Source organism: Perca fluviatilis, chromosome 11 (genome assembly GCF_010015445.1).
Source record: "Perca fluviatilis chromosome 11, GENO_Pfluv_1.0, whole genome shotgun sequence".
NCBI classification, from domain to species: Eukaryota; Metazoa; Chordata; class Actinopteri; order Perciformes; family Percidae; genus Perca; species Perca fluviatilis.
In genome coordinates this window covers 7,964,817-8,108,995 of record NC_053122.1, presented here as the reverse complement: position 1 = coordinate 8,108,995, position 144,179 = coordinate 7,964,817, and the positions used below count along the sequence as shown (strand labels likewise).

Sequence of the window (144,179 nt, the reverse complement as noted above, 5' to 3'; positions counted from 1 at the left end):
CCTCCAGATCCGCTATAGTCTTGGGGGGCTAACAGAACCTTACACCATAGATGTTGACCATCGTAACATGGCCAACGGACAGCCACACTCTGTCAACATAACTAGGTACTTAAGGGAGATACGACTACAGGTTAGTGCTTCCTGACATTAGTACCTGACACTGTTATACCAAATACTTTGTGCTGCAAATCAGTAGAAAAAAAGTGTGTGCATTAAAGTGCCGGTTCCATTTGCTTTTTTTCTGAGAGTGAGATGTTTAGATAGATTTCAATACATACCACTAGAGGGAACTAAGAATTGTATTTAGTTTTTTTGGATTAACTTGCCTTTTAAAACCCATACTGAAAGATGAACAGTTGTTGGTGGTAATGACAACAGAGCAGATTAAAGTTATTAGTTGGACTTGTGTTAGTAAGTGTTCCTTTCCTCCGCCCATATTCTGCAGCTGGACCACTACCCAGTGTCCACATACACCCTACCCGAGGCCTCCGACACCCAGTTCAACTTGGTCAAAAGTATCTTTCTTGGAAAGGTCTTTGGTAAGTGTGAAGATACGTAGGAGTGTTTGTTCTGGTTTCCGTTTGTAGTTTGTTTGTAGTCCGAGTAGTATTGACCAATGGCAGTTGAGTGGGCTTTGGTCGAATGCAGGTAAACAGTCCGTGTGGAGAGCAAAAGAGATTGAACGCTAGGGGTGGGGGAAAAAACCGATACAGCATAGTATCGCAATATTTTTCGTGGAAATACTGTATCGATACACAGACCCCAAGTATCGATATTTTATGATATATGTGTTGGTCAGTCTGTGTGCTTGACAATCCCATTTTGCGTGAGATGAAAAAACAGAGAAATGTATCTTTTTAGATAAAACAGATGTTGACAGAATTTTCCTTTGGGGACATCATTTGAAATTGGGAAGAAGTTGGAAAAAAGGTAATACATTGCAATATATCGCAGAATATTGCAATATGTTTAAAATCGCAATAATATCGTATCGTGACATAAGTATCGTGATGATATCGTATTGTGAGGCCTCTGGTGATTCCCACCCCTATTGAACGCATCGGCCGAAATGCAATCTCGGAACCCATTGGATATCATCTGGCGACAATTAAGCTTTTTATTACCTTTTTTAAATGTATTTATCTGCATGCATATACAGACATCTTTTTATAGAGACCTCTTCCAATTCCAACTCCATTCTCGCGTCTCAAATTGCTTATTGGACCCGGCGCAAGGAAGTCTTGGCCTGGATATCCTTTATCTGTTATCTGGATATCTTCTGCCACAACCGGAACCCCAGAAGTTTTGGCCGTTGCCCCCAGAGGCTAAATCTTTGTCAGACTGATAGCTGATGGGTTCCGAGATTGCCAACTGATTTCTCAGTTTGCGCCTTGGTCCACCCATCATTTACAGCTTGTATTTTAGAGTGAGAACTGGAAGCCCACTGGTGAACAGGGTCACGTGATTTAGCCACAGAATATTCTTGTCTATTACAGAACCCCTTACTGTAATTTGGCAATGGTTAAAACTGGCTTCCTGAATATTAAGTTAAGTTACCATTTTATGTTATAACAATAACTTAACACGTTTTAACAAAACATTTCACGTTAAGACAAGATAAGTTTGTATGTCGTGATAACATGAAAATATCTTGTTATAACGTGTGAAATGTTGAGTTATAAGAATGTAATTAAACAATTATGACACTGATACTGATCCCTTTTTCTTTTTCTGGTGTGGCATCAATGCACTTCCGTAGTTAAAAGGTAACATTGGGCATAGAGTTGGAACAGGGTTACAGTTGCTTGGTTAGTTTTGTAAGCCTTCGTTGTGTCTTTTTTGTAGAAACTGGACAGATTGACCCGATCCTAATCGAGCGCTACAACACGCCGGGCTTTGTGGGCTGTCTGTCAAGAGTTCAGTGGAACAGGGTGGCGCCGTTGAAAGCGGCGCTGCGCTCGGGACTGGCGGCACCCGTCAGCACCCATGGAATTTTGGTCCCATCGAACTGTGGAGCCTCACCCCTGACCATCTCCCCCATGGCCTCGGCTATGGACCCCTGGCACGTAGAAGCAGGTAGAGACCCAGACAGACCGATCATACCGTTTTAAGGAGCATTAAACCATTTCATTAGAACAAAGACAACAACTTAAAGCACAAATTCAAACAGATGACAAATGTTTGTCCACAGCTGGAGCTGTTTTTCCCTTTAATGAGGACCAGGCCAGTGGTGATGGAGTGGATCGCAACTCTGCCATAATTGGAGGTAAATCTCATTTCACTTCCAGCTACCATGCGTGAGAGCTGCAGCTGGGAACCGTCCTTAAAACTGTTGAAACCTAACAAGTAGGGACGCAGCTAACGATTTTATTAGTTGCGGATTGATCTGTCTGATTATTTTTCTCCATTCATTGATTAGGTCTACAAAATGTCAGACAACTGTAAAAAATGTCAATCAGTTTTCCAAAGCCCAAGATGATGTCCGCCAATGTCTTGATTTGTCCACGACTCAGAGATTCAGTTTACAGTCACAGAGTAAAGAAACTAGAAAATATTCACATTTTAGAAGCTGTAATCAAAGAATTTTTATAAAACAAATGACTCAAACAGATTAATCGATTGTCAAAATAGTTGGCAATACATTTATTAGTTGACAAATGATGGATTAATCGTTGCAGCTCTACTACAAAGACCAGACAAGTACGTAGGTTTCATTTCAACATTGGGAATTTATGCACAACGGGTCTTGGAAGGTTTTTCACAGATCCGTTTCAGATGGGGTCAATCATTTTGGACTCCTAAGGACCTGTGGCGACAGAGAAAAGACTGTTGTCACTGCAGCAATGGCTCTTGGTCACTCGATTGATTTGACACATGGCCACTTATCATGAGGAGTACTACTGCACAAGTACAACGTGACAGCCTTCAGTCTGTTCTTATAACCACAGATTCTCTATAACTTGAGATTACACGCTGTGCCATTGGTATGAAATGTTACAGACCTACTGTCTCTTAATTGGGCGTGGCCTCGTTTGAAAGTGTAGTGAACGCCGTGTGGATGAATGAAAAGTTATAGTTGTATAATGTATTAATATTTTCACCAGACATTGACACTGCTAAAAGGCATATTGAGCATCACAGAAATTAGTTTTGTAAGCCAACGTTAGCTTCTCTGTGTTGCCAGATCTCGCGAGAGTTTGTTCCTGAGACAGAAACAGGTCTCAAACTAAGTGAATTTCCTCCTGATTTTTCTGTCTGAAAAAATGCCATTTTAGTGACCGAATGTTTGCAAGATATGTGGCTTGTGTAAAATGGGTCCAGTATTTCCTTTGGTGACTATGGGGTGAAAGAATCTGTCCTATTCTATGTTCATGTTCACTTCTCCCCTTGGAATCAATACAGTCAGGACCTGCCACCAGTCTCCTAAAGAGGCGTGGCCATGACGAAACCCAACGTGACAAAGATACAGGAAGTTACTCTGAGTTGGGGGCGTCTCGGTTCTAAACCGTCTCCGTTATAAATGCAATGCTCATTTGTTTTGTTTCCAGGCATCATCTCCATGGTGATCTTCACTGTCCTGTGCATCATGGTGTTTGTGATCCGTCATATGTTCCGTCACAAAGGCTCCTACCACACCAACGAAGCCAAGGGAGCGGACTCGGCAGACTGCGCTGACGCAGCGATCATCGTCAATGACCCCGCCTTCACCGAAACCATTGACGAGAGCAAGAAGGAGTGGTTCATCTGAGCCCCTTCCAACAACACGGACACATGACGTTAGGATGTATGTAGTTTTCTAAGCATAGGGATTAGTAGTGAGGTCACCACCTGTGGAACCTCGAGGATGTGCCGAGTGGTTTATTTAAAAGAACTTTATGGACAATGGACACCATGGCGTTAAAGCGGCAGTGTGTATTAAAGCACAGGGCACAGTGGTGCCTGGCAGAGCCCTGTGTCCAGATGTGGAGCGGTTTGATTTCATTTACAATGGACAACGTGACAGCCTTCTGATGGTGTAGAGGGACGGCGCCAAGAAGTTACAGGCCTTGAATGAGTGAGTGTGTTCCCTAGCTTTAATTTATGTATTTATATCATTTTTTTATTTGATTTCAGTTAAATTTATGTTATTTATTTATTTATCTATCCATATTTAAGTCATATATTTTTTCATAAAAGTTCTTACTTTGTTAAGGTTTATTTATTTTTATAGATTCATATCTTTATGCCTTTGTGCAATGTGCTGGTATTTCAGAAAATTATAATATTAATGGTAATGAACATTGATCCATTAATCCCAATACTCCTCCACAACTGTAGCAATTCTCATAAATTCCAGGTTTTTTTTAAATGTTAAATCGCATGTTTAATAATTTGCCTTATTTTTAATTTATTTCACTAAAGTTTAATTTTAGCCTTAAGACTGAAAACGTTGGTGTGTGTGTGTGTGTGTGTGTGTGTGTGTGTGCACTGACTGAGTTGTCTGTAAAGGAGATGTAGCCATGACTTTGTTCGCATCGTTTGGACTAATAACGGAAAGGAAACGTCACACTTCTCTTTATTTTTGCATCTACTTAACAGACAAGTGTCTCTTAATGACTTTAAAGCATTGATTGTTGAAACTCCAAATGTTATTTTACTGTTTCTGCTGCCAAATGAGTTCAGGGGTTCAGCTTTTAAACAATGAACTGAGTCCTGTCAGTCCACAACAACCCAACTCACTTTTTTTCTTCTTTTTTTTTTTTTAGATTTGAGGCAGGGGTTTTCTATTGTTAGCAATGCCAGTACATAATAATGCAAAAATGCTTGTCCATAAGTGTCTGTGTTTTATTCACTTGTGATGGGTCTAGACTAGGAGTTTCCTGCATCCAGTCGTTGTGCTATCTCTGTGCTGGATGATGCAGTGATACTGATCATCTCGTCTAAGAGCAAAACAAGTAACTTGCCAAAATGCTACTTTCTCTTTTCTTGAAGTTATCAGCCTCTAATGGCAGCATGTTAGGAGTTACAATTCCCTCAGCTGAAAAGAGTCGTTCTTATATCCATTTAACATAGTATTTTTGAACGATTCACCAGTGTTAATGATGCTTAGTGAATTTGGGGTTAAGATAGCATGTGTGTGGCCATGTTAAGGACTGAGGCCAGCCTCTTCCTGAAGTGGGATGGCTACTCTATCAGCTCTTGGCTAACTCTTCTGATGGACTGAAAGGACTCTTAGTTCAGGGTTCTTCAAAAAAAACCTGTCCTGTAAAAACCTGAGTCTTTGATTTGTATGAAGTAGGAGGTCGTTTCTGGAAAAGAATGTTTGTTACCCACAGACAAAACTATGGCATACATCCTGACATTTGATTGTATCGCATTTGCATTCCTTTGACTTCAATGCAGTGTAATGGCATGCTGTTAAGACACTGAATGACACACATATTTCTGTTTGATAAGCCACTATAGCATCACATTGCTTTTTCTTCATGTACATGTATAAAACTTTGCTTAACTGTTCTTTTTATAGCTGATTTCTCACTTTGTGCTTTCTCATTGTCTTGAATGATTTGATGCTCCCTATTTGGAAAGACCAGTAAAATATGAGAACAAATCTGACCTAGAATGGCTAATATTCATTTTTTTGACCAAACACAGCGGGATCCAGGTGATTGACATCTGGAAGGGAACTAACCTGATGATTGCTCCCAGCTTTAAACAGAAAGTTAGTGTCTGTTACAAAACATGATTTTCACAAAAACATAAAGAATAAGAGGTTAATTATCTTTTGTCTTATTCTACCCAATGATACACTACAAGATGAAGAAATGAAAACAATTGCTAACAATAGGTCAGAAAACATCAAATTGAAACATTTGATTTAAGTTGATAAAGATTAATTTATTAATGCGTCATGGGGAAATTCAATGTTTCCACCCTGGCACCTCTCCAGCTACCAGTCCACACAGTTTCTGTAAGCATGGCAATACTCTTGAGAGTCCGCTAGGGTGCAGTATGATACCATGATCGGACCATGAAAAGTGATCACCTTGAGGTTTTCATTAGCTCGGTCATGTCACCTCTATGTTATCTTTATGGAATGGCTTTGACTTAAATCAAATGTTTAAATTATCTGAAGTCAGGCTTTTTCGCAATAAGTGCATCTTTTTGTAGACTGCTTTTTTGGAATTTTCCACACTTACAAAGTAATGCCATAATATAATCACATTTGGCTGTAACTGAGTAATGTAACACAGTAATGTTACTGTTAGTGTTGTGTTGTGAGTTGAAGGTGTGTTTAAGCCCTTTATGAGCTATATGCCAGGCTCTTGCTACAGTAATGTAATGAGTAGAGTAATGAGTTACTATCCATAGAGAATAACAAGTAAGGTAATGCATTATGGGTTTTTTAAGTGAATAATGTGTATTATACAGTCTTGAGTAGTGACCCCAACACTGATGATATGAAATATCAGTAGCATCATACCATCAAGAGATGGTTTTCAAAATATGTCTGTCTGTCTGTCTGTCTGTCTGTCTGTCTGTCTGTCTGTCTCCACGGACTGGAGCACTGCAGTGCTTGCATATGGCTCTGTGGTTTCCAGATGTTCTTGTTGGAATTGGTTCTTCAAAATGAACTGGTACAAATGACCTTTTGGCCTGCTATTATTTTCCATGTCGCTGTTATTACAGGTGTCAAATCTATAAACGTTTGTAATCTGAAGTTGTAAGGGACTTCTGAAACTTAAAAAGTCAAGTGTTGACCATCAAATTGTGTAGAAAAGAAGCTTTCAAACAAATGTCCACCTCAAATTGTTTGGCAACCATTTTAAATACTTGGTTAAAGTTCCATCATGTTCCACAAAATTACAATTACAATATATCAAACTTAATTATTTGTTCTGTGACTAGAGCTTTTAACATTCATTGCTGGGGGAAAAACATTTCCTGTTAATGTAATCTGTACAAGTAGTTCAAACTAGTATCATTTATAGAATATGTAATGCAATCATATCTGACATATATTGTAAAGCTTAATTATTAAACACTTCACTTAAATTATGTATATGAATTTCTTTGGATTTTTATTGAATTGCAATTCTGCTTCCTTTAATTCAAATTTGAATTGTAATTCTAAATCCTGTTTTTGACATCAATTCAAATTCTAGAATTTAATTGGAATTTAGGAGTCATTTACAATTCTGTGCACAAGCCTGACACACACACACACACACACACACACACACACACACACACACACACACACACACACACACACACACACACATATACACACACACACACACACATGCATCTTTTACCAGGGACTATGAGATACTTCATCATTCGGCGCCATCAATGTTAATATTTTTATCCATGGGACCGCCAGATCAGCAAACTTTCTGTTGCTGTCATTTTGGTTAGTCTATACTGACGACGTTTCATTCCCGGAATTGTTCAGGTGCCGCCCAAGATTCCGCAGGTTGTCTCTAATTTTCGGCTGGATGTCCGTTACCTTCCACTTTCTTTGTGTTGTAATTCTAACCTCCGGTGGATTCATGAGGACTATGGTTAACTGCTCCTCAGATCTCTGCAGGGTAAATCCAGACCGCTAGCTAGACTATCTGTCCAATCTGAGTTTTCTGTCGCACGACTAAAACAACTTTTGAACGTACACATGTTCCACCAAAACAAGTTCCTTCCCGAGGCTATTATATGTTTTGATAGACCAAGCCTGCTGCTAGGCACCAGCCCTCTGTGACTCCCGGTTCACAGGTTTGTTTTGCTGAGTTTGAGTTGCTACAGCTGCTAACTGAAGGAATGCAGCTGTCTAAGCTTTTGTCCTGGTTTGTTACTCTACCTGAGGAGAACATGCTGTACTTGCACTATTGGTTATACTATATTATACTATTATACTGTTGTCTTGACTTTGCGAGTCATTGACATCTCCACTGTTCCAGTTGCTCATCCTCAAAGGCGTGAGAGAGCTGATGACTGTTTGTTTGAAAACTTAAAAATGCTCAAAATTACAACATGAGACAAAAGCTGATTTTTAAAGGTTTCAACAGAGACCACCTTTTGTTTTTAGTCGAGCATGAGGGACAACCAGTCCAGAGCCCTGGTCAGAGGACCTTCTGATACCAGTGTGATACTGGTGAAAGTATGGAGCAGGTCAGAAATGTGCCTTGGTTAGGGTTAGGGGGTTAGGGTAACTAGGTTAGGGCTCGTTTTGTGAAAACAATAACCTTAAAATAAATCCTGAAGTTGATGGGAAGCCAGTGTAAAGAAGACAGGATGGGTATGAGGTGAACGGTCCTTCTGGACCTGGTCAACAGCCTTGCAGCAGCACTTGCTGAGGAAGGTGAAAATGGAATTGCAGTACTCTAGCCAGGAAGCTATAAAAGTGTTAATGATCATGTCTAGCTCAGATTGTGATATAATAGACCTGAGTATGGCAATGCTTCTAAAACGGAAGAAACGTGTACAGGTCAATGATGTGATATGTTGATCAAAGTCCATGACCTAATATAACACCGAGATTTCTAAGATTAACACTAGAAAGTTCAAGAAAAGGGCCAGATGCACTGAGCAACCTTGGAAGCTACGCTATCTGAAGCTATGATAAGGACAACAGTCTTATCTGGGTTTAGCTGTAAAAAAGTTAGTAGCCCTCCAGTCATTAATGGCAGCAAGACAATTGTCATAACTGTCAATTTGTCAGTCTTATCAGACTTAAAAGAGACATACAGCTGGATATCATCAGCTTAACAATGACATAATACATTTTTCGGTTTGCTAATAATATGAAATATACAATGCAAATAATATAGGACCCAAGACAGAACCCTGAGGCACACCAAACGAAAGAACAGCAGTTTCAGAACTTTTTCAAATACATGACATCTGTTAAACAGGCAAAGGCGAACAAAGGATATGTGAAACAGCATGTCAATTCTCCCCCAAATCCACACCCACCCTGATCAGATCAGGGGCAGCTGACGTTGAGTGGAGCAGTCTAGGAGGGACTCAGTCCTCCAAGTCTGGAAATAAGCTGAGGGAGTCAACTAATTCTAGGAAATGGTTCCACGTCTCTAGGCATGTGGAGATAGAGCCTTTCAGAGATGATCTGAGCTTCTCAAGCTTCAAGTTGTCGAGCACTTCTTTAATCCAACGGCCGTGTGTAGGGGGCGGGGGAGCCTCCAGTTGAGCAAGATCAGTCTCCGGGCTAGCAGAGATGTAAACGCCTCAGTGCAACAGGGAGGTCAGCGTCAAGGGAAATGCCACAAATGGCTGACAAAGTGTTAGGGAGGATAATGTGATCATAGGCTCTGGTCATAGTGTCAAAAATGCTCATCCAGAAATTTGTTAATTTAGGGCAAGACCAGAACATATGAGTATGGTTGGCAGGAGACTGGTGACACCTGTTACAGGCGTCCCGGACAGTGGGGTATATTTTAGACAATTTTGCGTTTGTGTAGTGGACTTTCTGAAGGACCTTGCATTGGATTAAGCCATGACGAGCACATATGGAGGAAGAATGAACCATAGCCAGAGCACAGTCCCATTGCTGGTCCATAATAGCCATGTTCAGATCACCCTCCCATGCAGGTTTAGTCAAAGTACGAGGGTTCGCGGAGGCCAAGCACAGCAAATCATACAAAACAGAAACACATTTCTTTCGGTTGGGATCTATCGCCAGGAGGGAATCAGTCAGGGTTTCGGGGGGGGGCGGTTTGGAAAGTGGGGGAATGTCTTCTTGACAAAGTCCCTAATCTGGAAAAAGCGAAAGAGGTGTGACTTAGGCAAGTCATAAAGGGAAGAGAGCTCTGTCCTTGTATAGGTCTTTGACACTAACGACACCATTACTGTGCTAGGCCCTGAATGCCAGGTCTGAACTTGAAGGTGTAAAGACATGGTTTTTTAGCAGTGGGGTCAAGACGGAAGGGCCCTGTAAGCCAAAGTTTTTCCTAACCTGACTCCAGATCTTGAGCGAGAGGGATACAATCAGGCATGCGCCCACAGATGTTGAAGGGATAGGGAGTTGAGAGCAGAGGACACTGTAATATCGCCTTTCGGATCCTAGCAGGTTTGCTGCCCCACAGAAATTTTGATATTGCCCTGTCCAGTTGATAAAATAATTAACAATAAATACAGGGATGTGCTGGAAAAGATAAAGGAATTTGGGGAGGAGAACCATCTTAATCAAATTTATCCGGCCCACGAGGGAGAGCGGTAAGACCGACCAGCGGTCAACATCACTTTCGCTTTTTTTGACCAGAGGTAAGAACTAAATCAGTAATTTAAAGGTGCCATGGCATGAAAATTTCACTTTGAGTTTTTTTTAACATTAATATGAGTTCCCCCAGCCTGCCTATGGTCCCCCAGTGGCTAGAAATGGCGATAGGTGTAAACCAAGCCCTGGGTATCCTGCTCTCCCTTTGAGAAAATGAAAGCTCAGATGGGCCGATCTGGAATCTTCTCCTTATGAGGTCATAAGGAGCAAGGTTACCTCCCCTTTCTCTGCTTTGCCCGCCCAGAGAATCTGGCCCACCCATAAGAAAAAGAGAGACATCATGGCTTTTAAACGAGCAAAGTGGCAGTTGGTCAAGGCCACACCCCCACCCTCCACCTTGCCCCCCCCCTCTCTCCTCCTCAATAGCATTTGCAGCTACAGACACAGAAATGGCACATCCTAAGGAAAGCTCATTGTGGGACTGGCTCTAGTGGCTGTAATTCTGCACCAAGGCTGAATTTCAGGAAAGAGACTTCAGATACAGTATTAGGGGACCACTAAGGTCTATATAAAAGAGACTTCAGATACAGTATTAGGGGACCACTAAGGTCTATATAAAAGAGACTTCAGATACAGTATTAGGGGACCACTAAGGTCTATATAAAAGAGACTTCAGATACAGTATTAGGGGATCACTAAGGTCTATATAAAAGCATCCAAAGAGCACCATGTCATGGGACCTTTAATTAGCCGATAACCTCTGAGCTCTACTGAACAACAACGTCAGCTAACATTTTTTGACACTACTAACACTATGATGGAACTAAACCTGACACTTCATAAGTCACTGACAGATTAGATAGAGCAAGACTTAGCCAAAGGCGGGAGTCTGGCACAACCACCTTCGATTGGCCAACACTACGTTTCTGTTAACCTTTTTCTTGACTGGGTCACAGGTGCATAGCATTGGCTATAGCGACACAGGATATTAAACCTGTTTCAAGTCATTTTTTTGTCTTCTGTTACTAACAGACAAGTTCGCAAACTCTAACTTGAAGCACTTACATTGATTTTAATTTAAAGAAAAGAAAAAGAAAAGATTTTTTTGTTTTTTATTATTATAATTTTTATGCGGGCTGAGATAAAATTTAGGGTGGCTTGAGCCCCCCCTAAAAAGGGTCTAAAATCGCCAATGATTCATGGTTAGTGTAAAGTTATTTCAGTCTTTGATTGATTAATGTTAGTTTGTGTAGAGACATTTCTGAGTGGGAATCGCGCTGTTATTTCAAGTGTTTATATAATGTATGTATTGTTGTTCACATGGTGTAAACGGTAAAAAAGCAGAATACAGAATAAACTAGTAAAGTATAGGGTAGGCAGACACATCAGAGTCCAGAGCCACTTTTGAACTGCATGCAATTGAAAGTAACCTATACCTTACGCTGTTCATGCCAATCTTCGTTGGGTGTAAATTGAAACAAATTTGCTAACAGTTATCAATGCTACTTTTATTCTATTGTCTGCTCCATTTGGCATTTACTGCTGTAGGACTCAAGGACAACACATAAAATAGTACACTGTATTGAATTGTGACTGTATTATCAGGATACAGATAAGGCAGGATAGCATTGGTACACAAGTTTCAAGGTCAGCAATATGTACTGTACTCTTTTGAATGAGGTTTGTGTCAGTCCCACTTGATCCAGTAAGACATCACGTTCTAGATATGGTATCTTTTTTTTAATTGAAATTCATTTCTGCACATTGGATGAAGGTAGGTTTTCCTTAGGTCCCTTTTGGATTTGATCCAAAATGACAGCCCAGTGTTTTTATTTTTCAGGAATTATGTCCATATTAGACTTACGTATAGTGCCAATGCTCAGTGCCAGTGTAGGAACTACAGTTCCTTTTATGTAGCAATGCAGAAAATTTGGAGGTCAAGGTGGTGGATGGGCCTATAGCACATATATAGACTGTATAATAATATACAGTCTATGAGCGCATCTGACTTTTTTATTTAGGAGTTAAAGAGCTTTCCTGAACTTTTACACGTTTCGATTGCCAAACATTAACCATAACCTAAACATTTGCCATAAATGCCACAAATCATTCCTTAAAGATAATATTGTTTCCATGTGCAGATATTGTAGATAGTATGAATTTTAAAAGAACAGTGGCATTGGACATAAAAAATCTTGTCATTGAAGATAATCCGGGGATTTGAAGAATCGTCATTATTGTTCTTGTCTGGTAACTGTGACTAACTTCTTCCCCGATGTGTTGGTGCTTTCTCATCTTACAGGTTCTTTTTTGTAAGGATACTATGCGGTCGCACTGGTGCGTTATAGCACACAAGGAAGTCCTGGAAGTTGGCATTTCCCAAAATTAATCATCCACTGACAGATATTCATTATAAAAAAAAGCTTGTCAACTGATTCTGGAGATACGGTCTTCAGTTGTCCCCTGATGCAATATGCAGCTCTTTATTATTTTTCTACTACCTTAAATAGCTAAACTACTGTAAGCTAAATTATCACAAGCCTAATAAATAAAATTATTTTATCAACAATTTTGGAGCATGCATGTATTCATTGCATTACTAGAGTTACTGCAGTTTATCAGGAGTTTCAAGGTTGTACAGACAGTCTATTATCAGTGTTTGTTTATTGCAGCTTAGTGATTATCATTCAGTTTTTTTGCTCATTTGACCTTTTTATCTCTCTTCTTTGGTCTGTCTCTGACGCTCTGCTGGCCTCCATCTACACCTCTCACAGTTAATGCCAGGTTAAGGCCATACCCGCCTGCTGATACTGGCCAACACAGGGGTGGATCAAACCTGGGAAGACCATTTCCACATGCCAGCCAGTAGTTGATATCTGTGTGTGTGTGTGTGTGTGTGTGTGTGTGTGTGTGTGTGTGTGTGTGTGTGTGTGTGTGTGTGTGTGTGTGTGTGTGTGTGTGTGTGTTGTGTGTGTGTGTGTGTGTGTGTGTGAGGTTTGAGCATCTGCTTTTTGTCCCCCTGCTGACTGCAAGAATGGGCCTAACGATTAGCTGCACGCATCCAATGAGTAACACCTGTCCACTCGGGGCATCAGAGCAGTGAGGGGTGCACTGTCTAGGAGGCGGGGCTTTTTATTAGCCAGGTGTGTGAGGCTGGGCACGAGAGGACACAGCACGGAGAAAGACGGCGAGCGGCGACTTAGTCGAACGAACCCTCAAACTTACTTGAAGCACATGGAGAAAACAGTCTGGAACGGTACAAGACGAACTGGCACAAGACTGAGGAAAGGGGCAGGTCTATATACACAGAAACAGGGGAGACAATCCGACACAGGTGCACCACATCACATGGGGGGGGGGGCAATAAGGCTTATAAGTAAGCTTTTTAAGTACGTTATTTACACATACATGGAATTTGTCATGGTGTTGTAGGTGCATGTCACACATTCTCTAAAAAAAGTTAAACAAATAGGTTAAACAGAACAAACAATATAAGTATACAGTACAGGCCAAAAGTTTGGACACACCTTCTCATTCAATGCGTTTCCTTTTTATTTTCATGATATATTTACATTGTAGATTCTCACTGAAGGCATCAAAACTATGAATGAACACATATGGAATTATGTACTTAACAAAAAAGTGTGAAATAACTGAAAACATGTCTTATATTTTAGATTCTTCAGAGTAGCCACCCTTTGCTTTTTTTATTAATAAGGGACGAAATTCCACTAATTAACCCTGACAAAGCACACCTGTGAAGGTAAAACCATTTCAGGTGACTACCTCATGAAGCTCAACGAGAGAAAACCAAGGGTTTGCAGAGTTATCAAAAAAAGCAAAGGGTGGCAACTTTGAAGAATCTAAAATATAAGACATGTTTTCAGTTATTTCACACTTTTTTGTTAAGTACATAATTCCATATGTGTTCATTCATAGTTTTGATGCCTTCAGTGAGAATCTACAAAGTAAATAGTCATGAAAATAAAGAAACACATTGAATGAGAAGGTGTGTCCAAACTTTTGGCCTGTACTGTGTGTGTGTATGTATGTATGTATGTATGTATGTATGTATGTATGTATGTATATATATATATATATATATATATATATATATATATATATATATATATATATATACACACACACACACACACACACACACACACACACACACACACACACACACACACACACACACTGTACTAAAAATAACAGTAAAAATTAAGATAAAAAGAACAGAACAGCAGGGTGGGTTTCGGGCCTTGTTAATAAGGCTAGTGGCGGAGGGGAAAAAACTGTTCTTGTGACGTGAGGTTTTGGTCCTGATGGACCTCAGCCTCCTGCCAGAGGTGAGTGGCTCAAAGAGTTTGTGCCTGGGGTGGGAGGGGTCAGCCACAATCTTTTCCAGCTGTTGTTCAGCTCCTACTTGAGGTCCTGGGAGATGATAGTTCCTAGGAAGCGGAAAGACTCCACAATGTCAATTGTAGAGTCACATAGGGTGATGGGGGCAGGTGGGGCTGAATTCTTCCTGAAGTCCACAACCATCTCCCCTGTCTTTAGAGTATTGCTCTAGGTTGTTTTGCTTCCAAGCACACATGGCCAGTGTTGGGGTAGTTAGTCAAAAAAAGTAATGGATTACATATTTTTTTTTTTTTAAAGTAAAGCTTTACTTAGAGCTTTAACTTTAGTGTGTCCGTTACATTCAAGCCATTGCCAAATGAGTTGCTACAAAGCTAATTAAGACTATCAGCTCCACACAACTCTCTCTGGATTTCTCAGTATGGCTATGTTCAGAAGATTGTAGCATCCGGTGACTTTCCCTGCGCAGAAACTCAAGTGAAGATAATGACCTCTTCTGAATAGTCCATGTTTTTTTAATCCTCCGTATCCTCCTTGGCTACTAGCAACTGCGTGGAGGAGGAGTGGGGGTGAAGTGTGATCACAGAAGGCTTGTATCATATGGATGCGCCGACAGTGTTGTTGTCATTATTTAGAATTCCTCATGGGGGCGACAGAAACTACGCACCATAGCTTTAATTACTCACTGGTGAAAATAATTATTTACACTTCTAGTTACATTACTTTTGGATTACTGCGTAACATCACCTGAGATGCACCATAACTTACTTGCCAAACAATATAAAGTTAAACCTCATAGGCCCAGATCAACACAAACCCTTATTAAAACATGGACATACACAAGATCTCTCTTTTATGCTCTTTAATACCGTAAAGCTGACAACAAAGTTGTGAACATCAACCCAAAATTTGTCAAAAACAAGGCTAAAGTACTGGCGGCTGTCCGGTCTTCATAACCTCTGTTTTGCCCAGTATGTTTCGGAAAGATGGCGATTCCACTGTCGAAAAAGAGGCAACATTTCCTCCACTATTTATTCTGCCACAAGCCCACTTATCTCTTCTCCTCAGACAAGTGTTAGAGCGATGAAATTCAACTTTTTTTTCTTGCTTTTAAAAGATGGATGACAAGATAATGAATGGCCATATAAGGAGATACATCAGGCCTTCAACGTTCCGCTATAATGTTGTCTTTGCCCTGTTTTATCTCACCTGCTGTTGTTATGCTGTTCTCTTCATCAAATGTTCTCTCATTTTAAAAGAAAAGATGAAAAAGCACCTTCTGATGTCAGAAATGACAGCGAATAAAGGGAGAGAAGAAAACGATAAAAAAAATAAAGATTTAGATATTATTAATTTTAAACAAGCAAAGAAAAATAGCTTCGGAATCCCTCCTCTCCCTATAGGAGGCTTAGGGAGGCTTTCCCATAAATTACTGAAACCGACAATCCAACATTTACAGCCACTTCCCCCAGTGATTGGCCAGTTCAGATGAAAACAACTTCTCCCAGCAGGCCAAATAACTTCGGAATCCCCCCTCTCCCTATAGATTTCTGACTTTGTCTTAGGGAGGCTTTTCCTGTAAAGGGACATCCAAAAAATGAAAAAAAGAAATGGAAAATGGCAAGTCTGGGGAAATGAAGGGACTAGGACACACTATCAAATCAATTCTATTAGATTTATAGTGTCAAATCATAACAGAAGTTATCTCAGGACCCTTTACAGATAAAGCAGGTCTAGACCACACTTTAGAATTTATAGACACTCAACAATTTACCCGAGAGCAAGCATTTGGTGCAACAGACCGAACAACCTCAGACAGAACATGGCTCTCGGCCAACTGCCTCTAACATTAGACAGAACTTAATCAAAGTTGTCAATGACACATTTTTGCTTGGAAACCCTGTTCTTCTTCTACTGTCTGCCCAATAATTCAGTGTTCGTACCCAGTTGATTTCTGACATGGGTGCAAAGGTTAAACTACTATATAATTACCAGATAACAAAACTGACAAATGACTATACTGACAAATACAACAGCTCCTCTGTCACCCTAAACCATAACCTTGACACAGCCAGTTAGCTGCATCTGTCCGAGATAATACACGTCACTCTTTATCAGCATTTATCAGCAAGGTGGAGCTCTAACTGCAATGTAATGCTGGATAATTTAATGAATAATAATGCATCCCATTTTAATTGTGATATTTTGTGAGTGAAATCTGCTTCTATATCTGTGACCAGTAAAATGTCTCTGTCTGGTAAATGTAGAAGTACAATGTTTTTTTAAAGGTCCGATGTGTAGGAATTTCTCCCATCTAGCGTTGAGATCATATATTCGCAATCAACTCTCTCGCGCCACGCAGTTCAAAGTACGTATTACAGCTACGGTAGCCTTCACGCTTCAAAAAGCCGGTCTCTTGCTCTTTTAAATATCCTTTTTCTTTTTCTGGACGAAGAAGAAGAAGACTCCTGTTCCTGAAATTTGGATTTTGAATACGTGTGGTCCTCCATGTTTCCTTCTTCAAACTTGCCGGGGCCGGGAAGCTACGATACCCGTTAGCAGCATTAGCAGCACCTGGGAGTTTATCATGTGACAGCGAAAACGCCAAAGGCGGAGCAGTATGTCCTGTATGTCCCTTATGCAAATAGAAATGTAAAATTTCAAGCCAAAAGGAATACTTGGAATTGATGGTGGTGATAAATATTCATGAAAAAGTTTGTGAACAGGCAACACAGATTTTGATAATGAACAACTAAACACGTTACACACTGGGGCTTTAAGTGATTTGGGGGAGGGGCTTCTGTAAGGTATTCTGGGGTACAATGGAGTTAAAATAGAAACATATTCAATATTTTTCATATTTAAACTAGGGCTGGGCAACGATAAAAATAAAAAATTCGCGATTAATCGCATGATTTCCCTGATTAATCGCGATTTCAAAATTCAAATGTAGTGTATAGCGCAATTGTATTTTAAATGTTCTGCCAAATGAACGAAAGTGCCATAACATCAGCATTTTGTTTATACAGCAGCAGTAAAATAAAATATTTAGTGTAAATCTCAACTTAAACAATGTAATCAAAGCAAATACAAAATTAAAGCATATTGCTACTGCCAGGGCATTAATGTTATTCTGTTTGTTATATATAAAATAAAACTGCCCACAAAATCCTGAGCCACAATCATAACATTAAAACAGGCAATTTCTGAGATAACAGCAGAAACATTTTTTGTCTTTTATCAGGGAGTAGCATAAGCAGTCTATGTTCAGTACCAAATGTCCCTGTTAGAGTGAGGTGAAGCACAAGCGTTTCAGCATAATGTCTCTCCTCTGTTTTCATTACAGTCAGAGCATGTGAATGCAGCGCCCGCTGTTCATCAATACAATGCGCTGTAACTCGAGGTAATTATGGTTACCCAGTGATGTCCAGTAGTCCCCAGTGAGAGTAACACGTTGTGAAGTTGTCGCTTTTGCGGTCCTCTCCTTTTCATACAACTTTTGTATTCTTCTTGTGATGGGGCGTCTTGTAAAATCTCATACCTGCCGTCATTTGTTGCGATTCTCAGAATGTTTCTCAGACCGACGTCCTCCACAACACTAATGGGCCTGCAGGCTGTAGCTATCCACTTCGCTATGGCATTTGTTAGCTTCTCTTGCCTTTGTTTATCTATACTTCTCCCACACGCTGCATCTAATGCTGCGTTCCAGACACAGTTTTTAAAGCGTAAGTTACGACTTCAAGTCACGACTCAAGAGTTGGTAGCGTTCCAGGCAAATAAGTCACCACAAACCCTTCTACCCAGCGGCTACCTAACGTTGACGTTAGCTATCTAGGTTACTTTACGTTGTCTATTTATGTCTATTTATTTCTACTTATCACTGTTAATAAACGCCGTCTATACAGCATCAACGGGGTCGCCATTGTTGTTTATGTGTGTGTGACGTCAAAAACTGTAACTGGGAGTACAACGATCTGGTACGAGTTCACGGGTAGTATGTTACAGGTTTGACTGCCATTCCAGGGCGCTTTCACTGGTAGAAGGTTGTGAAAACATGAGTTACGGGTTGCCTGGAACGCAGCATAACGTAGTCTGCCGACGCGCCACTGTTTGTTTCGTTGAATGATTTGCTGGTATCGATGGTGTTTATTTCGTTTAGGTGATATTTCAGACTGGAAGTACTCCGGTGATAAGAAAATTCAACTTTGCAGTGGTTACAAATAACTTTGGTTCTGTCGACTGAGCCGTCTAGAAGAACTTCAAAATGAAAACGTTCTGTACCCTTCTCCATGTTTGTTGCTTTGTTTATCTGCCAATTCTTTTCTTTTCCGGTTGCTGTAAGCGCGGCAGCAGTCAGCAACAGACTTTTACAAAATAAAAGCCTGTGAGCAACAGACTTTTACAATAATAAAAGAAATAATAAAAACGGCGTTAATGCACAATAAAATAATTGCCGGTGTTAATTAATTAATGAGTTAACGCAATAATAACGCGTTGCCTTGCCCAGCCCTAAATTTAACATAATCAATCTATAGCTGTTTGGGGCCCTGTTTATGTGGTCGTCTACCTTGCCTAATGTTCAAGTGTGCTCTTGGTGTTTTTTCCTGTGAGCCAGAGTGTATTTCATCTGTGTTTCTGACCGTGACTTGAGTGTGTGGCGCAACTATGGGTGGCGAGTGTGTAGTCCAGCCTTTACTTCCGTGACGAACGTGCGTCACTTTGTAACACACGTTATAATGCTCGCCTAGCTGCTAGTGTGGTGCGCCCTCATACTCTGCTTCTGACTGGCTAGTAGTCCTTACCTAGCTACTGCACATGTGCAAATCCCAACAAAGATGGAACAGAAGTGTGATGTCTCACTCTGTAGCTAAAACAGAGAGCTCAACACACATGGTGAAAAGAGGAGCTGCAACAATGTGTAGTACAACAAAAAATATGGTGTTTTTTGAAAATTAAACCACATAAGCCTATTCTGGTACAACCTCTAAATGCAATTATGAACTTGAAAATGAGCGTAATATGAGAACTTTAAGAAAGCTGCAAGCAGCAATACCACAAAGCCAAGCAATCGGACCGTTCAGAAACAGGCATTTTTTGAACGGGCGCTGCAGATGTTTGTTTGAATACAGTGAGTTATGTAACTTGTCTGACATAACCAGCATGTCAGATTTTCAGCCAGCTATCTAAATAATGTCTATCAGCCTGAGCTGACTGTGACTGGAGGTACTACAGTGTATTGGATGCAATCATGTTTTAACTAAGACCTCAAGTCTCACAGCAGAAGCAAGTGTGTGTCGATCATGAATATTCAACCATGTAAATACGATACAGATTACAGAGAAATATCATAGGAATATTTGAAATATTATAATGGTATTAGAAATGACATAAAGTCGCTTGCTTATTGAGAGAATGCCCCTAACCTCCATGTACTATGCTTCCCCCCAAAATCAGTGGGAGTTAGGGCAGTGTGCACAAGAAGTTGGACAGCCCCTATACTACCATCCGCTGGGTGGCATCAAGTGAAAGGAGTGTCTGGCAAAATTACAGTCCTTCATGATCACTTTTCAAAAGCAGCAAATGACATGAGCAGAGATTCCAGAGACATGGCCAAATATAAAAGGTGATCGATGATGGGCTCACATCTGTAGAACTTTCCAACAATCTGGGACTGATATATGATGCGCTCACAGAGTTCAGCGATCTCTCTCGTCAACTCCAACAAAGAGAAATGACACTGACAGAAGCAGACGGCCTGCTAGCTCGAGTCAAGCAGGTTTTTGAGTGCATGGTTTCCATTCCTGCCCCCACATGTGACTATAGCTCCTGCAACTGTTGACGAAAAACACTTTTATGGGTGTTTCCCTGCGTGTAGTCTTGCATTGCCTTGACGAGGAAGTGTTTTTCGTCCCCAGTTGCAGTAGTAATTAGTAAAGCTAATAGAACTAGATTAGTTTCAATCCCTTTAGTAGGAAACTCTTGACAGTAGCAGTCGGTGTGGAGTGCTGAAAAGGAGGGTAAGGTATGTCATTGGGGTCATCAGGTGGGCACCCTGCTTCATCGACGTTTCCTTGATTGACGCCCATGACTTCTCCAGAAGGCTCAACAGTGTACCCAGCGTCCTAGGTACACCCCCCTCCATGCCATACCCTCCATATCCCTGATGGACTCTGCATGTCAGGGGCATCCTTTTCCCGGAGTCGGCCCTAAGCCTGACCGCATAACATCTGTCTCTACCTTGCTGCCCAGTTGGGTTCCTTACGCTTGATCCAGAGCCAGTTACTGTTTTTTTCGGCAGCACTTGACATGGACTTGATGGCCTGTTGGAGGGAGCGACCCTTCACCCCTATTTTTCTCAGCAAACTGGTGGTAGATGTGGCAACAAATCCTCTGCATCCCACCTCTCCCGGGAAGATGCTGGTCTTCCAGCTGTCCTGGGATGCTTCAGGGCATCAGAGAAAGTGTATCACGTGACCAATTACCAAAAAGCTAGTCTCGCTTTCCCAGACCTTCCTCCACAGCACTGCAGAGAAAGGTCTGGCTAGTCCACACAGCATTCCGGGATGGGAAAAAAGCATGCTCTGGTTTATTGGCATTTCTTTAAACCAGTCACAATCGTCCAGGGGTGGCGCTAAGCGCTGCACGGAGCCCCGGTGCCGCTGGAAAATAGCCTCGGGAAGGAACTTGTTTTGGTGGAATGTGTGTACGTTCAAAAGATTGTTTTAGCCGTGCAACAGAAAACTCAGATTGGACAGATAGTCTAGCTAGCTGTCTGGATTTACCCTGCAGAGATCTGAGGAGCAGGTAACCATAGTCCTCACACAAAGAAAGCGTTAGGTAACGAAAATCTGGTCAAAAAAAAAGGGCATGCGGCGTAATTTCCGGCGTCAACAGGGCAATCCCGGAAGTGGAAGGTCGTGAATATAGACTACTGAAAAGCTAATGCGTGACATAAAATTCCTAGATTCTGAATGTTGGCCTAAAGATAGATATACAGTGCTGGGATGCTGAAATTCTGCGCTTGAGCGAAGTGCTCAAAATGAAGAGAAGAGAGTTGTCAGGACTATTGCTGTTTCCAGTAGTGAGTGTGAGAAGACATTCAGCACCATGAATGACAACCTTACTGCAAAAGTAAAAAAGAAAATATCTAAAAAATATCCCCAAAAAAATAACACTTTCTGTAAGCCAATTTTTGCAACTGAAAATTTTCAGATTTTTCTCTCATGTTATTTTTTTTTAAATGAAAATGTTAACATACAGGTTCAGATCATATTCTCACATCATATTTTACAAGTGCTCACGTCAAGTTTACAAGCTCTCACATTTTGCACCATATTTACCTTCACAAATAACTGGCTTCAACTTGAGAAATGCTTTGGGCTTAAAATTTAACTAGAGTCTCACTTATACCTCCATCTCCATCAATGTCATCCTGCAGGTATTCCATATCTTCACATGCTTTACGCTTAGAGAATTGTTAGTGTCTCCATGTTGATGGATGACCTATTGTCACTTTAAGTGGTTCTCTTTAATGCGTTTGTTATTCTGTTATGTTGTCTTTCTCATCTCCACTGGCATAATGGCAAGTCTTAACAGGTTGCACTTATTACATACTGAACATACATGCACGCAGGCATACACACAAACACACGCCCACGCACACAAACACACACACAGACACAGACACAGACACAGACACACACACACACACACACACACACACATACAGGAGCCCAGCAGGCACAGACCTTGAATATATTTACCAACCCAGCACTATCATCACTTTCAGGTAACTCTGTCCATGGACTCCGGTCAAGGCCATCACACACACACACACACACACACACACACACACACACACACACACACACACACACACACACACACACACACACACACACACACACACACACACACACACACACACACACACACACACACACACACACACACACACACGCATGCAGGATGCATGGAATCCGATTTCCTAGAGAAATACAAGTAAGATAACCTGCTAGATCCTTTTACTTGATACTATTTCAAAGGACATTCCTGATAGGAAAACCTTTTGATTTTTTTTATACTACAAAAAAATTAATATAACATTTGTAATTGAGATAAGTCCTTCTATTAGGCTTTTACAGTAAAAGAGACTGTACTGTTTATGCACATTGAAAAAACATGGATTCGTTGATTTGACTTTTTAACTGATCAGATTTCACAATCCGAGCTGCAGGTTTTGAACATCAATCACCATCGGAACATGTAGTTAGGATTTTTTGTTTTAGCTGATAAATGCTGATAAAAATAGAAACATCCTCCCTTTTAGTGTACTTGCAGGGTTATCTCAAAGAAAGCCATAGCTCATTTTGTTGCATAATGACTATTGAAGATAAACTGAACCTTTTTGTTTCCACTGACTCCAGTGATGATAGCATACCGATCGCCTGAATCCGCCCTTTGGACGGGGGCAGGTATAAAAACCTGACACACACTGCCTGTCATCACATGAGGATGAACCGGCATTCCTCACACAGGCTGCTTGCAAAATTTACAGTGACAAGCAGTGCATTCATAGTCTCTGGGTTGGAAAACTCCAGGAACCTAGGGTAGCATCTTTAATACATCTTAAATAATCCTTTTTTTTTTCTAGGGCTGTTGACTTAAATTAAGCAGGCAACAGTTAGTTAATCACTGTCAGTGTGATCTGTGTGGACCTTCAGTAGCGTTTAGTGAGCCTCCTGAGGTGGTTGATCTTTCTCTCATCGTCATCATCAACAACATCATGACCATTAGCATCGCCCTGATCTGGGCAGTAGTGGTGGGATTCTGCTGCCTTCTATGGCTCGCTGTGGGGATACGACGCAGGTAAGAGTACACATAGGACACATAGGATGCAATGTATTAGGCATTCTTTGTAGTTGAAGTTCCTGTAATTTACATACACAGCGGGTCTGAAACATTTAACATGAATAGGAATCTCCTTTATTTATACCGACATGTTTTTTCCTCCCCCAGGCAAGCAGCAACACTATACATGAGGCATGTGGACACTTATGTAACCATTGTTATGTAGCCACTGTGAATGTCATACATATGCATGCAGTGTGCGCTAATCAAATAAAAGCTTTTATACAGATGCTGGTTTTTGGGTTTTTTTGGTATGCTGTTGATTCACAAATGTGTCAGCTGCTGTGGTCAAACTGTAGTCAGATTGACTGAATCGGAGAAAAGTTTCTAGTGTAAAAATATATGTGACAAAGTGTTTTGTTTACTCTAAGAGTGTCATAATGCCATTCAGTCTGGCTGGTATAACAACATTGGTAACTGGTTTGTAATGCTTTGGAAATGTTGTGGTTGTTGGGAGGGTCATGGTTCAACTTTAAATGAGTTTTAATTAATGAATATGGGCTGAATAACTGCCATTGTCAATGGAAAAAGGGTGCGGGAGGACTTATTTATCACTATATTATTTTTGTGGGCATTTTATGCTTGTATTTGACAGTCAATAGTGGGGTGGCGAAGAAAAAATGGGAGGTTTGCATGCAATTACATGGTCAACAGCCTAAAACCCTCAACCGCAGGTAGCCGAGGGGTTAAGGCGCCGACCATGAAACGCAACGCCCCTGGTTTGCAAAAGGTTCACACTTTTGTTGCAGGAATATAAAAAAAGGCCCACTAAACCACCGATTTCCCAATCTTACTTAACTAAGTAATTAATCAATGAATGAATGATACTTTTGTCTATTTTTTAGTGCAAACCATGGCATACCATATTTGGTTGTTTAAGGTCTTCACATTACCTGAATAATATATATGCTATTTTATGGATTCAGATCATTCGCCCGTCTCTCTTTTTTCTGATTACATGAAATATTTACATTTTGGACATGCATGGTTTCTATTGGACAAAAAGAAAAAACAATTCCATGATGACTTCCCTGGCTTTAGGTTGAATCACTATTGCTGAATATCCATCAGTCATTTGTAAGAAGCAAAATGAGCATAACTCTATACAAATCTGGGATTTTTACAATTAAGTAATACAGTCCTCGTACAGTAACCCTTATCTGTCTAGACAAGCAACTGAGCCCCAAAATATGGATAGCTCAACTGGGAGGGCGCGCGCCCCATGTACAGAGGCCATGGGATCAATACTGACCTGCAGCCCTTTGCTGTGTGTCATTCCCCCTCTCTCCCCTTTCATGTCTAAACTGGCCTAAAGGCCTAAACTTAAAAAAACACAAAAGAAAACACTTTGACCTTCCAACACTGTATATTTGTTTTGGCTTTTATTGAATATTGTCTGCTATCTCTTTCTTGTCGATAGGCAACCTGGTGAACCTGCAGTTGAGAATGGCTTCATCCCCTACCTGGGTTGTGCTCTGCAGTTCGGAGCCAACCCTCTTCAGTTCCTCCGCAGCCGCCAGAAGAAGTACGGCCACATTTTCACCTGCAAGATCGCAGGCCAGTACATCCACTTCCTGTGTGACCCCTTCTCTTACCATTCAGTCATCCGACAGGGGAGACACCTGGATTGGAGGAAGTTCCACTTTGCAACATCTGTCAAGGTAAATATATTTGATTTGATCTTTTATTATTCATACCACGTTTGGTAAGGATATTTTTCGTCTTCCATGGAGGACAATTTCATGCTACCAATGAGTCCTTCAATGGTCCTAAACTTCTTCTTCTTCTACTCTCACCAGGCGTTCGGCCATGACAGCTTTGACCCTCGCCATGGCCACACCACAGAGAACCTTCACCAAACCTTTCTGAAGACGCTGCAGGGTGAGGCTCTGCCCTCCCTGATAGAGACCATGATGGGCCACCTCCAGGACGTCATGCTGAGGTCGGGCAAACTGAGCCCTGGCAAGGACCACTGGGAGGTGGATGGCATCTTTGCTTTCTGCTACAAGGTCAGTCATTTGGTCCGGACTTTGGACTGGAAGCATACAAGATTTATTTATCAAAGAAACTGCAAGAGCTAGTCTGCTTTCGGGGCCTAGGGCTCTACAATTTATAGTGGATACAGTCTGGATTAGACTGACTCACAAAATTGACTTCTAAATTTTGTCCAACAAAGTCAATTGTCATGGCTGCAACTTGATAAAAACAATAACGACAAAAGTACCCAGGAGAAACTTATTAATAAGTAGTTATTCAAGTTTGGACACTGTATATACTTCCATACTACTACTACTTCCATAGCCCCCATGCCCTACATTAGGACTTGAATACAACCATCCCAACAGTCCTAACATGTTTCCTTTTGTCCTGCTGTCCTCCAGGTGATGTTTGAGTCCGGCTACCTGACTCTGTTTGGTAAAGAGCTCGGTGAAGACAAGTGTCAGGCCCAGCAGGCGGCTGAGAAAGCCTTGGTGCTCAACGCTTTGGAGAACTTCAAAGAGTTTGATAAGATCTTCCCTGCGTTGGTGGCTGGCCTGCCCATCCATGTCTTCAAGAGTGCTCACAGTGCCAGAGAGGTTAGTGGGCTTTTCCTACGATAATACAATTATAAACTGCCTTGATCTGATGCCACAATGCCTCTGTGCTGCTATTCCTTCTTCTTTCTTTTTTTAGCAGTATTAGATTAACAAAATAGAAACTCAAGTATTTGAATGTCTTTTTATTCTTTTCAAATGTCTAGAACCTAGCAAAGACCATGCACGCTGAAAAGTTGTCCAAGAGAGAGAACATGTCTGATCTGATCTCTATGAGGATGATCCTGAATGATTCCTTATCTACCTTCAATGACGTGAGCAAGGCCAGGACCCACGTCGCTCTGCTCTGGGCGTCACAGGCTAACACCCTGCCTGCTACCTTCTGGAGTCTCTTTTACATGATCAGGTATGCTGATAGTTCTCTTTTTCTTTACTGTGTGGGCTCTCTAGAAATAAAACAGAAGGCAGCCACAAACGGGTTGTTCAACTCAACATGTAATAGTGGTTCAGAGTTCTGTCTTAATTTCTATGCAAACAATCATTTAAACAATCTGGGACTGGGATGATGAATGAAATGTGTGTTTTCGATCTAATAAATAAGCAGTTGCCAGTTCAAGTTTGTCATCTACACAAAGCTCTCTTGACCATGCTTAGCCGGACTAATTTGCTATTCGACTGCAGAGTAAATCAAGGTTTTTCAAACTAAAGGAATATGGAGCAATAGCATCAAGTTGCTTCAATGCAAAAGGAAATTTTGAAGTTGTGAAAGAACTCAAGGAAAGTACAGTGATGAGTGGCACAAAAAATATTTCTAGTTTCTAACAGCTCTCTATCGTTTTAAAATTAAGCTGTCAGTATCTGTCAGGTGTGATTTAATATCACATCTCTTTGCTTGCAAATAGCCTGGGGCTAGGGTGACTTACGTAACTGTTTTTCTAAAGGGCTGGTCTAACACCAGTAAACGAGTGCAACATATAGTATCCAAGGGTGTGTTGCTGCACTGTTCATCTAATGTAAATATCAGCACTATTTTCATTCCACTGTAGGAAACTAGACACATGGGGCTGTTTAAATGAAATGAAAGTATGTGTTTCTGCATAGGTTGAAAACAAAGTTATCCAATGTAAGCAGTGACAGCAACGTGACTAACTGCTCCTCTATCTGTACTCAGGAGTCCCGATGCTATGAAAGGAGCCCGACAGGAATTGCAGAAAATTCTGGAGGATTCAGGCCTGACGGTGGACCCTAGTGACCCCACACTGAACCTGACCAGGGAACAGCTGGACAACATGCCTGTTCTGGGTAAGGTTACCAATACATTACTAGAAAAAAGAAGTAACTTGCACGTCAACTAAGATTGCTAAATTGATGTCTGGCATTGCCTATATATGGTATACAACAAAGAAATGTGGTTTTGTACAGAATTTGGGCATGTTTTATTAGATGCAGTAAAGAAATGTTATTAGTTTATTGGTTCATTATAAGGATCCCCATTAGCTGACGCCTAGACGATCAGTCTTCCTGGGGGGGGGTTAAACAACATTAAACCTGACAATATGAAAACATTTCATGTCACATACAGGAAAAGAAAAGAAACATAACAAAGTATAAAAACAAAATAACAAGAAAACCTAAGAATTAAAAAAATTAACGCTACACTATTTTACACATCATGTCATATTGGGTTAACATCTAGCTGGCTCACAAAGACAAAGATGGAGAATGAATATTTATTACAACAACAAAAAATATAAGATATAAAACCTTGAGATAAAACATTTAAGTGAAGGTGAGTTATGAACCTAACTTTCTTTCTTTCTGTCTACAGACAGCATCATAAAAGAAGCCATGCGTCTTTCCAGTGCTTCCATGAACGTACGTGTTGCCAAGGAGGACTTCCTGCTTCACATGGACAACAATGAAGCTTACCGTATTAGGAAGGATGATGTCATTGCCCTGTATCCACCCATGCTGCACTACGATCCAGAAATCTTTGAGGATCCTTATGTAAGAGCCCTATGTCAATTCACTTCAAAACATGTATTTATTTCAGTCCCTCCAGAAAAACGCGATTATGCAATCGCATAATTCAATGCATAATCAGCCAAAGTCCGCATATTTATGCGGGGGCCGCATTTTTTCAAATACGCCGCACTTTCGCCGCATAAATTGCCGATTTCCGCGCAAAATATGCGGGGCTTGCATGATTTCATAATCCCCGCATTTTCGTTGCAAAAGAGTCACATATATCTTAGCAGAAAGCTGAAAAATTTTGCGTTTACTCATAGACAGTATATAAGAAGCGTTTACTTCACACAAGAGCAGCCATTTTCCCCTGTTGCCATGGGAACGTTATGAAGTGACGTAATTACGCGACGTGAACATCATCAAAAAGCAGGGTGTTGGGGGGAATCACTTTTTTTTTTCAAACTGCAGTTTTTGCAATTTCATCGCATAAAATTGCATAAATATCCCGCATATTCCATCACATTTTTTAAGAAAACGTACCGCATAATCAAGGATTTTTGACCGCAACAATCACAAAAAAACTCTGCATTTTTCTGGAAGGACTGTTATTTATACTCAGGGTTACAAGAAATTAATCTTTTTTTTTTTTGCATTTTTAATTGGAACCCTGCTACTTAGTGAGAAAACTCCTGAAAACCCCTTCACTTTGTGTTGCCCTACTGAAAACTCATCTTCCTCTCTCCCTCTCTCCTCTTCACCCCGCAGGAGTACAAGTTTGACCGTTTCCTGGATGAGAAGGGTCAGGAGAAAACCACCTTCTACCGCAACGGCCGGCGGCTGCGTTACTTTAACATGCCCTTCGGCTCTGGCGTCACCAAATGCCCCGGCAGATTTTTTGCTATGTACGAGATCAAGCAGTTTCTGACTCTAGTGCTGTCCTACTTTGAAATGGAACTATTGGACCCTGCTATCAAAGCCCCCCCTCTTGACCAATCCCGTGCTGGCCTGGGAGTCCTCCAGCCTACTTATGATGTGGACTTCAAGTACAAACTGAAATCGAACTACTGAGCACTTTGTCAAACAGAGTGATTGAAGTACATATTGTACATAGTGTATATATTTAACCGTGTTAATGAAGATGCCTTGCAGTATATGTGAATAGACTGAATTATGTATTTTTTGTTGCTGTAATTTGCTGCTGATGAACATGTATTCTGCATTTACAAACTGTTCAAACCCTTCATCTGGTAGTGTTGTACCAAACATTTCCTGTCTCTGTTGGACCAGACATCTGGCATCTCAGAGTAAAAGTGCTGAGTAGCATATCCAATTCCTGTGGACAGACCTAGAGCCATATACATTTATAAAATAAATGGGTTTTTTTTTGGCATGTTTGGCCCATTTACCCAAAATCTAAATCTAAAAATTAATGCAAACAGTTTTTATCGTTGTTTTGAATAGATTCCACTATGCCAAATTACTGTATCATGGTTCTACATAGTAGACTCCTAAAATCAATCTGCAATTCTTGAGACAAGACAAGATAACCTTTTAAAGAATAAAAGTCTAGAAACTAGTTCTAAAAGAACTAGAAACTTAAAGCTCCATTGTGTAATGTTTTGAGTTGATTCTTAGCAAAAAAACCTTTGTTCATGCACAAATATGTGCTCATTCATGTGTAATTACTTCCACCAACTAATCAAAGATTTCTTGTCAGCGTAGAATCTGCCATTCAGAATCATACATATGAGCGAGTCGCTCGTATGTATTCTGCCATGTTGCGCCTCCATCGTTAGCCAAAGAGGGACATACCTGCGTGCTTCGCGCTTTTACACTCAGTGGCAGCGTGACGAATGCCAGAGGGAGATTACTCGCGACTGCTGGCAGATTTGAAATCAGAATGGGATGGCCTAGAAAGTAATATTCAGTTGTTATTACGATGTAACTTTAATAGGAAATACAGCTCTTAACTAAGGCTCATGGACGTATGCTCATTTGCACAAGTCAGTGTGACATTTCTGCTGCATTGATGACTGTACAGTTTGTTTAATAAAGGTGTTTGCGAGTAACAGGTATGTCCAGTTGTCAAACAGCTCTCTTGACTTTTACATACTGTGAAATACATAAGAATTACACATGAAAGTAAATACAGCTGACAGAAGATGGACATCAACATGTATTTGCAATAGTCAGGTTCAGCCATACTCTCATTTCATTGAGAAGGAAGGTAATTCAGTTACTGATATGACTGTTTTCACATGAAAACCAAACTGCACATCAAGATGTAGAAGTGTTTACCTGCCACATTATTAGTTTACATGCTCTGTGAGTAGGGTAAAGTGATGTGATGAAGCCAGGTCAGAACACCATTGTTAACATGCACAGCTGTTTTACATTCATTCACTGACAATCTGAATGTTCACCGAACAAAAGTGCAACCCACATGCATGTTCTGACGTGTACACACTGTACAAACAGATAATAAATCAATATATTTGTACACTTGTCTGTGTGCCACGTTCTGATGTCTCTATCTGTTAAAGTGCAAATGCAGCAGAAACGTTTTCTCGCCCTCCACTCTACCTCTCTCTCTCTATACATATTATATAGACACCTATGATTTACATATCATAATATGATATTACATGATACATATATTATATGTATCATGTAATACTGTAGGTAACAGATAAAAGCTAAAGTACGTGGATCACTCCTTGTTTTTTTTGACACTCAAGAATTTTAATTTGACACTGTCCACTTTTAAGTGATGAAATTGCTCTTAATTAATCTGTTGGTTGTGTGCTGCCTCAATGTTTTATGCCTTTTGTGATGCACTATACGGTTGCTGTCTCTGTTCATCTTTTCTCTCCATGCCCTTATGCACAATCTATAAGTTGGTTCTGTATATAAAAACTGAAAATGAAACGCTATTACTGTAAATATGTGTCATTATCATTAAAAATGAAAGGAACATTAAAATGACAGGACAACGAAGACATCTGATGCAACCACATTCAGGCGTGACTAAAATTCCCCAGAACGCTTGCTGCTTGCTCTTTTCACACCCTGCTGAGTTCAGTTTTCACAACGCATTGTGCAATGCTTCAGATCGGTACACACAGCTGGGTGTGTTAGGTACGACACGCCTGACCACCTTTTAACCCAGGTCATTGCAGCAATGCTTCCTTGATTGTGGTTTGGGGTTAAAACACTGGTTCCCTTAGTAGTACTTCCGGGACACAAACATCCGTTTTGGGGGGAAAATCTTGTTTCTTTTTTTGCTTAAAGTGCTCATATTATGCTTTTTGCCTTTTCCCCTTTCCTTCATTGTGTTATATATCTTTTTTGTGCATGTTATAAGTTTACAAAGTGAAAAAGCCCAAAGTCCCCCCCAAAGGGACATACCATCTCCAAACAGAAAACACTGTTCACCAACTGCTCCAAACAGCTCTATTGTAGTCCAGCCTTTACTTCAGAGACGAACGTGGTCCCTTTGTAACACACGTTATAATGCTCGCCTAGCTGCTAGCATGGCACGCCCTCATACTCTGCTTCTGACTGGCTAGTAGTCCTTACCTAGGTACTGTCAGGGCACGCCCTCATACTCTGCTTCTGACTGGCTAGTAGTCCTTACCTAGCTACTGCACATGTGCGACTCCCGACAAAGATGGAACAGAAGTGAGATGTCTCACTCTGTAGCTACAACAGCGAGCTCAACACACAGGGGGAAAAGAGGAGCTGCAGCAATGTGCAGTACAACAAAAATATGGTGTTTTTTCAAAATTAAACCATGTCAACCTATTCTGGTACAACCTCTAAATACAATTATTCACCTGAAAATGAGCATAATATGAGCACTTTAAATTATTCTGGGATACAATCTCCGCTCCCCCCGCTTGATAGCCCTGTGTGTGTCACATGATGCCCTTTTACATCCATGGTGAAAAGACATATATTAAAAGATGGATTTGGGGATTTTATTAAACGATATCAGATTACTCAAACAAAAGTCAATTTTAATTGGAGAATCAATTGTTTTAACCCAGCCCTAAATATGATATGGTTTTCTACTATAGTGAGTTTCAGCGCACATTGGATAAGTTAGACCTTGGCAGAAATCTTTCTGCAGCCTCGGCCACTAACTTGTTGCCCTTGCTACCAATATTACCTACTCTGTTTTAACAATAGTCATGTTTCCATCTAATTGTCAAGCGAATTTTAAGGGAACTTTTAAAATGTTGCAAAAAAAGAAGAAAAAAAAGAAATTGCAGTTAGAAACGTGTCCATCAACTGGTTTAGAGCGAATAAACTAGAGTTTCGTCACAAGTTGACGTTACGCATAGTTGTAGATCGCAAACCGGCTTGCTAAATCAAAGAGTTTAGAAGCGAAGTTTTTTGGCTCAATGGAGAGAGGTAGCATTGTACAAGTTGGCCACCTGTGCAGAATACAGGGTTGTGGCAGAGACATTTGGTGTCAGCAAGACAACCATTCACCGCTGTGTATACGCGGTGTGCAGGGCCATACAATTCAAGCTGTAGAACCAATTCGTCAATTTACCCGACGTGGCTGAGGCACAGGATATAGCGCACCGCAAGTCCACTACGCACCTTGTGCCACAAGTGTACGGCACACTGGATGGGACCCATTTCTCGATCCTTCCCCCATCTGATGGGTACCGGGACTGTAGTCATGTGAGTTACATGTTCGCTACGTCACAGCTTATTCGGCAAAGCTGTTTCCATCTCCCATTTTGCGCATTAACTCTTTTTCGAAAAAAGGCAAAAACCACCTCAAACGAGCGTAAAAACGCGAATTTGAAGACGCAGCATTAGCTTCTAGCTAGTAGCCCAGTAACTAGCTACTGCGCAGTACCTAGCTACTGCGCATGTGCGACTTCCAACAAAGATGGGACAGAAGTGTGATGCCTCACTCGGTAGCTAAAACAGAGAGCTCAACACTCAGGGTGAAAAGAGGAGCTGCACATGCAGCAATGTGCAGTAGGCCTACAACAAAAATATGGTGTTTTTTGAAAATTAAACCATGTAAACCTATTCTGATATAACCTCTAAATACAATTATTAACCTGAAAATGAGCATAATATGGGTGCTTTAACACTGAAACACTGTGTTTTTCACTGCCTAACAAATCCTTGCAGGGATCCACCTCACTATTATAACTATTGGGGTTAGCATGTAACCTTCAATAACCCAATTAGCCTGGAGTTACCTCTGCAGTCCAGACTCCAGCGTGGACACGAGTAATGCACCAAAACGAGTCATAGGTGCTGATAACAAACACACAAGTCAAGGCCAGGTGCTCAGACACGTGTGTGTGCATAGTATTCATTACACTGTGGAGCATATTATGTCACATTGTGATGACTCACCTCTAGTGCAAGCCAGTCCCTACAAGTCTGATCATTTATTTCACTTGGTTTTAGGTTTAATGTTACGGTGAGGGTTAGGTTAAGGTTACGGTAAGCCTCAAGGAAATGAACGACACAAATAATACAAGTAAAGTAACACAACAGGTTTATCAGGGACCAAGATCACCCCAGCCACAAACTGTTCAGTCTACTGCCGTCTGGCAGACGGTACCGCAGCATCCTGTCCCGCTCCACCTAGTCTCGCATTGCCAGACCTTCCTCCACAGCGCTGCAGAGGAGGGTCTGGCGAGTCCACACAGCATTTCGGGATGGGAGAAAAACATGCTCTGGTTTATTGGCATTTCTTTAAACCACCTGTGTCAAACTCAAGGCCCGCGGGCCAAATCCGGCCCCTCGCAGATTATGATCCATCCCGCATATCAATGTAGGTTCACAATACATTTTGGCCCATCTAGTTTATGTCGCTTTTCTTAACGTTGTCTTTTATTTGACGATTTCTAACTTTTTCTGACGTTGTTGTCAACCCTTCTGTAGGACTTTATGTCGACCAAACTGTAAGTGAGAAGACTATATGACTATATTTTTTCGATTAAATAAAAGCATATCAATAAAGTAAACATGTCTGGCCCTTGATGTGATTCTTATTTTCCAGTGTGGCCCTTAGTGAAGTTGAGTTTGACACCCCTGCTTTAAACCAATTACAGTCGCAACGGTGCCTCTCCAAAATAGCCTCGAGAAGGAACTTGTTTTGGAGGAACATGTGTACATTCAAAAGTTGTTTTAGTCGTGCAACAGAAAACTCAGATTGGACAGAAAGTCTAGCTAGCTGTCTGGATTTACCCTGCAGAGATCTGAGGAGCAGGTAACCATAGTCCTCATGAATCCACCGGAGGTTAGAATTACAACACAAAGAAAGCGGAAGGTGACGGACATCCGACCGAAAAGAGGGAGGACACCCTGCGGAATTCCCGGCGGCCCCTGAACAATCCCGGAAGTGAAACGCCGTTGATATAGATTACGCTCCACCAGGCTCACGGTAGAGCTTCATCCTGAACTCTTGAGCTCATCACATTGACACTGTCCCTTTATCTTATAAATTTCACTTTTTTATTGTACTTCCTGTATATTTGTTACTTCTAATTATGCATATGCATTCACTATATTCCTGTTTACTTTCAGATTATTCATTTGGCACTTACTGTACACCTGTCTACCACAAATATATCAATAGCAATTGAATTGTTTCTCACCATCTATTTTATTGCTATGGGTTCTGTATTGAACATTTTTCAATATTACTATTAGCAGTAATATTACTTACCTACTTACATTACAGTATTTTTTTATTTTTTTTTGCACTATGGCCACCTCACTTTACTTGACTTAAATACTTTTTATATAATGCCACTTTACATTCATTCAGTGTTTTTTGCACATTGTCTGTTGTTTGCCTGTTGTTTGTTGGTTTGTTTTTATTGTGGAAAAACTGCTGCTGTAATAAGTGAATTTCCCCATTGTGGGATAAATAAAGTATAATCCAATCTAATTAAGTATTAAGGTACTAGAAGTCATTTTAAAGCCTTTGTTGCAAAGCCTGTGTCCAAACGTAATGATATCAGTAGCTTATGTGCATGCAGTTCACCACAGTTCATCTTACTATAAATCGAGGAACCACTGTGCGTGTGTGTATGTGTGTGTGTCTCCCACATACGCAGTACAGCAGCGGGGCGGAGAGTTGCTACATCGCCGGACGGCTCATTGGTTGCGGTTCACTGGCTTTGCTACCAACGGAGAGCCCAAGCATGTCTTCGCAGTGGGCTACCTCATCTGCCCAAAACTGATTGCTGTCCACCCTACATGCAAATGATGAAATGAATCGTACACACATACATGGTAGATGAACGCCCAGGCTCTTGGGCTCTCCAACACATTGTTTTGTTGCCGGTGGTTGTGCACATTTTTCCGGCCGTTCTGTGCATCGTAGCAGCTTCCTCAGCAGGCTGGGCCGGGCTCCCTGCTTCCTCCGCCCAGGCCACATTGCTACCTGGATGTGTGACGGCTGCTCGATGGTGTTTTAAGCCCCCAGCACCGACTTCAAGGCAGCGCTGCGACCGTTGACTTCAAGGCACCTAACCCTTACCTTAAACCTAACCCTAACCATTGCCTAATCCTAGTGCCTACCACTTGCCTGGAAGGCGATGTTGGGGGCTTAAAACACCAAACACTGTGACGGCTAGACAAAAAAAAAGGGGACACGCCGAATCTCTAGATGAGCCGCAGCCGAGTCTGATTGAACCGCTCTTATCGTTAGATAAAGTTGTAAAAGCTAATGTACTTGCACTTACTACTTGTTGTCTGGAGTTTGAACCTTCAGGGGTGAAAGCACTTAATTGCAAGTCGCTTTGGATAAAAGCATCAGCTAAATGACATCTAATGTTATATAATATATTTGGCCACATCTTGTTAAATTCTGGAGATAAATCTTTGGGCTGCTAACAGAAAACAAAGGCCTGAGGACAGACATAAACTCTGATGACATGTCGGCCCTGACCTGAGGTAACTTGAGGAGAGGTTACTGCAGGTGAAACCATGAAAATGTGTATTTTTTTTAAATGGATATGTTTGTAGATATGATAACACTTCGGCTGTGTATGTGTCATACGAGACTGCTAAAATTAAGAATAGAACATGACTTCATGACTCACTTGCCTTTCTAAAACCATGTTCATAAAACAGTGAGGCAGCGTGTTGAGTCATTATGTGATCAACACCTGACTCCCCTAAAATGGTAAATACATGTCCATCAGTCCAGCACGACGGACGGATTGTGTTTATGGAAGAGCTTTATCTTAATAAATAAAGGTCAACATGTCAGTGGGATTGGCGGTCTCCTATCAACAGGGTGACGCATTTAACTTTTGTCTCATGCCGCAGGTCATGTGTATGTGTTTGTATATGAGACAGATGGACATTTGGCACTAAATGCTCCCCTTCACTCATCTGCATGACCTGGAAAAGCCTCCACAGGTGACCCTGAACCTAAGTCCCTGACAGGTTCCTTCAGGTCAAATACAGGGGAAAGTGAAGCAATACACTCTACAAAAGGTCTATCCACTTTGCATCTGATATCAGACTGCATTTTGGGTCTTCACGCTTTCTCCAGATAAAGCCTAAACTCATAATGAGGTCGTAAATGCCTTATATGTATTTAGGGTGCCGTGAGCACTTACACTCAACTTTCACCTATCAGAAATAATTACTATTATAGATGTCACAGGCTCACGGCATAACCACAACCCTGGGGAAACTTACTACAGTCGTTATGTGTATATGTTATCGGTATGTCTACGAGCTTTAACAGGGTGTGGCTTACAGTTTTTTTCAATTGGTTACACACAAAATCTTTTCATGTCACACGATTTTTGAAACTTCTCACTCAAAGTGCAAAACTACACAGCAAATCTCCAAAACCATAAGCTATTTCTCAGCCTTTCACTCAGTTTTCAATTGCATAAAACACTTTTTTCAAAACTTAAACACAATTCTCTACCTAAGACACAAAAATCTAACAAGAAGTAACTTTAAGCTTTAGTATAGGCCTATACAGAGGCCAAAGGTCAGATTACCTGTTTGGAACAATGGATGCCAATAATAGACAGAGAGCAAGAGGAGGAGGAGGGAGAGACAGGGGATAACAACGAGGAGGAGGAGGAGGAGGGAAGAAGAGTAAGAAGGAGAGCCATTTCTGATGAGATCAGGGAGAGAAGCCCATCTTGAGTAGCTTTACAGTGGCGTCCATACTGCATGCAACTATCTAATGACTATTTCAGCATTACAAATCAATCAAAGTGCACACAATTCTGTCCCCCCCCCGCCCACACACAAGCACGCACAAACACTCACACACACACACACACACACACACACACATATATTCTTTATTCTAAAATGATACCTTTGGTTTACATATGTTTATACTTTTTTTTTCTTGTTTCATGCTACTGTATACAACACTGGGCTACTCTTACAGACGTAATGTTTTGCCCAATAAATATTTTCTGTTTTACTGTAACATTACATTGTTTTTTACAGTGCACTTTTCAACCACTTTCAGCAGACTACTTTCTCTCTAGAACATTGTAGATATAAACCTATGAAAGACAAAAGAGCTTTAGATTTAGAACAACAGTGTGTACATGGTATATCCAAAAATTTACTATTATGAAAAAAGTGTTTGCCATTTGATGCAAATGCTTCATTTTGAGATGTGTTTATGGTATTTTGAATGCAGTGTTTCATTTTGAAGGAGATGTGAGGCATTTTGCATTTTGTGTGTGCAGTTTTGGGAATTGTGTGTAGAGTTTTGAAAAAATGAGACATAATTTTGAAAACGTGTGTAAGCAGTTGGAAAAAACTGTAAGTCGTGCTTTAGAAAATTACAGAAACTATCACTAGTCCACCAGACTGAAGGATATTGTCGTAGCCAGCGGGTTAGGGTTAGATGCCCCTGCGCATAATTTGACACCTCCCACCACTGAATCTCTCCTGTCTGATTCCTTTCTTTGCTACACTTTCTAAAGAATATTAAAGTTTACCACATTTCTTAATCTATCATGTTTGGATCTGTAGCCTTCTGGGCTGCTGAAGGATACCAAACACATTTTATGGGATAACCTCCTTAGCGGAGTTAATTAATCTGTCTGCCCTTGCACACATGATATCATCTCTGGATTGCACCTGGCAAACAATGTGGCTTGTAACCAGTGCCGTGCTGTTTACTGAGAAATAGTAATTAGTTAAAAGTTACCTCATTAAAAAAGTAATTATACTACTGATTACTTCCACCAAAAGGTAAGTTCATCTAGGCGCTATTGGAAGATCAAAAATAGTGGTGAACACGCAAATAAGAAATGATGATGTAATAAAAATAACAATCGTAATGAATTTTAAGCTATTTGCCAAACAGTAGGCTAATTAAAAAAACATCTGTATTACAGTAGTCTTATCACATCATTGTCTGTAGTATTTCGTTGTAATAACCATGATAGTGAGCAGATGTAGATTCCTCAGTGGAAGTTTATTTTACACTTACAACCACATGGAACACAAACCATACAACTATCATGCGTGGCTACATCTCACATCGTATTCCCCACTGTTCTAAGGCACAGTATCCCTGCGCACGGCTCCTTAACCTTGAGTGTATCAGTGCGCGGCCCTATATACTACATCCCCCTTTCTTAACATGAAGATTAACCTTCAACACTTGAATTGCCCACCTAATCCGTATTGAACATCATGTGATGTACTAATAGACTCAAATTAATACTTAGTTTGGTATTGTTCTTCTAATTTGTTAACACCCCCAAGACACTGACTGAACAACATCTATCTTGTGTCAACTTCTGTAAAAGGCATGTCGAATAGGCAACTTTTCAGCACAAGATAGAATATTATAAGAGAACAATATTTCAAACTTCACACATTTCACTTCATAATTGCTCCACACGTTGTTCTGTTATGCTATTTTATGTCACTAGGTGGTAGTATTTAGCCTTGATTCCATACAAAAAAAAATCCGAAATGGGGTCTACCGGAAGAGGAGGGACTTTGCCTCTGGTAATACCAGAGCCCGTCTACGGAGAGCCTGTTCACTCCCTATTAAGCCCCATTGTACCGAATTACGTTGCAGTTCCACCAGAGTTCCACTGGGGGCGATCACGAGCGAGTGCAAAATGAATGGGAGTCTATGGAGCTAGACGGCTAAATTTGCCTGATTGTTGTTGAGAAATCTCAGATTTGATTGTAGTTTTTGCAAGTTCAACCTGGGTTATAGGTTGAAAGTTGAATGAACGAGTACTTATGTCCTTTCGATTTCTTACAGGTTGAGTCGTTGTTGCCCATAACACGCTAGCATTCTGCTAATGAATGCTGATTGGTCAGCGAAGGTCTGATTACGACCAGAGATCCCGCTTGATGGCATCCGAAGCAGAACCAGAACGTCAGAGCCGGTCTATGGGCATTCTCTGAGAATGGTAAGGTGGACTTTTTCGCCCAAGTTCATTTTATGTCCGCAACAACTTTTATCGCTTTGTATGTACTGTGAAAGCATAACCTGTCAGCTGTGTTGTCGATTCCTCGAGAGAAAAAAGGAAGTGACTCAGAGCTTGCCGTAAATCAGTATCTCTGGCCGTACGATGATGACATCATTGACATTTCAAAAGGTATTGCGGCTGTAAGCAGTCCAAAAAAGTGCTGCCGCGAGGGGCTAAACACTGAGAGATACACACTGTGACGCACTCGAGATTGTATTGCAATGATTTTATTCTTCTTCTTCCACACGTAAAATACACTTAGCACTGCAGTTACCAAATGTAATTGTTACCTGATGAGTAGAATAATTGCGTTAATGCAGCGTGATGCGGTCAACAGAAAGTGTTCGCTCCCAGCTTCACCCCCCTCTCTGTCAATGCCCCCAAAAAAAACAGGCGCACAGGTGAAGCAAACAAATAGATTATCACTTCCGCTCAAACCGCGATGAAAACGCCCACCTACAATATCAGTGCACAACACAATAATCAACAAACAACATAAATAAGACCATAAACAACATCCAATATGTGGCTCCTACGAAAGGCTTTTCAGAACAAAAAACGACTTAAAAAATCTAACACCCAGCAGTGGGTATTTTTTTAGCCTCCCCTTTCGAATGCAACATTCAAATTACTAGACAAAAAATTATATCATGAGAAAAGTGGATTTTGAGGGGTCTAGCTCCATAGAGCTCCATTCATTCTGCAATTGCCCGTGAGCGTCCTCATGTGGAACCAGAGTGGAACTGCAACCAGTTCAGAAGCCGGAAGTACCGAGGCGCCCAGAGTGGAAGTCCAAGGTAGAGCTGTAATCGGGCCTTAAAAGTACGGCCCGAAAAGGCCCGAGCCCGACAGAGTTCGGCCCGAGCCCGACAAGTACATTTTGATTGACAGCTTTTTAAAATCCCGAACCCGTTTACCGACTGTACAAAAGGCCGTCTATCAGCAGTCAGAGTGTCGGAGAATAGCGCGGACACGCGCTTCACACCGCGAGCGGGCACACGCACCACTCGGTGGAAAAGGGAGAGAAAGACTAAAGAGACTGCGCCGCACGCACACAGCTCCTTTGTCTTTCGTAAAAAATTAGTCATTTATACATGTTTTAACATCATTTATTCATGACTAACGGAGGCTATAGGCCACTTGGAAGTTGGAACAAAGAAACAGGCTAAGTCCTCCAGAGACCAGCCTCCGTCTCACCTCCTCAGGATCCATTTTCACGCTAATCGAAACGCATCAGCTGACCGCTCATTTACCGTGCAACCCGAAGCCCGAGCCCGGCCCGAGCCCGTGTAAAATAATAGAAATTAAGACGGAACCCGTCGGATCCCGTCGGGTTCAGGCAAAGATCTTCAGCTCTAGTCCAATGGGGTAAGCTTCGCTTCAGAATTCGAACCTCCTATGGCGCCATTTTGTTGCTACCTGGCCATCACCTCCCGTTAGCATTCCACTGACTAGCATTCATTTTGGCGCCACTTGACAGCGAATAACTTTACCTCTGAAGCATTTAAAGACTCTATTTGTCCATTGTTTAGTTCTAAAGAAACACGACAATGTCACGTTATGGCTCCATAGCAAACGTTTTTGTAAAAATAGGCTAACGATTGTGTCACATAGTAGAGGAATTACCGTATAGTATACAGGATAAGCTTGCAGGCAGTTTCAACTTACATGAGCTGTTTAGGTTTAATTACTAATGTTAACTAGCATTTTAGTTAGCAATAATTAGCCTGTGCCCATGTTATCTCCTTACATATACCTACGCTCTCCATCTCTGTAAGATTGGGAATGATTGAGATTTCTCTTGGGACAGCTACCAGAAGACTTCCAACTTTCAGACACGTTGCTCACGTCACATTTACGCTGTCTCTCTCAGTTGGAGGCTGCGCAGTAAAGCTGTCCATCACCGGAAAAGTGCTTCTAATAGCCTTCATTGGTCTCCGTCCAGAGCAACCTTTTATATGTCAATGAGAGCAACGGGGTCTGTTGGTCCATTATAGTTCTCCCCTTATTGGAAATCCTCTCGCCTCCGATACACTAGGTGGCGGCATGTACCTTTCATGCTAGTTTGTTGCCCAATATTAAACGAAGACGAAGTAGAAGCGGAAGCGGAAGCACAACCATGGATGTATAGCTTCCAGCCGAAGCGTGTGTGAAATTCAATGAGTTAGTCAGTGTCACTAGCAAAATAACAATGTTTTCTGTGAATATTCTGCGTAGACTAAGACCCTGTGTTGTTGCTCAGTCCTTCAGTAACATTCACACTACGGCCGCGCGACACGGTGCGCCGTTGAACGTGTCTTGTTTCCGAGGAGTGAGTGGGAGCGAGCTAACGTCACATGCTAACAGAAGGTCGTTCCTCAACATAAACAACAAGGTATTTAACTCCGGTTTGACATTGTGTTTTCTTGACGGATACATGGCGTAGTCGGCAAGCTAATACTTAACATGGCTAATGTAACGTTAAACAAAACCGTTAGCTAGCTTGATTAGCGTTAGCCACTAAAGTAACTGGACTCTCACATGTATTCCACCTAAAGACTAGCTATACCGTTTCCAAACTTCATTTTAAAAGTGCAAAGTGTCTGCGACGCTTCAATTACATTTCCGATTTAAAATAAATTTCCGATTCAGCAGTTAAAACAACTAATCATGGCACTGTCGTCACAGGTTTAGCTTATTGTGCTGCACTGAAACAACCATAGACTGTACTAATAATAACAGTCTATGGAAACAGCCCATGGCTGGAATACCAATCGGATCTCACAGCTTGATTATAATGCATGGAACGTGAACTATTAGTATTTGACATTTTTTAATATAGTAACCTAGAGCTGGGCAATATATTGATATTATATCGATATTGTGATACAAAACTAGATATCGTCTTTCATCCGCATCGCGATGCAATGATTAATTTCAACAACCCTACAATAAACCATTGCGGAGGTGACAAGTGTGTGCGAGAACAGCACAGAGTCTCACATAAAACAACGCCATTACTTCATTAACACACAACATACAGTGCATGCAGATCAAAAAGAAAAAAAGACTAGTGCGTTCTTGCAATTAGCAGGCTATGAAATTCCTTTTACCATCTAAGTGTCCTGTGTCTGCGACCAGATAGGAGTCGGGTATAAAATGTGTTGAGCGCTTTTGTTTTTTGTTTTTTTAAATACAAAGCATAGATGGGAACCCATTTGGAATGATATTGTCCCTTACAGTCATCACAACAGACTTTTGTCAAGACTGACAGAGTAGCTAAACCCTGCCAAAGCCGGCTTTAATTGTGTTTTTTCTTCGGTTTCTTTGATTAGGTGCAGTCCCGCTGTCCGTCCAGCCGTTGTCTGTCTGCGGCGACCCACTCCGAGGATGGGAACCTCATTTACACCGGCAGCCTGGGCGCTGCTGTTCGAGGTAGTCCCTTTAACCTTGTTTTAGTTTTTTTTCACCCCACAGTAAATCCAGGACACACATCCATCCATAATAATGCAGATTAATTTAACACATGACAGGGAAAACCTTCCACATGACAAGTAACAGCCAAATGAGAATCTAAGACTAAGTATTTAAACCTTAATTTCAATGGGAAAATAATTTTCACACTGTGTGTGTGTGTGTGTGTGTGTGTGTGTGGCATGTGTGTGTGTGTGTGTGTGTGTGTGTGTGGCATGTGTGCGCGCATCCGTGCATCCGCAGTACAGCAGCAGGAGCGGGGAGTTGCTGCATCCCTAGAACTAGAAGGCTCATTGGTTGCTGTTCATTGGCTTGCTGTTAGATGAACGCCCAGGCTCTTGGGCCATCCAGTAAGGTTGCACGACATTGACAAAATGTGATATTGCGATATCGATTATGAATATTGCGATATTGATATTAATTTTGATATTTTTAAACATATGTAAAATGACTAAACTTATGGGAAAACTCATCAAAATAGATTCATAACAAATGAAACAAGTTTTCTTACAACACAAGGGTTATTTCAACTGATGGTCATATTGGACTGGTCCAACATGAATAAATAAATAAGGACCGTGTCTACAGAACAGGACATGTACTGGTTGTACAGTATAAAAACAATAAATAAAGAACAGGACATATTAGAAACTGTAAATATAAAAAATGATTGCATACTTATCGCGACACTTTCAATATAATGTTGCGCAACGTGATATCGCGCTAACGATATTAAGTCGATATATATCATGCACCCCTACCCTCCAGCACGTTGTTTTGTCGCCGCCACATCGCTACCTGGATGGGTGACGGCTAGATGAAGGAAAAAAAAAAAGGGACACGCCGAATCTCTAGATGAGCCACAACCAAGCAGTTGGCCCGTTCCGGACAGGCACGTACTCAAAGCGGGCACTGCACTAGTTAGAAGTAGAATTGGCATTTGCCAGAATAATGGCAAACACAACAAAAATGGTGCTTTCTGTTTACCAAATGTACCGGCTACCCCCTAGCTTTGAACCAAGTGCTACTAAACAAACCGTCACCACTGTCACTAGTGATGGGCGAACGAAGGACCAGTGACGTTTGAAGCATCGTACGTCATCGGTTACGTGGTATTCCACAGCGATCCCACCAATTGGGTCATGTATGCTGTATAATACTTGAAAAAAATGGATATATGCCTCATGATAGCAGTGTAAGGAAAAGTATAGTCTATATCGACGGCGTTCCACTTCCGGGATTGTTGAGGGTTGATCTCATGACGTGGCGTATGTATGACACGCCAATTAGTATGCCGTTATTGGCGTGTTATCAAGACGCATACTCGTTTTTTAGCGTGTTTTATAAACGCCGTTTGGCCTCCATTGACTTACATTACCTTGCGATTGTGTGTGAATTGACACTGTAGTGAGTAGTATGTAAGGGTGAAAATCCGCGTAGGGAGGTTGGTCGGGGTGGAGGATGGGTCAAACACAGGACTTTCACCCAGGAGAGCGGAGATCGTGTCCCACGTGTGACTTTGTGTCCCGCGTGTGGTATTTTCACGTTTTTTTGTTTTCCTAAACCCAACCAGTTCTTCCTTTCCTAAACCGCAGCCTCGCGATAACGCGTATGTTTACGCTGTGACGTTGCAGACTGCCGTCCGCTGTATACAGCGTAGACATACACGCAGATAGCTCAAAATGCGTACAGATATAACACGCCACTTAGCTTTAGGAAAGTGGCGTGTATGTTTACGCGGAGTCATGATGTCATGTTGAAACTCCGGGGGATTCGTGAGGACTATGGTTACCTGGTCCTCAGATCTCTGCAGGGTAAATCCAGACAGCTAGCTAGACTATCTGTCCAATCTGAGTTTTCTGTTGCACGACTAAAACAACTTTTGAACGTACACATGTTCCACCAAAACTAGTTCCTTCCAGAGGCTATTTTGTAGTGATGGTCAAATGAAGCTTCGCGAACCAGTGTCTTTTACTTTCTGAGCTCACTAGATGGCGCTCTCTGTTCAACAAAGGGTTTGAAAACCCACTGAATTGCCATTCATTTCACCTTTTTCTTTGAACAGAGAGCGCCATCTAGTGAGCGCAGAAAGTAAAGACACTGGTTCGCAAAGCTTCATTTGACCATCACTAGTATTTTGCAGCGGCACCGCCATTGTGTCCGCCGCCCAAGGCGATTGTGATTGGTTTAAAGAAATGCCAATAAATCAGAGAACGTTTTTCTCCCATCCCGAAATGCTGTGTTGACTAGCCAGACCCTCCTTCGCAGCGCTGTGGAGGAAGGGTCTGGCAATGCGAGACTAGGAGAAATGTAACCATGGCTTCTGTAACCTGGGTTCTCTGAATCTTCTCTTTTGCCAGGGGTGAAGATGTTTTCTTACAGCACCAGCGGGGCCAGCCTCTTCCTCATGCCCCACATCCTCCTGAAGACCGGAGTCCAGGGCTTCGTCATGAAGGCCGCGTTCTGTGGAGTCATTGGATTCTTCACCTTCCTCACCCCCGTCCTCCTCCACCTCATCACCAAGGGCTACGTGGTGCGCCTGTACCACAACCGCGACACCGACACCTACACGGCCATCACCTACAGCGTGCTGCTCACTGAGAAAAGGAGCGTGTTTCACCAGAGGCAGGTCAGGATCCCAGCCGTCAGCAAGATGTTCACCACCTTGTACGCTGGCGAAATGGGGCTGCTGGTAAACCCGGACATGTTCCCCATTCCACATGACTACAACCACCTGATGGGCTACGATAAGCCCTTCAGCTTCGACACGGACGACATAGATAGACCTGATAAGAGCTGAACCACGGGGTTGATTGTGGTTTTAGCATTTGAATTATATCCGCAACTCCAAACTGCACAGTACGTACACGAACATTTCAACTAGGGTGGAATATCCACAGGGGACTTTATTAATAACTCTCAACTAGATTTCCAGATGTTTTTTTCTGTCAATATTTTCATGTTAATAAATTATAACGTCATTATCATGACCTGTTTCCTTTTATTGATCTATGCAACTGTGCAGTGTTTCCTCTATGTTGATTTTGTAGTGGCGGCCCGCCATTGCAAAATTTCTGCCGCCACGCTATCAGAAATAGGGCAGATGCACAATGTAGTCGCGGTTGGTTTTTAAATTATCCTGTATAATGCACCCTTAATGGACCTTTTTCACAGCAGACATTTTGACTTGTCATAGTAGGAAAAGCACAGCTGGAATTGATAACCTTAACGATGGCTCAGTTCCATCAAGTGTCCCAGTAAGATATTTCAGTGAGTCAGCATGCACAATACCAGGGCCTCTCCTAAGTGGAATGCAGCCATCATTAATGGTTTAATACCAGGGCCTCTCCTAAGTGGAATGCAGCCATCACTAATGGTTTAATACCAGGACCTCTCCTAAGTGGAATGCAGCCATCATTAATGGTTTTGAATACACCTGTGCTTTTCCTACTATGTCAACATGTCTGCCGTGAAAAAGGTCTATTGGCTGCCGCTCACATTGCAGTTTAACAACAAGTAGAACTATTCAGAGGTTATTGGGCCCGTCCAGTTTAACTCCCCATACTGTTGTGTTGATGGAGTTTATTGTCATAACGTTCGCTTTCTTCCAAGTCGACTATTAAACGAACAGCTCCGCCAAAAAACGTCACCGCGGTGGGTCCGTTGTAATTGGACAACATTCAACTTGTCAGCTCATCGTCCTGATATCAAACCTCTGGAAACATTAAAACGGTAGGTGAGTCAGTGTAATATTTCATTCTATACTTTGGGTTTTGGTTTCCCTAAAGGAAAAATGCAGTCCCTTTATGACTTTCAGGACATAAACCAAATTTCATTCATTCATTATCATCATCTGTTTTCAAACATGAAATTATTTAATTTTGCTGTCTCAGTTGGGCTGGATATTGCAGTGGAGATGGCTAGACTACTAAATATGCCTGGTGTTACTGAAAAGATGAAGAGTACAGAGTCTTTATGTTTTTAAAGGGGAACCATGGAACTGGTTTATTTATAGATGACTGTCAAACATTAGTGTTTTAGTACAAGTACTGAGTTAGGGTACTGATTAAGGCTACAATGTCTTACTTTGAAGGACATAAAAAATGTTTTTCCACAAAACCCTTTTTTCATTTTACAAAAGTAGCCTAATTTCACACATTTTTGTACACAAGCAGCCGTACAAGAACTTTGCAGAAATACAATACAGTCTCAAATGGGCACTTTTGATTCCAATCAAGAACTCTTATGATTAGGATTTGCGTTTTTTGTTACATTGTATACATTTGATCTGTTTAGTTTGGGTTATACTTAAACTTTAAAGGGGTTTTACTTTTCCAAAGTAAAAGAAAAAGTCAAATTGAGGCATTAAAGCACCATTAATTGTTTTTAACATTGACCTTAAAAAGTTGTTAGGGCAAACGTTCTAGTAAACAGTTGCTAACTTACACATCCGTCACACACACGTTACAAACTGCTGAAGTGGGCCTATGCTAAAATGCTAATTTAATGTATTGGTTACGTTAGTAATATTGATTAGTTCAGCTTTATATTCAGAGATGTAATGGTCACTCAATTTATATCAAAGAGTCCAACGACATGATTGACACTTGAAATATGTTTTCATAAGACAGTGTCCCATACTAAATTACATTTCACATAATTTTCTGCATATTCAGCAGCTACTGTATACTTCTATGGTAGGTGTCACCAGTTACCAGGACAACACTGGCCGCATGGAGGGTTTCATTCCCTAACTTCTGTTAACATCTTACTTTTTGATAACAAAATTCAAAAATGAATGAGGTACTACCACTGTCCAACTTCTTTAAAAATCAAGCCTTTAATCACTAAATCTTAAACAATACTTGATGTAATCATGAATTTCCCACTTTCACCCATTGTGCATGCATAACCAAGGGTCACATTAATCATTTTTTTCATCATCGGCAACCTTTATTCTTCATTTAAAAAAAAAATAACAATCTCTGCAGCATCACTCAAGACTAGCCATCTAATTCAATTGAATACTTCAAGTGACTATTTTTCTTTCTTTTGAATCAACCAATGATTCGACAAAACACTCCTAAAACATCAGCAGCGATGGTCAAACATAATCCATGACCAGATTAATATATTTCGTAATTGTAACGGCTTTCAGTTTGGAATACTGAACAGCATTTGCGTAGCACATTAGCATTAAAAATAAATAAAACAAAACAAATACTGTATTTTCAATACACGCATTTTCCCTTTATAAATGACTTGCACGAATGACCTTTTAGGCTGCCGAAAGTATTGTTGGCAACTAAAAAAATCCAATGTTTCTGTGCCTTGTTTTGTTTGATCCATGTGATTTGTACTGACCTACAGTAGATGCATATAACGGCTCATACTCAGCGTTCCTTGCTTGTTTCAAGACAAACATTTGCTAATTATTTTGTCAAAAACATTTCACAAATTAAAGCTGTAGTGCGTAGTTTCTGTCGCCCCCATGAGGAATTCTAAGTAATGACAGTATCCACATGATACAAGCCTTCCGTGATCGCCCACCCCCTCAGGAGTAATGTGACCCGGAATTGGAGAGAATTTAACACTGGCAGCCAAGATTACATCTTTTACTGCCAATAGCATGCAGCTACGTGCTACAATGTTAACAGCAGCAGATGACACCGAGCCGAGAGTAGAAAAAACTGTTGAAACCGGAGCGTTTAGAACAGTTGGAAATCGGAACGTTTTAGCTCACGGGGATTTCTCTGAAATACGTTTACCTCATTATTTGAAGTTTTGGCCACGTTTATGAAAATCCAACATTATGACATTATAGATATTGACAGGAAATACGGAAAAGCATAATAGTTCCACTTTAACTTTAAGTTGACTCTACAAAACTCTTGATTATGTGAATCCGTGCAGTTCCAAATAATCAAAACATTAGTCAAGGGTTGATCAAATGTTTAAGGCCTAGACAACCACAGCATGTTGGTAGTCCGGTTTATGACTTCATCATCATCAGTCGACTCGATGAACTGGAGTCAGTGAGTGGCAGCGTGCCTGGTGTGGAACAGATTCAGGCAGAAGGGACTGGGGAGAGAGTAAAAGAGAGAGAGAGAGGAATTTGCTTTAGAATTCTACATTTTATTGATCGAGGCTTCTCCTCTGTATATTTAATATGGAGGATGACATGAGAAATAATACACATTTCTGCACAATGGTCAGTTAAAGGAACACGCCGACTTATTGGGACTTTAGCTTATTCACCGTATCCCCCAGAGTTAGATAAGTCCATACATACCCTTCTCATCTCCGTGCGTGTCGTAACTCTGTCTGACGCACCCACCGCTAGCCTAGCTTAGCACAGATCCTGGAGGTAACCGGCTCCATCTAGCCTACTGCTCCCAATAAGTGACAAAATGTGATTTGTATAGTCACAGCGTGTACAAATAACAAGGTCACATGAGACACAGCCATCTTCTAACCGTATATAAACTGGGAACTATATTCTCAGAAGGCGAAGCACTGCTACTTCTGCTACTTGGGCGGAGTGATTTGCTCGCAACACCTCAGAAGCCCCTTGGCGAGGAGCAGAGAGTTCTCCTGGAGTTCGCTCAGCGTTGGAGTAATATCACTCCGCCCAAGTAGCGGTGCTTTGCCTTCTGAGAATATAGTTCCCAGTATGAATACGGTTAGAAGATGGCTGTGTCTCATGTGACCTTGTTATTTGTACGTCATGTGACTATACAAATCACAACATGTAAATAGGAAAAAGTTTACGTTATTTTGTCACTTATTGGGAGCAGTAGGCTTGATGGAGCCAGTTACCTCCAGGATCTGTGCTAAGCTAGGCTAGCGGTGGGTGCATCAGAAAGTTAGGACACGATGACAAGGGTATGTATGGACTTGTGTAACTCTGGGGGATACGGTAAATAAGCTAAAGTCCCAATAAGTCGGCGTGTTCCTTTAAATGTTTCAGCTTATTTACCTGTTAGTGCTGTATCGTTGTGATCCACTGCATTTTAAAAGTGCATTTTAAATAGGGCTGCGCGATATGAGGAAAACATCTAGTTGCGATTATTTTGACTGATATTGCGATTGCAATATGATTCACAATGATCATTTATGTAAGGGTTAAAGATGCAGTAGGTAAGCCTTATAAAACTAACTTTCTGTCATATTTGCTGAAACTGACCCTATGTTCCAGTAGAACTACGTGAATTATGTAAAAAAAAAAAAAGACAGCTCCTCTGGCACCTCCTACAGCCTGTAGTGTGATTGGCAAAATTCCACCGCTCCCGGTCGATTTTCTCCAATCAGGGCCACAGGGTGTCTATCTACCTGTCAATCACTGCTCAGGCACGTACACGCATATAAGAGCGTTCTCCCCTCCCCCTTCCCCGCCACAAACAAGCTGCAGAAAAGTTTTCCAAAACTCTGTGAATAATGTAGTGGCTTTTCAGAGGTGGCGTGAGCTCCGGGATTTTAAAGATCTGAAGAACGATGCAGATGTAGCCACATTTCTTGTCGACAGGTAACATAATTACCATGAATGATTTATCTTTCGCTTGGTTATTAGTAGTCAAAAGTCCACAAAGCTACGTTGGTGAGGATGATAGTAACGTTAGCACTGTGGTCGGTCTGATATGATGCTGAAATGGCTAACGTTAGCTTGCTAGTTAGCATCGTTTTACTGTTGGTGAGTAAAGTTAACGTTGTGTTGGTGTTTAGTTATTGAAAATGTTGTCTGACATAGTTAGTTCTGTCACACTCCCTTATGTGGGAGGGGCTTAGGAGACTTTTTGGGCTGCAGCAGAAAGGGGGGAGGGACTGAGAAGTTGTCGATGTTCAGATTTGTTGGCAAAGTCCTGGCTCTTCACAATCTTACCTACGGCAGCTTTAATGCCCGACGAGGTGTCCATTGTCAGGTATTAATGGTCAACAGCGAGGCGTGAACAGTCCGTTCTCATTTTTATTAAATTATTAAAATTTCAAAAAACTTTAAATGATTATGGTGTGATTTTTGCGAGGATCTGTACCAAACAAAGATTTTTGTTCTTTAGTCTGTAGGATCGGATTTGTAGGTCAGGACGTCTCTGCAGCACCACAATAACACAATAAAATTGCCATTGATTGTGCAGCCCTGATTTTAAATGGAACAAGAAATGGACACTCACCTTTTGATCTGCGTGGCGAAGGTAGACGAGCTTCGCACCAGCTTCTTAGAAGAGGAGGAAGAAGAGGGCAAGGAGAGGGGGACTCTGGGGGACTTTGGGGGTGGGAGAATGGAGCAATGAGAGGCCTTGGACAGGTTTAACCTGAATAAAAAAAAACACATTAGAACAGAGGTATGTTTTTTGATATTTTCCAAACCATTTAAATAGAATGCTAACCATATTCCTGCATAATGTAAAAATGTGAGCGGAAAATTTGAACTAACAAAACCACACCAATTGACTAATGAAAACACAAGTCTAACTTTATGCTGCGCATACAAAACATGACTGAACTGTATATGCGTCATGACAAAATATTTGAAAGGTTAAAGATGTAATCCTTAAAAGCTCTGCACACCCACAGGTGTTTTCACATATCACAGAAGTAAAGGCTGGACTACAATAGAGCTGTTTGGAGCAGTTTGTGAACAGTGTTTTCTGTTGGAGATGGTAAGATGGTAAGACTTTGGGCTTTTTCACTTTGTAAACCTATAATGTGCACACAAAAGATATATACCACAATAAAGGAATGTCAAAAAGCATAATACGAGCACTTTAAACAAAAACCAAGTTATGATCGAGTTGTACCTCGAAGAGGAGGAGGCCGATCTAGGTGGTCGTTTTCCCTTCAGTGCTTTCAGTTTGTCTCCCTGAGACAGACTGCCTTCACCACTGTAATTCTACACACACACACACACACACACATGCACACACGGGAAGATTGAAAAAGAGAGTAATATCAGTATGAAAAGAAAACATTTTTCAAGTTGAACTTTCAAGAAAATGTGAAGTGTTAAAATGAACATATTGTAAATATAAACCACTTGTCTGTTTATAGTTTTAGGTATTGCAATCCTCATTGACAGTGGAGCAATAATAAAGAGGCCAGAAAGTTATTTCATTCATCTATTTTATTACTTTTCTGCATTTTTTTCGCATGTCGTTGATCGCTAGTTTTATATGCATATACATGCATGCACATTTGTGAACTTTATTAGTGATCCATCAGTGTGTAACCCCACTTTATATCATTTATGTACATATCAATAAAACATTTATCACAAAAACAAATACAAAGATGCCAGAAAGTTTGGCCCCCTCACCTCATCCAAGCTGTATGATTTATAAAGGGTGGTGTTGATTGACAGGTCGTCCATGCTGGAGAGTAGGTGGGACATGGCTTCCTGTTTCCCCCCCTCGGAGTCGGCGCTGTGAAGCTGCTGCTGCTGCTGCTGCTGACGCAGCTGCTGGAGCTGCTGCCGGCGACTCAGCCTCTGCTGGAGGAGCTTCTGTTTGGAGCGATGGACGTCACCCTGGACCCACAAACTGTGCTGTTTCCTACACACACACACACACACACACACACACACACACACACACACACACACACACACACACACTTTTTGTCACTTCAGTCCTTCATACTGTCTGGAAAGGTGATGACCAGAAGAAGAGAGCAAATGGTGCTCTTCTCATCGGTGCCTACGCTGTATTTTAATTGTCCTTTTCATCCTTCCATTCATCCTGGTAATGTATCTGCCAGTCCTTCTGTCCATTATTAATAATACAGTATTAATATAATCTTCCCTTTACGTTATCTATTTGAAAATAAACCCAGAAGAAGCCTACAGGACTCTGATCTCAGGAAACAACACAAGCTACCTGCCGTTCAGGTAACACACACGCACACACACACGCACACACACACACACTGTACATTGACCGGTCAAATTTTTGAGTCAGTTGTGATTGCTGGTCAAAATATTTTTTGCGCACAATAATTGATGACAAAAATGAAACGTAGAATCGTCTCCTACATCATTTTAGTAGGACCAGCACAAATCACCTGACCAAAGGAAATTCTTATGGAAATAAGTGAATATCTAACTACACACTTGCGTCATTTGTAATTGGCTAAACAAGCTTTGACACCGAACAAGACTTTAGGAGTCTACAGCCATGTTAGGGGCTCTGCGAAGCTGTGAGATACCATGCTCATGATGACAATGCAGCAGGACGGTGTATGTGAGATTGAGTCCAAATAAATGACGTGTGTGTGTGTGTGTGTGTGTGTGTGTGTGTGTGTGTGTGTGTGTGTGTGTGTGTGTGTGTGTGTGTGTGTGTGTGTGTGTGTGTGTGTGTGTGTGTGTGTTCATGGTTCACACCTGTAACTAGAGCTGCAAAGAGTTGTCAACTACTAAAGTTAAAGTGCGTAGTTTCTGTCGCCCCCATGAAGAATTCTAAGTAATGACAACAACACTGTCGGTGCATCCACATGATACAAGACTTCCGTGATGGCGCACCGCCCCCACCCCTCCTACACCCCCGCTCCACGCAGTTGCTTGTAACCAAGGAGGACACGGAGGATTAAAAAACATGAAGAAAATGTAATTATCTTGTCTCGATTTTCTGCGCGAAAAGTCACGAGTTGTGTGGAGTTGATAGTTGATCTTAATTAGCTTTGTAGCAACTCATTTGGCAATGGCTTGAATGTAACGGACGCTCATTCATAATAAAAAGGTTACACACTAATGCTTTTAAACTAAATAATCAGTTTGAAGCTTATTTTTTTATGAAAAATAACAACTCTCTGATTCCAGCTTCTTAAATATGAATAGTTTCTAATTTCTTTACCAAGTTGGACAAATCAAGATATTTACGGACATTATCTTCTTCTTTTGGAAACCCGGATTGACATTTTTCACCATTTACTGACATTTTATAGACCAAACAACTAATCCATTAATTGAGAAAATAATCAACAATGAACAAAACGTCGGTAGTTGCAGCCCTACCGGAAAACCCGGTCCGTTCTACGCATGTGTGGTAGTTGAGGTTAGGCATTGACCTCGAATGGTTAGGGTCAAGATAGTCGCATTTCCAGTACGGATTAACAGTATAAAAATTAACAGCTGTATCTTTTAATCTTAAACTATAGCTGAGGCTGACAGGAATTACATTTTAATGTCTACTATCATAAAATGGAAATTTAGACCGGCTGGTCCCGCTGTAAAAAAAATAAAAGTTATGTCAAGTCATTAAGATTCATCCTTTTCAAAATTCCATGGTAATCCATCAAACAGCTGTCAATGCATTTCACTCTGAACCAAAAAGACTAGTCCAGAATAGTCTATAATTATCCTCAGAGCCATCTCACCAAGGTGAAAACAAGCGATGGCTGTTTATATTGCGGACCCACAACTGAGACTGAAACTCACTCCTCTAAGAAGTTCTGCTGGGGACCAATGATGGATCCAGGCCGGCAAATTCTGTTCCACGCAATGGCCTCCGCTGCAGTGAACCGGTAGTGCTTCATCAGGTAGCAGCCAATCAGAGTTCCTGTACGGCCCAGGCCAGCTGTGATTGGATGAAATGTTTCAAAAGAGAAGGTTCGGAGTTACAGGTTTGAAACAAATGAAGAGAAACTTTAAGACCTAGACTTGCAACACACTTCTCTCTATACGTTGGCCCTCATTTATGAAACGTGCGTACGACCTAAAACAGGCGTAGCACGGGCGTACGCCGATTCCTACGCAAAGCTCGGCATTTATCAATTTGAACGTGAGCGTTGGCTGCGATAAAATCTCACGTCTGGTCTGAACTCGTGTACGCAAGTTTCCAAGTCAGCGTGGCCTTGCGGTGCAGCATATACTCAGTTTAACAGGAGAAGGAGAAGTCATCAGTTGATCACTTATCGGCAATGGCAGATCTGGCTCTTTTAGAAGACCTCTATGCACCGGTACAACAGTGCCAACGTACGCGCACGTGCCATGGTGGAGCGCTCCATGGAATTGTTTAAGGGCAGATGGCTTGCATCAGTGGGGGGGGCCCTATACACGGCAGAAAAAGTCTGCAACATTGTTTTAGCCTGTGGGGCTCTGCACAACATCTCGCAGGAAAACACGGTGCCATAAATGTAGTGATGGAGCCAGATGACCCGATGCCCAGAGAGCAGTGTCCGGCACAGCCCCAACTGGGGGCTATACGAAGGAGACAGGATATTATTACTCCTCGCTTTTAAAAGGTAGCCTATAGTGTTATGTTTGGCAATGATATTCAATACAGGAAACATGACGATGCACAACATTTATTATTCAGGTTTTCGTGAACGATTTATTTCTGCCATTGACTGAGTTATTTCGGTTTGTTTTTCCAGCCCCTCTGCTGTCAGGAGACAGGGTCGAGGTGGTGGTCCAGCACGGGGGGGGCGGAGAACACGCACTCTCCCTCAGCTGTTGCCTCGTTCCGACTCATGGAAAAAAGAACACAAGTAAAATAAAAGACATAAACTCCGCAACCGTGTGCTTATTTAAATATAGGTACACCATGTAGGCCTAAGAGATTGCAACAGAAGCCTGTATATTACTATTAGGACTAATGTGTCAAGGATGTATAAATTAAAAAGGCTAAACTTCAGCTGGAGTCCGATTTACTACGGCAACACTGTTGACCGCATCAGTGATCTCTTTCCATCCCGCATTCTTTCTACAGCCTTTAATACCAGTTTTCAGGCTGCCAAATAGTACACACGTTAGTGCAAATGAACCTGAGATATCAGGGTTTCAATCTCCACCTCTGAAAAGTGCTGCTTCTCAGCCGGATTACGTCTCGCCATGTCGTAAATTGTAGGGGCGAGGCCTCAGAACCGAGAATATATTGGGGCGTGGTATTTAAATTACGATCGTTTCCAGCCGCTGCATTTATCAATGTACGACCATTCTTACGCTCTGATTGGTGTGATACGAACGTTTCATGAATCACACGTGAAGCCTGTCGTAAGATGATTTCTGCGCTCATATCTGCGCTGGTTTCTACGTTAGGTTGATAAATGAGGGCCCTTGTGTGTACATCTGCCTTTTGACTGTGAGAAAAAAATAAATTAAAAAAAATCTCTGCAGTGCTGTGGAGTAAGGTCTGGCTACACCACATATACATTCTGGGATTGGAGGGAAAAAAAATGCTCTGGGTTGTTTGCATTTCTTTAAACCAATCACAATCGAGCGACGGTGTTTCTGTAAAATAGTCTTGGGAAGTAACTTGTTTTAGTGGAACATGTCCCCCTCCACCCCACAAAAGAAAACGCCACTTACAATATTAAATGAAGTTCACGTACAGTGAGTTATTTAAATTAGCTGTATTTTGTCCACAGCAATCCCACCAATCGGTCCCAAAATGTCCCAGTTAGAGAGTAAATTCCGTAAACATATTCTTTGTTAATCATTACATTTCATTCCCAGAAAGAACCAAGCAGGCCTGCCTTGTTCCACGACCCAAATTGTACACGATACAAAAGCGCGTAGCTTGCTAAATCAAAGTTTGTTGTTGTTTCCAGAAGCAAACGGAGTTCGAGAATGGCAGTTATCCTGGAAATGTACTTCCGCTGTAGCCAAGCTCCGCCCTCCTACGTACTTCCGCTCAATTTTCATTTTCCTTCAGTACACCGTCTGGGTTTGCGGTATATTCTTGGGTTTTCTCCAGCCAAATATTTACCGGTCCAATCAGCGAACAGAGGGAGTGGCTGAGAACGACGACGTTGAGGTCAAGTGCTAGTTTGAGTTGTAGTTCGTAATGGTGGCGGAGAAAGATACGAGCGAAGCCATTCGGTCCGTTGTGGCAACACTGCCGAATATCCAGAAGTTAAAGCCTGAGATGTGTTGGTGGCCATGATGTCGTGGCCCTCCTCCCCACGGGGTTCGGGAAAAGTTAGATTTTCCAGCTCGCTCCGTTAGTGGTGAAGGAGTTAGCTAATGCGAACGCTAGCGATGCTAAGCAGATTGGTTGTTGTTGACATACAGTACTTCCCGACCAAATGTTAGCGATTGGTTACGTCAGATCCAGAGTGGCTCTGGGCAGATCCAATAGTTTTAAACTTCAACAGAGTACCCGCCTTCAAGGAAGTTAACACTTGTCAATGGAGAGTGGCCAGACTCTCTGTACAAATGAAATGGACCAGAGTCTGGTAAGACCAGACTACTTCCGTTGATTCGGACTACCAAAAAAAATCAATACACACAAATCCACTCGTACCTTTGCAGTGCACAGCCACAGCTCCTTCAGTACTTTCGCACACGTGCAGGAAGCGCCTGATGATGAGGTCAGAGGGCGTGGTCCCATCCAGGAAGAAGAGGTCATGGTGCTCAAAACCTGCGTCCTCAAACTGCCTGCCGTCATACAACTTCCTGTTTAAACGGACCACGGCTGTGATGCCATTTTGGCAAAAGTATGGAAAATACGCCTCTGGTGCGTGGAGAGGATAACCTGGAAAACAATCAATACGATTTCTTAGCACTGAGGAAAAGTAGTTATACATAATAACATGAAACATTTCCATTCATATAATCGGTACCTGACTAATATAACAAACAAACAATTCAATGGTGGTTAAAAATGTCATGTGGACCTTTGTTCAGAACAAACCTCCCAATGCTGACTTTAAATTAATAAATTTAATTCAATCTAACTTTTCCTGGGGTGGGCCCTTGGGGAAAACATTTTTAACCCACTGGTTTGGAGAAAAGGTTTTCGATGGAATTTGACTCACCGTTTTCTATTTTACTGTGAGCGTGAGGACTGCTGAATGCCAGAATCTTCCCTGGGATGATCCAGTTCATATCCCCATTTTCTACTCGCTAAAAACACAGAGAGAAAAGAAGGAGATGCAGTGTGTGACTGAGGCACTCCCATATGTGTAACATAACAGGTAACGTAACAAACGGAACAAACGTAACACGACTTTGCTCAGAAAAGAAGCTCAGTGTAAATTCTTTCAGGAAGACTTCTAAATTTCATCCACCTCTCTCGCTTCCTAAACAGATCAGCTGTTTTCGCGCGGGGGGGGGGGTTCACTTTTTAGTTAAACCAACCAGAATTGCCGATGAATACCACAAGCCAATTGCAGCATGGCATCCCTGCTTTAAATCTCTTCTTCTCTCCGCTGCTGTCAGTTCTTAGCCTAGAAATCTAGACAGGGTCGTCTAGCAACTCTCCGTTGGCTTGCGAGCTGGAAAAACCAAACTCTAGTCAGGCCAATCACATCGTGTATAGAGTCGGTGGGCGGGCTTAACATAATGACGGCAGCGTTGCGACGGTTCCGCGTGAATTCCCTGCTACTTGAAAACAAAGAAGATGGCTGCTGCCGCTGCTAGCGAACAGCGGTCTTTCAAATCGGCTTTGGGCGTGACTCTGGAAGACTTGGAGTTAAGCTTTTCTGACTGTGAGACAGTCCAGTCAGTCCTAGTCTATATTCACGACGTTTCACTTCCATGATTGCTCTGTCCCGGTGGTTAACTGCTCCTCAGATCTCTGCAGGGTAAATCCAGACAGCTAGCTAGACTATCTGTCCAAGCTGAGTTTTCTGTTGCACAACTAAAACAACCTTTGAACGTACATACTGTATGTTCCACCAAAACAAGTTCCTTCGCGCATAGCGCCGCCCAAGACAATTCTGATTGGTTTAAAGAAATGCCAATAAACCAGAGCACGTTTTTCTCCCATTCTAGAATGTTGTGTGGACTAGCCAGACCCTCCTCTACAGTGCTGTGGAGGAAGGTCTGGCAATGTGAGATTAGCGCAGTCCCGGTCAGCTGTGTCTTGATAGAGCCGAGCAAAACTAATTACAACTTTACTTGTACTTTTCTATTTACATTACTATGTAGATCACACTTTGCACCAACTGTATATTGACTCTTTACTACCTTCAGCATTTATATAGACTGTCTATTCATGTATATTGTGTTACCATATCACTTTCGCATATCCGTCAACTTACTTACACCTTTACCACTTTGCGCCGGCTTTGTAATGCCTACTTAATCTGCACTTCATGTAGCCTATTGTATTCTGTATTCTTGTATTGTATTGAATGTGAAACTGTATGTTGTCTTGCACACTTATGCTTTTCTTGGCCAGGCCCAGAACCTGTTCTCAACGGCCTTATAAAGGTTAAATAAATAAAAAAACAGTGATGTTAGCCCCGCCCTGAGCTGCAGCTGCACCGTCTCAACACATTCAATGCTCCTCGTCTTTCACATAAATCTGTAGTCTTTTATTGTTACATGCAATGACTTGGATGTTTTTTAATTGTGTCTTTTAACCGTAATGCAAGTGGGTCTGTGTGTGTAGTGACCGTGTACCCTCCTCACCTCATAATGTTCATATTCCTCCACGTCGAAGTTTTCAAAGTCAAAGAAACCATGCTGTAATGCCTGGATGAGAGACAAAGAGGACAGCGTATTCAGGGCATTTATTTATAAAATAAAATATGACACTGTGATGTAATTTCTCTCCTCATTGACCCTTGTTTTTGTCTCTTTTAAAATAAAAATAGTAGGCCTAGTTGACCTCCTCTTGGCTCTGTTTTCAGGCTTTAGATAATCTAGCTGTCACGGGAGAGTTATCGGCCAATCACAGGTCATGTCAGAGACAGAGAGCTTTCCTATTGGCTGTCCTGCCTGTGCGACAAAGAGGGGAGAGGGAGAGCTGCAGGAAGACGACTCACTCTACTTTAAATCCTGGTGGGTTTTTTGCGTTCTACCCGCTGCAGCTTTAAGTGTTCCCTGTGGCTTCGTGTGGTTGTTTACCTTGCGTATTCCTTGTAAGCAGTCAAGGACGGTGAGGTTGAAGGAGCACTCTCCCGCTGCTGCATCCCTGTGGGACACACATACACAATGCTAAATAGCCACACTAGCCGCCATTGTGTGTGTGTGTGCGTGTGTGTGTGTGTGTGTTACCTGAACGGCAGGTAGCTTGTGTTGTTTCCTGAGATCAGAGTCCTGTAGGCTTCTTCTGGGCTCCTTTTCAAATAGATTACCTAAAGGGAAGATTATATTAATACTGTATTATATATAATGGACAGAAGGACTGGCAGATACATTACCAGGATGAATAGAAGCATAGAAGGACAATTAAAGGGATATTTACAGCGTAGGCACCGATGAGCAGAGCACCATTTGCTCTCTTTTTCTGGTCATGACTGGTGTAGTGGACCAGTCTCTTTCTAGACAGTGTGAAGGACTGAAGGGACAAAAAAAATCTGTAATAACTACACAACAGCACACGTGATTTAGTTGCCCAATGTCCATACAATATGAATTTACACCACAGAGCTTTATGTCAGCCTAAGAAAGTGGGTTAAGTCTCCACCGCCTTAGATCTGTGATGAGCAGGGCCACACTGAATCAGCGGTTGCAGATTTCTGCCAATTTTTCCGCAGATTTTAAGCAAATTTAAAATAAATAATATACAACTCAGAATGTTAAAACATCTCCACCCTTAAGAAGAAAAACAGTCTGCTAAATTCCGCAGATTTTCATTCTGCATCACGCTGAAAACTGTATGATCTGATGAGTAGAGCTCTGCATCTGTTACCTTCAGCTTCTTATTGACTTTGCAGCAGTATCTGTACAGCATGGCCAGGTTGAGGGGCCCAAAGTCTGCATAGAAACTGCAAAAAGAGAGATGAATGTGTGATACTTCAAATATAATCAGATATAAAAAATGTATACAATTTCATGTATGAAAGCCCTGCACATTGAAATATTTGCTTTTCTAAGTATAGACCCTATCCCAAATTCCCTAATGTCCATATGTGTAAAGAAAAGTTTGTCAGACGTGGCTCCTTGGTTATGTGTGTTTAATTAAACTTCACAAGATAAAACTTTAGAAAGATGCTTTCTAAGAGGATGGAGGAAGGAAGGAAGGGGGGCCTTCAATCCAAGAGTGGGCTTGGGAGATATCTAGAGCGCCAGCGTTGTAAAAAATGTCATATCTACTTGTGTTTTCTGAAGGGCTCCTAAGAAGCCACGTACTGTGGAGAGGCCTATTTCATGTGCTTGCTCATTTATATACTGTAATATGTTTATTTGGTTAACAGGTGTCCATTTTGTTATCATGTTATTGTATTGTATTGAATATTATGGTTATTATTTCATCTTGTCTTAATTTTTGTGAAAAGTGGTGATTACGAGTGGGGGGTTCAGGGAGGTGTATGCTTTGTGTTTTATTAAAAGCAAAATAAAAATGTAAATATATATATATATATATTAAATAAAATAAAAACTCTGGAGCTATTAATGCCCTCAGACATAATAATCTCTTTTTAACATAGGAAGTCGAGTAATATGTAATATGCACCAGTGACAAAACGGACTCTTCCTTGTTTCCTATTCTTTTCATGAATTGCAAATTAATTTTGGTTTTCTGCGTTTTAATGTCACTCCAAGAACAGGGAAAGGGTCGACAACAAAAGCAATCAGGCTTACACTGAGTTCACCTCTGTAATATTTTGGGGAACGTGGAGTGTCAAACACTATCTACTGTGTTCATTACATGTAAAAAATAATAATAAAAAAGGTAGATTGGAATGATTGCAAATCCAGTTTGAATAGCGTCATCCACTGTTTGTCCTAAATCTCTTTCCATCACGAGGACACAGCCACTGATCTCATCTTGACCTATATCTTACACTAGGATCAAAACCACTGGCTGAACGTGTAAGGGAATGCACGGGCTGCAGTTACAGCCTGGAATTCAGACGACTAAATGAGTATTTCCTCGTCAGTCTCCTTCAATATACTTTACACATATTACTGCGCCATACAGGCAGGGGCGATTCCAGGATTTGTTAAGTGGGGTGGCACAGGGGGGGACCATTAATTAGTCGGGGGGGGGGGGCATTTTATTAGAATACAGCATAGAAAATCTGCTTAGAAATAGAGGAAATATTGGATTGGATAGAGCAACATAATTATGCTAACTAAAACATCACATTCATTATTAGTTTCACTTGTTTTCATTCTAAACAAATTGTATATCCGAATACAATACACATATTTTAGGCTAATTGATCTCTGAACATGTGATAAGGACTGGTAAAATTGGCAGAACATGCAGCCAATTGACAGCACTCTAGCCCAATTGATTGGATAGGGGAGGAAGCAATTATATTTCAGAGGGGGGCGGTGCCACCCTGTGTCCCCCTTCCAACCCTGGCCCTGCATACAGGATTTACAGGTTTTCCTATTTAATGCATTATTTTGGCCAATCATAAAGGAAGACGAGAAGGGAGGAGGGAAAGGATGACAGGAGTGTGATTAAGTAAATTAAATTAAATTAATTAAGACTTCCAACTTGGCCCACTGTACTTGAATGTGTCAGGAGTGAGTGAGAGTTTTTTAAATCTTTTTGCAAGCAAGGCAATTCTAACCGACTTTTGGATACGGCAGAGATGCTAATTAGCAATGGTCTGTTAAATATCACGTCTAGGACACTAAAGAGACTGACAGCCTGAATCATCATAGAGGAGTTATGATTATCATCAATGCCAGATTAGATTATTGCAACAACCTGCTTTGCAGATGGTCAACCCCTCTGAATAACAAATAACCTGTAAGCTCTTCATCCGGTCATTTCACATCTTCATGGCAGGATATTTTCAGGATAAAGCCAGAGTGGAAGGTTTTATCCTTTTCAGGATAAAACCTTCCACTCTGTGTGTTGTCAAAATCCCTTAACTACGGGAAACAACAGCCTTCGAGCTAGCGAGCTACACGCTGAAAATAGCAAGTTTTGGAAAACGTTTGGATTGTGCAACAAGGCAGGCCTGCTTGGTTCTTTCAGGGAATGATTGTAAAGATTTACAAAGAACATGTTTACGGCATTTACTCTCTAACTGGGACTTTTTGGGAGCGATTGGTGGCATTGCTGTGGACGAAGTACACACAGCGATACACTGGTAGGAGCTAATGAGGTTTAACCATGTATCAGCTAATTTAAATAGTTCACGTTACTGTATTGTTTGAACAGTTAGCTTCATTTAATATTGGATGTGGCGTTTTCTTTTGCGGGGTGCAAATGTTCCACCAAAACAAGTTCCTTCCCGAGACCATTTAGCAGAGCCACTGTCGCTGTGTCCGGAGCTTAGCCCCGCCCGAGACGATTGTGATTGGTTTAAAGAAATGAAAACAACCCAGAGTGTTTTTTTTTTCTCCTATCCCAGAATGTATGTGTGGTGTAGCCAGACGTTACTCCACAGCGCTGTGGAGATAGGTCTGGCAATGCGAGACTAATGTACATGAACTCAACATCATTAACAGTAATAACAACACTGCTCACACCCTAATGACAGCTTATATGAATTTGCACACGACACAGTGAATACAGACCACACAACCTGATTTGATTTCCAAAATACTTAGTTATCAGAATCTTAGTGCTTGGATGATACCTGCTGATCCTCTACCAGGCATCTCTAAATAAAGTTAGATTCATCATAAACCTTTCACTGTTTTTGGTGCACTGCTGTGTCACCAGACCTGATTACGAGCACCTGCCAAAAGCCCAAAAATATTATTTCTGTTTCACTGCCTTACCTCTCATATATTAATTCCTCATCCACGCTGAAGTAGTGTGTGTTGGCTGTATTCTTTGGTTTGACACGCAGAGTGGTAAAGTACAGCCGGTCTGTTGTGTACAGCACACAGACAGACAGACAGACAGACAGACAGACAGACAGACAGACAGACAGACAGAGTTAGTCCTACAGTGGGGGGGCGTTCAGCAGCTCATTGCTCTCCGTCATGGCACACTGACAGTTTAGGAACCTTTAAAATGGGTGCATTGAACACCCTGTTGTGTGTGCAAGCGCTTTGCCCTTTTTATTACCACGAGTTTACAGACATGTCTCTGCTGATTGGGTATCACCTGTGAGGACACAGCCAATAAACGAGAGACACACCCAACAAACGAGAGAAAAACATATGTCAAAGCAGATGCACACCAGGTCCTTCAACCAGGAAACCGTAGCACAACGGTTCACACCAGATTGAGATTGAACGTGCGTTCCTGGGCGTTTCCTAGAGGAGGGTCAAAGGTCACACGTCGCCACTGACAGGCGACCAAATGACACGCTCCGTGTCGTTGATTAAAATGACCTAACCCTAACAAAATAATATAACACAGGTATAGCTGATTTTAACATGTGAATCCTGAATATTACATATCATATCGTCAACTGAAAGTGGGAATGTTTTAATTCAACTCAGGTGATGAATAGCACCTTGTGAAACCTCCATATTTGAGAGGCTAAAAAGAGGATTTCCTGCCATTTCGATTATCAAAATAGTTGGCGATGATTTTTCTGTCGAGCTTCCCATCCCTTGCTGCTGCAACAGTGTGAATTTCCCCATTGTGGGATTAATAAAGGATTTTGAATCTTGAATCTTGAATCAATGCAGCTCTATTCATTATAGCTACCCAATTACACTTAACCTCATCACAGGATTGACGTAGGTATATCTGTGATATTTGTGAACAACAAGGTATACAGTTAATTATATATGACTATTACTTATTATAAAATGCAATCAAATCATGTGTAACTTACCTTTAATGAGTTCTGACGCACCAGACTGTTCATATTCCTCTGCCATCTGACTCTGTGATTCCTAATCTCCGTTTTTGGATGACTGTCAAATATATAAATATAAAAAGTCTTCTGTTCCTGTCTATAATGTGTTTTTTCTGGGTTATCTGTTATAAGGTTGCTTGAGATGTGTCCAGAAAATCACGAGTTCTGTAAATATCACAATAGCAGGTCCCTTGTTCAGCTTCAATGAACCTGTCATTACTTCATCCGCACGTGTAAAAAAGCCTCCAAAGTTGAATAAAACCCCGACCATTCCTCTCCTCCTGCTCGTCAGATGCCTTTTGACTCTGTTTGAATTGAACAGTTTCCCCCAAATGAATTGGTAAGCCCCTCCATGACTTAATTTCAACGTTTCCGGGAATATTCGAGCAAACGGTCAGAAAAGCTGAGGACACGCACCAAGCTGTCCAGAGTCAGAGTGAGTGCTAATCTCCCTGCTGCTCTGAACATGCTCGGTCACACACACACACACACACACACACACACACACACACACACACACACACACACACACACACAACAGGCATAAGTCATAAGCGCGTTGTGAAAGCCTGGTAAAGGCTGACTCATCCATGGATGAGTCTATATTGTTGTAATTCCTGATTAATTGCAATGCCAATTTACATAAACAGTATTTTATTTCCATATTGTTATTATGTTTATTCCTTCCAGTCTGCCTGTTGAAGTCACATCATATTTTATGATGTTTTACATTTTCAATTTAGATTTAGGACTACTATACTGTAATAAGACATTATCCTACAGTGTATATAAAGTCCCTTTATAATAACTTCTTTCTAACAGCAAACACTGCAGACTGACTCGCCTGGCCTGAGGAATGTAGTTTGCGCCTGTCACCCAAGGGTGAGGAGCCAAAGCTCAGGTGCCAAATGTCTGAGCTCCCTGATTTCCCGGCTGAGCTGTGAGTGTTACATGGGGCCAACTAAATGTGTACTTACATCACACAGTTGGACAAGTGTTTGAGATGGCGACGGTACAGTAGGTGTTGAATAAAAGTCACTTGTTTGTAGAATGGCTTATCCTCTTACAACTTCCCTGTGGGGACGTGAAGTTAATGTGACGATGTGCTCCACCAGCAGGTTGACATTTCTGCTTTTTAGTGAAATATCTCAACAGATATTATTGGAAAAGTACAGTTCAGTTCAATTTATTCACAAAAGTTAAAAGACAAGTGCAATCATAAGACATAATGCAGATATGTGCAATGGGACACCCTGGTAATGAATGTATAGCTCGTGTAAAGGGGCCCAGACACTAGCAAATAATACACATTATAGATATCATACTGTATAAGGAAACATGTATTATACAATATAACTAACAACTTACAAGAACATTACATTTGGAACAGGCATTCATGGTGCACAAAAGATGAATTCTAAGGAGATGAAGATCCCCTAACGTTTTCTGTAGCAGCACCATCAGGTCAACGTTTCACTTATTTTATGAATTATAAAAAAACAAAATGACATTTACAGATTGGATTGGCACAACATTTGTTACAGGCATTCCTGGTCCTCAGAGGATGGATCCTAATGACTTTGGGGATCCCCTGGCTTTTTCTCTCACCATGAGGTTGACATTTGTGTCTTTAAGTGAGCTATCTCAACCAGGAGTCTTCAACGTTTTTTAAGCCAAGGACCCCTTAACTGAAAGACAGATGGAGCAGGAACCTCCTACTACATACAGTATATTTTTATAACATTATGTTGCATATTAAACTGGTACTGCAATAACATGCAGGGCAGCCTGAAGCCTTTATACATACGCTTTTTGCATAGAATACTGACCTATTAAAATAGCTTACTAATTGTTGGCATGATTTTAATAATCATGTTTTAATGTTAAACATACATGTGGCACAGTGAATCCTTAGGATGAACTGTATCTGCGGATGGCTACTTTTGTGACTACCTTAATAGGCCAGTAAGCAGTGGGGATATTATATGTGCTAATAATATATTAGAATTATGTGAAGACATTTTCATTTATGAAAATACTTTGAAAGAAATGGACAACAATTTGACTCTGAGGACCCCCTAGGGGTCCCGGATCCCCTGTTGAAGATCTCTGATCTAAACTATTTGATGAATTGCAATGAAATTAAGTACAGACATTCATGTTCCCCTCAGGAAAAAAATGTAATCACTTTGGTAATCTCTGACTTGTCATCTAATGCCATCATCAGGTCAAAATGTACTTTGGTGTACTGCCACACATTTTTCAGCATGTTAACACAATAATGATGGCGGACTTTGTGAACATCATACCTGCTTAATAACAACAACATGTTAGTATGTGAGAATGTTAGCATTCTGGTGTTAGCATTTAGCTCAAAGCATCACTGTGCATCAGTACAACCTCACAGAGGTGATATCATGGCTGTCGGTTCAAGGTCAAGGTCAAGGTAACTTTATTATCCCCAAGGGGCAATTATTTGTACAGCCAGCAGACACACATAAAGACAAGACAAACAACAATACAGTGAAACATAAAATACCCACAATATCTAAACCACAATAGTAAAATAAAAATTACACTTAGTATTCTTAGATTTGTTCAGTTACAACACCTCATTTGGTCGATCACTGTAATATTTAAATGGCAGAACAAAGGGCCAATAGACATTTGGAGAGCTTCTATAGAACAGAAACCCACCCCCATACAGCTTTCCCCCACTTCATACATTTAATTTTAGCTCTTAAGATATGATTTCTCGCTCAGTGTCACCTGTGAGATTCCTATGGTTTTCAAGTTGAGCTGCACAGCAAATTTAGGCTGTTAGGCAATGCAAGTAAGATGAGATGTATGTTTCCTAAGGACTTGTAAGTCTCTTTCACACAAAAATAAAAGTTGCCAGTGTACTGGAAATTATTTTATTGTCATTTCAATTGACACTGACTGTCTGAAAAGTTTATGTAAAACTGGGACTGTCAAATGAGCAAAATGTGAATATAATGTGAGTTCTTGGATGGATAAAGCTATTAGGCTATGTTGTGGCCAATGTGGACATGTGCTGCATGTATGTATTAGGTGTATAGTGTGTGTGTGTGTGTGTGTGTGTGTGTGTGTGTGTGTGTGTGTGTGTGTGTGTGTGTGTGTGTGTGTGTGTGTGTGTGTGTGTGTGTGTGTGTGTGTGTGTGTGTGTGTGGTATGTTTGTGTGTCACCTGCGCACCAGTGTGTATGTGTGCTAATCAGAGGTTAGAAAGGGAATCACAGGTGAGAAGGGGATTGAGGAATTAGGATCTGGGAAGCCACACAGTTTTTCAACCTCAGCTGTGTGCCAGTGATGTTTTTAGATCTCGTCCGCTCGTCGTTAATCTTTCACAGTCAGTCATTTTGTAGGTGTTTTGAAATGCCCTTCCAAAATAAAGGATTACCCTTAAGACGATGGCGGACCTCATTATTTGCAGCAGCAAGCGATGGAAATGGTTTCAAATTCCCTCCAGTGGCATTTCTTTTTTGTGGTCAGATTGCCACAACATGCTATGTAATATAATATAATATTTCCATAACTTGGTCACGTTGTACTAACCTTACACTTTGTCACTCCCCTTGCCCCACTTTGGGGGGGGGATGTAGTCCTATTCCTGGTCTTAGCTTCATCTGCTCTATTTAGCCAATTAGACATCAGATTAACAGAAGGAAGGGAGCGAGCAGGGTCATAGGACACCTGCACCATGAACACAAACTGAAGTACGAGATGAAACAGTGAGCACCTGATGATTCGGATGACGGTTTATAATCAACACTTAACGCCAAAACTGAGAGTCAAACTCAGAGGGTGAAACAATATATGGACAATGTAATGTCTCAAAACGTATTTTTTCACCTGGGTGATATTTAGCCTATAATTTATTTATTTTAAAATGTATATGTGAAATGTAACGCTGTTGATAGTCACTCTTCTGTTGGAATTAGCATCATTAGAAGAGATGTTGTGATGATATGAAGTTTGGTGCTTCTCATGTTTTGTCATTCCACGAATGAAAGACTGCCCTCTTATGTTCATGTACATAATTGCATCTGCTGTAGCTGCTAGATGCTGTGTGCAAATTAGATATGAAGTCCAGCACTATTCACATGTTAATTATTTTTTTCTTAGTATTTCATGATCTAATAATGTTATCACAAATATTCTCTCCAAGGCAACGGTTCTGGGAGCCCTGAGTGTCTAGGGGCCCATACTTATTGTCTGTCAGTCATGATAATTTGATTCATTGCACATTTGTCTTGTAGAGGAGCTGTATGTCGAAAGGTACATGGTGTAAATAAATGTGTGCTTTACCAAATAATCTCAAACAGGGGCCCAAAAGGGGGCCCACAGCTCATTCCTGGCCTAGGTTAATATGGACATGGACATGTTTTTAACCTGTGACACATAAAACTTGTCATAAAGAATTATGATTGCTTTTCTGACAAGGGGTGAAGAAAAAGGGTTATTTACACAAAGACAGCAATGAAAAAGTCTATCTGGAGAGTCAACGAAGTTTGGGAACTTCTAAAGGAGCGACACTGACACAGACTATCTCCTGCTGTCGGCTACATGTGCGAAGGGGAAACTCTGGGTTCTCCTGACATTGTCCGGAGTTCATATGGGAAAACAGAGAGAGAGAGAGAGAGAGAGAGAGAGTAGTAGTGGTAGTAGTGGTGGTTAAGCAAGCTAGAGAGTGAATGAAAAGAGGGAGCAGCGTTAGCAAGAACAAAGCAATGAATCAGAGGGATACAACTTTGTTATCTGATTGTTTCACAGCAGCTACATTCTAAAGCACAAAAATATCATCAGACGCCGAGGGGCGTGAGAAGGCGGTGGCTGGGAAAGAGAACAGGCTGCACCACCCTGCATGCTGTTATTGGCTGGGGGTGACACACCCACGTGGGGCGCAAAGGCTCTTTTTTCACCCCCATAAACGTCCCGACTCAGGAAAATAAGAAGAAAAGACAAAATCCAGGCAGAGAGGAGGGTATCTGCAGATTCAGACACCACCGCACACTTCAAGTGGGTCATAAGTGATGATTGGGAGGGATTACTTTTGCATCAGTCTATACGTTGTTTTTACTGTAAGTGGAAATCCTGCATATTATACTTTTAAGAAAAAGTACCAATTTCAACAATGTTGAAATGCTCCGTTACAAGTAAAGTCAAATATTTAAAATCTTAATTACTGTATGTAAAAGCAAAGGAGTATTTAATGTACTTAAAGTATCAAAATGACAACTTAGTGTAATGTTCTGCAGAAAAATGGCCCAGGGAGCCAGTGTATTCTTTCTTAGAGCGAGAAGGAATGAGAGAGAAAATGCATGTGAATGTGCATGTCAGAATTGCTGCTCCAGCCTTCCATCTGATGGATGTGTTTGGTGACACATCAGAGAAGTGATGGTACATTGAAGTGCCATTGAACTTTCCGATCTGCTCCTCTCTGGCCCTGCTCCCAAAACACAACTTATTTTTGACTGCATTTGGGAAGCAATGATGTAAAACAAGTTCAGCTTGAACAGAAATGTACCCATATAACTGACTCTGTCTGTTGAAATGACAGGATGTGACAGGAAGCACATCGTGTTTAAATAATGGGTTTATCCGTGTTGTTAACAAACTCTCGCGCATCTTGCAAAAACACATTTATTTTCAACATTTTGGCAAAATTTCACCTGATGAACTGCAAAAAACGAAACGTCGCAAATAAGTGTATTTTTGCAAGACTGACTGGTGCGGGAGTTTGTTTTCACAGTCCTCTCCGACGCACCTGTCTCATGCAATAGATGTGTGAACTAAGTATTCTTCTGTTCTGGGTTTATAATTGGGACACAGTCCTGCAGTCGAAGAAACCACTCCATCATTTCCGTGCTGGATTGACTCCCAGTCCTAGCGCAGTTCACTCATTTCATGAAGCATCACAGCTCTCAAAGACTGCTTTCACCCTCAAAAGGTCTGAATAGATCCGTTCCCGAAGCAATTTCTGCTGAAATGTCCTCTTACAGGAAATGTGTTACATTCACAAGATCTGGCAGAACTCCTAAAAGAGTGGAAGGACAGCAGCAGAGTGTCCGTGTAGAAAAAAAAGAAGTGTGGAAGCAATTAAGGCATCATCAAATACTGTTAGTGGGGAGGTGCTGCCATGTTACAGTCTGTCAAATGAAACACATATCAAACAGAAAACTGGGATGGAGTTTTGCCTTTGGTTGTAAATGTGACTTAGTCTACATCCTTGACGTTCCACTCCCACGATTGCTCCGGTGCCGCAGGAAATTCCCGCCGGATGCGTGTATTTCCGTTTCCTTCCGCTTTCTTTGTGTTGGAATTTTAACTCCGGTAGATTTACGAGGACTATGGTTAACTGCTCCTCAGATCTCTGCGTGGTAAATTGAGACAGCTAGCTAGACTATCTGTCCAATCTGAGTTTTCTCTCGCACGACTATTTTGCTCCGTGCTGAGCTTAGCGCCGCTCATGACGATTCTGATTGGTTTAAAGAAATGCCATTAAACCAGAGCACGTTTTTCTCCCATCCCGGAATGCTATGTGGACTAGCCAGACCCTCCTCTGCTCCACAGCATGTGGATGGTCTGACAAAACGAGACTAATGCGACTAGTCCACTACTAGTGGTGAAAATCACAAATCACTTTTTGGATTGAAATAATTTTGTCCAGTTAAGTTGAAAGATTTGTTGTCACTGACTATGTAGTTCGTTCAGTTTTCTTAAAAGCTAAGTGGCTGCGCGTGCGCGATCACGGAAGGCTTGTATCATCATCAGTGTTGTTGTCATTACTTAGAATTCCTCATGCGGGCGACAGAAACTACGCACTATAGCTTTAGGTTGTGCACATAATGCAAATGAGCTTGAGGCATCACTCAAAAATAAATGTCACATGGTTGTGGTTGCCAGGTAACAATGGTTGTCCTCAGGCATGCTGCACAGCAGAGCAGGTAGAAAGTGTGTGTGTGTGTGTGTGTGTGTGGGGAGGCTAAGAGCCCTTCCCTACTTCCTACATCCGTACTTCCGGCGCCCTTGTATTGCTCACACCCATCTTCGAACTCGGCATTTATTTTGATCTCAACTACACAGCTGTAAAGTTTGGCGACTGCATCTTGCTATCGCCGTGACAAAATATGTGCACAGACAGACAGACAGACAGACAGACAGACAAATAAAAAGACAGGCAGATTCCAGATTTACAGTTCCCGTTAGTTGTCTCCAGTATCACATTTTGCCCTGATGACACACACGCGCGCACACACACACACACACACAAGATAAAAACATTATACAATCACCACCGTGGCTGTGACAAATGTAATATACATTTTCTTTCTAACAATAATTGTGCTGTTTTCAAATCGAACAGCTGAATATTGGGGAACAGAGCAAAGTGACAGAGCCAAATGGCAGCATCCTCCCCGCAGGAGGCCTATCCCGGTCTCAAGGGCAAAGAGGGGGAGGGGTGGTGGTGGTGGCGATGAGAGAGAGAGAGAGAGAGAGAGAGAGAGAGAGAGAGAGAGAGAGAGAGAGAGAGAAAGAGAGAGAGCATCTGTCTGCATGGTGACGTCAGCACGCCCCAGCCTTCTCCCGTGCGTAATCCGCCGCCCGCTCCTCCGCACTGTCCGGGAGGATGAATCCCAACACTTTGATTTCATTTGACAAATTCGTCTCGAACATTAAACCAATTAACCAAGATCATTTTTATCACTCTCCAGGGAGTGGGGAAGATAACACTAAAAAGTTTATTTTTATTTTTTTTATGTGAAATCTTTTGTGTGTGTGTGTGTCCCGCATGAAAAGGATTTGGAGAGAAGAGGAGAGACGAGCCGGAGAGGGAGGATGTAAAGGCTTCGGGATGATGGATCCTGCTGGAGGAGATAATGCGACAAGGAGACTATAGCAGCTCCGTGTTCCTCTGCAGAGGTCGACGCTCTTCACATTTAGGCAATTTATTCTTCTTATTTTAAACGATATATCTCTTAATAAGCGGCTGCCTTTGTGCGTAAAATAATAATAATAATAAAGTGCATATTGTGTATTTTTATTGTCTGACAGAATGTGGAATGCGGTTGTCAGGCTTTGGTGGATCATATAGGCTAATGCTGCACGGCACGGCCTAGATACTGTAATAATCTGCTCCATATAATGTCGGGAGGGGTAACGTAAAAAAACAAAAAAAAAACACGCTTATATAACACTCCTAAAGGGACATTTTGAGTGTCTGCGCTTGTCAAAATTGAGTTTATTGTGACCTTATTGTTAGTTTATGATATATATGTATATATACATATATATTTGATAATCTGTAAAATATTCCAGCAGGGACAATGTGTAGCCTATACTCAGTGGTGTGTTTACAGTACTGCGTCTGCGTGCTTCTAGAATGCATATAAATAGATTTTTTTTTTTTTACACTACCTCTAGCCTATGTCATTTTCACTGTTTAATTATACCATAATAACATTTTAATATCATCATTGTGAATAGATAATACCATTTCAGTTGCATTTTTCATGAGGGAAATGACAGTGTGTCACCATTTGGCACAATAAAAGACGAAGGGGAAAAAAAGGCCTTTTTTGCACACTTTAGTGCGTTAAAGTCGTATTTCTCACCATGATGACGCGATTCAGATGCTCAGGTTTCCGTCTGTTTACGTTCTGATGAGACTCCATCAAAATCTGGTCTTAGCCTCATTTAGATCCCTGCAGCCTGCATTGGCTCCACTCTGTAATGGCTGCCTGCTTCTTGTGTCCTTGACTTGTCACGGAAAAAGAGAGATTGAATATTATCTGCGTTTGTGCATTGTTGTTTTTTTTAAACATCTGAATACTGTCTAACAGGACAGGCAGTTGTAAACAGTCGATGGCTGCCATAAAGTATAGAGCGGAAGAAAGCTGATCAGCAGGTATGTGTGTGACCTTTAAATATTGTCAGCAAAGAAGTGTGTTTTGAAATAATTAAATTAAACAACAAAGCATAGACATTTGTTTTTTTCTCCATTTGTTCACCTTTTTTTTAATATGTGTATGTAATATGTACATTAAAAGGCATTTCCTTTAAAGATGACAGTGAGGCGGCCGTGACAGTACTCCAGAATTGCAGAAATACAGACAAGAGACAAACTGACAGTTAATGCTGTACACATATTTGCAATTCAGTTAAAAGTGTAACTCGGGGCTATATTCACAGTCTGTAGGAATACAAAACATCTATAGTAGGTTTAACCGCGGGACTTTCTTCCTCAAGGTTATTGTCTCTGTCTTCCTCTGAGACTCTGGGCGTCCTCTCTCAGTGTTCACAGTGGACCTTGATTTCAAATCAGTCAATTAAGGCACGCGGTGAATGCCAAGAGAGAAGCCTCGTTGCTCCAGAATGGCTTGAATTTGGTAGGGAATGTATGCTGTATATGCAGTGTTTTCCCTAGTTGTGTGGAAGACTTAGGTGCATGTGTTTGGCAAAATGGTTTAGGGGTCCTCCCTCAAGAAAATGTGTTTTTTTTTTTTTTTTAATAAAAGAAATATGCAATTTCACATCATTTTGGACCATTATTATTACCATATCTGTGTCTGAAATGTTGGAAAAGCTCGACAAGATATTAAATAAATGATACTAAAAAAAAGCTTGAAGACTAAACTTGCTAAAGAAGTCCACTGGGGACCAACTACAATCAATTAGATCTGAGAAAAGGCATTTAGTTAGTTTTGATGCTTAGTTTTGATGATTTAACATTTATTCGGCTTAGGTTGTGGCCAAAACGGCTTGGGTGCTGCGCCCAGGCCTTATCATTGTAGGGGGAAATGAAAAATGGTAGGGTGTATGTGAGTGTGTGCTGCATATAGTTTATGTACAGTAGCATGCCTCTTTCTGGAATGTATATCACACATGCTTGGTAATTGTTTGAAATCATTTATTTTCTGTTACTGGTTATTGTTCGAAAAGCAGTTTCTTTTCCATTTGTGATGCCTTCCGCAGGGATGAATGTCATCAGGAGGGAAACTGGCTTTGCATCCTCATGCTGACCTCACTGCTGTGTGTGTAAAAAATAATGATAGTGGTTGCAAAATCCACTATTTATTTTCCATTTTTGTTCTGACCTTCTTAAAACCCAATATGTATTAAAGTTCTGAAGTGGTAACTCTTCCCTTTGCCTCAGCGTGCACATTTGATGACAAAACTCAAATGAGCATAATGCACTGTTACACCAAATAAGAAATACACAGGGGTGGAAGATGTATTCAAATAATGTACCTTAAGTGAAAATACAACACAATAAAAATTCTCTGTTATATAAAAGCTCTGCATTCAAAATATTGACCTTAGTAAAAGTGCGGAAGGACTAGCAACAAAATCAACTCTAAGTATTAAAACAAGTACTTATTGTGTAGAATAGCCACTGTCATTGTTATATTATCATATTATATATGATATGTAGGCTATTTGGGTTGTGCATTATGTCATTTGTGCAATATGTAGACTATTGGGGTTGTGCAATATGCTAGTTGTGCAATTCGTAGGCTATTGGGGTTGTGCAATATGTTAGTTGTGTAATACTTAGGCTATTTGGGTTGCGCATTATGTCAGTGCATTGGGTCATTTGTGTAATACGTAGGCTATTGTGGGTGGGCAATACGTTAGTTGTGCAATATCTCAGTAGGCTGTGCTACAGTTATTGCGGAGAATGCAACCGACAGGGTTGTTCAATTAAAAATGCCAGTGAAAGGAGTAGTTAATGTGCTTACTGTATATAGGTACCTGTCTAGTGTATATGAAAGCATGTTTTGTGTCGTATGAGAGTATGTGTTGAGAGATGCTTATTTTCTGTATTTTGTGTTGTCTTTGTAAAGCTGTCCAAAATAAATATCCCTTCGGGGACAATAAAGTATATCTTATCTACGTATATCTTATTGGATTATTGATGTATTGATAGATAAGCAGTAAATGAATGTTGTAGTGGGTGAAGGTGGGTAATGCATCCTATTTTATACACTTATGTGTTTCGCATTTAAGTAAGTAGAAGTTAAAAGAGGCATAACATGGAAATAGTCAATTAAAGTAGGTCTACAGGTACGTCTAAAAGGTCTCTGGTCGTCAGGGTATCTCAGCTCGGGCTTGACAGACAGTTTCAAACTGAACATGGAGTCCTAGGCAGTCAAACTCAAACATGAGAGGCTATTGTGTTGCATTATGGGAAATGCAGCACCTAGTGTTTTTGGAGTTTGACACATACAGGACTAAAAGTCCGGATATCTCTGCTGTTTCGATTCTGATCACTCTTCTTCCAACACATTCTCACTCCCAACTCGTCAAATATAGCAGTTTGGTCAGGACCCCTTGGCGTCACTTTTTAACACTCTGGGTACCACTGTGATAGGTCCACACACACACACACACTTTTTTAAATCCTGTTTAAAATAACTTTATTTTATTTAGGTCTCAGTGATCTGCCCCTATTTTAAACAATAAAGAAAGTAAGACATCTTTTTCTTATACACAGTTAAGAACTATTCACTACGATAAACTTAATTATTTCCTGGATTTTGTATCACCATAGCCGCTAAATGTATGTTGAAATGCAGGGAATGGGATTCAAAAGATTTGAAAGATTTGTTTATGCATAGGACCCACCTCAGACCCCATGTTTTGCCCCCAAAAAAAACTTCTCAAACCAAAGTTACACCCTTGCCCCTGTGGCATCATTTTTCAACATGCAGAGTAGTCCCGTTGTGAATTCAAACCAAACTACGTTCCCATACTGGCGCTTTCACTGGGGCACCGCTGCGCGTCAAACTGGGACGCTCCACTACAGCTGCTGTTTTAAACACGGGGGACAAAACTACAGAAAACCCCTTAGGCTACATCTACACTACTTGGTTTTGTTTTAAAAACGAATATCTTTTGCTACATTTACACCTCGCATCCACACTACTTCGGCGTTTTCCGTGCCCCTAAAAACGGAGACATTTGGAAACACTGCTGCCCCAGTTTTTGATGAGGTTGCTGGGGATGACTTTGTATTTACTGTCTGTTTTCAAACTACTGACACCAGCTTGTTTACATCCAAACAGCCTTGTTAAAAGACTAGCCAGCCTAATCTGACCCTGGCTGGCTGTTAATCCTCAGTAATGATTGCTCTCTGAATGTGTCCACAGGCCGTGTGGTTTGTGTCAACCATGCTAATTATTTCATAGACGTTTCAGGTTGCGTTACAAAATCCTGTTTAAAGTTGTCTTTTATGCATGTATACCGTATAACGCATACACACACCCACTCGGCTCCATTCACACACTCATGCACACACACTGATTATGTAATCCAACATTGTTTCTCTCTATTGATCTAGTTACATGCTTAAATGTATTTCAGGCTGCATGTCTGTCATATTAGTCCTTCAGAAATAGGCAGAAAACATGTTGAATTACATATTATGTAACCAATCGGTGAGGCAACTGCAGCCTTCACGGTATATTTGTGTGAAATGTGACTGCAGTTGCGTACTCAGGGACCCTGTCAGTGGTGACAGTCTGTTTACTGGAACAAAGTCTAAATCTCTTTCAATATAGCAACAAAGACACATACTGTACGTGGCCTTGTACTCTACCATTAGGCATGGATAGTCAATAATAATTAACAACAGCACCAGGAATAGGATATTCAAATTGTCTTCTGATATACATGATTAAAGAAATGAATGATAACATTAAAATTAAATAAAAATGTGGTTTTGTGATCGTTAAATTTAGAGCTGTAAACCACTAGGGTTTAAGTATTTATAGGTTTTCATGATATGTAGGCTGACTCATTGTCTTGGACCAAGCAGTCAAGGAACACAGGAACACAGGTTTAAAGGTCCAATGTGTAGGAATTTCTCCCATCTAGCGTTGAGATCATATATCGCAATCAACTCACTCGCACCACGCAGTTTAAAGTACGTATTACAGCTACGGTAGCCTTCACACTTCAAAAAGCCGGTCTCTTGCTCTTTTCAATATCCTTATTCTTTTTCTGGGCGAAGAAGAAGAAGACTCCTGTTCCTGAAATTTGGATTTTTAATGTTTCCTTCTTCAAACTTGCCGGGGCAAGCATTAGCAGCACCTGGGAGTTTATCATGTGACAGCGAAAATGCAAAGGTGGAGCAGTATGTCCTGTATGTCCCTTACCGGCTAATGTATTTCAAGATGGCGCAGTTCATGTGAATGCAAACGTAAAATTTCAAGCCAAAAGGAATACTTGGAATTGATGGTGGAGGTAAATATTCATGAAAAAGGACAAGTTTGTGAACGGGCAACACCGATTTTGATAATGAACAACTAAACACGTTACATACTGGACCTTTAAAGTTGAAAAGGTTGGGTTTATTTCCCCCAGAACAAGGATTCACAAGTAAATAAGGCAAATGAGACGTGAGGGACACTTATATAACAACTGTCCAAACCAATAAACACACAGAGGGGAGGACAACATGAACACTAACTACAACTTGCAGGAAGAATCTTTTGGAAAGGTCCAAGACCTCTGCCCCATCTTTGGTTCACCAGGAAGAGAACTGCAGCCAGGTAAATCAAAGAGAAAGAGAAATTAAAGAATCTAAAATTGCATCAGGACAAACAATGTCAACTGTGTGGTAAACCAGTGGATTATCTAGGTGCTAATGAAGTCATTTCAAACCAAACAAACTTTTATTTTCTTTTATGTACCATAATGTGACTGCAACTTTAAACAACTGAACATGTGGTGTGTGTAGCTTGAACCTTCAGTTGTGTGTCTGTGACCACCACACTCATAAACATAATTTGGATTTACTGAAAGTATCAACTTCTCCCTCGCGGGACAATTATATCTATCTATCCATCGGAGATCGTGAATTGAAATAATACAAATTCAGACTGGTGGCATTTCAATTCCAAACTTTATTTTCAGCTTTTTAGTTCTGTGTGTGAGAACAAATTGGTTTAGTCCTCCAACAACTCAGTGGGTAGACATGGACAGTAACGTCCAGCACCAGTTCCTCTCAAGCAGCTTGAGTACACACATCACTGCGTTCAGCCACTGGGAGGAGAACTAGGACGACCGACCGAGGAGACTGTGTGCAGTGCAGCACAGATCTACCAAGTTGGACGGCTCAGTCTTCTCTGTTAGAGAAGTATTGGGACTCGGTACCAAGCGCGATCAGATGATGTAATAATTTTGATGGGTTATATCCCTTGTGTTGTCCTCGGGTCAAATTTGACCCTGTCTTTCAAAGTTTTTAACATCAGAAATATGGGTTTCTTTCAAACGAATTGCCCAAAAATAACATGGATGCATGGATATACAGTTCTCAGTTCTCAGTGCTCATAAGTTTACATACCCATGCTAAAATTGACTAAAAAGAGGAGTAAAAAATCATCTTTTGGAACTCTTAATGCCTTAATATAAAAAAAAATTGGAAAAATCCAACCTTTTAGGGACACCAATTTTCTTTGTGAATGAATAATGTATCGTAAATATATAAATGTTCTTCCTTAAAATACAGGGGGCATAAGTATACATACCACCTGGAGATTGGCATGGGGTACTTTCCATAAGCTAATCTCTCAATGCAAATCAAACCAGCTATTAGGCTAACTGAAATAAAACCATGCCAATCTCTAGGTATGGTGAAGGGTATGTGATGATGTGGGGGGGGCTATTTTAATTCCAAAGGCCAAGGGAACTTTATCAGGATGCATAGTATCCTGAATCTATGAAATAACTGGCCTTTAAAAATAAAAATCTGCCTGCGTCTAGTGGAATTTAACATAGGGGTATGTACACTTATGCCCCTGTATTTTAAGGAAGAATATTTATTTATTTACAATACATTATTCATTCACAAAGAAAATTGGTGTCCTTAAAGGTTGGATTTTTCCTATTTTTTTCCTGTTACAGTTTTTTCCAGTTGCTAACACACTAAAATGACATGCATAGCACAATTATTTAAACTGACACACAGAGAGCAAAACCTCTTCTCAAGTCTCCAAAAGTCTAAACACATTTTCTGCTTTACACATATTTTGCAATTCGAAATGGCACTTTTTAAATGCACTGAACACGGTTCTCTGCATAAGACACAACAATCTGACATAAAGTCACATGTTTGCCATTTCTAAACACTGCCATTCAAAATGACACTACATGAGCTAATTGGCCAGCATATGCGCCACCTGGCCAAACACCTCAATGCTTTATTGTTACCACTTCAATCAGGAAGTAAGCAGTATAAAAAGACCACATGTGAGCACCTCTTTTTTTTCTCTATATTTTTTCTGCAATTTTCTTTTTCAGTTTACTGTTTGTTGTGAGCATATCTCTGCTCAGTCCCATGTAAATATATCTGCTGTGCATATCTTGCACTGAATTGTTTAGTTCAAAATTAAAACATAAATGTTTCAACATCATGTGTGTGTATCTGCAGATAGATAGATAGATAGATAGATAGATAGATAGATAGATAGATAGATAGATAGATAGATAGATAGATAGATAGATAGATAGATACTTTATTCATCCCGAAAGAAATTTTAGGATCCAGTAGCTTACACAACCTTACTGTAACACAACAAACACATACACACATATATCACACATACATAAGAATAAAAATAAAAAAAACACGCACAGAAATGCAATGACCATGATAAGGTCTGTGCATGTGAACAATCTGACGAATTTTCGACGAATTTTCGACTAATTTAGTATTATGACACAGCGTACTAAAGATGAGAGTGCTTTTCATTATGTACAACAGTGTGTAGTTGGTTAGACAAAAATCTGGTAATATGAATGAAGTGCGTGCCATGTGGTGCAAAAGTTTGATTTTGATAATGCTATATCTGTAGTTTTGGTTGCAGTGCTTCATTTTGCAGGATATATGAGGTATTTTGCAGTTTGGGTGTGTGGTTTTGTGAATTGTGTTAAGTATTTTGATAAAACCACACTAGTTTGCAAAATTGTGTTTTAGCAATTGGAAAAAACTGTAAGATCAATTGCTTATTCCTCTTTTTAGTCAACTTTAGCATGGGTATGTAAACTTATGAGCACAACTGTAGGTACGTTGTATGGAACCCATACAACATTTAAAAAAAATTATGATTATTTCCATTAAATTTGGGGTCTTTTATTTTATAGCATTTGAAAATGTTTAAATGGTTTCAAAACCGTATACTGACTTAACTTTGACAGTCTGTGATCCCCTCAACATCCTCTGATCTTAACTCATCGTCAAAATAATTCATAATTTCTGCTTTTTTTTTTAACTAAAAAAAATTGCTAAAATGTCAAATAAATTAGGTTTATTGACCATGAATATAAAGAAGCGTTGAGAAAAGCGTTAAAAACATAGAGAAAACGTTGGGTAAAGCACCAAAAAAAGTTCATTTTCAATTTTGACCCGGAAAGACAACTTCAATTTCATGGCCGACGGGAAGACAACACAAGGGATAAATTAAAGATGAAATCATGGCTGAAATCAACCCAATCGTGCTCCCATCAATCATAAACCCAAACAGCCAATCTTAATGTAGTGAAGTCCTGTTGTAGTGGTGTCTTAATGTTGTGATTTTATTGTTGGTACTATTGTTGTGGTGTTTTAATGTTGTCAAATTGTATTGTTGCTGTTGTTTTCATGTTGTCTTGTTGTCAAAGTAGTGCTTTTGTGTTGTGGTTTTTGTCGTTTGTCGTAGTGGGCGAGTTTTAATACTGTGAAATTTGAAAGAGATGTTGTTCTCTGTTTCCTGCCCAGGGACTACAGATGAAAATTAGCTTATAGCTAACTCTGGTACTGCTAAGGAGCTGTGCATTGTCCCTGGCTAATAAAAAAGAAATTAGAAACATAGATTTGGTCCAATAATAATCCATGAATGAACGGACAACAAAATGCCATGAGAAACCATGGGAAGGGCCCCTACCCGCTAGTCCATTTGGGGACTTTTGGGAACGGTCACTCCCCCTATTAAAAACAGGCCAAATGTCCTGGTTTGGGCTTCCCTAACACTGTACTTCCCTTACTTAAAAAATGTTCCCAAATGTCCCTCCCAAATGGCAAAAGTGTCCCCAAATGTCCTTTTCCAACTGGAGGTGGCTTGGATGCATTTTTGGCCTCAGAACCTGAGGTTGGGTAAGGGATTAGAAGTGGTGGAGATAAAAAAACTTTTACAAAATTATTAAAAAAAATAAATAAAAAAAGCCTAATCTGTAAATTGTGTTAATTTAAATCTGGACACATTGCCCCAACTTCAAAGTGGCTTGTGTTAAAAAGCATTTGGCCTATAATGTGAAGTTGTGTCACTAATACCTTTGTCACAAAGCTGTAGCACTGAAACGACAAAGTCGACAGAGCTGCAAAACGGCACAAATTCAAATTTTTTTGGTAATCTGTCTGTAGAGACATACACCGTTCCCTTGGAGGGAAACTAAGGGATTTACTTAAAGCTTTGTGTTTAATTCGTCAAATCATTATTCATCCGGAGTAACAGTACACATTTTCCCCTTTTTCAACAGTGGAAACAGTGGACATTTTTTTGAAATAGCTCTGATGTAAATGTTCTGTATTTATAAAGTGCTTTTCTAGTCTTAACGACTACTCAAAGCGCTTTTACACAGTACAGGAACCATTCACACACATTCGTACACTGTGGCTGAGGCTGCCGTACAAGGTGCCACCTGCTCATCAGATAAACATTCACACACATTTACACTCCGATGGCGCAGCATTGGGGGCATCTCGGGGTTGCCCAAGGACACTTCCACATGGGACTGCAGGGCCAGGAATTGAACCTTCCGATTGGCTCTACCACTGAGCCACAGCCAACTGATGTTACCACTACTAGTGTTGGGCTGCTTCTACTTCTAACCCTTTGAATACTGCTTCTGCTTTAACTAACAGTACTATCACCTTTTTTTTTTTTTCTTCAACTCTGCTGAAAAAAACATTCAATACAAACAATGAAAGAAATATGACAGCAAAGAGTGGCTTAAAAGACAAGATTTTTGTTTCAAATGAATCTTTATTTGAAATAAACAAAAAATAAATGTTGGGCTGCAATGTCTTGTCTTGAACACTAGATGGTGGAGATAGATTTTATTCATCCCAAAAATGGGAAATTACAGTATTACAGCAGCAAAATATCAGACACACAGCACACATACAGAATATACATGAAATAATAAATAGGATAGAATACAAGAACAAATATTCAAAAAAATGAAGTGGAGAATGTACAACATATCTACAAGTTAGGAATAAAAATGACTACTACTTAAATAGTATTAATAAAGACGTAAACCTATGTTTGTGCAAGTTGCGATTAGTGCAGTTGTGATGTATAGTAATGCAATAGTCTTATCTAACACTCAGTGATGAAGTGTTAAAAAGTTGTATTGCCTGTGGTAGGAATGATTTCTTGTAGCTTCTCTTGTAGAGAAGGTGCTCCTCTGTTGGACCTGTGTGTGTGGTGGTGGTGGTGGTGGTGGGGGGGGGGATCCAGTTTGTTCAGTGACCTCCTCTCCATCACAGCTTCAAATGTGTCCTGTTTGCAGCCAATAACGGAGGCAGGCTTCGTTAGTTATTAGTTATTATTGCAACTGACTGTACCTGGGTGTTATTGGCTCACCTGCAGCTGGTGCAAAATGCTGCAGCGAGACTTTTGACTGGCACAAGGAAAACAGATCGCTGGCCACAACAGACTGGTAGAACATCTCCAACATTTCTGCTGCACACGCTGAAGGATCTCAGCTTCCTCTGGAGATAGAGTCTGCTCATCCCCTTCTTGTAAACAGCAGTGCTGTTGATTTTCCGGTTCGGCCTGCTGTCGATGTTAACTACCAGGTGTCTGTACTCCTCAGCCATGTCCACATCTCCATCAGCAGGGGGGTGATTCTTACCAGCCCACTCCACAAAGTTGTCCACCAGCGCTCTGTACTGTAGTCTCATTATCAGCAAACTCCCTTAAAATAAATCTTAATTAATAAGCTATTGCACTGTTCAATCCCTGCACTGTTCAGTTTTGCACTACCACCATTGCACACACTCTACCATAGCACCTTACCATGATCGTTGCCGACCTTTGTAATCACTTTACAGATTGTTAACTCTTTAAATTTCTGTGAGTGATTTTTAAGTATGTGAGATATATGTGTATTTGTTGTGTTATGGTTGTCTAAGCAACTGGATGCCTAAAGTGAATTAAGTATCTATCTATCTCTATCTAATTTACAACTTGTATTTCATGATAATACTTTAAATGGTCAAAACAAGCTACAACAGCCCCATTATTAACAGAAATAATGCTCTCCACTTTAACAGAAAGTTCCCCTGATGAGTCGTTGATGTAATTATTCTCATTATTATTATTATCTAATTGTTGCGTATAGACATCCCCGATCTGTTTTATGATGGCCGTTTCCTTGTTGTTTATCTCTGTTTATTGTGTGGCATTTTATGGCTGGCTTTACAGTGTGACAGATAAGTGTCAGTGAGATTTAAAAAACAAAACAATCAAGAGACAGAAAGGGAAAAGAGATGGGAGCGACACGGTCCCAAACTAGTGACTAGCCTACTTCCAATAGGTTTTAGACTCTGTAATTTGATTACTTCACAAAGTAGCGAGAGTACATTTATTCATAGCTTGTTGAAGACAAGTATTTTAAGAGAACGGTAAAATGATATAGATGTGTTGATAATATAATTGGTTATAGATCATGTGTAGATGTGCATTAAGCCAGGACACGAACATCACCACTTTATTAAAGGTGTTTTAACACAACTTATTAAGGCCCTCCTTTAGAGACAGAAGCCTATATTCCTCCATGATATACACAACATTTAATGTTAGAAATGGGAAGACCAGCGCATCTTGCCGCAGTTTTGTAAACTAGGCACAATGTTGGTTAGTGACATGCCAGTGATATCAGGGACAAACACAGTTATAGTTAGATTGTTTCACGGTTGGGGACTTAACATCAGCAAGTTCATCTTCAGGACACAAATGCAATCTATGTAGGCTAAAAAATACAATAGGCTAAAAAATGTGTTGATTTGTAGAGGCTGGTTCCCCATGGTTCATTTTTCATTTCTCTAGTAATTACCTTTATACTGTGCAGGTTTTTATTATTATTATTATTTTTTTTACCTTTCTTTTATATGGCTAAACCCTTACAACTGATGGTATCACAGTCATTCCCTATGAATATTTCCATTGTTTCTTGCTGTTATATTTACATACTTCCCACCACAAAATATCAATTCTAAAGAATCATAAGGTGACTGTTATTCTACGTTTTCCATGTATATATATATATATATATATATATATATATATATATATATATATATATATATATATATATATATATATATATATATATACATATATATATAATTTAATAATAATTTATACTGTTTATTGATCCCCAGTGGGGAAAATTACAATTTACACTGTTTGATGAAATCACTACACACAGGCCTGATATACACACACATGCTCAGGACCTATTCATGCACAAATGGAGAGATGTCAGAGTGAGTGGTCTGCCAGTGCTGGACCAGCACCCTGAGCGGTTGGGGGGGTACGGTGCCTTGTTCAAGGGAACCTGGCAGTGCCCACGAGGTGAACTGGGATCTCTCCAGCTACCAATCCACACTCTGTACTTTTTTGGTCTGTACTATATATATATATATATATATATATATATATATATATATATATATATATATATATATATATATATATATATATATATGGATCTTGTGACTGCATTTTCACCAAGTCAGACACAAACACACCCAGAGGATATATGTCATGGTAACTTTCCGTCTGAATTTCCTCCCCCCTTACTAAAAAAGACAATCTACATCTACGTCACCGTCTCCCAAAGGTGGCTGACGACGTCACACGTGTGACATTCATGTGTCATCGGAATATATAATAAAAACATTTCACTGTTCACTGAGATGAACGCTAAACAGATTGAGTTGAAAAGAGACACAATTAAAAAGATTTGCAGAGATACAGGACTGGGCAGTATATTATAAATGTTAAGTCCCGCTAGAATTAATCATTGTTATTATGGTTAAAATAAACATTTTAGGAGTCTGTCTCAGGGCATATATCTAGTTAAATTTAGATATGTTGGTGATGAGAAGTTCAACAACATCATGGACAAAATGATTGTTGTTAAGCACGCACAAAATCCAGCAAAGCATAGTGGATTAGGAAAACACTAACGTTATCTGTTGACGTACAAAATGAACAGTAATGTCTAAGTAAAACAGGGCATACAATGACAGCTCCCGTCCATAAAATAGACAGTGGTCCTGAACATAAGTTGACTGTGTCCCTCCCCTTGATGGTCAGCGCATTGCCCCACCATTAAGTTTAAAAACGGCCAGTTTACCCGTACTGGTTGGATGACGTTATCTAAAGGAGGGCTGGGCCACACATTGTTACACCCATCAACAACATATTCATGTGTGCTCAAGATTGGGTTATTATAATATTCCCAGCTGCACCTGAATGCAGCGGGAGACGGGAGGTGGAGAGAGAGGTAGAGGAGAACAACAGGGGAAAGAGATAGCAAGACCCAGCTAGCGCCAGCACTGTGAGCCTAACCGTTATTTTGCGATATTGGCTCTACAGATAAAACTACATTTAAGCATGATGTCCTTTAGCTAAGATGTGACTCCAACCACCTTTTCGTCGAATGTGTCCAAGACGGCAGAAAAATGTGCGCCGGTAGCTAACGTTAGCCAGTTTAACGTGAAGACAAAAAGGCATCTCTCTCTGTCTTTTGACCGTGCAGCCCGATCGAAATCCTCGGATGACTGTCTGTGTAAACGCTTGTAACGTTAAACCAGCTCGGCAAAACCCGCTCCTCAACTGACCCACCGGGTCCGTGTTACAATTACAAGCAGGGGAGGGAAAACCACCACACTGTCAAAATGAAATTCACGGAGCATCTCTCCGCTCACATCACCCCGGAGTGGAGAAAGCAGTACATCCAGTATGAGGTACGTTTGCTTCATTATTAAAACCTGCACTCTTCTAGCCACCAGCTAGCTAACTCGGCAGCTCACTGGTGGTTAATGATGGCTAAATGTCTGTCCAGTCTCATACCTGTTATTTTTATACAGAGCCACTTCCTTGTCTTTCACTCTCTTTTCGTTATACAACAGGAAGAGAGAGGACCTGCTTCAATTGTTACACCCGCAAGTCAAGCTAAACGGCAGCCTACTAGTGTAAGCCATAAGCTAGCTAGCAAACTACCGTTAGACAAGCTAGGTTAGCTAGTTGTTTGTTTGCTCCGCAGCTTTCCATCTCTCGGTCACATCGAGCTGTATTGAGCTGCTATGTACAGTACACCGGTCAGCAGAGGCGCGAGTCTGTCCCCTCTAAGCTGCTTGGAATGTGTTTTGGAGACAAAAGGCATTTGACTGACTCATCACTTATTGAGCTAACGTAAGTTAATCTTTGCGCCCGTTAACCACCTTGCCTGTCCCCAAACGCTTACCCAGCTCAGCAGTCCTGCGGCTGGTGTTTTATCATGAGGGTGAACGGGGTCACTCGGTGACAGAGAGGCGCTGATAGCTCAATCTGCAAGCAGCAACCTTTGACCCATTAATGCTACTCAAATTTGCAATTCACCTTACTGTGACAACATTTGTATGAATGGCTTTTTTGTTGTTGTGTGTGCCAGTATATTTTACTCTGGCATTCCAAACATACTTGTCAAGGTTGTACGTTTGGTTTACAGTACAGTGAATGTTTATACAGCAGGAACATGCTGATCCTGAGAGAATGGCAGTTCTTATGTAAGTCTTAATAAAGCCATATCTAGCCTATAAGTGCCATTCAAAGCTGTAATCCAGCTGGTCTGTGTGCTGGACAAATTTCATTACCAGGAATCAATCTGTAATCAATTTGTAATCAGGTCCAGTACTTTGGGTAAACGTAAAAAGGTTCACAATGTTACACACAGTCCGTTGGCACAGAGGGCTAAATACACCAGCGGCAGTATTTGCAGAACGGCAGTGTTTCCTTTAGGTTTTTTTTTTAGCAGTGGAGGCAGGTCTGAACACCCCCCTCATACACACATGAAAATGGAACGGACACTGATTTATACACACACACACACACACACACACACACACACACACACACACACACACACACACACACACACACACACACACACACACACACAATGAGGCATTCTTTCAGTTGTGATTGAACTGTATTTTTTGAGTGACTATATAGGCCAACTTTGATCTTGACATATAGGCTGAGCATTCTGTAGCAAATAACAATAAACCCACTAACACTATGTAGCAGTGTAACTACTTCAGCATGTAAATAATGCACCTATAATACAAACGTGAGCGAGACCGTTGAGCAATCGCTATTATATCGAATCAACAGCCACGTGCAATTTAGCTAGCAGGTGAAGAATACAAACAACGAAAATCACCAGCTAACTTAACTTAAATTTGCAAGACCAGGTTAAATGAACTGACAACGTAAGTTATACGACTTACAGTTCTCAAGGACGTACACACACCATCTCAACTGGCTTATCTTTTTCCTTTCTCCCTTTGTCTGCCGAGTGACTCGGGTGCCCGGTGTGAAGCGCGTGTCCGCGCTATTCTCCGACATGCACTCTAACAACGCAGCCCTATTTTTGATACCGTGGGGGAGGGCGCCACGGTCAAATCAACATAGAGGAAACACTGGAACGGCGTTAACTGTATGTCAGTATGCATGAATTAAGTTGAACCTAGAGTTGGGGTTTGCTAGCATTTTTTTCCCAATCTGATGTCATTTTGATCAAATCCACTTATTGAATCAGAATCTAGCTTTCAACATTTGTTTTTCAGCTTCAAACATTTTGTTATGTACGTAAAAAGTAGCTAACTAAAACTTCAGACTGAAACTCTACAGGTTTTAGTGACAGCATAATGTCTGCCGTTTGAAGTTACAACCGGAAAATGAATGATTGAATATGCATCTGACACACTGAAGTAACCTTTTAGCTGCACACCCTTTTTTTTCTTTTCTTCACAAGCTATGCTCTAAAACAGGGCTGTCAAACTCATTTTAGTTCACGGGCCACATTATCCTGATTTGATCTCAAGTGGGCCAGACCAGTAAACCACTCCAGAAAGATCAGAAACATTATCTGCCACAGACTTTCCTGTCAGCTTGGTGTTGGTAAACGCAAGTTACTTCTGCTACGACAGCCTTCTAAAGCCATTGTAGAATTTCTAAGATTAAAGTCGTAAATTTACGGGAAAGAGAACTTGGATTTTCTCTGAGATTAAAGTGCTAAATTTGGAATTGGAATTCTTTTACTTCTCTGCAGTTTTCACACTTTGCACAGTCATCCGGTGGGCCTGATTGGATCTTTTTTGGCGAGCCACGGGCCGTATGTTTGACACCACTGCTCGAAACGCAGGAAGTCCCAATTCAAGACAGTTTAGGTTGATGAGCCTATATTGTTTGTATGATATGCATAAGGTTTGAGAAGTTGATCGGCAGGATTGTTTCACTAGAGAAGACTCCCCACTATGTTGCAAAACCACACAGTTCAGTTGTGATTTTTGGAGTGTTGTGCCTCGCAAACTACGCTGTCGTGTTCTGCATATAGCTGCACGGGTCCGTGTGAAGTCAGTGTCGTCCTCTGCCCGTGTCCCAGAGGGACCACGCGGAATGTTCCCTTGCAGCCCCCAAATTCACAACTGCGCAGACTGTACGCTCTGACCGCACAAACGTGTGAACACATCCATGCGTGTAGACGCCAAGTGTAGTATAAACAGCACCACATGCACTTCCGTGTCTGTTTTGGATCTCCAGTCCGTCACAGAGTAGTGTTTCTTTGACTTTATAAACGACATTTGGTCGAGTACAGACACTGGTTTACAGAAAGCATATTAACCACTGGCAAGAGGTTCTTTTTTGTTGTTGTCTTTGAGCAAGTTTCTTACAGAACTAACTTACGAAGCTACAGCTAGGCTACTGGTTGATTGGTTTTATTTGACCCCTTAAATATATACATACATTAAAAATACATAAATAGTCAGGGATAATACAATAAAGCCCAAAGACTTATTTCCATTGTGGTGATGTTTGTAGAGTTTCTTCTTGGTCAGAATGGGCCTTTTTGGTGTGTGTGTGTGGGGAGAGAGACTATACGCACGGCAGTAATTAGGGTTGCAAAATTCCGGAAATTTTCAAAGTTGGAAATTTTCCATGGGAATTAACGGGCATAAATGGGAATTAATGGGATTAAACTGGTGTAAACATGTGTATAGCGCAAACCCTGATTTGCCTGTTATTTCTGACAATTTGATAAACAAAAATGTATATTATGTTTGAGTTAATAAACAGTTAACAAAACTAGTTAAAACATTATATTAATATTTAAATAAATAACTGTGTACCGAGTAGAGATGGCCCGATACCATTTTTTGCTTCCCGATTCCGATACCTGAACTTGCGTATCGTCCGATACCGAGTACCGATCCAATACCAGTGCTTCCTATATTTTATTATGTTTTAACAACTGTATACTACTATCCCTGTATGGATGTGATATTATTTCTATCTTTGTTGTCGGTCTGGCTCAGGTTAAACTCTTTGTGAAACATGAACAAACACAAACAATGAATGCCGTAGAACTTTCTTATATTATCCAGTCTGTCAAGTCAGTTATAACGGAAAAAGAACATAAATAAACTACTTTAACGTAGATTTTCTTTAGGGCTTTATTATGTGGTATCGGATCCGTGCATAATCTCCAGTACTTCCCGATACCGATACCAGTGTTTTAGGCAGTATCGGAGCCGATACCGATACTGGTATCGGTATCGGTATCGGCCGATACTGGTATCGGTATCGGACCATCTCTAGTACCGAGTCCGGTACGGCCAGACTCTCATATTTAAGTTTCTGTTCTGCTTGTTCAGCGGTTGTTTGATAAATTGCTCTTAAACACATTTAGAGATGATTTAAATAGCTATTTTTTTTCTCAGTTTGTACCATTTTGGTGCTGGTGATTTATCTTTTGGGGCTGGCTAAAACCTCTTCGGGGTGGGCCGAAAAATTCTCCATTCATGAAAGACCCTGCGTTTGTCATTTCAGCTGGTGAAAACAACCGTCAACACAGTAGATCTGAAGCCTTTTTACCAAAATGCTTTATGCGTTGCTCTTTGCTAATGCAAAAAGACTGCAGTTAACGATTAGTTTCCTTATCGATTAATCTGATTTATTGTTTTATATAAAGACTGGTCTATAAAATGTAAGAGAATAGTGAAAAAAGCCCACCACCATTTCCCAGAGTCCAATATGATGTCATCGTTTGCCTTGTTTGTCCGACCAACCATCACATAAGAAACAAAGCAACTGAGATGGTGCAACAATGGAAAGTTTGGCAATTTTGCTGAAAAAAATAAAAATCTGCTTCCAGGGTATTTCCCCACCCCCCTCCCCCACCTCTCTGTACCTGTAGCAGCAGTATCTGCATTGTTTGGAGGTTGCAGTATTCTCACAAGTCATGGCCGGTGCTCTGCATAGTCACATATTGCTACAGTGGGACTGCAGCAGTCTTTCAGTCAGTGCCACGGAGTTCACCACCATACCAGAACATGACATGTTATGGCAGAAAGAGGATCTGGAATTTCTGTTTAGTGACTTAGAAATACCTAATGACCGTCTCTTATATATTTAGGTTATTTAGTCACTAGTTCATTTGTGCGTGCGTCTGTTTTTCCAGTCAGTATGAAGCAGGGCTAAGCTTTCTGGCTCAAAGTCGGAGGTAATCAGTCATCTCCTCTGGACTCCTGTCCTGACACATTGTTTTAGTTCTGTGTTCCTTTTGCAGCACACTCAGTCACATTAAGCTCTGAGCCAAAGGTCTCTTTCTGCAGTTAGAAATGCAGTCTGTGGAGCAGCTTCGCCAGTGCTGTTCAGTGTTCTATCAGCCTACCACCTTGTTAAAATTCACCACAGCTTAGCTCAGCTCCAGAGATCCAAACAACGACCAAATCAGCTTCTGTACAAATTACCAAACCAAATTACCCTCAGGTGAAATTCAAAGCTCCTGATATGCAGACCAACCTGTATGGTCTGTTGCATATTCTCTGTGTTGTCTATTGCAATGACCTTGGTCTTTGTTAGAATAAAATATGGCTTTGTTAGAGCGCTGGTTATCAAACTCTGGTACACGAGCGCCATCTATCGGTACGCGGATGAATATCCGCAATATTTAGAAATTTCTGTATTGGCCTATCTGTCAATCTGTGCTGCGCTGCTTGACACTCGTCTGCGCAAGTCATCGAAACTAGAGGTGGTCCGATACCATTTTTTGCTTCCTGATTCCAATACCTGAACTTGCGTATCGGCCGATACGAGTACCGATCCGATACCAGTGTGTCATATATTTTATTATGTTTTAACAGCCGTATACTACTATCCCTGTATGGATGTGATATGATTTCTATCTTTGTTGTCGGTCTGGCTCAGGTTAAACTCTTTGTGAAACATGAACAAACACAAACAATGAACGCCACAGAACTTTCTTTTACTCTTTATTACGTGGTATCGGATCGGTCCGTAAACTCGCAGCACTTACCGATACCGATACCAGCGTTTTAGGCAGTATCTGAGCCGATAGCGATACTGGTATCGGTATCGGAACATCTCTAATCGAAACTGAAACTATAAACTGAAATCATATGGGCACAAAATCCATATCCACCGCCATTAAGAATAAAAGGATGTCTGTCATCTTTGTCATCAATTGTACCAGTAGCGCTCTCTCTCTCTCTCTCTCTCTCTCTCTCTCTCTCTCTCTCTCTCTCTCTCTCTCTCTCTCGTGTGTGTGCTGTCCAGAGGCAATACGCAATCACAACTGTCCAAACGGCTGTGAGCGTCCACCTGCACTTGCACAATCCCTCTGTGTGCACCTGTGTCGGTGTTTTGCTGCTGTTATCCTGGCTCAGTGATGCATTTGACAAAGTCTACGGACTACCACGTTGTTGTTGGCATTAAGAGTAAAATACTCCCACACTTTAGAAGACCGCGGGCGAGCCTTGTTCTCAACGTGTTGTTGAACTCGCGAGGAATCCATACTTGCGCTGTTGCTGGAGGCAGCTATGTTTTTATTATTATTTTTTTTTATTTCTATGAGTGACGCGTCGATGCAAATTATTTGTGTCGACGAATTTACGTAATCGATTACGTCGACGAATCGTCCCAGCCCCAACTGTAGAATGAGAGTAGAATGGACTTTCCTATTCAAATCAACATAGCAGGATGGTAAGAGTGTCGGACATTTTTTCGGTACCGTTGCAAAGAACCGCTGTAGCCGGCTAACTCTTTCTATTTCTATGGTCCATGGCCATTTTTGTTTTGTTGAGCTGGGCATATGCAGCAAACAGCAGACTGTTCAATGTCCATTGTATTCTAATGCTATTCCTATGAGATTAACTCAAATGACCTGGGCTGGACAAATATATTGTTATGTTACTGTATATTGTTATGCAGGGGATACCCAGCCTAATATAGTATCTTTGTTGCAATGAGAGGGATACGTATTATTCTTCGAGTGCATTTTTCTGTTGCTTATTTGAACAACAGTTTCACATGGACTCCGGTTTCTTACTGCTTATGCAGGGTTTGGATGCAGACCAGATGTAGCTTGTTGTTCCACCCAGCTGGTGAATCTGGCCCTGGGCCCAGTTAGTTTTAGTCCTGTGAAGATGTGGGACCCAGGCCTGTGAGGTTTGCAAAGCCATGCTGACCAGGGCTGTTGCATGCATGTCATGTTTTCCCATGGCAGCGGCGTTTGGGTCAGACACTTAGCAGGACAGTTAGATAAACAGAGTAAATGGACTGTATTTATAAAGTGCTTTTCTAGTCTTAACAACTACTCAAAGCGCGTTTACATAGTACAGGAACCGTTCGGCATTCACACACATTCGTACACTGTAGCCGAGGCTGCCGTACAAGGTGCCACCTGCTCATCAGATAAACTTTCACAGACATTTACACTCCGATGGCGCAGCATCGGGAGCAATTCTGGGTTCAGCGTCTTGCCCATGGACACTTCGACATAGGGCCAGGGCCAGGGCCAGGAATTGAACCACCAACCTTCCGATTGGTAGGCGACAGCTCTACCTCATAAGCCACGGCTGCCCCAAGAGGTGTATCCTAAGCACTTGTGATCTGATGTCAGGGTTTTTCCCTGGGGTGCTGTGCAGCTATTGGGGTTGGTCACCAACTGAGCCCAGTGTTTCCTCTATGTTGATTTTGTAGTGCGGCCCACCATGGCAAAATTTCTGCCACCACGGTATCAGAAATGGGGCTGTATTTCTGATACGTTGCCTTTTAAATTATCCTGCCAACATAATCCACCCCCCCGTTGGCTGCCGCTCACATTGCAATTTAACAACAAGTTAACAAGTTCGGACAGACCTGCCCCCACTGCTAAAAAAAAAAATCCTAAAGGAAACACTGGAGCCGTAATGGTCCCATCCTTCGGCTCGTCCAGATGCTCTCCACATTGTTTTTACGCTGCGCCTAAGCCATATAATAGCAGAGAAAACCCTGGATGTGATGGGAACCAAAGACCGTCAGCTCTTTTGTTTTCATGCTGGCATGGGCTGTTATTATATATATGTCTTTAGCTCAGATTATTGACATTTTAACAGTGTGCAACTTTTCTTTCTCTTTTTGTCTACCTACTAACCGACTGGCTGCATTTTCCAATAAAAGTCTATGATGGAAGCTGCTTTATTTAACCTGACAGTTTCCTAGCGTGACTACAACTAGAACAATATAAATGCCTGATGGTCATCTGAATGACTCAACAGACTCATTGACTGGCTAAGAGATTCTGCTGCATGACTGCATGTCTGTTGCACTCAGTCAGGCTTTGGGATATTTTAGTAAAAATCGAGATGTTTGTGTGTTAGGGGAGTTTCAGCAGGAAGGACGGAACTGGTCAAGAGGTGTGAGAAAGGGGAAGTGGCGAGAACAGAAGGGCTGCAACTAACTAGGCTATTTTTTATGAATTCATTTTCCTATTTTCTTGATTTAAACAATTGATAAAATGAATCGATAAAATTCCTATTACAATTCCCCAGCAGGCAGGCATAGCGTAAGACGAGCATGGTCGCGACAGTTTCACGGTATTGGGCCTGCTTGGGGATCTGCCTGTTAGATTGCCTGTGCCTCCCAACCTGCCCGCTCGCCTTGCATCCTTTTTTATTTAATTTTTTTATTTAACCAAGTCAGCCATAAATGTCAAATGCATCACTTAATAATGTACCTTGAACACAAAGCCTAAAATAAAGCCTAAAAATACAACACTCCATGCCACAGCAGCCTTAGTTCATGGGAAGTTAGTTTGCTGATGGTAGCTGGTTTCAGTTGCAGCGATGAATAGAGCCGCTGACAGAAACAATTCTCTGTTTTTACTTGCAGCCACAGTCCGAGTCAGCAGATATTTAGAGAGGGGTCTCCGAAAGAACACTGACCGGCTTAATTAAACAGTTGCTGCCTATTTTGTCCATTTTCATATAAAGTTGTGTGGGATTATTTTTTAGAGGAAATGAGAATCGATTTAGAGAATTTCCACCTCAGCCAAGGGATGTAGCTAGCTGGGCTTCCCGCGTGTCTGACGCATCGAAATCACAAAAGACGCAGTAAACTCACTATTGACCATGATTGATGACCACTATTGAGATGCACCGATAGACCGGCCGGTGACCGGAATTGGCCGGTTTTCACGTGCTCGGCCATGACCGGCAGGTCAGTCTGACATATGGCGATGTCATGCCAGTCAACGCTACAATTAACTGACAACATAAGTTATACGAGTTACAGTTCTCAAGGATGCACACGCACACACACGCGACAGCACAGTCTCTTTTTCCTTTCTCGCAAGTTTTCCACCGCGTGTCCGCGCTATTCTCGCACATGTAGGGAACCTCGTGAATTAACCTGCAACATGTCAGCTGTTTGGAAATTCTTCAGCGCGTGTGCAGGAGATAACAAGTTTGCAATATGCAACACCTGCAAGGAAAAAGTAGGGCGTAGAGGGACGACACCAAAATCCAATTTTTTTAGTTGGATATTGGATGTGAAAAGAAGGAAATGGTTCTAACATTGCACTTTAGATGTGTGTGAATTTTAATTTATATAGTTCTACTTTATAGTGATCCATTATCTGTTCAAAAAAATGTTCTATGTTCTGTGCAAAATGTTCTATTAAAGATAAGATAGAATATAAATATTTGTGTGTGCCGTAAAGTGGTAAAATTAGAATTTAAAGAATTAGAAAAAATTAAATCGGAATCGGCTAAAATCGGTATCGGCTGGCCTAACTCAAAGAAAATCGGTATCGGCCTAGAAAGTTGTAATCGGTGCATCTCTACTATTGCCGCATCCTAATTTTTTCCCTGATAATACTACATTGTGAGCAACAAATCTGCGTTGATATTGGCAGAAGGAGAGCTAGACAGCTGTTAGCCGCCGCTGGGCAGCGGAGTCCTGCGGTATGTTCAAGTGACAGCTGCCGCTAGCGTAGCTTTAGCTAAACAGTCCGACCAATAATCACTTATAGAATTACAATTTGGCACGTCTAAACAAAATCAACGATTACCATCAACAGACATACCCATTAGGACCTTAGCAAAAGTTAGCAAACGTTGTTGTTGTTGTTGTTGTTCTCTACAGATTAGAAAAATCAAAGCACAAAGCCCCTTGGGACTACGTTAGCATAATGTTAATGAATGACGGCCATTTCCGCTACAGCGTCGCCATTTACAGTAACGTTACTAATTAAACAAAGCACCCTAGTAGATTAAACACCACAGACGGACTAACTGCATTACTTAAACACATGTTACTGTAAGCAGCTGGCAAGACAGCGAGTAAAGGAGAGGGTAGGGTTGGGTACCGAAACCCGGTTCCACTATGGAACCGGTTCCTACGCAACCGGCAAGAATCGGACCGGATAGAACGCAGTTCCTCATTTCGGTTCCACTTGATGTGTCAACTGAAATATTTTCCCTCTGTCACTCCGAAACGGATGTAAAAATATCACACTTTCTCTGCAGTCTACCGTTAGCTAGCTACCGTAAATGTAGGCTACTTTTAAAATGCCATATTTTCCCCTCTGGGCTCACCAAAACAGACGTAAAAGCCTTTTCTTTTCAGTTTTTTCAAGAAGCGGTTTAGGAATCAGAATCGTTTTTAAAAGTACCGGTTCGGCATCGGAATCGTAAAAATCCAAACGATACCCAACCCTAGGAGAGGGCGGACCCAAATGAGAGAGAGAGAGAGAGAGAGATTATGTGTTGTCCTTGTTACTAAGACGACGAGCCACGTATGCTCATACTAAGTACTGAGAACTGTAGTGCACTTGGAAGCGAATCGAGACCCACATTTTCAGGCGGACCAGAGTTTAGTTGGTTGGTCGGCACAAAAGTTCAAATGAGCTTTGACTTCACCCCGTGCTCTGTATTCTCAACTCAAAATGTGACATTTGTATAATGTTTTCTAACTAAAGTGTTCAGATTTGGGATTTTATTTGTTTAATTTTCAGATACAACATACATGAATAAAACCATAATTACAACCATAAAACATCAGCCGCGAGTTGAACGCTACAATTTGTCAAGATTGTTGTATATATTTATTTTTTTATTGGGGACTTGCTCAAATTACTTGTGGGTCCCGGGGATTTGCTACATGGAAAACCTACCAAGTCAACGCTATTGTCAATTCTGCAACATGTGCCAGACATACAGAGCAAACCTGTCAACATGTTTACGCTGTTAGTCCTTGGTAATGCTGCCTTCAGCAGGATATAGTCATGGAAGACAGCTGCTGGTTCTGCTGGTCTTATCTGACGAGGGTGGAAAGCAAAGACTCAAAGATAAAAGAGAAGGAGGAGTGGGAAAGGAAGGGGGCCGAGTTAGAGAATGGAGTGAGAGATTAAGCGATTTGATATAATTTGATTCAAGAAAATGTCCACAATGTCCAGAAGGAAAAATGAGAATAACTGTGGAGACAGAAGGGAGGGATTAAAAAGAAAGCAGTGTAGAGAATCTGACACTTAGAAAGACTTTATTGTCATTATCCCCATACAAGCTCTGATTAAAACCTCTTTCTAGGACCAAAGGGAAACCTATGGAGAAAGAGGAAAAAAAAAAAAAAAAAAAAGGCTAAATTGAGAGAGAGAGGTAGAAGAGAGGAAAGGGGTAAAAAGGTCAGAGGGATGTGAGAAGCTAGGGTTGAGTGCTGATGGCACTGGCTACCACATGACTGGTGTAAGAGGATCACACACTTGCTCCCTGTTCATGCACACACATGCGGATAGGTCACATGCATAGATCTCTTCTGAGTTCCTATAGCTGGCCCCTGTTTTGTGAGCCCATTTCCCAGCATTCCCTTCAGCAGCCCCCAGTGCATATAAATGAGTTATTACACGTTGCTAGGCCTGTAACAATTATTACATAATTGTCTAATCGCAATTGTTACTTTGTTTAACTGCAGTTAATAGCTGACATTAGCTAAGGTTGGGAAAACTATATAATAATGTACTATTGTCAATTTTATGTTCATTTAAGAAAAAAAAACAATGTTTTTTTATTATTATAAAGAGGTGTGGTTTACTTTATAGGCTGTGTATATGTGTTACTACATTATCTGGGTCAAATAACAAATAAATAAATAGTGATATAACCAAAAAGATATATCCTGGGATGCATTCAAAACTTTATTTAGTTTGGAAAAGTAATACATAAATGAATCAATACATCGACTGAAAGAGACCGTAATATTGTTAATCACAATTATTTCTGAGACAATTAATTGTACAGCAACATTCAGAATTGTTACATGTTGCTTTGAAGAACCGTAGCAATAGCATAGTAAGAGCAAGTATTCCAGTTGGTAGAGTGGTCTTTGTCAAAGTCTTTTTGTCATAGACTGTTTAGCATCACATGCAATGGAGGCTACTGTCTGGATGAACTGGTATTTCAAAATCTTTTTTTATTTATAGTGCAGTGCCTCTTTCAAAACATGCCTGTTTGGAACGGACTGATTGCTTGGCAATAGCTTGCAGCTTTTTTTTAAAAGAACGGCCAAACAATTGCACACTCAACACTGCACTTCCTGTGGTCTTGAGCAATACACCTGCCACGACGTAGTTGCGTGCCTTAGCAAGTGCCATCACAATTTGATATTGTATCAATTCATAGGACAACGCCACGATATTTGCCGAAGTAAAATCTATCTTTAACAATAACACCCAAAGAAATAACAAATAGCATCCATATGCAGAAAATCTTCTAAAATGAACCACCACCAAACAGAACTCATATCTCAAAAGTCAAATTCAGAACTTAGTGGGACTGAGAAAGGCATCCTCTGCATTTCACCCATTTTGACTTAGGAGCAGTGTGACGCCAGAGTGGACAGAGGCCAGTGTCAGGAATATTCGAAATTGCTAAGTGTTTGGTGTGGGACACACACACACACACACACACACACACACACACACACACACACACACACACACACACACACACACACACACACACAGACCGACAGACGCTGGGAGAGCATGCACAGTGCACACAGAAAAGAGCAGGACTTAAAGCAACACCGCTAACCACTGATCCAGCCACTCAAAAGAACAATAATAAAAGAACCATAGCTGAAAGGAATCAGGAAAAAGATGAAATATTTCCTACACAGTATGTGCAACAAGCACCGAAATGACATAAATCTTTGCATAAACATGAAATTAACACCTGTCTGTATGTTTAAGATATATTTCTCTCCTATAAGAAAATGCAACAGTTAATCCCCAAAATAGTGTAAATAATTGCTCGGTCAGATGCTAAGACCAACCACTGGCTTAGCTTTTAGTTTGCGTCATTTGTGCGTCACAAAGTGTGACGTCGGCAACATGTTTCCAAATCCCACATCTTGTCAGGATTTTGGGGGAACTCTTTGCTTTCCGCTAGAACGCCTTTTGTAGGCTTGACATTTGAAAACGCAGCTTCCTTCATATCTTCTTCGCACCACCTTCATATGAGGCACTTTATATACGAGCTGTTTGAGTTCTTCCCAAAAGTAAGGAGAAACCTTGGGATCCGAGGTTTCTACAGGACACAAATGCGAGCATAATCCAGTTGTGACTCATAATCCTGCTGACAGTTTGGTGTCAAGATATGAAGTGTTTGTCTCCTCGTGGGTGGGGGTTAGGGGAAAGGGAGAGGGGCTGAGATGGAGGGAAAGGAATTTATAAAAGAGATTAGGCAAAAGGGAAGCGGTGAGAGAGTGGGCAGGGAGGGAGATGATTGCGGGTAATATTTTATAATGCAAATAAATGAACAAAATGAGGAAAAGAAAAGGAGAAAAGACAACAAAAGGGAAGACAAACAACAGAGAATGAGGTATTGAGGAAAAGAGAGAAAGAGATGATAAAGTAAACAAAGGGAAGGGTGGCATAGACACCTCAAACACACACACACACACTGTCTGTCCCACAGATTTGTGGTCAAAAGTCGTGGTGCAACAGTCTGCCTGAGGTTATTTGCCACAAGCCATGAGTCTGGATCAAGGCAGAGGTGTGTGAGAGAGAAGAGAAAATGCCATAAACTGAGTTTACAAGGCCAGCAAGAGGCTAAGACAACAGGGAGGGAGTGTGAGAGTGAGAGTGAGAGTGTGAGAGGTGGAGAAGGGGAAAAGGACATAAGTAGGGTAATCTTCTGTGAGGATAAGCAGAGCTGCCCTTCTCCTTGTTGAGCTGTGTGTGTTTTTGTTTTGGAAACTTGCGCCTTAGCACCTGCTGAGCCTGCCTACTGACCACACACACACACATAGACAAACATTCACACATGGGCCTCAGGAGAAAGTGTGGGGAAAGTTTTGCGCCCAGATGTGTCTGCGGGCGTGTTTGCTGCTGATGATAGCATGACATCAGATTGGCAAACAAAGCACTCTGTCACCACAAATTACCGTCTCATTAAAAGAGACCATGTTCTGTCTTGCTCTGTGTTTAGTCGTTAGGGCCAATATGACACACAGCCAAATACATCCAGTCATTTTACATTACTCACAGATCAACAAAACATGCTTTGAGGCTTAAATCAGTCCCTCCAGAAAAACGCGATTATGCGATCGCATAATTCAACGCATAATCAGCCAAAGTCCGCAGATTTAAGCGGGGGCCGCATTTTTTCAAATACGACGCACTTTCGCCGCATAGCCTAAATTGCCGATTTCTGCGCAAAATATGCAGGGCTTGCATGATTTCATAATCCCCGCATTTTCGTTGCAAAAAAGTCACATATATCTTCGCAGAAAGTTGAACAATGTTGCGTTTACGTCACACAAGAGCAGCCATTTTCCCCTGTTGCCATGGGAACGTTATGAAGTGACGTAATTACGCGACGTGAACATCATCGAAAAGCAGGGTGTTGGGAGGAATCATTTTTTTTTCTCTTTTTCAACAAACCGCAGTTTTTGCAAGTTCCCGCAATTTCATCGCATTAAATTGCATAAATATCCTGCATATTCCATCGCATTTTTTAAGAAAACGTGTGACATAATCAAGGATTTTTGCCCGCAGCAATCACAAAAAAAATGCATTTTTCTTGAAGGACTGTTAAATGTCATTGATTGCAAAGAATTAACTCCCATAAAAGAGATATATATATATATATATATATATATATATATATTATAGCTTTTCTAGATCTCGATAGGTGGTGCTTCTGAAAAAGGAGAGACTGGCACGCTTTTTTCCGAATCTCTCAATGACATCTTCACTATCAACAATCTCCACCAGCATTAGAAAACGTGTAGGAAAAACATATGCAGCTCCAGCTAACCAGCCACAGTTCTCTCAGCCTCTATGTTGTATCCTCTAGGGCTGGGTATCGTTCAAAAATATTCAATACCGATACCAATACCGTGACTTCGATACTGGTTCCTAAACGATACTTTTTTCTATACCAGTTTTATAAAACAAAAATGAATTGCAACATTACACATTACGGCACAAATCTTCTGGGAGCCCTGCCCCTGTGCGTAATGTTACGTTTTTCCTGCCCGCCTCTGCGAAGTGTAACAGCCAATCACAGACATTAGATCTTGGTCGAAGCATGCTGCATGCTTATTGGCTCACTGACGCTGATGAGATTTACTCCGCAGGAATTGACATTTGGTATTGAATGACGAGGCATCTTTCTATACTCGATACACTAGATGCAGTTCGCTCGGTGCCGAAAAAGTATTTAGTTTGGTACCTAGCCCTAGTATCTATACAGCTATGTGATAATAAAAACTTTGTGTAGGCCTACTTTTTTTTCTACACAGAAAATGTATCAGGAATCAATAAAGAATCGGACCAATGAGAATCGATAATGCCATTGGTATCAACAATCACTTCCCATGGCTATGCCCGTTTATGTAATTCCCTGTCTGAAGGGTTGTCTGTTTCCCACACAGCATGTTGGGAAATGTGGGGGGAACATGGGTCCCTTGTGGAAAAGTGGTATTCCGAAGAAACAGGGGTCCTAACTAGGGAATTAAAGTCTACTCCTGCTCATGCTTACATTTGTGTGAAAACAAGCTGTTTTTCTTGGTGGTGCAGGAAAAATACAGTGACAGTAGAGGAGCTGATGGGAATGTTGGCTAAAATAAACAAGGGTTCTCAGCGGCAGATTACTATACTATTCCTTGTAGTATTTAAAAACTCTCCTCCATCTGCTGCGTGCTTAATCTCTCGCGTTACAGTGGCAAAAGTCTTGTATTGATCCTGAATACTTTCCTTAAATTGTCCTTCATTATAGTCAATCAATGAAAACAATGATTTGTTGTTGCTACGCTATCATGAATTACTTTATAGTATGTGTATCTGCAGGTTTCTCTCTGTGTCTGGGTAAAAAAAAAGGTTTCTGCAGGATCCCCGTTTGTCACAGCAATATCAGAAACAACACTAATACGGCCCTACGCTCTTATATTCACAGCTGATTGTAGTTTTGGGTGATCTGGAATTTATGCAAACTCGACTAACGGGCCCATACTTTAAATGTAAATCTGGACTGGCAGAAACACTTGAGAATGGAGTCATCTTACTGCCTTCCTATTGATTTCTTTGTACATCTTTGTTGCATTTTTGACGTGCAAGAGTGCTCCAAATTAACTAACGGTCCAGCTTGTGTCGGAGTGCGCTCTGCTGCTCAAAGTGACTGTTTACGAGCGCACCCGATGTGTTTGTGTGAGAGAGCGAGAGTGGGGCACGCAGCTCCTAAAATAGAAAATCAATATGTGGTGTTAAATGTTGATGTTGTGGCGGGCCGCCACGAATTAATGAATGTGTGGGAAACACCAGCGAGGATACAGACATTGCATACAACCAGATGTATTTAACACGGACCTGCTGATGCACATTCAGCCCACCCTGGACCCAAAAATGTGAGTCAGCTGTCAACTCTGATAGTGGAGAGTTTTTTCAAACATGTTCTGAGTGCGTATTTTCTCAGGTTACAGTGGCACTAGTTTTGTATTGATCTTGAATCCATTCCTTAAATTGTACCCCTCTGTACTTGTTTGTATAGTCAATCAGTAAAACCCTAGTCTCGCATTGCCAGACCTTCCTCCACACCGCTGCGGAGGAGGGTCTGGCTACTCCACACAGCATTCCGGGATGAAAAAAAAAAAAAAGAAGTGTGCTCTGGTTTATTGGATTTCTTTAAACCAATCACTAATGTCTTGGGCGGTGGCGCCAAGCACAAGGTTGTTTGGGTCAACACAAAGAAAGCCCAAGGTAACTGATATCCGGCCTAAATGAGTGAAATCCAGCGGAATTTCCGTCGGCAACGGAGCAATCCCGGAAGTGGAACGTCGTGGATATAAACTAGTGAAACCCCCAGTGATAGTTCTCTCTGTGTCTGGGTGAAAAAAAAGGTTTCTGCAGGACCCCCCCCCCCTTTCTCACAGGAATATCAGAACAACACTAATAGGCCCTTTGCTCTGATTGTAGTTTCGGGTGATCTAGGAATGTATACACACTCAACTAATGGACCCATACTCTAAATGTAAATCCGGCAGTCACACTTGAGTATGGGAGTCAACTTTCTGCCTTCTTATTGATTTCCTTGTCCATATTTGCTTGTGCGTTTTGCTGTTTGTTGTCTGTGGTGTTATTGTTTACGTCGTCGGAGCGACTGCACTGCTGAAACAGTGAGTACCGGGCTGGCTGCGTGGGCTATAGCATGACCTTGACTCGCTCTGCCGTTTGCTGCAGAAGCCTCATGGCTCTCCCGCTCTTCAGGCTGGTCGGCAAGCAGTCTGGCACACAATGAAGCCATTATGGTCTCGTGCTCGGTTGGCATTCTGAAACACTGACTGACTGACTAGCTGACCGCTCTACTATCTAACCCTTGAGCCAGAGAGCGCATGAAAGAGGGCGACTGTCCCACCACCAGTGCTTACTGAGACTGAATGACTGTCGTCTAGTCGCCCTCTCTCCAGAGCAGAGACGAGCTGCAGCATACAGTACACTGCAGATTTACTAACACACAGCATGGAGGAGACCGACTGGCTGCATCATCAGCACTGCATTATTACAGGATGGAGCTAGAGCAACAAAGGCAAAATTATACTCAACACATGTCACATTAGGGCTGGGGTGAAATGCTTTTTCTCCCCGATTTGATTCTTTCACGAGACATGGGTGCCGATTCGAGTTGTGCTGTAATTTTCTTTTCCTTCTTTAACAAAAACAAAAGTGGAATAATACACTTCTGGAGACAATATATCACGAGGCATTTCTAAAACAGTTTTCTAAAAAGAATGCGCATCACAAGTCAGTCAGACATTTATTTAATTTGTAAAGTACATAACATGGATTTTCTGGATTTTCTGCTTTTGGTCTGTTTTGCTGGAAACTGATATGATGTACAGTATTTTCCATCGGCGGTACCGTATAAACCGAAAATATTTAGATGAATCATTGGTTAAAAAAAATATAAATATAAAACATTGATTCTAGGGAAAATAATTGATTTGAAAAATCGTCGCAAATCACGATACATACAATTTTCAATTATTTGTTTTCACCCATATGTCACATCATTGTCAAAATATTGGCAACGGCAGTTGAATTTGAAGTTCTGGCCCATTGGTTGTCCTCGCTGTGTGGCGTTGTAAAGGTCAGCAGGTTCTGAAGTTTGCATCTGTATCAGGGTTTTCCATGAGTTTTAGAGGGCTTAGGCGGAAATGACTTCATACGCTCACATAAGGCTTATTAGTGACGTCATTGCGCAATTCATTTCATAAAGCTTAGTGGTTGTGTCGGTCGCAGCAAGGGAGAGATCATCTAAAGCCATGTATCAAAAATAATAAGCCAGTGATGACCTAAACGTTTTTCAATTGTTTATTCAATTGTGCGTATACTGTTTAGTATCTAATTCAATCAGGAGAGACTTCCTTGCAATTATGAACATATTTATTGTACAGACAAACATGTAAATGTACAAGTCTCTGGAGATTGGACTCCATCGAACCCAAATGTCCTAAAGGGTTTAAGGAAACCCAAACATATCCCCTGATGGAGTCCGGACACTGGTGGTGGTGAATGAGCAGAGGAACCATCGACAGCCAAGTGCAGATGAACCCGGGTCCGAGGGCGTGACCACCGGTGGCAGAAGGGGAGGAGGCGGGACGCACTCACTTTCCTGAAACGACAACTGCCAACCGCGGAAGAGAGAGCAGATTTAAAGCAGGAGGTCATGCTGTGATAGGCTCGTGACAAATGGCCGACCCTGATTGGTTTAAGTAACAACGACACAGCTGCTCTGATTACTACTGACAAGTGACGTACCATGAAACAGCTGATCATTTTGAGTGATGGAAAAGGTATATGAAGTCTTCCTTTAAGAATTTACGCTGAGCTTCATTTTCTGGAAAATCAATTAAAGTGTCTGCGGATAAAACAAGCAGATAGAAATGTCTAGGTAGAATTTCAGTCAAGATTTTCTTTGGTTGAATACAGCCCTAGACTGTCAGTTTTCGGCTTATCCAGCGTATTTGATTGATACAAAACCTATTAATAATGAATATTGGGATAAAGCAGTCCTATTTGGTGATTTGCAACAGTGACTACAACGATCCAATCATACCAGAGATATTTAAAACGTAAACAGCATAGCAAAATCTCAGACAGCTGACTTGTTGAAAGTTGACATGGTCTCATCGGTCCTGTCACCCAACATTTAGCATAAGCGTAAGTGGACTATATTGTGGTTACAGTACAACAGACATTTAATGTAGCAAGCTATGCATTTTTCTGCCACTGAATCTTACACATTTTTGGTGATTGTTAGCTACCAGTTAAACTTTTTGGATGGCAGGGTACTGTACTTTTTAATGATAAGGCTGCCTAACTGGTTAAGCCAGGCTGTGCGGCTACACTGCTCCGCCCTGTTTAACTGTCCGTGAACAAGAAGCTTCTTGTCTTCTTCTTTTCTAAATTTTGTTAATCTGAAATGTAGTGGTGTCCCATCACCAAACTTTACTCTTCAGCCCTGTGATAACTGATTTAACTATGTACAGCAGACCCCAAAAAAATGGCAGCCCGCGGGCCACAAGTGGCCAAAAAACAATCCCTGAGTGGCCCAGCTATCATCTCAACAGTCCAATCAGAAAAGCTGAAAAGAAAACAAGTAAAACATCTTTAACGAGCCTACAGATATTCTTACAGAAATTCCCACAGTAATACAGACCGTGAATGTAACACTCAGCCGTGGCCTAAAGGCCGATTTATGGTTCTGCGTTACATCGCGTCGCATTTCTTCCTACTCATTTCCTAATGCTCCCTTTCCGTAAACAACATGAAATCATAATGAGAGGGTTTACTTTTCCTGCTACAGTGCTTCGACAGTGGTCAGAAAGCACAGGGGAGACGCTTTGCTTCTCCGTCTCCACCGCGAGTCTGTACTCGCTCTTCCACACTCTCCCCACGCACACACACATACATCACGGCTCTATAATTCTCTTAAAGAGATACGCTAGAACTACGTACTACTGTAAATCAGCTTTAAAGCTTTAATGCGTAACTTTTTTTAATGAACGTCCGTTACATTCAAGTCATTGCCAAATGAGTTGATAAAAAGGTAATTAAGACTTTCAGCTCCATAAATCTCTCTCTCTGTATTTCTCAGAATGGCTATGTTTAGAAAACGGTGTCATCCAACTTTTGCGCGCAGAAAATCAAGCGAAGATAAATTACCTCTTACTTCTTCTGAAGAGTCCATGTTTTTTTTAGATCCTCCGTGTCCTCCTTGGCTACTAGCAATTGCGTGGAGGAGGAGTGGGGGTGGTGCGCGATCACCGAAGGCTTGTATCATGTGGATGCGCCGACTGTTTTGTTGTCATTACTTAGAATTTCTCATGGGGGCGACAGAAACTACGCACTATAGCTTTAAGGGTGTGATGCCTTATACTGCACGTCACACTCTTTGTAGGTGTGAACTCGTAAGGACCTAAGAAATATGGTATTCAAGTTAAACACTGTTAGTGTACTGTAACTGTATGTGTTAATCACATTTGAACAATTTATTGAATATCGGGACTAATAACAGAAATTGTGATTCAATACTTTTTTGGAATTCATCTTTAATAATTCTTATATTGATACTGCCACTGCTACAATAACCTTTTTATTTTTTTTTTATAACTTTATCAAGTGCAAGAGACAGACATAAAGTGCATACAAAAATAGAATGTCTTTTCTTTTTTATGAACTTAAATGAACAACATCCCGCTCTTTGCTGGAATGAACAGGTGATTATTGCAAATAGGAGTTGCTAGAGGGAGGGTGAGCCATCCGAAGTGCCGTCTTATTTGCGTCCACATTTTTAGAGTTCCAACAACAACCGGATTAGAGGTAAAGCTTGACGGGGAGAAGGGCACGGTGCTACATGTTAAAGCTAACGGCGACGAGGAGCAGGAGGCTGACTCACTCTGGCACCAACTGGATTGAGGGGAAGTAAACCAAGATATTATCTTATGCACGTTGGCTGCTCAGTAGTAGCCGATTAGATTGGGTAGACCCAGTCCCCCAGCCGATCTATCCCTACAAAGCAGTGTACGACTTGCCCTTGGCCGTTTACCAGCCCAAATGAATGATAAAATAATGTCATTTATAGCTGTGAAAAAGGATTTGGGGAGGAAAATGGGCAGACATTGAAAAACCTACAAGTATCTTGGTAACACATACATTTTTATAATTTGTATCCTACCGGCCAAGGACAACGGCAGGTAATTCCATCTTTGTAAATCGGACTTGACCGTCTTTGTTAATGAAGTAAGATTTTGCTCTCGCATTGTTCGTAAGGATCGTGTAATTGTAATGCCAAGGTATTTAAATCCTGTGTTGGCTATTTTAAAGGGTATAGTTGATGGCGATATGTCTACAGCTAATTGGCTGATTGGGAAGTATTCGCTTTTAGAGATATTTAGCTTATATCCCGACAGACGACCGAAAGAGTTCAACAAAGTCAGGATACGTGGGATGCTTGCCAAAGGGTCACTTACATAGAGAAGCAGATCATCTGCATATAACGAAACCTGATGTTTTATGCCCCATCTTTCAATCTCCCCAAGTCCCTCCTCCATTTTTAGAGCAGCTGATAGTGGTTCAATCGCTAGCGCAAATAATAACTGGGATAGCGGGCACCCCTGTCGTGTTCCCCGAAAGAGTGGAAACGGAGTAGATCGTTGGTTGTTTGTGCACACTGAGGTGCAGGGAGAGGAGTACAGTAATCTGACCCATGAAATTAAGTTGGTATTAAAACCAAACTGTCTCAGGGAAAAGAGGAGATAGGTCCACTCCACCCTGTTGAAGGCCTTCTCGGCATCAAGAGATATTATTACCTCTGGGACGTTCGAGGAAGATGGAGAGAGTATGACGTCGTGAAGCCTTCTTATGTTGGAGAATGAGTGTCTTCCCCTTATAAATCTCGTATGGTCCTCTGAGATGATCTTGGGCATGACAGATTCCAATCTTCTCCAATCTCCAATCAAGATTTTTGCGAGTATTTTAGCATCTACCGGGAGGAGTGATATTGGTCGATAAGAAGCGCAGCTCAGTGGGTCCTTACCCTTCTTATAAATGAGGGAGATGGAAGCTTGCATAAGAGTGGGCGGCAGGGTGCCTTGTTTAAATGAGTGGTTAAACATTTAGTAATAGTGGAGCTAACTGATCTGAGAATTTTTTATAGAACTTGACCGGGTATCCGTCGGGGCCTGGGGATTTGCCACTGTTCATTGACTGTATCGCTTCTTTAATTTCTGAGAGAGCGAGAGCGGCGTCTAGTCTTAGATTGTCCTCGGGTGACACTTTAGGAAAGTCCAATTTTTCAAAAAAGTTATTTAGTTGGTTTTCATCTATGAGGGACTCTGAGGCATATAGTTGGGAGAAGAATGATCTAAAAATGTCATTATTCTGTCCGGGTTAGAGGTTATTGAGTCTGATTCATCTGTTATCTGAGTAAACAATAACCATTTCTGTCATTACTTTAACTTTCATTGACTGAGTATGATAACAAAAAAAAACTATTGAGCTGGATAGTTCATGGTTTGTTTTGACAAAACATGTATCCAATGGGATCTAAGGGTATATGTATGGGGGCATTTGACATTATGTAATAGGGCTCACATTGATGGTACGTAAAATAGCACTCGCCCTTTCAATGTCGTGGAGATGTTTCACAAGATGAATATTTCATGTAATTGTTTAATAATTAATTATTTGATCTTTTCTCTCTCGTTGTCTGCAGGCTTTCAAAGAGATGCTGTATGCTGCTCAGGACCAGGCGCCATCCATTGAAGGTATTCATTTTACACACACACACACACACCAGGGTCTCCCGCAGAAAATTAAATTAAATTAAATTAAAAGTTAAGGTGGTAGGGTGGGGTTTGCCGTCAGACCGGGGGGGGGCCCATTATCCTCCGTGACACGCTCTCTTCCACTTCGCCTGACAACTCTTCTCTAAAACAAACAGCTCTGAGATAACAGAGCTCAGCCCATAGCTTCACTCACTCAAAGCAGATAGTGTGCGTGAAATAAAAACAGGACACGTAATTTCACTGTGTGTAGTGTTTAACTACACTAACTAACCGTAATAGCGTGGAATGACGAAAAAAAACACAACGGCTGTGTCTCAAAGACGTTGAGAATCCACGCGCGAGAGGTTATGGATAGTTCCAGTCATGTAGTCATGTATTCACTTCGTTGAAACAAGAGAAGAAAGCCTCACTGATGTGAAGAACAGGACAGAGAAACATATATAAATGTTCTCTGCCTGCCATATGCCAACGCTCCGGTAAGTCCACTCACCCCGTCTCTGCCCGGGCATGCCCCAGCTGCCCGCACATTTGTTGACAAACTCCCACAAACAACGACGGCGCACGCGTGAAATGGCGATTTATCCCTTTAAATGTGAATAAACGACATATTGCTCCGTCATATTATGGACGCTATCTGACATTAAGCGTTTCTGCTTCACAGCAGGGCAGCGGAGCGGCTGTGGGTTGACTCACCTGGTTCTCATGGGCTTTATAAGTCCTAACGTGAAAAAGCTTAACGTGGTTTAATGTACCTAAACTACACTGCTCAAAAAAATAAAGGGAACACTTAAACAACACCTCCTAGATCTGAATGAATGAAATAATCTTATTAAATACTTTTTTTTACATAGTTGAATGTGCTGACAACAAAATCACACAAAAAGTATCAATTTGAAATCAAATTTATCAACCCATGGAGGTCTGGATTTGGAGTCACACTCAAAATTAAAGTGGAAAACCACACTACAGGCTGATCCAACTTTGATGTAATGTCCTTAAAACAAGTCAAAATGAGGCTCAGTAGTGTGTGTGGCCTCCACGTGCCTGTATGACCTCCCTACAATGCCTGGGCATGCTCCTGATGAGGTGGCGCATGGTCTCCTGAGGGATCTCCTCCCAGACCTGGACTAAAGCATCCACCAACTCCTGGACAGTCTGTGGTGCAACGTGGCTTTGGTGGATGGAGCGAGACATGATGTCCCAGATGTGCTCAATTGGATTCAGGTCTGGGGAACAGGCGGGCCAGTCCATAGCATCAACGCCTTCCTCTTGCAGGAACTGCTGACACACTCCAGCCACATGAGGTCTAGCATTGTCTTGCATTAGGAGGAACCCAGGGCCAACTGCACCAGCATATGGTCTCACAAGGGGTCTGAGGATCTCATTTCAGTACCTAATGGCAGTCAGGCTACCTCTGGCGAGCACATGGAGGGCTGTGCGGCCCCCAAAGAAATGCCACCCCACACCATTACTGACCCAGCGCCAAACCGGTCATGCTGGAGGATGTTGCAGGCAGCAGAACGTTCTCCACGGCGCTTCTCTGTGCTCAGTGTGAAACTGCTTTCATCTGTGAAGAGCACAGGGCGCCAGTGGCGAATTTGCCAATCTTGGTGTTCTCTGGCAAATGCCAAACGTCCTGCACGGTGTTGGGCTGTAAGCACAACCCCCACCTGTGGACGTCGGGCCCTCATACCACCCTCATGGAGTCTGTTTCTGACCGTTTGAGCAGACACACGCACATTTGTGGCCTGTTGGAGGTCATTCTGCAGGGCTCTGGCAGTGCTCCTCCTGCTCCTCCTTGCACAAAGGCAGAGGTAGCGGTCCTGCTGCTGGGTTGTTGCCCTCCTACGGCCTCCTCCACGTCTCCTGATGTACTGGCCTGTCTCCTGGTTGCGCCTCCATGCTCTGGACACTACGCTGACAGACACAGCTAACCTTCTTGCCACAGCTCGCATTGATCTGCCATCCTGGATGAGCTGCACTACCTGAGCCACTTGTGTGGGTTGTAGACTCCGTCTCATGCTACCACTAGAGTGAAAGCACCGCCAGCATTCAAAAGTGACCAAAACATCAGCCAGGAAGCAGAGGAACTGAGAAGTGGTCTGTGGTCACCACCTGCAGAACCACTCCTTTATTGGGGGTGTCTTGCTAATTGCCTATAATTTCCACCTGTTGTCTATTCCATTTGCACAACAGCATGTGAAATTTATTGTCAATGAGTGTTGCTTCCTAAATGGACAGTTTGATTTCACAGAAGTGTGATGGACTTGGAGTTACATTGTGTTGTTTAAGTGTTCCCTTTATTTTTTTGAGCAGTGTATATACACACACACACACACACACACACACACACACACACACACACACACACACACAAGATCAATAAGGTCTGCTTGATTAGTAAGTGGCTGATGACCTTTGAGCACCTACTAATAAGGGATGTGGAGCTGCTATTAGGGTTATTAACAGGAAGTTGCAATGGTTTAATGTACCTAAACAATGATCAGTGATCAACAAATTTCTCTCTCATATTGCTCCTCATAACCACTGAAAACTGTCAAAAAATCTAAACCAAAGTCCAATTATTATGGATGTTATCTGACATTAAGCGTTTCTGCTTCATTAGATAATTCACTTATTTTTTATTTTATTTTTATTTTTTTTTTGACGATGTAGTTAAGGTGGCAGGCTTGTGTTGTTTAGGCAGCTGCCTTAACTGCAAAGTGCTGCACGAAACCACACACACACACACACACACACACACACACAGATCAATAAGGTCTGCTTGATTAGTAAGTGGCTGATGACCTTTGTGCACCTACTAATAAGGAATGTGGAGCTGCTATTAGGGTTGTTAACAGGAAGTTGCAATGGTAAAGCAAATTAGCAGGAACCCTATTCATGTGAAACAAATTTAGATATGCATTCTTTTAATGAGTTAAAGCTATAGTGCGTAGTTTCTGTCTCTCCCATGAGGAATTCCAAGTAATGACAACAATTCTGTCGGTCCATCCACATGATACAAGCCTTCTGTGGTCGCGCACCACCCCCACTCCTCCTCCACACAGTTGCTAGTAGCCAAGGAGGACACGGAGGATTAGAAAAAATATGATGAACTCTTCAGAAGAGGTAATTATCTTTACTCGAGTTTCTGCGTGGAAAGTCGCCGGACGACACCAATTTCTATAAAAAGCCACGCTGAAAAATACAGAGAGGGTTTTGTGGAGCAGATAGTCTTAATTAGCTTTGTAGCAACTCATTTGGCAATGGCTTGAATGTAACGGATGTTCATTATAATAAAAAAGTTACGCCCTAAAGCTTTAAATCCTTAAGAATCCCAGCAGTGCTTTCTGCACAACCAGTCCAGTAAATCCTGATGTGCTTAACAACTTACTGACAAGCATTTCTCAGGTCGTGCTAGTGGAGCTGTCATTTTTAAATGTGATTCTCCCACCTAATTTCAGTGCATCAAAATCAATTCGCAAAAGCAGGAAACCTGCTCAACAAAGCATCATAATCAAATGGTGGATTGGATGAACTGGTTTTAGTTACATTTTAAGGCAAGGCAGCTTTATTTGTATAGCACATTTCAGCAACAGGGCAATTCAAAGTGCTTTACATAAAACATTAAAGAGCAGTTAGAAAATGATTAAAAAACAAATTAAAACATTAAAGAGCAGGTAAAAATGATTTAACTAAAATAAAATAAACTTCTCCGACCACAGGTCCTTTTGGCTTCGGTTACTTGGTGTTTTCGTTACCCATTACAAGATTGCAGTAGTTCTACTTTTCTCTACGATGTAGCCATCGCTACAAAGCTTAGTTTAATCTTGGTAAACCTTGCTAAATCCGGGACAGTTCACAGTCTCTCTTGATAAGTTCACAGAAATATCTGACAAGTTCAGAGACGTTGTCTTTCTTATTGACGTAGTTCACAGACTAAATCTGACCAGTTCACAGACGTGGTCCTTGTATGGATAATCTATTGTAACACCCGTGTTTTTTGAGTTCTAATCTATGTGACACCCGAGTTGGAGAAATTCTCAGAAATATGTCCGTTATCTGTTCAAAAATACCACTAGATAAAAGACAAGACTAAAATTGACAGTGCAGTATAAGAAATTAAAGAGCCGAGAGATAAAATACACAAAATAGTGTAGTGTTCAGAAATGTGGAGTGAACTGTGAATCCTACGCTCACATGCTGAAGTGATTAGCTGTGATGTTTGGAGACATCAGAGAAAGCAAAACAGTCTATCATGAACATTATTTCATTTTGAAAATTGAAATGATTCAGCTATATTAAAGCTAAGATAAAAATTCAAATGTGGCTGCATGCTTTGGGAAATGAAAAATACACCAGATGGTGCAGGTAAATGTAAACGTATGCATGTATTTTTAAAAACACAATAAAAAAGTATTTCGAGCCCTGCTTTAGTTATATATATATATATATATATATATATATATATATATATAGTTAAGTTTACAGTTTGCTCAGAAGCATCGGAAAATACACAGCTTAGGGAACAGTGGAAACTTCTCTTTTCGTGGCAGTGGATAAAGTTATTATCTCCTTCCAATAAATACTCTTGTGACAACAATACTAACGCTTCATGGTATAAGCGTTATAATGCACTCTGTGGAGTTCCACTATAGAAAACAATGGACTTGGCAGAGAAAATGCCTCTCCTCTTCGTTTCAAATTCTTTATTGTCATGTGCACAACAGTTGCACAGAAGCAGTAGTTGGCAATCAAAATCTTAGTTCTCAGTTTCCCTCCAGCAATGCTTATTAAATACATAAAAAAGAAAAAAAAATCAAGCCTCTTAAAAAATAGAGAAACTAAGACATAATAGTGCAAATTTAAAATACAGAGAAATGTAAAATAAAATAACACATTTGTGGTAGACAAGTGTACACTGCAGTCATTCCAAAATTAACAAACTGAATGTTAACAGGAATGTATAGGTGAAGTGTATATTATACTTTGCTATCAAGATTGGTATGTGCAGTTGTTTTGTTTTTTTACCTCCAGCTACTCAATTACTTTTTATATGGGGCTACCTCATCCTGCATTATTGCTTAATTATGTGTCTTTTTAAAAATACACGAACACAACAGCCACAGTATGACCAAAATGTAAGGCCTCAAAGAGTCTTAAAACCAGTTATCAGAGGCTTTATTTTTCATCATGTAATGACAGGCCTCTTTGTGCCCCTGAACTGCACACTCTCAAAGCAACACAAAACAGCGTGACTAGCACAATTTTGTCTTTCCGTGTATCTTTCCTTTCATCTTATTTTGACAAAAGTTTGCTAAAGAGTCACCACTTAAGGGGCCTATTTTCAGGCCAAAATTTGACTTGACAGAACGTAACCCATAGAGCAAATCATGATCATATAACTTCCTATACAGTTCACTTGCTCTGTAATTGGCTTCACTTGTAGATCTACCAGAAAAAACTATAAAAAAAAAACAAAAAACTCAAAGACTATTCCATGGTAGCAGACACAATCAGAATAGTAGAAAATATGAAAGAGGAAGGTCAGCATTAAATATGTCTGGTGTATAAAATGGTTGTACCCTCACTGCGCTTCATACTCAATCCGTGCAATTGCCATTTTGAGTTCCCCGGTGCGTTCACACTGTCGAAAGCATAGCAAAATGCAGTGCACTAGGAGTACCCGGATGGTGCTCTCACGCAGTCAAAAAGATGAGTGTGCAACGCTGCACCATTCTCACCCTCAACGGTCGCCATCTTTGTTGGGATCACCAACGTGTTTTCAAACTTGTGAAAAAGGCGGGCCAGGAAGCTGCAGCAGTTGCGATTGAAACGGCCGACACGGAAGTATTTTCCATGGTATCAGACAATGGGTCTGACACTATGCCTATATATGGCTCTATGATATCTACAGAAGTCTCTAGTCACATGTTGTTATCTACTGTGATTCACAGGCTCTTCCGTTCTCATCTTCTGGCTAATGAATAAATCCTCCCTTTTGTTCTCATACTGACGTCATCAACAACAAACTCCTATCACTAGTGAAAATGATTGGAGATTAGTCCTGCAAAGATCTGAAGAAATTAGTTTTTTTTGTAAGGAAAAATGATTGACTTCCTCTTAAATTCTGGTGTATTGGTGTAACCTTTTCAGTGTATTCTCAGCTGTATGGCTTGATCCCAAAATTATAAAAATAGTTCTGCACTTGGAGGACCCGTGCCAATAGACAGCAAGAGCATTGCCAGACCTATCTTCACAGTGCCGTGGAGTCATTTCTGTTTGCATTTCTTTAAACTGATCACAATCGACGAAGTGTCGGTGGCTCTTGTCACGACCTGGCTCAAAGGTATGACAAAAAAGGGGGAGACACACATGTATTTCCAATCAAATCAAATTTATTTAAATAACCAAGATAAACGTGAATTCAGTAAATCAGTAATGTGTGTAATGTATGGGTGTCTGTAAATGTATCAAAGCTACAACGCAAAATAACTAAACCCAAAATCTAAACAAACCAAACAGCCTGGAGGAGGGAGAGACCATGACTACTCAGGCACTCCTATTTATAGACAGGTGAGCAATCAATTGCTCCAGGTGTCACTCATCAGTCCTCATTAGCCAATGCCCAACTCCCAGCCACCAAAGGAACTTAATAGGCCTAGGAGCCGTCACACTCCAAACAGGTCTCAGGAACCAAGTTGTTACGGTGGGAAAAATGCGCCCCGCATAAGAAAACGCCACATAAAATATTAAATGTATTCCTAAATGTAATGTTAAAAACTTCACACGATACACTGATTCACTGAAAGAACCAAGCAGTCCCGTCTTATCGCACGATCCAAATTTTCTTCAAAACGTGGCTTCTTCAGTATGTAGCTCGCTAGCTAGGTCGATGTTGTTTCCCGTGAGCCTCGTGCCAAATGTTGGGCTTTATCCTCGAAATGTACTTCCGTTGATCCAGACGAACTGTCTAATAACACAGTGTAGTTAAAACATTTTTTTTTTAGCAACCACACAAGCACACTTTAACCAGTCCCTCCAGAAAAACGTGATTATGCGATCGCATAATTCAATGCATAATCAGCCAAAGTTCGCATATCTATGCGTGGGCCACAGTTTTTTCAAATACGCCGCACTTTCACCGCATAAATTGCCGATTTGCATGCAAAATATGCGGGGCTTGCATGATTTCATAATCCCCGCATTTTCGTTGCAAAAAAGTCACATATATCTTAGCAGAAATTTGAAAAATTGCTGCGTTTACTTCACACAAGAGCAGCCATTTCCCTCTGTTGCCATGGGAACTTTATGAAGTGACGTAATTACGCGATGTGAACATCATCGAAAAGCAGGGTGTTGGGGGAAATCACTTTTTTTTTCTCTTTTTCATCAAACGGCAGTTTTTGCAAGTTCACGCAATTTTTGCAAGTTCACGCAATTTCATCGCATAAAATTGCATAAATATCAGGCATATTCCATCACATTTTTTAAGAAAACGTACCCCATAATCAAGGATTTTTGCCTGCAACAATCACAAAAAAACTCTGCATTTTTCTGGAAGGATTGTTTAACCAATCATAAGTATTCGCTTACTGCTCTAACATCTTTAAATAGTAGAAATGTACATAAACAATCAGGCTGACAACGAATATGAGAGAAGCAGGGAGATTGTAGAGCTGTTATTATATCAATCCCACAAACCATCTATCACTTCACTTATCCCTCCAGCTTGTTCCATGGCCTCCCCTGCCTTTTCTTTTGGTCACTCTCTTTCCATTACTGTCTCTCCATGTTTGTCTCCCCTTCTCCGTGTGACTGACTTTATCAGCTGCTCTGTTCGGCAGAATTATGTAACTTCAGTTTTTAGCAACGGTATCAGTGAGTGCTTGAACAACAATGGAAGACAGATTGATTTAAAAAAATAAATAAAATCAATTGAAAATTCCTGCAGTTGTAGTGATACAACTTATACAGAAGCTGAGGAGTAGTCTGAAGAGAGATGACAGCTTTGGATAAAACCTGAGGCAATGATCATTTAATGTGGACACCACCCTCCTGCTCCCCCTTCTGTTTTCAGCTGTCCTGTCAAATAAAGGCCAAAAAAAGCCCCAAAAATACACCCACCCCCCTTCAAAATAAAGTTCTACCAATTTCTCGTTTATCTCTGATTCTATCTAGCCACACAGACGGTTTGGGTTTGATGTGGCCACAATATGAAATTTCATTCTCCACTCCAACACGATAGAGCTGAAAGTTTGTCATGTTCAAAGCGTTCCATCAGCTACTTGTTATTCCACAAGTGTGGACACTGTGAACAGGATTAACAGGAACAGGGAATAGTTCCCGATACTAATGTTGACAGCATGTGATATCCAACAGTGATGGGGACACTGGAAGAGAGGAAACGTAATGTTAAGATTCCATGTGCGTCCATTGTATTGAGGTGGACGCAGAAAAGCTCAGAGAAAGATATCTCAAAACATAGACAAATGAAGAAAAGAAAAATCTATCTGCATGGCCATTAGAGGTAAGAGAGAAAATGTGTTTTAACATGTTTTAGGCTCGTCTGGCTGTCCGCCCTGATGGCTGTTAGCACACCTCTGCTGCATTGGCTGGCTTCCAAGTGTGAATGCGTGTAACTGTGTGAGAGTAAAGCAGGGTGTTGCTGAAAAATAAGAGCTAAAAAACATCAATTGTCAAATGGAAAGTGTAGCCTATTACCGACAGACAGACATGTCATAATGATAATAATTATAATAATCATGATGACATGAGCCGGGACACGGGGAAAAGAGCAGAATAAGGCCAAAAAAGGATAAGGAGATTACTGTAGCCTGACTGTGGCTATTTGTGTGGTTGTGCACCGGTGAGAGAGAGAGAGGGGGGGGAGGGAGGTAGTGGTTGGGACACTCCAATTTAGTTAATTTGGTGTCTTGTCTAAAAGCAGCCAGTCTGAAACACAGTGAATCACTGAGTCTGCAAAGTCTGACTCAAAACCACCTGCCCGGTCTGTTGTTGGGTTGTTGTTGACGTGACAGTGGGTACAAGTTAGCGGTTGGACACACAGGTTCTCTGTGACCATTTTTGATGGAAATTACAGGACTCTGTTCTGGTAAAAGGAATTCAACTTTTTTAAGCACAGTATATTTGGGATACAAGTAAATATAACATTGATATCAACATCATTCTCCAAAACAACTTAAAGAGCACAAACCAGAGGCTGTCACGTCACTTGTAAAACTAAACTTTGATGGGAAACTTGATTCCGTGCAAATTTCATACGATTGGTTTTCTAAACTTTGTTTGGCTTATCTGTCTAATATGTCTTCCTATTGCAGTTCCTGTTCAAAACATGCCTGTTGTTAGAATGGGCTGCTTGCTTGGCGTCCTGTATCGCTGCTTGCAGCTTTCTTCAGAAGCATTGTACCCCAGAATAACTCGCAGAAGGCCCCCAAAGCACTTAATATGCAACCCAGCTGTATACTACTGACTTACTGTGTACTTCTACTTCAGAGGAAAAAAGCTTCCTCCGCTAACAGAGAAATGTTACTGGTTACGTTGCAGATTCAGAGTTTACTCACAAAATATCCCAATTAAATTATGAGGCATTTTATTCATTACACTATCCAGCATTACATCTGAGTTGAAAGCTCAGTTGAAAGCTTAAGTACATTATGCGGCTATAATGCCTCTCTTTTCACTTGAAGTAAACATTTGAATGCAGGACTTGTATCGTGTGTTATCAATAGTTTTACTACTAATAGTTTAAAGTTTTACTAAGGAAAAACACATTTTGAATACTTTCCCAGTTAGAGAAAGGGTGAAAAGTAAAGCAATACACTGTTTGCCTGGTGCCCCCAAATCATTCTATCATTATATTGAACATTTCAGTTAATCTAGTCTCGCCAAAATTAATAATTTTGTCATTTTAGTCTAACTGATTTCACAGATTTTATCTGATTATATGTTATCGTTATCTGATTAAAAAGCCTACCGACGTTATCTTCACTTGTCACTCAGCTGTCTTGCCGTTATTACAGACGTGAAGTAATCACGTCACATTTAATAAATCAGTGGCTACATTTTCTTGAGCATTATCCCCTGTGAAATTATTTACTTTTTGATATGAAAAAGTTTGATCCATTTGGTCCGACAACATTTCGAAAGTCTAGAAAGCCGGAGGTCTCTAGTGCGCCTGCTGTACGGGCTGCACAGTGCAGAAGCAGTGCCGATCATCCGGGTCATTTTTTGGCTCTATGATGGCTCCATGATGGCACCAAGATCTTGGTTGCAGCTGTCGCCGTGGTCCTGCTCCACTCCCTGCTACGCTCTGCGGTGCCCTGCTGCGTCCTGCTACATCCAGCTATGCTCTGCTGTGCCACGCTACATCCTGTAACGCCCTGCAGTGCCCTGCTATGACATGAGCTACTATGACTACCATTTGTAGTCACTGTTCCTTTATCTTTATTGTGACTATTATTTTCACTGTTCATCACACTACCAAGAGCCTGGGTCTGCCGAGGTTTCTTCCTAAAAGGGAGTTTTTTTCTCGCCACTGTCGCACTAAATGCTTGCTCTTGGGGGAATTACTGGAATTGTTGGGTCTTTGTAAACTATAGAGTGTGGTCTAAACCTACTCTATCTGTAAAGTGTCTCGAGATAACTCTTGTTATGATTTGATACTATAAATAAAATTGAATTCAATTGAATGATGGCTCCATGATGGCTTCATGCGCCACTGAGCAATTCCGCCTCAGGTGCTGTATCCAGTTCTTATTAGGCTATACATCCATGGGTGCGGAAAAAGAACACCATGGCCCAGGCTGGTTTATTGTTTTGCTGTTTTTTCAAAAGTACGAGAGCGTTATAAAAGTTTATTTAGGTAGGGACAGATAAAAAAAACATAGATAAGCTTAAACAGTCATCTGATGCACCGGTATATGTATCATAGTGTTTTTAGCTGAAGCTAATTCACGACACTTGTCCCTAGTAGGGCTTTTGGTGAAAAATAAAAGATACAGCATTATTAAAAAATAAGAGAGAGATAAATGAAAAAGGAAAGAAAGTATACAGAGAGAGCACAGTGTAAAAACTAAACATGAGAGCAATATTGTTCCTGAATTAGCCACAATTAGTTTTTGTTTTTTTAAGGTGGCTAATGTTGGGATACATTTCAAGTGGAAGGCAGAGAGTTCAATAATTTTCCCCCTTTTACTGAAAAGGCAGTTTGGGCAAATGATGAAAGGGATGCTACAATTGCCTTATAACGCTGCTCGGGTGGTGGATCTGGTACCACTTTGCTGTCTTGTTATTGTTTTGCAAAGGGGTGGGGGAGCAGCGTTATTTAGGCATTTGAAGACCAATTTAACAAAATGCAGGGAGATAAAATTAGCAAAACTTAAAATCTTATGTTTGCTTATAATTTGGCAGTGGCGGTACCTTTTATTCTCTTCTTGTCCAGGACTGTCAAGGCTCTGTTATAAAGACACTGGTCTTAATTGATGTCAGGTGAGCTGGGGACCATGTGGTTAAGCCATACGATGTGTGTGAGAGAATCATCAGCTGATGTAGCAACATTGTAGCAATACAATTCACCACGCATTTATCGCGCAATCTGATGACCATTTCAAACTGCCATACAGTCTGTCATAGTTTGCCATAGATTTTATTAGACCGTGCACAGTGTGACATGCAATAAACGTACACGATCGTTGTTGTTACACAGTTTAAAGACTACTCTAAAGTGTCCGAAAAAAACACTCTGCCTTCCTTAAACACAGAACCATATTTTCAAAATAGAATGAAGATGACATTTTCATGTATCACCATCTCCACACTGTATTTATGTTGCCTTGGTCAAGGAGACACCTACATTGTATTAGTGTTGGATACAGTTATTTATGAAAAGGGAGTATGCGAACGGCATTAAAGTTGTAATTCATATGCATTATATAAGTCAAAAGTGTTTAAGGGTTAAAAAATAAAAGTGTTCACAGAAAAACAACAAGAGAATCCAGATTTTTGGAAACTGTTGTCAGATCTGGATGCCCTGCTGCTGTCTCACTGCTCCACCTGCTGGCCAGAGCAGGACAGTACGGGGGTTTGCTGCAAAAAGACCTGATGGAGATTTACATTCTCACCCTCGGATCCTCCATCCCCACTGGTCCTTGTTTTGCCTTTGCTGTCCTCTCCTCACCATCCCCTTCTGCCCTTCCTGTTTATTTTCCATCTACATTCAGGTCCAATAAAGTGGTTTAATTAGTAGGGCTGGGACGATGTGCTTTTGTCCCGATTCGATTCTTTCACCATACATGGGCGCCGGTTGGATTTGTATTGTGATTTTTATTCATTTTCATTAATTGTGATTCAATAGTACTGACTATTGCCATTTTCTTTTCCATCTTTAACAAAAACAAAAGTTGAATAATACACTTCTGGAGACAATATATCATGGGACATTTCTAAAAACGACTTGTTTTCTAAAAAGAATGCACATCACATGCCAGTCAGTCAGTCTGACATTTTATTTCATTTGTAAAGAAGTACATAACATGGATTTTCTGCTTTTTCTGCTTTGCTCTGTTTTGCTGGAAACAGATATGATGTAGTCGGCAGTATGGTATAAACAGAAAATATTTAGGTCAATCATTGATAAAGAAATAAAAAATATTGATTCTGGGGGAAATGATTGATTTTAGAAATCGTCGCCAAAAAATATAAATAAATCACGATACATGCGTGAATGGATTTTGATTCCCCTACTAATTAGTGCTGCGTCTCCACTCTGGTCTGGAAGGCTCACTAATCTGACAACTCTTATCTCCCTTCAGTCACAGACGAGGATACGGTTAAGAGGTACTATGCCAAGTTTGAGGAGAAGTTCTTCCAGACATGTGAAAAAGAACTGGCCAAGATCAACACCTTCTACTCTGGTAATGACTTCCTACTCTGCACACACACACACACACACATACACACAGTCATATACCTAAGAAGAGCTAGAAATCACTCATTCAGATACAGCTCTGTTGTGCTCATTATCCTGCAGAGGCTTTCTATCTTTAAATCTCTTTTGTTCTCCTCCTCCCCATTCAGAAAAGCTGGCTGAGGCTCAGCGGCGATTCGCCACGCTGCAGAACGAGCTGCAGTCCTCATTGGACGCCCAGAGGGAGAGCTGGGCTAACGGGCGGGGCCTGCGGAAGAGGAAGACGGTGTTCGCCCTGTCGCAGCAGGAGCGATGCAAACACCGAAACATAAAGGACCTGCAGCTGGCCTTCTCAGAGTTCTACCTCAGCCTCATACTGCTGCAGAACTACCAGGTGCTGTTCACACGCTCAAACTACATCTCAGCCCGCAGACACGCGAAGCAAATTCACCCAACAGACAATTTTCCAGTCTCCCTATAAAGATTGTATTAGTTTATTATTTATTGCAATGCTGATCGTTCACAACAAACAACAACTGCAAATGAAAGTTATATAGATTTGTTGTCCCTGGCAAGATGTTAGAAATGCACCCTAAAAATAGTAACAAAAGTAATACATGTCTTATGCCTAGTTGCTAAAGCTTTAAGTAATGATTGTATTAATCCTTAAGAGGGTGTGGTAATGATTAAATGAAGGAGCTGGTAGATTTGCTTCACTTACCAACCCAAAAAAACTTAGGTAATCTTTTGAATGGTTGGTAGAATTTGGCCATTTGGCTGGTGGATGAAAAAGTTCATTTTGAACCCTGATTATGTGTAGAATAAGCCACTATTATATGTAGAGTACATTATCATTATTTCAGTCAGTGCAGATAGGGGGTGTACTGCACATTCAGTCTGCTTGGCTAAACACAGCTGTACCACATGCAGAGCCTTGTCACTTTTAGGTAACTTCTAGTTTCACATCTTTCATGAGCAGTGGTTAACTCACTCTCTCTCTCTCTCTCTCTCTCTCTCTCTCTCTCTCTGTGTCTTTGTGTCTCTGTAGAACCTGAACTTCACAGGTTTCAGGAAGATCCTGAAGAAGCATGATAAGATTTTGGAGACGTCGAGGGGGGCTGACTGGAGGGTGGTCCACGTTGAAGTGGCTCCATTTTACACATGCAAGAAAATCACACAGCTCATCTCTGAGACCGAGGTGCACACACATACTTTAAATGTTCAATGTTCAATTTATTTATAAAGCACATATTAATACAACAAAAGTTGACCACAGTGCTGTACAAAAAATAAAATAAAACAATCTTCAAGACATTTAAATTCTGGACCTTGCCACTAGTAAATACTACTAAAATCCTATCACATCATTAACCAGAGTTAAGCCAGAGTGAAAAAGTAAGCTTTCAAATGTCGTTTAAACTCTATAAGAGAGGAACATTCCCTAATATAAGGATGGAAGCTATTCCACAGCCTGGGAGCAACGGCCGCAAAAGAGCGATCCCCTCTCATTTTCCTGTACGTCCGCGGGACTACCAAGAGATTTAATGATTCGGAGCGAAGTGTAGATATTCATGTAAACGTGCTGAAATTCACACACGTTGTATTAGCATCGCTGTAGTTAAAGTCAACGTTTAAGTAAAAGTCAAACAGACACAGGCCTGCGGCTCTTATACATCCACGACACCAACAGAGAGCAGAGGACAGAGACAGTGATTTAACTTGGGCCGTGTTCAGCCCTGAGACAACATAGCAAAGCGTTTATTTCGACGGAAGCGCTGGTGTGTTGAACACCCTGGTGTGTTGGCACACTGCCTTTTGAATACGGCAGGATTTGTACACGTCACCGCTGATTGAGTAGCACCTCTGACATAGCAACTGGGGCTGCACGATATGTGGGAAATATGCGATAATGTTGTTGAATATCGCGATAACGATATTACTTGCGATAAATAAACCAATATTAAAGTGAACTCAGTTCTGCTTTCAGTATTCTGCTTATATACAACACATTGCTTGTTGAATTTATAACAAATGAAAGATAACCATTTCCAACATTCTTTTATTGAACAAATTGAACATTGAATTGAATATAAATAGCAGCACTAAAGAAAGAATGAACTTCAACTTACACAACAAACTCTGAGGGCCCTATCTTCACCCGGCGCAGCGCAAAGCCCGACGCAAGTGCCTTTGCTAGTTTAAGACCGACGCAGTTGTCAATTTCCCGTCCAGCACACTACGCTTGTTACACACACACATAGGGAAGTGCAGCAGCACACACACATGCAAAAGTATATTACGGTGAAAATCCACCATCATAATAGCAATGCTCCAAGGTCCAAACGTGCCTGGCTTTTAAAGGGAATGGGAGATGATCTCTGATTGGTTGATTGCATGTTACGCCCAAAACACACCTATGATTAATTAAGACACTAAGTACAACCCTTTTGAACCAGGCGCCCGGCACACGGACCCTTTTTTCCACCGTTAAACTAGCAAAAGTGGATTTGGACACGCCCTTAACGCAACTGCGCCAGGCGCTTCACCCCGTGCGATTAGATCAAGGTCAAGGTCAAGGTCGTTTTATTTCATACCCGTGGGTAAATTCGTTATGCAGTAAAAAGAATTTGGTTGTCCACACATAATAAACATAACAACATACAATTAATCCACATACAAATTTACAAGTAATAATTAATAATCATCAATACTCATCATGACAAACTGCACCGCAACACATAGGTGTTCTCTATCCATGTTAATTATGAAAGAACTAAATCTTCTCTCGTACTGATATTATTTAAAACTTCAATTGCGCGCCGGAAAAAAAAGTATTCCTGTACCGTCTTGTTTTTTCCATCTTGAGGCTGCAAACCGGCAACCAGACGGAAGTAACCTTAAAATCAATTCGGTAAGGGATGCGACAGATCACTCAAGACAGTACTTGCTTTCCGTACAGCTGATTTGTGTAAATACTTCCTAAATTATTTTGATTTACTCCTATTATTCTACTCCCACCTTACAATTTGGTTTAAAGAGTTTTTGTTCTTCACCACACCGGGCTTCCATACCACACCCCAATGGAGAATGACAGAACAGATTCTATAAAAGCAGAATAAAATAATGTCAACATGTCGCCTCTCAACGTGAAATTTTGCAAGTTTCCTAAGGCAACTCAAACGCTGTGCACTTTTCTTACAGACCATTTCGCAATTCAGCTCGAATGACAATTTTGAATCAATAACAATACCAAGATATTTAAAATTCTCTACCTGATCCACATCCTCCCCTTTAATAATCGTAGTGACATGATCAACAGGGCGTGTTCTAAAATCAATTATCATATCTTTAGTTTTAGTAATATTTAACTTTAAATAGGAATCGTCACACCAGGTTACAAAATCCTCTACAACTGGACCATGGCCAGACTCATCCCCCTGTAGCAGGCTCACCAACACTGTATCGTCAGCAAACTTTATAAATATCCTGTTTTCATGTAAGCTTTGACACATGTTGGTGTATAGAATGTATAGTAAGGGTGAAAGAACACAGCCTTGTGGTGATCCTGTGGATAAACATAATACATCAGAAAAGCTACCATTTACTTTTACCCTCTGCGTTCTATTAGTTAAAAAGTCTAGTAACCATCCCACTACATTGTGGTTCAACTTAAAATACTCTAGCAGTCTTCTGGCTAATATGTGGGGTTGAATAGTGTTAAAAGCAGACGCAAAAGTCAATGAACAAGATTCTGCGTGAGTATTTTTACCCTCTAGATGCTTAGTCAGTAAGGTATCAACAACAAGTGAAGCATCCTCAACACTTCTATTCACTCTATATGCGAATTGCAAAGGATCGAGGACTTGTCCAGTCTTATTTAAAAGCTCAGATTTCACTAATTTCTCAAATGATTTCATCACTAAAGAAGTGAGGGCAACCGGTCTCAGGTCATTAAGTACTTTAGGCTTATTGCATTTAGGAACAGGAATAATAATAGACTTTTTCCACAGGTTAGGTACCTTTTGTACCCGTAGTGACCAATTAAAAATATCAGAAAATATTAAGGTTAGTTGCTTTGCACAGTGCTTTAAAATTCTCCCACATATATGGTCTGGACCAGGACTCTTGTTTACCTTAGTGGTGAGAAACATTTTCTCCACCGCTGCCTGTTCTAAGACTATATGGGAATCATCCTTACATAGGCTTCTTAGTTCTTCTACTTCATTTTTAAAATCAAAACTCTCAAACCTTGAATAAAACATATTAAGAGCATTTGAAAAGTCATCATTTGATCTAAAACCGTCAATACACACCGTGCTCTTATTTACATTATGGTGTATTCCTGCAATTGTCTTCATACCCGACCAAGCTGAACCCAAGTTATTATCTGCCAAGTTTTTTTCTAACTTAACTTTATATGCTTGTTTAGCTTTAAAGATCTCTGTTCTAACCTCTTTCCGCTGTTACTCCTCTATCCCTCTTTCTATCACCTATGGCTAATTGTTTGTTCAGCAAACTTTATTTGATTGATTTTGACATCCATGGTTTAGTATTAGAGAAAACCTTAAATGTACGTGTAGGCACACATATCATATTCTCACAAAAGGTTATGTATGAACATACAACATCAGTCAGTTCATCAATATGTTCACAAGAGTCTTTGAAGACCTCCCAGTCTGTACAATCAAAGCACCCCTTGCAAACGGGTACAGTCGGTCTTCTGACCAAATTTTAACTTCTCTTGTCTGAGGTTTTTCTCTCTTGAATAATGGTCTATAAATAGGAAGGAGCTGTACGCCAATTATGATCAGCAGATCCCAGTGCTGACAAAATTACAGACTTGTATGCCCCTTTATATTCCCATAACAGAGATCCAGCGTTTTTATGTTGTGTTGTTGGGCACGTGATGTACTGGTAAAAATTGGGCAGGGTCTTTAAGTATGACACATGATTAAAAAAAATCTCCCAAAATAAAATTCGGCCTCTGGTGAAATGTTTTGAAGTCCTTGAACAACATCAGATACAGTGTTCGCATGCGACGTTGTTTGCTTTTGGGTGAATGTACACAACAGTTATAAAAATTTGTGGAAATTCTCCGGCAAATAAAATGGACGAAGGGATACCGACAATAACTCAATATTGGTGTACAAATGTTCTCCCGAACAGTCACTGAAGTACAATAGCGTTTGTTGACATAAAGGCATACACCCCCACCGCGGGATTTACCTGTGATGTCCGCGTTCCTGTCTGTGCGAATGGAATGCCGAAACCATCAACACTCAAGCCATTATCCAGATCCTGCTCAGTTAGCCAGGATTCTGTGAATGCCATTGCACAGCTGTTTCTGTAATCCTGCAGGAAACGAACATTTCCTTGCAACTCGTCGAGTTTGTTCCGTAGTGACTGTACATTCCCACGCATCAATGACGGCGCAGAGCGATACGGGTCAGCTGTTTACTCCGTAATCGCTGACAAACACCACTTTTTTTTTTTTTTTTTTTTTCTTTAACTTTCCCAGCATCATCTCCCGGTGCAGAATTACAATTCTCCCTCCGAAGTATGCCGCCTGGAAGTTTAGAAAGCGGGTACTGTCCAATAAGTAGACTCGGTGAGTTCCAAGCCAGTAATTGTTCCCTGGTGTACTGAATCCTCGAGGCCGGCACCGTAGTTCCATGGCAAGCAGGATTCAGGTCAAACAAAATCCAACAAGCGATTAAAATGAACAGCTCCATTTAACCCAATGGATAGTTCGTGTTAAGCACACTTTGTCATGAGAAAACACAAACTATTTAAACATAAAACATGCACAGAGACTCTATAAAACAACACAAAGGACGCCAAGTTTTTCCTTCTGCTGGTCGCCGCGTGCGCAGCGCCCGGAAGTGTGCTCTCAGATCGTTAAAATAGGGCCCTGAGTGTCGCAGCCTTTCACGATGTGTTTATTGGGCCAGCTGATATTTCAAGACGATAAAAAAAAGAAAACAATGTATTGTGCATCCCTAATACCAACCAAACGAGAGAAGACGTACCGCATACATTTTGTTAATCCTGAAAACCGCTCCTCACCGTTTTCAGATTGAACTCTCTTTTAATCTTTTTTTATTTTTACTGCTCTTCATTCTTGTTTTTATTTCTCCAAATGTTGTCTTCCTATTGTTTGGCCTCACCATTTAGCTCTCTGTTGTTATATTGACCTCTGGAAATCCGGCTTTTTTCCTTGCTTTGTCTGTCAAAGCACTTTGAAAATTGTTTTTTAAAGGCGGTCTATAAATAAAGTCATTATTATTGTGAACATTATCAATATAATATCAGTTGGGAAGAGAGCAAACCCCACAAATTCTCTCTCTGTGTATTTCAGGCGTTGGTCACAACGGAGCTGGAAGGTGGCGACAGGCAGAGGGCCATGAAGAGGCTGAGGGTTCCTCCCCTGGGAGCTGCACAGGTTAGACACACACACACACACACACACACACACACACACACACACACACACACACACACACACACACACACACTAGGGATCGACCGATACAGGTATTTCAAGGACGATACCGATTATTAGTACAACCAATATTTGGAACCAATATGCATATACAGTGAAAATGATGATCTTTTAGTCAAAATTAAGATTTTGGAATGTTACAAACTCCAACAAAAAACATTGTTTTTTAATAAATGACAAACTTTCAACATATTACCCAGTAACAGATAATCAGATAGTGTTGTGGGTGGCACATGAAGTCAGACTCAGTGGTGAGTGAAACCGAAGAAAAGGGACAGACACAGAGCTGTAGCCGAGCTAAAGCAGAACACTTTTTAACTCATTAACTATATTGGTTATCAGTCAAATAAAACGCAGATACAGATCATCTGCAAACTGCCAAAAAAAATAACGGCCAGATAATCAGTCTATCTTTAATACACGCACGCACATATGCTCCTGTTGTCCTTTTATTGCACAAAATCAAACTTTCACCCACAGAAAGTTTCCTTTGGTAACAGATGTCAACAAAGTGCATGACCAAGATGCCCTATTTAACTTGTCTTGTGATTGTGGCCGGGTTAGCACCGACCTGCATGTCTTCATCTGTCCTGTGAAAACAAAGGCCTAAAAATGCCCCAAAAAAATATATATAAATATTGTCATGCTCTGAGGGGTTGACTGTGTCTGTCTGTCTGCCTACAGCCTGCTCCTGCTTGGACCACCTTTAGAGTCGGCCTTTACTGTGGAGTATTCCTCGTCTTAATAGTCACTGTGGTCATTACAGGTAACACATACAGTACATACACACGTATACATACAATTCATGCAATTCAACTATTGTTACATAAATTCTATATGTAAGAGGATAGAATATTTTAAGATTTGAAGGTATGACACTGTGAGTCCTCTAGTGATTCAATTTTACTTCCTGGAAAAAATAACTGTCACGGTGTCCAGGCCAGAAAATATACAGCACTTGCCACATTTGGGCTTGCATCAATCACAACAGAACACTCTGTAGTTTCAGGGTCATAACCTATGTATGTCTTTTGCATTGTGGATACTGTTTTATAATCCTTAAGAAGAATGAAGGAATAAGTAAGCTTTTTCTTTCTCTCTCTCTGCCTATTACTTTCCATTTGTTTGATTTGAGCAAATAAATAAAAGTCAAACTATCCTCTCCAGTTGGCAACAGCACAATCATTATCAATATTCAGCGGCCAATTTAAAAAAAAAAAAAAAAAAGTAGCAATACAAGACTGGGCAAAATCATGTTGTTTCATGTTAAGTTGTTACTGAATGATCTTGTGTAAGTGTTCTCACTCTCCTTCTCTGGTTTTGCACTTCTATCATTTTCCATTTTCCCTCTACCTGTCACTAGGAGCTGTGGTGACAGAAGAAGTTGATGTTTGGCCTATGGTCAGGATCTACAGAGGAGGCTTCCTGTTAATAGAATTTCTCTTCCTGTTAGGTACGCAAACACACACACACACACACGGTACGGTTTCCGTACATTCAGTTCAGGACATGGAAGGGAGAAAGGAAAACGAGCCTTGTTGTACCCCAATAATGCATAAAAAACATATGCTATCGGCAATGGAAATGTTAGGTAAATTACAGTTTCAGTTACCAATTTATATTGCACGTACACACACGTGCATGTTTCCCTACCAACTAAGTTTGAATGGTTTTCCCGTTCGAAGTAAGAGCGCAAACAACGTGAAGTCGATGTCAGTCCTGTTTTTCTCTCTTCCAGGCATCAACACGTACGGCTGGAGGCAGGCGGGGGTTAACCACGTACTCATATTTGAACTCAACCCCAGAAACAACTTGTCACATCAACATCTGTTTGAGGTATAAGCACACACATGCAAACATTCTGTCTAACAAAATGAGATGGAAAATAATAACTTTGTAACCAGGAGCATGTCAATCAATCCGTTGTTCTATACATGAGTCAATATGCTGGATATTCATTTGTCTTTATGGATTTCAGACATTTCTCCATGCTGATGGATATTGTGACTGAATTTGTGTGTGTGTGTGTGTGTGTGTGTGTGTGTGTGTGTGTGTGTGTGTGTGTGTGTGTGTGTGTGTGTGTGTGTGTGTGTGTGTGTGTGTGTGTGTGTGTGTGTGTGTGTGTGTGTGTGTGTGTGTGTGTGTGTGTGTGTGTGTGTGTGTGTGTGTGGGCAGATTGCAGGTCTATTGGGGGTGCTGTGGTGCGTCAGCCTGCTGTGCTGTCTCTTCAGTAGTAGCATCCTGGTACCAATGCAGGCTAACCCTCTTGCTCTCTACGGCCTCTTCCTCCTCTTCCTCATCAACCCCTTCAAGACCTGCTACTACAAGTCCCGCTTCTGGCTGCTCAAACTCTTGGTAGCGTCACTCGGTTACACACCATACAGTCGTCCTGTTTGCTTCTGTCACCACTGTTCACCTTTTGTGCGACCGCACGGTATATTTGATGCAGTAAATTATCTTCATTGTAGCTGACAGAGATGTTTGAAGTGTTTGACTGTTTCAAAGATCCACTATTTGACATTTCTAGGAAAAAAAGTTGCTCTATTTTGCATCTAAGTTGAGTGTTTTGGCTGAGCAGCACGCAGTTCAACCATAAGAAATAGAGCTCCAGACTTACTTTTTCCACAGGTTGCACTGGTGCGCCTACATTTTTTCATTTAGGTGCGCCAGCACATTATTTAAAGATTATTTTTTGGCTTTTCACTTTATTAGATAGTGCCAGTGGATAGACAAGAAAGGGACGACATAAAGCAAAGGGCCACCGGTCGGACCCGATCCCGGGCCGCTTCAAAGGACTCAGCCTACACGGGGCGCACACTGTACTGGGCGACCTAGAGGTCCCCAGTAGAGTGTGCGCCCTGCACAATAATTTAGGTGTACCCAAAAAATGTACAGCTCCTTTTTGGAGCCGCATTAAACTAAGCATATAAATATATGCATATATAATAAAGGTGCAAATACATGTTTTTTTCTTTATTTAGATCACTGCACAAACAAGAAATAGCAATAACCTAAATTGTTTAAAAAAAACTGATGATCTAGGATTTAAAATTGGTAAAATATATTTGTATTATCTGCAGTGTTACATATTATTATCATTTCTGACTCCTCATAGCCTGGTGCTGAAACGCCGTGGGGGAGGGGGGCTGCTCTGCCGGCCACACACCGGATTTTAAGATTCAAGATTTTTTATTTGCCATTTGTACACCAAACAGTCAACAATTCTTGTGCAGGCTCTTTGAGTCAAGTAAAAAAGAGTTAAGGGCAAAGAAAAGCACACTGACTAAGATAGAAAAATAATGTACAAGGTAAATAAAATAAGACAAAAAAACATAGATACTATACAAAAGAGTGCAAAAAATATAATACAATTTAAGACATTGTACTTTTTTTAACGTTTCAATAGTGTGACAGCAGTTCTTCAGGCACTACCAATGTGCAGAACTAAAAAATGTGTTTTAAGAAATCTATTTTGGTCATTATTGAGAACGGTTCAGATGCCAGTTCAGTCTATCACAACACCAGAAATAAAGAGCAAAAACACAAAAAAGAAATGGATGTAGTCCACTTAGTCAGAGCATATTAATGATCGCTTCAGGTCAGGATTGTGCAGCGAAACTGCTAATAACTCGGACACTGTCCTCTCTGGCCATTTCTTTCACAGTTTCGAGTGGTGACCGCTCCGTTTCATCGGGTTGGCTTTGCAGACTTCTGGCTGGCGGACCAGTTGAACTCTCTGGGTGTGGTTCTGATGGATCTGGAGTACATGATCTGTTTCTACAGTTTTGAACTGGACTGGAAACAACACAATGGACTCATCAGCAGCAAAGGTGAGACTGGACAATTAAAGGCCGTAAAGGCCCTGATCCAATGACGATGGACCCACGCCTCGTCGTGACCACTCTGTTTCTGCGTGCTGCTCTCTGCAGGTGACGTGTGTAATTCCTACTCCTATGGGGTCCGTGCGGTGATCCAGTGTCTTCCGGCTTGGTTCCGATTCGTCCAGTGTCTGCGACGTTACCGTGACTCCAAACGGGCCTTCCCTCACCTGGTTAACGCTGGGAAATACTCCACTTCCTTCTTTGTTGTCACCTTTGCTGCCCTGTACAGCACACATAAAGGTAGAATGGAGACTCAAATACACTACACATCTTTGTTGTATTCTACGCACAGATCGCACCAGGTTTTTATAGGAAACTGACCTTTATTAGAGACGGACCTTTTTATATTTTTCCATAACTTGGTAAAATGTCTCCCTGTTTTCTGATCTTCTCCTCTTTTACTGTTTTTATTGCTTCCCTGTTGTCATTATAACTTATCGGTCATGTCATACACACCCTGAAAAATTGCATACAATGCATGGGAATGAATTACAATAGAAATATATTTTAAATATATCTATAAGTCACTAAGAGTGTCTGAAAAGTCGCCAAATCTAGCGAGAAAGTCGGCAGGTTGGCAACACTGTCCACAACGTTACTGCTGAAGCTTCACGATTTCCCAAACTAAGGAGCGAAATCACAAAACGTGCTTGCGTGCATTAATCACACGTTAAAAAAACGAGTGGCCTCAAAAGGAATTTGCATTAACTCATTATTAACGCATCCATCTGGACAGCCCTGGTTATTTCCTTAAAGAAAAAGGATATTTTCCAGTTTTCCAGGCCATTGTATATTTAGTAGAGAGCGGCTGTTCCTGTTGTGTATCAGAAGCCAAAGTAACAGCAGGTTAAGATTTGATTAAATAATTCATCACTTGTATGTAGAAGTTAAAGGCTGCTTGGAATACATTTTTCGGACGGTCGTGCAAATGCAGTATTTTGCTTCTCTCCTGTAAGGGAAAAATACAGCTGTCTGGGTTATTAGAAAACACGTTTCCATTTTTAAACCTATTGATCTGATGCTCTCCCTCTCCCTCTCCTCAGCTGCAAAGCACGCTGACACCCAGATCTTCCTCTACTTGTATATCGGCTGTTTAGTGGTCAGCTCGTGTTACACGCTGATCTGGGATCTGAAGATGGACTGGGGCCTGTTTGACCGCAATGCAGGAGAGAATACCTTTCTGAGAGAGGAGATAGTCTACCCACATAAGGTATTTCTCCACACAGGGAGGAACCTGTGTTGGGGGAGAATGGCTGATACAGTGGCTCGATCCTTTCAAAAGGAGTCCCTGAGAATATAAACTGTCATAACTGTTGTGTTCTCCGTCTCTCCCTCCAGGCCTATTACTACAGCGCCATAGTGGAGGATGTGCTGTTGCGTTTTTCATGGACTTTAACGCTCTCCCTCAGCACAGTCCCTGGGTGGCACAACATCTCTGACATACTGGCGACTGTACTGGCCCCAATGGAGGTCTTTAGGTACACACAATCTTTCTTTATCTTTTCTATGACTGTTGATGAAGTCTGTGATGAAGGTTGGTGTGGACCATTGTTATTCACTATTGTTAGAATCTTTAATATGTGAAGTACAGCATTAGCCTAGAAATCTAGACGCACCCTAGTGGCAGCAAATTTAATTTGCAGCCAGGGGGGTCTAGGCACTCTCCGTTGACTTGTGAGCTGGAAAAACCAAACTCTAGTCAGGCCATTTACATCGTGTATAGAGTCGGTGGGCGGGGCTTATGGCTGCTGCTGCTGGGAACAGCGGTCTTCTGGAAGACTTGGAGTTCAGCTTTTCTTTGAGAAAAGAACAAAGAAGGCACTGAAATCATTCTTAAAAAAGGAAGATGTGTTCAGAGTTTTGCCGACCAGATACAGCAAAAGTTTAATCTATCAACAAGCTTCGCTACCTTCTTCGTAGCTCTGGTTGGTTGTAGCACTATCCTATTGCATGCAGAGGGAATGAAAGACAACCGTTTATCCCGCCCCTCGCATTGAGCCCTGTCCTGAGCCCAGCCCTGAGTTCCCAGACCCAACATCTTGATGTGGGTCTGACTTGTCAGGCAAGTACAGCATATGAGTAAAACTGGCCACTGACAGTCGATGTTTCTTCCTCACAGACGTTTTGTGTGGAACTTCTTTCGATTGGAGAACGAACACCTGAATAACTGTGGTGAGTTCAGGGCCGTCCGGGACATCAGTGTGGCTCCGCTCAATGCTGACGACCAGACGCTGCTGGAGCAGATGATGGACCAGGAGGACGGAGTCAGGAACCGGCAGGGCAAGAAGAGCTGGAAGAGGAGCTACAGCATGAGTCTACGCAGGCCGCGACTGGCCTCACAGTGAGTCTCATTAGCATTAGCACGCTAACCTGTTCTGTAACGCTACATAGCGTAAGTCAGTACTGTAAACACTCTTTTTCTCGTTTCAGGTCCAAGACCCGCGACACCAAGGTTTTGATAGAGGACACCGATGACGACTCCTGACATCAGGCCACGCCCCTCGCCTGGGTCCAGAATTTATTCAAAGGAGGTACCTCCACCTCCTAATCGAGGAATCACCCAGCGAGTCGGGCGTTGAACTCTCAGCCAAGGAAGGGTTTAAAACTCATGCCTACGTAATCCTTTCTCCGATGCATGAGCCGCTGCACGGGTTCAGAACTATTTCAAGGGAGGAGCTTTCACCTCTTGAAGAAACAACCCAGCAACATGGCCATCAAACTCCTGCTCCTACCTTCAATAATAACAGGGGTAGGCGTATCACTTAAACTCTACCTTACCCAAGCAGTGGGTGAAAAACTTCTCTCCCTGTCATCCACAGCCACCCAGAGGTGGACTATTTAACTAAACCCACTCCTCAGCCATTGCTTGGGCTCTTTCCTAAAAGCCTCAGCCTAGCATGAACAACGCAGCTAAACGGAATGCAAGCTGATCGCCCTGACAGGAAGTGTACCCGCTCCCTCTCGGTGCCACGCCGCTCCCACACAGGGAGAAGCCGACTTCAAGCCTACTGATGTTGAGGACCAAAAGGTTGTTTTTTTTTTCTCCCCTCTCCTTTTAGCTATTAGTCTCCGCCTACACCACACCTTAAAAGATCTCGCATCAACTTGTAATTTAGACTTCAAATTTTTTTTCCAATAAGAGAAAAGAAAGGATTGAAAAGTGTGTCCTTCTTTCAGCGACTTTTTAGGACTTGTGAACCTTCTTCCTGACCGCTTGGCGAACGGACTATGCTGACAAACATTTGGTAACGCCAATCAGTCAGTGGCTTGACTCCCTCACTCTTCAGCTTGCCCCTTCAAATCATCACAGAGCTGCCTACCTGCACCTTACATGCTTTAGAAACACACACAGAAACATGCACTTTGTAGAAGTGAAATGGAGTGGAATGCCTATTGTGTGTTCACACGACACTTGAACATTAATCTTTTTGAGACCCTGGGAAGAAACAACAACACGCTAAAAACAGACTAGCGATTATTTATAACCGTGGTTGTAAATATGAGATGGACCAAAGTGGGAGGTGGCGTGAAAATATTCAGAAAATATCAAATACTCCCTTATAAAAATAAAAAAAGTGCTGAGTTCAGACTGCATCGAGCAGCGCTGGAAACTTTACTTTTGTTTCTGGAGAAATATGAAGATCACCTTAATCATCCTGCGGTAACTCCCAACAGTCACCCCACGTGAAAAAAAAAAAAAATCTTCCATTTGGAAATGGTTTTACTGAATGTATGCCAACGTATTTATGTATGTATGAGTGGGAGAGATGTCTAAATACCACCTGTCAACCCATCTAGGCCAATCCGTTTTTGGAAACTTACAATAAGAGTTGAAATGAGTTCCTAGAAATTTTTATTTTGTCCCCTGAAATCCGGATTCCAGACTGATTGAACTTTTGGTTTATGAAAAAGTAAAACTGGTTAATTGAAACGTGATGATGAAAAGGGGGGAGGTCACCTGTCTATCACATACTGCTCAACCTGTCACAATCAAAAGATAAATAGATGTAGTTAAACTTGAATCTGAATGAAGTGGCTCTTCCAGCTGGTTTGGTGGTGAAGGACCCATGCGGGAGTGAATCTGATTGGCTGTGTTTTACACTGAGGAGATACATGCTGGCGTAACTCAGGTTCCATAAACATTCCAGTTTGGTTTTAACACTTTAACGGACAAGGCTGGTTGAAATAAATAACATGCTTGTCTCGAGACAAAGATATTTCAATATATCTGTATGTACAGTGTGTAATTGTATTAATCAACCCCTTTTTTGTGAGTCTACCGTCAATTTACAAATATCGGCTACGGCCTTTCTTACATCAGTCGCAGAGAGATCCAGGCCTTTGTTCCTAAATTCCCGTTTCACAATTAATGCTAACTCAAAACTTCCTTGTTTACCTGTCGTCTAGATAAATTTCCACAGCACCAATTCCATCAGTGATCCAACAATCATGTCGCACTCACCGATCTGCTTCTCCTTTCTAACGTATATAATGTTTTCATTCACCAATTGCCTGAATATTAATTCCAGTCCTTTTCCATTTTTGCTGACTGCTGTTACTCTACCACCAATGAAACTCAACGTCCTGCAGAATAACACATTACATTGAAAGTAATCCAGCCTTCCACTTATTGATGGGCTTTTAATGTTAAAACATCTACAGAAAGTGTTGCGTGTCATTGATGGCAGCTTGACATCGTTTGGAGCAGCAGAGGGGAATTAGTTCTGTATAAATGTGCATTATGCTTACTTTACCATGTAGAGCCATTGTTGTTTTTTTCCCCAGCCTTTTTTTGTTCACACATTATTTGATTTTGTTTGAGAAATTACAGTAACCATCTTTAACGGCTGGACGTTAAGGGGCTTGCTGGGGTTTTGGTGTGGTTTTGTCTCCAAAGTTTGACAAAGTCTCGGTCAGTAATAGGTTACACAGAATTACCATCACGTCATCTGCGTATTGGCAAACTCATTTCAGAGCGCAAAGCCCGACGCAAGTGTCTTTGCTAGTGTAAGAGTAAGACTGATGCGGGTGTCAATTTCCCGTCCAGTGCCCCGTCGTTTAAATAGCAAATGCACCTGCGCCCATCTGTGCGCCCACGGGTGTGCTGGTCTTACAGGGAGGTGTGTTCAGGTGTGTTCATTGGCGTATTGCTATCTCCAGGCAGCGGAAAGTGATGACGTCATTGACCCACAAAAACCTGTTCTAAAGTCAATAACGCAGCATTTCATGGTTATTTTAACGCCTGCTTCACCTCGTGGAGTTTTGGTGGCATAGTGCTCGTGCCATATATGATCTGCTCGCGCGCTTTCACTTCACGCATGAGGCAGATCAGTTTCTTCTCCTGAAAATCTCTCCTTCCTGCTCAGCAAATCTGCCATCATAATAGCAATGTGCCAAGGTCCAAACGCGCCAGGCTTTTAAATCACCCTATGATTAATTAAGACACTAAGTAAGTACAACCCTTCTGAACCATGCGCCCGGCGCACGGACCCTTTTTTCAACCATTAAACTAGCAAAAGTGGATTCGTACACACCCTAAATGCACCTTCAGCTTCACGCCGTGCGCTTAGATTGTTAAAATAGGGCCCATTATGTCTTGTGGCCACACTGGGGCCCTAGTGTCAACCTTTGCTACCTAAACATGAGAGCTACAAATTAAAACCATATTCTATTGTTTAATAAGACAGGTAGTTGTGATTACACTGGAGAAAATGTTTTTCTAAATGTTTCTTAAAGAGCGAACATATCTATTTTGTTGCTCTTTTTTTCTTTACATTCCCAAAGTGTTGGACACTTACGCAATGTGTCACTAGTTGTTTCCTACATCAGCTGACGTTGTTGTCTTAAACAAACTAGAATGTGGTTAAGTTGAGGAGGTTCTGTTAAGGTTTTATGTTCTTCTTCTCTTGTTTTTTATTAATCAGCCATTTAACACAAACCATTCTGCTTCTTCCTTTTTCATGGAGTTTGCGAATAGCTTGTGGATGCTATTTGGAGTGGATCAGAGTGACTGACTTCTAAAGTACTTCAGGAAGCTCTGATTTGAAGTCACGTGCCAGTGAGCAATAAGTCCCTCAATGATTATGTGCACTTTAATGCCAAACACATTTTCTTTCTCCTTTTCTTTGTCATTGTGAAAGCAGTCTCTGTCGCTCAGACTTGAGGAAGCTGCATGGCATTTTAGTTCTAGTAGAGTTTTAGTTTTCATCATCTTCTTTTAGTGACGCTTTCTGGAGCTTGCTAAGATATACTGTAGAACGGACATTTGAGGACTGAGATATGCGATGTTGAAACACTGGAGCCCGTTTCATTTGGGTCTCTCCAACATGACATTATGCACTATTTTCAACTCAGTCAGCGCTCTAGCTAGCAAGGATAGCAGAGCTGTTTCCAGTTTAGCCATTTAAACATGTCAGTTAAAAGAACAAATAATTTGTTAACTATACTTTTATTTCCAAGGATTTTGTATTGGACAGGCTTATTTTGCCAAGTTTGATTTAGATCCGTCAGAGCTGAGTGAACTGAACTCTCTCTATTGTGAAGGTTTTCAATCTTCAATGTCAGTTCATTTGAGAAATAACCTATTTTTTTGTAGTGACCACTGTAGTCTCTTACTGTGTGCTTACATTTATTTAACGTCATTCTTTCTTATTGTTACATGTATGCGATGTTTGACAAATATATGACATTTAACACGATTTCAAACATTGTAAGCCATTAGTAATATATATATATATTTCATATTGACCGTTTACATATATATATATAATATAATATAATGTCTCATAGAATAGAGAAGAGGCAATATTTGATAGGTCTATAAGTTACTTCTTAATTGCAAAAATACAAAACAAGCAATAGAGAGGTTTTAAGTGGTACCTATCTGCTCAGTGGTAACTTAGTTTGGCTGACAGGATGCTGGTTGGCTGAGGCAGCACGTCTTGCACTGCTTGAATTTCCTATATGATAGTTTTACAGTAGGAATAATCACACTTCCTAGTTCCTCCCCACCCCAACACATCATGGGTGCCCTAGTTCAAACAGACGATTTTGCGATTCCAATTCATTAGAATGGAATTGACCTGGTTAGTGAAGTTCAACTTGTGTAAACTTTCGTGCCCGATATTTGCTTACCCTAACCCAAGCTTGTAAGCTTGGAGAGCTTTTCCAATAACTTTTTTTTTATTGAAATAAATGTTGTACTATGGTGAGCACAATGCAGAGAGGTGTAAGCTAGGGATCGACCAATACTGTTTTTTCAAGGCCGATAAAGATTATTAATAGTTAATGAAACCGATAGGCGATATTTGTAACCGATATGCATATACAGTGAAAATGAAAATCCTTAAGTAAAAATGAAGGTCTCTGCAGCTGTCTGATTTCAGTTTGTCTTGCGTTTGGCAGTAAAATAAGCAGCTGAGTTTTCTACTTTGCCTTTTTCTTCTGCACACTCAGGGTTTGTCTCTCTTTTACACACCCACATGGGCATATATGGGTATATCTTTTTAATCGGTTAACATTTCTACACAAGCTTTGAAATGACGCCGTTGCTTTCACTACTTTCAGTTTTCTGAAATGTCCATGCAGCAGACACAATCATTCAAGAAAAAGCCCAGTTTAGTTTTGTGATCTTAAATGCAGTGCTTTTGTTCAGGGCTTTTATTTTGTTTTCATGTTGACCGTTTACTTTTAACAAAGATTATTATAAAGCCATTCCTGTGTTTAAAAACAGCATGTTCCACAGTGGCAGGAGCTTTGAACTCAGGACATGTGAGCGCATTTGCACCTTTAGCCTTCCGATTCACAAGCAACACGAAAGCCTCTGGACTTCAGCTCCGTCTTGTTGTTCTCAGCCCTCATTTGTACGAATGCACCAGTTGAAACCCCCCCCCCCCGCCCCCCCACTCCACGAATGTATTTGTTTCTGACATGAATGACACCAAAGCTTAGCAAAGGAACCTCTAGAAAATGATTGATTTCAGTTCTTTTTATTTATTTTTTTATTTTTTTGTTAAAATCGGTACAATGCCAAATAGTATGATCTCTCAAAACGTAACGTGTTCCTTTAATCCCAGAGCCGAGGCTGATGGTGTTTTATGTTTAACTTATGATTCTCAATCTCTGAACATTTGAAGGCTTCAGCTGCCGGCAGGCTGACCGTGTTGTTTTATAATCGTTAATCCTATTTTTTTTATTTTTCTACATTCCAGACAATGACTCAGGCTACATTTACATTGCTACGTCTTTTAAAAATGAATATGTTTTGCTACGTTTAGACCTCGCATTCACACTGCTCTGACGTTTCAGAGCCCCTAAACCAGAGACATTTAAAAAAAAAAAAAAAAACGTCTGACTCCGTTTTGGTTTGAAATCGGGGGTTGTGTTGCAATCTCAACGGCCGCAAACGGAGTCCTTTGGCAACACCGACGCCAACATTTCGCCGCCTGATAGGGTCTTATCAGTCATGACATCTTTGGTTCTCTGAGACTAAGCTACCAACGTTAACCATGGCAGCTGCCAGCAACGGGTGGAGTCTACACGCTGCGTCCTGTTCACCCTGGCGGCGCACGCGCATGCCCAGTGTACCAGAATGTTGATGAGATATGCGGTTTTGGGCGTGTTAGTTTAAACAGAGATTAGTTCTTCTACTGGAGCTAAAAAAACGTGTGTGCAAGGAAATCGCTATTGGCTCAAAACTCTGCTTAAAAAAACAAAAACGCAGCGATGTAAATGTAGTCTCACACTCCCATTACACCCGAACACCACACTGCTTTAATGGTGATGTGTTTGAGACTGTGACAGACAGGTGAATCCCCATTTTTATTTTTTATTTTTTTCCAGAAGTCAATCAAAGGAAATCCCCCGTGTGGAGGGGTAGGGCTGGGTACTCCTCATCAATGCTGTTTTGGTATCTTTAGTACAGAGTACCAAAAGTTAGCATAAATAATCTGGTTAGATCTGTGATCTTGTTTACTGTGATCTGTGATTTGTTCCCATTCATATTCCAACCAAAGTTTTGTTAGTTTTAGACATTTAATTAAGCCACGATTATAGAACGTGTGCTTGTGTTCAGACAACATTCAACACTTCAAAAAAATATGGCTTCTTTTGTCAAATCTCGGAAGAAAAAGAAAAAACAGTTGCGTTGAAAACCATGTTTGTATTTCTCAGAGTAATGAAAAACCCCCGGTATCACGTCGGGGACAAATTCAAGCGATACCCAGCCCTAGTCGAGAGCGGCGAGGATATGCTGGACCAAACAGGTCAAGTTCTTTGAAAATGTCTTAGAAATGTTTTCAATATAAGCTGATGTTCTAACATTTCACGTTGTACCAGTTGATTTTGACTGAAGTCTCATCAGTCACTTCACCACAAAGCTACTCATTGGGCCTCATGCAATAATGTTTTCTTGGCTTTTTTTTTTTTTTTTCCTGTAAGGTTTTGTGTTCCAAGTCATATTCACTAAACATAAACGTGTTGTAAAATCGCTGTTTTTTAACGGGATGAATGTCACCTGAGATGTGATTTTGTGAGATGGGATCATTAATGTAATCGGCGGCCGTAAAATTGCCATCGAAGTCTGCCTGTTCCACAAGTCCTGCTGTCGGAAATCAGCAGACCAAAACATGCCTAATTGAGCAGTGTCAGCAGTTGTGTTAAACGACCCGAAACAATAAAAGTCTTAATAGCGCTGCCGACAGACGTGCCATCAGAGCAGCGCCATGTTGTCACAAAAGTAAAGAGGGAATGGTTTGACAATGTTTTTTTTTTAAAGACCAGGACCTGTATAAAGACCCTGATTGAGAGATGAAATATGCCAATATGTTTTTTTTTTTAATTGTAATATGGTGAACAGGATATTCATTTTCAGGTATATTTTAATTGTGTTTTTATTTGAGTTGATTTTGGTGTCGTCTTTAAACTCCAAATGCATTCAGGTTGAAGCATTATGACTCTTACTTCAAATTTGTGTTCACCCCCCCTCTGTGGACTAGGGTTGGGTACAGAAACCCGGTTCCAACGCCACTGGTAGGAATCGGACCGGATTAGAACGCAAATTTCGGTTCCTCATTTTGGTTCCACTTAATGTGTCCTGACTGAAATATTTTCCCTCTGTCGCTCCGAAACGGATGTAAAAATATCCCCTTTTCTGTAGTCTACCGTTAGCTAGCTACCGTAAATGTAGGCTACTTTTAAAATGCCATATTTTCCCTTGGAGCTCACCAAAAGCTTATTAACCATTCAACTGCACGTGATCGCTAGTAAACATGTTACTTTTTCAAGAATCGGTTTAGGAATCGGAATCGTTTTAAAAGTATCTGTTCGGCATCGGAATCGTAAAAATCCAAACGATACCCAACCCTACAGTGGAGAGGGACGGAGCATCTGTTCCATGACTAGTAAGACAAGTCTGGACCCTGATGAAATTTGTTTCAAACTTAAATTGATGAATTCAACAAGTTCTCTTAAGTCGCTTGTGCGTGCCACTTAAAAACAAATCCGTTCATACGTGAGGCCCAGTGTGTTACGTTTCTCTAGAGTCTCCTCTAGAGTCTCCTCTAGAGTTACTGGACGCACCATTAACCACAGAGACTTGCTTGGTTTTTCATATGTCCATTGGCAAGCATTAGACCCAGTTATGGAAGACCTGGAGTTCTGTAGTGAAGCTGTCTCAAGATTTGGATTAACAGTTGAGTGGTATGATCGGACGCCAAGTGCTAATGTTGACATCCGACGGTTATGCAGATTATTCCAGAGAGAGCAACACAGCTGGCAGCTTTGAGTTTTTTTTTTTTTGTCCTCAGATCTGTTCCTGTCAATAGGAAAAACAGGCTTGTTACTGGAGCTTGAGCTTGTTTCCCATGGCAACGCTGTCCACTCTTCAGATCCAGGACGTCCCAGCTGCTGGTGTCGTTGCAAACACAGACACTTACTCCCACTGTACGAAAGTGAAGCCAAAATATCCCGGATGCAGGTGCCGCCATCTTGTAATTTTGAAGCCAGAGTCTGCGCAGTAGCCTGACCAATCGCGAGTCAATCTCAGCTGTCAATCGTGACGTTTTACCCCATTTTTATAGCATCAAATATGATAAAAACTGATAAAAACCAAACTTATCAGAACAATGAAGCCACCAGGGGGCCACCCAGATGTTTTGGCTTCACTTATACGGTCTATGCATCAACATCCTGGTTGCAAACCTCTCCCAAGGCTTTTTCTCAAGTGAAGGGTTGTGAATTGTGATCTTTGGTGTTTACTGACCCCAGCGTCTCAGCGGTCAAATCAACCGCTGAGACGCTTGATAATCTAAGATGCTTCATGCTCGCTGGCCCAAAGCTTTCTCTGTGTGGAACATAGAGC

General features: G+C 41.1%; 5 protein-coding genes across 5 annotated transcripts in view; 4 read left to right on the top strand and 1 right to left on the bottom strand.

The window, feature by feature from the left end:
- cntnap2b (contactin associated protein 2b) overlaps positions 1 to 5,595 on the top strand; it is a 33,157-nt gene extending 27,562 nt beyond the window's left edge. The window contains exons 21-25 of the mRNA XM_039815670.1: positions 1 to 130; positions 446 to 539; positions 1,846 to 2,076; positions 2,192 to 2,266; positions 3,549 to 5,595. The exon at positions 1 to 130 is cut by the window's left edge and continues 4 nt beyond it. Coding sequence (XP_039671604.1) covers positions 1 to 130; positions 446 to 539; positions 1,846 to 2,076; positions 2,192 to 2,266; positions 3,549 to 3,748 — 730 coding nt within the window. The 3' untranslated portion in view covers positions 3,749 to 5,595. The remainder of the gene's footprint in view (positions 131 to 445; positions 540 to 1,845; positions 2,077 to 2,191; positions 2,267 to 3,548) is intronic.
- A 17,474-nt stretch (positions 5,596 to 23,069) lies between these two features.
- Positions 23,070 to 29,700, top strand: LOC120567605 (cytochrome P450 7A1). The gene is made up of 8 exons (XM_039814514.1): positions 23,070 to 23,440; positions 24,903 to 25,143; positions 25,282 to 25,491; positions 25,864 to 26,058; positions 26,223 to 26,422; positions 27,188 to 27,318; positions 27,845 to 28,023; positions 28,750 to 29,700. Exons 1-8 carry the CDS (start codon positions 23,358 to 23,360, stop codon positions 29,050 to 29,052), a joined length of 1,542 nt encoding a protein of 513 aa, XP_039670448.1. The 5' UTR covers positions 23,070 to 23,357; the 3' UTR covers positions 29,053 to 29,700.
- Positions 29,701 to 41,546: 11,846 nt separating this feature from the next.
- tmem70 (transmembrane protein 70) lies at positions 41,547 to 45,913 on the top strand. The gene is made up of 3 exons (XM_039817008.1): positions 41,547 to 41,844; positions 42,785 to 42,884; positions 45,284 to 45,913. The coding sequence occupies exons 1-3, from the start codon at positions 41,662 to 41,664 to the stop codon at positions 45,721 to 45,723; spliced, it is 723 nt and encodes a 240-aa protein (XP_039672942.1). The 5' UTR covers positions 41,547 to 41,661; the 3' UTR covers positions 45,724 to 45,913.
- Positions 45,914 to 46,895: 982 nt separating this feature from the next.
- cdc14aa (cell division cycle 14Aa) lies at positions 46,896 to 64,992 on the bottom strand. The gene is made up of 14 exons (XM_039816763.1): positions 64,512 to 64,992; positions 63,499 to 63,589; positions 60,497 to 60,572; positions 60,050 to 60,142; positions 59,860 to 59,939; positions 59,710 to 59,776; positions 59,272 to 59,334; positions 57,672 to 57,759; positions 57,158 to 57,388; positions 54,349 to 54,487; positions 52,234 to 52,468; positions 51,719 to 51,810; positions 51,092 to 51,232; positions 46,896 to 49,004 (listed from the first exon to the last, which is right to left on the bottom strand). Exons 1-14 carry the CDS (start codon positions 64,555 to 64,557, stop codon positions 48,956 to 48,958), a joined length of 1,491 nt encoding a protein of 496 aa, XP_039672697.1. The 5' UTR covers positions 64,558 to 64,992; the 3' UTR covers positions 46,896 to 48,955.
- Positions 64,993 to 86,089: 21,097 nt separating this feature from the next.
- On the top strand, positions 86,090 to 137,047 carry LOC120568123 (xenotropic and polytropic retrovirus receptor 1 homolog). Its single transcript, XM_039815391.1, has 16 exons — positions 86,090 to 86,582; positions 109,437 to 109,488; positions 122,343 to 122,444; positions 122,608 to 122,831; positions 123,486 to 123,635; positions 128,796 to 128,879; positions 129,624 to 129,705; positions 130,303 to 130,392; positions 130,678 to 130,775; positions 131,115 to 131,294; positions 132,604 to 132,769; positions 132,869 to 133,060; positions 133,864 to 134,030; positions 134,159 to 134,298; positions 134,940 to 135,161; positions 135,251 to 137,047. The coding sequence occupies exons 1-16, from the start codon at positions 86,514 to 86,516 to the stop codon at positions 135,303 to 135,305; spliced, it is 2,073 nt and encodes a 690-aa protein (XP_039671325.1). The 5' UTR covers positions 86,090 to 86,513; the 3' UTR covers positions 135,306 to 137,047.
- Positions 137,048 to 144,179: the final 7,132 nt, after the last annotated feature.

Coding starts and splice junctions, on each gene's coding strand:
- LOC120567605 (XM_039814514.1), top strand. CDS start 23,358: ATGACCATTAGCATCGCCCTGATCTGGGCAGTAGTGGTGGGATTCTGC. Junction 25,492..25,863: donor TCTTTGCTTTCTGCTACAAG/GTCAGTCATTTG, acceptor GCTGTCCTCCAG/GTGATGTTTGAGTCCGGCTA. Junction 26,423..27,187: donor AGTCTCTTTTACATGATCAG/GTATGCTGATAG, acceptor ATCTGTACTCAG/GAGTCCCGATGCTATGAAAG.
- cdc14aa (XM_039816763.1), bottom strand. CDS start 64,557: ATGGCAGAGGAATATGAACAGTCTGGTGCGTCAGAACTCATTAAAG. Junction 59,777..59,859: donor ACAAGCTACCTGCCGTTCAG/GTAACACACACA, acceptor TGTGTCCCACAG/GGATGCAGCAGCGGGAGAGT. Junction 51,233..51,718: donor TCGGCCTCCTCCTCTTCGAG/GTACAACTCGAT, acceptor TTTTTTATTCAG/GTTAAACCTGTCCAAGGCCT.
- tmem70 (XM_039817008.1), top strand. CDS start 41,662: ATGTTTTCTGTGAATATTCTGCGTAGACTAAGACCCTGTGTTGTTGCT. Junction 41,845..42,784: donor TCCTCAACATAAACAACAAG/GTATTTAACTCC, acceptor TTCTTTGATTAG/GTGCAGTCCCGCTGTCCGTC. Junction 42,885..45,283: donor CCTGGGCGCTGCTGTTCGAG/GTAGTCCCTTTA, acceptor CTCTTTTGCCAG/GGGTGAAGATGTTTTCTTAC.
- LOC120568123 (XM_039815391.1), top strand. CDS start 86,514: ATGAAATTCACGGAGCATCTCTCCGCTCACATCACCCCGGAGTGGAGA. Junction 129,706..130,302: donor AGTCACTGTGGTCATTACAG/GTAACACATACA, acceptor ACCTGTCACTAG/GAGCTGTGGTGACAGAAGAA. Junction 134,299..134,939: donor GCCCCAATGGAGGTCTTTAG/GTACACACAATC, acceptor TCTTCCTCACAG/ACGTTTTGTGTGGAACTTCT.